General features: G+C 41.2%; 1 protein-coding gene across 1 annotated transcript; it reads left to right on the forward strand.

The window, feature by feature from the left end:
- Positions 1 to 24,797: 24,797 nt before the first annotated feature.
- cdh2 (cadherin 2, type 1, N-cadherin (neuronal)) lies at positions 24,798 to 90,138 on the forward strand. Its single transcript, XM_061694643.1, has 16 exons — positions 24,798 to 25,293; positions 27,003 to 27,111; positions 66,142 to 66,353; positions 70,441 to 70,608; positions 71,661 to 71,816; positions 72,569 to 72,713; positions 72,804 to 72,976; positions 75,083 to 75,220; positions 75,585 to 75,770; positions 76,439 to 76,692; positions 77,025 to 77,167; positions 77,956 to 78,189; positions 79,231 to 79,464; positions 79,668 to 79,807; positions 82,322 to 82,486; positions 88,651 to 90,138. Exons 1-16 carry the CDS (start codon positions 25,231 to 25,233, stop codon positions 88,855 to 88,857), a joined length of 2,727 nt encoding a protein of 908 aa, XP_061550627.1. The 5' UTR covers positions 24,798 to 25,230; the 3' UTR covers positions 88,858 to 90,138.
- Positions 90,139 to 144,179: the final 54,041 nt, after the last annotated feature.

Below are 144,179 nucleotides of genomic sequence, written 5' to 3' on the forward strand. Positions count from 1 at the left end.
ACGTAAAGTGCTTTGTGTTCATTTTGTAAAACAACATAGTGTTATTGTGTTACATATTTGTTCAATATTTACTACGGAAAGAGGTTGACCAGTTGACGATCATCGGTGTATTGTAATTATTTGACGGCAATGACATACCGTAATTAACGACGTGCCTGAGTAGTATTCCGAAACTAATGTTAATTTGACTGATAAGTCAAACGATGTGATCCTCGAAATAGTGTTAAACTGGTGATAAGGAAGGAGGGAATGGGTGCAGGATTGTGAACGTAGCCACTGTTGGTAATTAGTTCCCTGCTTTCTTTCCGTCCGTGTCATCAGATGTCATGTTTTTGTTGTTGTTTACTTGTGTGCATTTGTTACTTTGAATTTCGATTTTTGTAGTTTTTGTCAGTGCAAAATCTTTTTTGAGTAAATTCTGAACTCCTGCCTGCTTCTCTGCTTCCCTGCGCTTCGGTCCACATTTTTGCTTCAAATCCACAATAACCTGCAACTACAGCACGTTTGATTTCCAACATTGTTCACAACATGCAGTAAGATTCCTCAATTTACTAATTTATGCAAGAGACTTTTTACATACCCCTTGTGTTGCCCCTGATATGCATTATTTCAAAAATACACAGCGAGGCCTAATTCCTTGGTAAAAGTTTGATGAATAAATGTTATTGTAGTTTGAGCAAAATGTATATGAACAACAACACTTCATCTACAAGAATAGAGCTATTCGATATGTTGACCACAGAAGTGCTCGAAGGCGGTTGGAGGATGAGGCAGGCGTCTTTTCAGTCGAGGTCCGTCGGGACATCGGCGGGTGAAAGCGAGGCTATCGAGCTTCGCCGTTATTGAAGTCGTTTCAACTGAAATCCCGGTGAAATCTCGTCAGCATTGGACTAGTAAATTGTGTTGAGTGTTGACTCAAGACTGTTTCACTCCTGAGATTATGTTGGAGCTGTTTTATTCAACAAAGCCTCTGGCTGAACCAATCAGAGGAGCAGGGCAATACAGCTCTCATATCAACTATTGACATTTGGACTGTGCGTGATTCGATATACTTATGATATTTCCTCATATTTTGGTGTTTGTTTATTCAACTGCAGATTGGGGGAAGGCCTTTATTTGTACACTTTGTTTTAGAGTTACAATAATGATACAAGCATATTACAATCAATGTCAAACTTTAAAACAAAATAAGAATGGTTAGCCCCTCGCACACAACTTTATTGGCATGTCAGTCGACTGAAACGCCGATCTCCACGGAATTCTTTGTAATACTGTGCGAGGACATTTGCAGACATCTGTTTCTATTTTGGGGAACAATTTATTAACATTTTTGACTATGTTCTGACATGTTACGGACCAAACCACCACGGACCCCTAATTTTTTGAAAAAAAAAGTATAGTTTACGCAAATAATCCCCGAGATGTACAGTATGTCAATAACCAGTTCATTTAAAAAAAAATATTTTACATTAAATTTGAATGCAAAATAATTTTGTATCTGATTATTTGATTACTCGAAGAAATAATTCTCAGGGCATTGAATCAGTCTTAACTGGACTGTTCTGGTTGTGTTAGAAGATGTTTCGCCTCTCATCCGAGCAGGCTTCATCAGTTAATGCAACAAAGCTTAGTTAGGACACACAAGCCAGGCAGGCTAGTCGTGATCGATTCGATGTCCTGAGAATGAAACGATGAATGAGATGGATGAATGAGAATATTCGCAGGCTTGATGGAAAAATCGATCCTAAATATATCCGATAGCTGCAGTCCTAATGTCAGCATCAAAGCACATTTTGTTTTTTCTTTGGCTTTTGTGGCCCTCAAGCTAAAAGATGGGCCAGCCTCAACAAAAGCTGTTACAAAAAGAACGACATGAAATGAGTGCACTTGCTTTGAAAGCAATCGTGTGTGTCCGATTGTAAAAGTGAAGGCAGAACATCTTTTGAGGTTCCACTGTGGTCATTTCACTTTCCCATTTGAATAAACTTGAATGTTTGTGTGTGTGTGTGGGGGGGGCTGATAGTGTTTAGTTTCTAATTGACCTGTTAAATTGTGAGCCCATCTAATGGGCCCTCTAATGTTTCTCTTTGGGGAAACGGTTCGAATATCTCTCTCGAGTTCCAAGTCAATAATGATTAAATCTCTCACCTCGCTGACTGTCACTTGCGTTAGTTACAATGCCTGCAGTGCTCAATCTCAAATGAGGACGTAAGATGCAATGAGAAGAAAAAAAAAAAAAAAGACAACAGGCTTCATCAATGGATGCAATGTAAAAACAGTTTGTGGCATCATTAGCGGTATCCCATTTTGCGCGTCCACGTGGGGTCGCAAAACAAAACAAGCAAACTGGACTCCCACCGGACGAGATCATCAACTGATCAGCAGGACGTTAATAGCATCCCAACCGCGTTCCCGCTAACAAGGATATATTGTTTATGACAACGTAGAAGAAATCTTAGTAGTCGCATGACTCTTCATAACGTAGACGGCGAATGTTCAGGTGACGTGGTCGATGCCAGAGATGTTGACCAATCAATGATGTTGACAAGTAATTTGTCATTTTCTGTCACTCGCTGCTCTGATGTCACAGCGTGGATGGAAGATTTATCTTTAAATGAAATTCCGCTAAATGGAGGAAGGGGAAGAAGCCATTACACACAAAGTTAATGTTTAACACTACACTGACGCTTAATAATCTAATAAACAATAAACCTACTAATTGCAGTTAACCTCCCGATCAGAAGCTACCAATCAAAGCTGGTAATTACGAAAATATTTTTTCCACTTGATGTTAACCAACGTATTCGGTATCAGCAAACATTTATTTACTCAAATGCAGATGGTGGGTGGCCATTACATGGACAAAGCCGCCAATATTATCGATATATTACAGTTTATGTTGTGTAAAACTGGAGTTTGAACCACAAAAAGGTAACAAAAATGGCAGGACACGGACAACAAACCAGATCTTGAGGTTATTATTATTATTATTAAAATTGGGGGTTTTTTTCATAACATGATCAACCCATTTAATTCATAAGGGAGGACATTGTGTTGAAGGTTTGGTTATTTGCAAAGATATACTGAGACATTGAGACATGGTGAAAAGAATGGGGAAAAAAATAATTCTGTTGTGAACAGCTGCGAGGTTGGTTTGGAGATTTGTCAATGTTATTTTGAGAATGTAACGTCAGCTTCGTGAAATGTGCCAAACCAATGAAGAAAAACATTATTCCACTGGCCGCCATTTGCATTTATTTTGTCTTTTTTAATGACAAACACACCTCTAATTTAACATCTTTAGACTTCATCTAATAGCGCACGCTTTCGCTACAATTGAAATTTCCAGCGAGTGTTTTTTGAATGCGTTTATTCGTGTTGTTTGGGTTGTGTAAACGTCACCCATCAGTGTATTTCGATGAGATCAACCTGGCATTGACGTGGACTAGCCGAGCGATCTGTGCGTTTATGTTGCACTCGCGTCGGCAGATATTCCATCCACATCAAATTTTTATCCACATTTGGAAGATGCTTGATTCCAATCCAAAGGATCCCAATTCCATGCATGTTTTTCTCTTTACGTTGCCATGCCAATATCCCAATTGTGTCACTTGAACGATGCAGTGGAAATCAGCCTAATTGAGACGCGAGATATATTAGCGTAAGGGGCCACAAATCAACAAAATGCAGAATGTGTGGAATAAATAGTCGTGTTAGCCAATGGGGGGAAAAAAACCAAGTCTGCAGAGCTTTAGGACAAATGATCAACATCAATACTCGTGTCAAGACAAACAAATTGTTTTGGATTCTAGCAAAAACTTCAAGAGCCAAAAGCGAGATGTTTTCCACTTTGTGGACAAGATTAATGATCATCACAAATCCCTTGAAGGACACTGCGAGGAGAATTCTGGTTGGCATGTCCGTATGCACATATAGGAAATCTCATCAGCCGTTATAAGATATCACATTTTGCCCCTGCTTTGCATGCGGCGGGATGCTTCAATGTCCTTTGGAATCGCAGCGCGGTTAATATAAATTGAATTAACAGCATAATATCGTGGAGGAGGCGGGGATTTTTCTTTTTTTTTTTTTTTTTTAAGTGTGCCATTTGGAGCGTCTTTAAGCCTTAAGTTAATACTCAAGATTGAGCGCCTCTGTCACGTCCGATGTGTCTGAGAAGCAGAAGATATGAATCGATGTTAATGCAAAATGTACAACTAAGATTTTGCCAGTTGTCAGGCACACTTTTTGGCGTCCTCTTTTGGAAAATGCCAGTCAAGGTTGAGTAAGGACAAATATGCTTTTGGCAGAAGCTTTGTAAACGTAGTTCACAGTGATCCCACCACATCCAGCAAATATTTTCTCTTTACCAGCCATACAAGTGACTCAATAGTGGGGAGATATGACAGTTCGTGGATACATGGAAAATTGTTTTGACAGAATGAATGTAACTCTTAAGTCAAGGTAGCACTGCACTAATCCACTTACTTAGCCCACCTGTTACCAGTATTCAGTAAAGTTTTTTTTTTAAATTAAGAATCAATTCAATTCAGCAGCAGATATACGGCTTTATTGGAAGTTGAAAGATGATACTTCTTTTGTTTTGATTTGGCCATGGTCTTCCTCCTACAACAACCACAATGTAACAAACGACTTTTTCCCCATCAAGGCCAATGCCAGTGTTGGAATATTTATCACAAATTCTTGTCACTGTCGCTACTATTTTTATTTTATTTTTTTATCTTGCTGACTTTGTCAATCACACAGACTGATTCGCGGATGGATGGACGGATAGATGTGCTAGGTAGCTGTCATTATCTTTAGTATGGCAAAAGTTACACAGCTTGATGTAGCCACCGCCCTCGTACACAAGCATCTGTAGAAAATGCCACTAAAACATGACTTACAATGAACGCCTGACACTCTCTGCAGTTGGGCAAACAACTGCGCGAGAAAATACTGCACGGGGAAAGTGTCTCACTCAAATTAATCCGGATGGTGCAACCTAAACTCTTCATGTCCACACAGGTCCTGCAGGAGCCTCCTGCTTCGCCTCTTGCCATCACACTGTCAGCCCACTTGGCCCGAGCCGCCAGTCTCGCGCACAGTAATGCAAAACGACACTTTCCCCGCGCAACCCTAAACTATCACCACAATACGAGTTGCCATCACATTTGAGAGCTGGTGACATTCATAATAACCTCTGTGAGGGCTGCTCAGTAAAATATGGATAAAGGGTTAAGTATGTTTCTTGTTTTACTAATAATGACATTCATCCCAAATTCATGAAATGCTTTTTTTTTCGCTAGCTGTATTGCGTTTTTGTATATTATGTTGTAAAATTGCGATGTGATAGTGGTGGTATTAAGCGGTGGATTAGGTCAGTGAAGGTCCAGGTCTGAAATGCACCCCTCGCCACTGAGTTAGAAAGATTTGACAATATGACCCAAGAACTGATTATTTATATTACCGTTCTTTCCTATTGGGATGAATTTTAGCAGTCAAGGAGATCCACCTCCTATCGTGTGTGTGTGTGTGTGTTGTTTTTTTGTTCTTCATCCATGGAGATTGGCACCATTGATACACACCGACTCGCATAACTAAAAAGCACTTTGGCGGCGAAAGCATTGATGACCTATGGAGCTGCAACAGCTAGCAGCAATCAAGGTGACGTCTGTCTAATTTGTCCCACAGGCAGCAGTGAAGTAAAGGCGTAATGATGCGTTTATGAGAAGCCATTTCTAACCCTTGGAGAAACAAAGTAAATTAGGCACCAGGGCATTAGTACTCTGCCTCTTGACCTGACTACCATTATTCTAACATTTGCATTAACATCTAGCAGGAGAAATTTAATTGAAGGTGGACGTAACCTTTTCATATGTGAGACCAATCAGTAGCAACGTCAAGGCGGGGCGCGGCGCTCACTTAACCTACTCCAGCTGCATCACGTCTAATATATGTGAATTTCGCATGAGAAAAGCAAAGCGGTAAAGTGAGCGGGGCAACCTAATTAAAAGTTGACCACGTCCAAAGGTCAGCAATCAGTCTTACTGTACGCCGAGCGGCACAAAATTAACCTTGTCGTGTTAGATTAGGTTAAATAAACTTGTGGCACACAACTATAATAAGAAAAGCGTTGATGAAATCGATTTTCTCTTATATAGGACCGTGGTTATTCATTCTATTTTTAGATGACTTGCCGACTTGTTTATTAGTTCTTTTTAATGTGGAGAACAGACGCCAGCCCTGCCAACAGAAATACTCTGTCAGCAACTTGATTGCATTTACATGGTAGAGCGAAGCGCAGGCTGGAGCGCATTAGCGAGCTGAGCCGTGAGTGCCGGAGAAAGAACAGGCCCTTCAGCCAGTGCCAAGTGGGAAGAAACGCTAAAATCAACAACTCGCTAATGTATGCTCGGTGTATAACATGCCGAGGAAAGACAAGCTCGACATGTTTGTCTGTCTGTCACAATCCAAACATATGATAAGCACAATACATTGTTTTCTAAACGATTATCCATGCAGCATTTATGCTAATTAAACATTTGTGTTCTTGTTTTTCCGGGGATATTTCTGTGTATTCTGTTTTGGGAACGTTTCGATCGCCGGTAACAATCTCAAACAGGTTCGATAATTAGTTTCTCAGATGAGCCTAATTAAAGGAAAATCACTTAAGGAGGTTGTTGCACATTATTAAACAAGTCACAGTTTTTTTTGCATTTTTTTTTTTTTGGAGGGGGGAATAATTTTTCTGTTGGTGAAAAGCTTCAAAAAGTCTAATCCCTTGAGAAAGGAAAACAACAACTGTTCCTTCTCAAATGAAATCATTCTCATGCAAGATAACACACCGACTCACACCGGGAGATACCGGTGAATTTTTTGCTGCTGTGAAAAAAATTCATGTTGTAGCCACCATCCTCCCCTGACCTCAACCTTTTTGAGAACCTTTGGAACATCCTTAAAAATAATTTAATGGGGGTGGACAGCTATAAAGCAACCTGTCATGCAGATCCAAAACCAAATCAAACCAACAGAACTGTAATAAAACAGCCTGAACCTTTGGAAACCTTTCGCCCGAAGACAGCTGGGATAGGCTTCAGCTCCTCACGACCCTTGAACACAATAAGTGCACTTGAAAATAGTTTTGAGCTACATTTTTAGTTTTTATAGCGAGAGGTGTGGACAAATTGATGAATGTAATCATCCCAGACCAGCCATACACTATATAACATTTAATATTTGCATTATTAATGTACTATTACTTACTTTCCTGTGGTCACTGTGTGTGGTTATTTACGGGCAATTTTGGCACATGCGGGTCATAACACAGTATGTGTTCGGGCTGTCACTATTTTTACCTCTGTCATAAAAAAAAATTATAATTTCCTGCAAGGATGTACGTAATTACACGGTACGTGAGCTCTGTGGTGAGTAAATTATCGTAAATAGTGCTCTGTCTCACATATTTTCCATAAACTATTAAGCACATCTAATTTCACTTCTGCTTTTTGAAGAGTTATTGTTTTCCACTTTTTCGCTTTCAACCGTCTTCCCCGCCCCCAAGAATGTGTCACTCGGCCAGCTACAGTCTTCACGTTGCCACTGAGGTTAGGAATAGGGGCTGGAAACACTTTTTTCTCCTCTTTAATCCAAATTAGGGCTACGAAGTATCTGTGGAGACATTGCAGGGTGACCTGAAGGTCATTTCATGAAAAACTAAAAGAAAAACAGACAAAAGCCACCAAGCAAATCAAAATAACTTCAAAACAAGCTGTAAACAAATCCATTAATTGCATGTTATATGGCCGTGGCCACCATATGAGAAAACACAGCAATTATTATTTGTTCAAGATAAATTGCCTTTGCATTCTTAAGAAAACCAAAAATCAAGAAATTCCTTTGGCCCTGTTTTCCATTGCACGCAAGAACATTGTTTCTGTCTTGATGTGAAAAGAAAGCAAGTTTATTTATCATTGGACCGGTACCAGATAAATAATGCTGGAGATTTTTTTTTTCTTCTTGAAAACAGCCCACTGGTACAACGGAAAACTAAGAAAACCACGCTGCGTTGAACGCTTCGGACCCAAGCGACGCGCTAACAAACGACAACAATAGCGGAGAACGAGGCTCTCCTGTATTTGCTTCTCAGTGTGCGGCTGTCGGCAATGGAAATTGCATTCTTGTAAAAATACAAAATAAATAAAAATACAAAATAACAAAAAAAAGGACGCAATAGGGGGCAGAGGGGTTGCTGTATTTTTGTTGTTAAAATATTACGTTCCGAGCAACTACTGTGGTTATACACTTTTCAAGGTTGTTTAAAAACAAAATACCGTTGCAAATTATTTTCTTTGATCTCTCAAAGTTTAGGGGTGCTGGGATTCTTGCCTCAGCACCCCCCAAAAACGGGCTAGAAACGTCTATGCTATGAAAAACTGAAGAAGAAGAAAAAACATGGGGCATTGAATGCATTAGATATAAATTGACACGCTGCCCGACAACAACAATGAAGAACAAAAATGTTCTTCTGTAGTTACTTGGCGTATGTCTGTTGACCGTCGTGGTTTTATTGATGAGGAGGAGTGTTTTTTTTCTTTTGGCATGCGAGCACGGGAGAACGCGCAAACTAGACAGGAAGGCTGGAGCCGAGAGTCAAACCCCGAACCTCAGAACCTGTTTTAGAAGATCTGGAATGAAAAACGTATACAAAAAAATGTTTAAAGTTTCTTCTCGTGTCCTCCCTCTTGATGGAGAATAACATGGTTTAGTGTACCTTTGTTTTTCACGCAAGAAAACGGACCGCTGCAGCCAAGTGGAGACTGTGGAATCTAATGCAGTACAGCTACCATCACCACGTGTGTTTATTTTTCGTATCGGTAAAATGCATAGATTTTTACTTTAAAAAAAACTTGAGTGCACTAATTTCTGCACTAAAATTCTCATGGCAACAGACTCCTAACAGACACGCACCGTTGAATCTCTCGTTAATATAAGAACAGATCCTGCACATGGCACACAGAGCATGCCAAGTGCCAGATTGTGAATTGTGTATAGGGGCCCACATTAAATAATTAGCATCGCGGCAGATAAAGCTTATTAATTAATATGGACATGAAAGCTACCGTCCAGTGAGTAAATCCTTTTGCCTTATTGCCTGCTCTGCTGTAAAATGTTTATTGCTATCCACCCTTGTACCGTGATTGGCCTTAATGTGCACCAGATATGCATTATGTCCACTGAAATGCCCCAAAATATGAAATTCCATTCATGTTTATGAAACACTGGTGTTCCATGCACAACTAAAAAAAAAAGTAAAAAAGAAAAAGCGTGTGTGGCTGATTCATGTCAAGTAGCTACAGTCGCAGCAGCTGCGAGCAGTAGGCTTTGCTCACGGCTGTGTGTGTGTACAGTATGTAAGTTGGAGCCCCGTGTTTGTGTGTCCAGGCAGGTGGTACGAGGCAGCCACGACTGTGAGCTGAATAGCAAAGCGTAGCATAACGCACACCTGAGGAGCTGTCGCCGTCATCATCAGCCGTTTATAATGTGCGGCAGAAGGGGGACGCGAGGCGACAGGAGGAAATGAGGACACCGTCGGTACCAAAGCCCTTATCTGATTTTTCCTCCACCGTTTTTGTTATCCTCTTCATAGATGGACACTAAAAGGGGACAGGAGAATTGACTTTTTAATGACTTGTATACAAATAGTTGATTGCATGCCCACCAATCAAGTGTGAAATTAAACAACCAAGAATATCGTCTTCCTCCTCTCTGCCTATTTCTGAAAATGTGTCTGTGAGCAAAACCGTTGCAATTATAGTTCAGGTAATAACCACCCACACAGATTCTTCTTTGCCCATAAGATGATCAGCTAGGCTGGCTGAAGATCCAGGCCCACTTTCAAGCAACCACCATACAATCACTCTATCACTCTATCTCTCTATCTATCTATATAAACAATCCTACAGTGGAAGGCAGGATCCTATCCTCAGGGCGGATGACCGTTCAATCACAAGACTGACACAGCATTCACACTCACAAGCACTTTAGTCTTCGATTAAGCCAACATGCATGTTCGTGTGGAAACCACAGAGGGAAGCCACAATGTAACCACCGTGGGAAGCATTGCTAACCACTCAGCCAAGGCCAGATTTGGGAAACATGATACTCAAACCACAATTTTCCTACCGGGGGGGAGCAACTGTGCCCCATAAGCCATGGCCCTCCTAAAGATTTTACAATTTAGCCATCCGTTTCCGTAACGCTTATCCTATCTCAGCACAAGGAACCCCGAGTTAAGATTATTAAGATGGAATATGCAATCCATTGTGCGCATCTACAGTTGCTTTGTGTTGTTGTAGTTCAAACAAATATACATTTGAAATGACTCATTGTGTGGCCTTTTCAAATATACCAAGCATAACAAGCAAAGGGTAGAAATGCATGGTCATACTGTAGATGAATGCAATATAGCCTAGTAATTATCGATGTCATGTATATGTACTGTAATGTACTGTATATGGACGCTGTCCGAGAGGAATTGTGTCTCTCCACTTGAAGTTGATTCTGATATTTCAAAATAGTTTTTAACATATTGCTGAATTAACTTGCATCGGAATCGGATGATATCGTATCGGAATTGGAATCAAACGTATTTTATCTGAATTGGAGTGAATCGTATCATTTCATAGCAAAACGTATCGTAGTGCATCACAATTGTAATGAATTGGTAATATCTGAATTGTAGTGAATCGTATTTCATCAAATTAGAGTGACTCGTATCAAACCATAATTTTTGCATTGTGGTGACTTGGAACTGAATTAAATCATATCACATAATAATTGGAGAGAATCATATCACATCTTACTTGGAGTTAATTTTTACACATCATCATTGGATTGAATCGTATCATAACGGGATTGGAGGAATTCACATCATATTGTATTTGGAGCGAAAAGCATCCAAGCATTAAAATTGTTGTGAATTGTATCATATCTGAATTGTAGTGAATTGTAAACAATCATGCGAGTGAATCATATTGCACCATAATTGGAGTCAATCAGATTTTGCATCATAATAATGGTATCATTTCATAATTGGATGGAATCATTTTATCCGTAATTGGAATGAAACATATCTCATAATTTGAGTGAATCTCATCACATCGCATTTTAATTGGAGTAGATCGTATCATATCATCATTGAAACGAATTGCAGCATATTGGAATTGGAGTGAATCGTATCGTAATTGGAATTAATCATATCATACCTGGAGTGAAACGTATCAAATTCGGATTGAAGTGAATCATATTTGAGTGAATCGTATCGCATTGCATCTTGATTGGAATGAACCGTATCGTGTTTGAAGTGAATGCCATCGGAGGTAGCTTTCTACATATTGTGAACGTATCGTATCATTGGCAGTGTATCAAGATACGTCTAGTACCGGATACATCTAGCATAAGATGCGTTTAGCTTTTTGTGATAATGAGATGCACACAAAAAAAACAATGGCCAGACAATCCCTCAGTCCTCTTTGACAGTCACAGTTGTTTAGTCACATATGGACAAGTGGGCACCTGGTTCGACTTCCTCTGCCACTTCATCCTTCACACCCTTCACTCCCAGCAGGTTTTCTTCCGGAGACTTCCTCCAAAGAACTCAAGGTGACGCGTGGCTGACTGGCCGTGTCCCCCGCCCCTCTTGACGATCCGCCATTTGGCCGCCCCGTCACCCCGACATCATTCCACCCCCTTCCGCTGAAACAGCGGGCGACCCAAACGCACCGCGAGCCCTTTGTTGTTTTTTGCGCGACACTAACTATGAGGGGCAGGTTGACTCACTTCCAGCTCACTGACACAATCATTCACTGCTTATATTGGGAATTGTGTGTGTGTGTGTGTGTGTGCGTGTGTGTGTGTGCGTGCGTGTGTGTGTGTGTATGTGCGCACCGCAGGGCCAAAGCCTGTTAGACAGCCTGGCTGATTTTTTTTTTCCTTGATTTTGCAGGGTCAGCAGAGAACGCGGCCAAGCCACCGTGGTGACCGAGTGAATCAATGGAAGCCAATTAGACGCCAACAAAAAAGGTGCAAGAGGAATTGAGCCTCTCACAATGAAAGAAAGAAGCTAAAAAAACAACAACTAAAAAGATGATCTGAAAAATGAGCTTTTATGGACTGGCACAACAGAGGGAGAGAGAAATTCTCACCTTGTTAAATGGCCCTCTTTTTGGTTTTAAGTCACACAACCTGAAACAAATGTCGAATGATGCTGCACATGACAAGTTAGATACAGTAGGATTCGACAAAACAGTGTTGTGAATAAGGCAGCATTTACACTGCAGGTCAAAATGCCCAATTCTGACTCTTTCCATGTAGGCAGCAGGGTGACGTGGTGGCTAACATGTTTGCCTCACAGTCGAGAGGTCCAAATCTCAACTCGGGCCCTCCTGTGTGGAGTTGCATTTCCGCAGCAACATTTTGTCACTTGAACCATGCAGTGTCCAGCCTTATAAAAAGCGGGAAATTGCTCAAGATTTGCCTGCTTTCATGGAATTTTTTGACATCACAGTTATATGGTAGGATGGTGAAGAGTGCAAGCGTGTGCGAGCGTGTGGGAGCATGTGCGTGTGTGTGTGTGTGTGTGTGTGCAATATGCTTCATGATCACCTCCCGAGTAAGCCAAATGAGCAACCTGCCACTAACATCTGCTGTATTGGCACAAAATGCTATTTTCACGTCATATAGATTATATACTATGCGCTGCAGCGGTCATCAAGTGCATAAATGAAATGAAAAAATAAATAGAACAATAAATATATATTAATACATTACACATATATAAATTACTACAATAAATTAATATAGTGGTGTAGTTGCCTTTCTATTGCAATAAATAATGCGAGAGGAAAATTGGACACATTATATATATATATATATATGGCCTTTACCATTATGTGTTAATATTTGCATTTAAAGGCTAAGTCATGTGATTGTTTTAAATACACAATGTGAAATTCACTTAGCATGATGTTGAGTTTGAAAGTGCTGCTTATTGTGACGTGCGTTGAGTTCACTGCCACCAATGGATGCTCAAGTGGATGTCAATGGAAGTCAAACCAAAAAAAAAAAAAAAAAGTAATTCAATTTTTTGTATTATTCATTCCATTGACCTTTTTTTTTATTTTAATAATTTTCTCATGAGAAAAACTGAAGTTGGTATATTTATTTAAAAATTGTGTACAAACTTGCAGTGGAAGTTTACTGTGTTTGTGTACTTGGGAGGTGAGTCTCGTCACATTGAGACACCACTGCTTTTGCAGCACACGTGTTATCGATATCAATTTACTCATATCCTGACGTCTCATGAGATGCGCATACCTTTTTCCCCTTAGAAGTGTGGTCAAATTCAAAATTGTACTACTTCAGTAGTTGGTGAATTCAGAGGGTACACTGTATATTGGATGCGAGGAATCTACTTGAATGAAATATTTATTATAAAAATTGCTTTTTAATTTAGTCTGTCTTGTTCTTTACAGAAATTACATACTCAAAGGAGGACAATGAAAGAGGAATGTGAATCACATGATAAGCTGCTGACTACTAATGAACTGTGACAGCAGCATTATGCACCATATAATAATCCCGTTCCTGCTAACTCAAAAAAAGCAAAAAGAAAAATGATGTGAACACCAACAAGCACAGCAATTACAATATATTAGGACCATCTTGTCATCACGTTAGAACATAATATATATGTCTAATCACCACTTCTGTCTACTGCAATATGAGATTATGTGCATCGAGCTCATTTGTTTAACTCAATAAACTGTACTATTCAACCTATACCGCTGAATGCCACAATGATAAAACCAAACGTAGTTGATAGTGATGTTCCATACCACCAATTTCTTTTCCTATCCGATACTGAGTAAAATCCATCGGCAATACTTTACCGATCCGATATGGATAATTTGTGCAAATACAGCTCGGTAAATCTAAAAGAAATAAATAAATAAAAGTATTCTATTTCAAATCATAGCATCATAAAGAATACAAGACATCAGCGTGATTATTAATGTATCTATTTAAACTCAGAAGTATATTGAGGTAGCAGTCAGTGTGTTTTGGCTGTTTGGAGCTGAAATAGCTCCAAACATGACACCTCCTTACGCGCTGTCATAATGCTGTCGTACAGAGTCAGACTGAGACTGACTAACCAGCATGCGCTTACGCATTATGTGCACTGTAGGAAAAGTACTTCTCCCGACCTCAAATCATTTAGACTGGATCACAATTGACTTAATTTCCCACTATGTTCCTGGTATAGATTGATAGACTGTACAAAACAGTTGGAATGATTGAAGTATCAAAAATACAGAGATTTTTGATTTGAGAATCTAATCTAGAACATAAAGATCTCATATCGGCGGTATCGATATTTCAGAGTCGATCTGTGCATCACTAGTATTTAAAGCTGAAAATAGCGATGAACGGACCCTCCCTTTATCATGGCAAATCCTCCAAATAATCATCAAATTTGGTGACATTTTGGAGATTTGGAGATTTGGCTCCGTCCACGTTCTCTGGCCCTGGGGAAAAAGTTTTGCAATTCAGCATTCATCAGTGCTAGCTCTGGAATTTGCCCAAAATGGCTGAATCAAATAAAAAATGGTTGACTTCCTGTTTAATATTGGGCATGGGTCCTTGAGACATTTTCATACATCCTGTTATGGTCGACGTGTTCGTTGGTGAAACTAGACAGTACTATTGATACTGATACGGGATGTATTCTATGATTTTAGAATACGTTGTATATACATTACGCCAGGATACACACACACACACAAATAATTGGTGAATTTCCAGGCAATCTGTAACCAACATGAAAACCAGAGCGCTGTCTATGGGTGGGAACAAACATTTGCTTTTGTGAAACTTTCCAGGGGGCACTACTGGGTGAGTTTTGGGCCCTTGTGTACACAGTACACAGATTTCCATCAAATTGTGCGTTTTTGGGCATGTTGAGGACCCCAAAAGGAAGATTAATTTGTCAGAAGAGTCATAATTCACGTAGCAATTACAAGAGGGTCTTTGCATTAATTAAAATAACTTAATAATGTTATCTTGGTTTTATTAACTATGGATGTCACGATTTTAATCCTGTTAATGAGCACACTGCGCATCTTCACAATCTGGCAAACTTGGAGAGCAAACAAGCATAAGACGGGAGTCATTATTCACACATTGTTAACAAGCTCCTGCGCCGCTTGCATAACAACTGCTCTTGCGATTGTAAATTATCGCTACCATTAAGATTATTAACGTAAAGCCACAGTCTTTGATTTGAAAAACAGCATCAAGGCTGCGACCCACCCGCCTTTTGATTTTTCACACACAGGTCATGCTGAAGGTGGGAGTCAGAGGGAAGGACTGATAGTGGATTATCAGCAACAAAAGTCGCCAGGAAATTCATCAAGGACCCGACGCCCCGACCTGCTGTTAGTTGTGCACTCTTAAATCAGAAAAGGCAACACGCGCAGTCAAGCAGACACCTTGCCCTTCTTGCAAATCGATAACAAGATCCAACACATTTTGAGCTACAAATACCACAGGTGTACACAGATCTGCAGAAACCTTTGCTGTACAAATGGATAACGCGGGTGGTTCGACCTGCATTGAGATACACTACTATCATTTCAAACTTATCCAAGATTTTTGTTTTTTTTTGTATGGTCCTGCAAGCAACAATCGAGTCATGCCAAGATCAGACTACAGGGTTTTAGTCCCGATATTGGCTCACTTAGCTATAGGGAGCGATTTCCCAGATCGGGTCCAACACATTTTGTTGGGAACGACAAATCTTCCTGTAGTGTGACATAATCCACAACCAACGATTTGGCCCTACGATAGTCCTACGACGCCAACATGAAAAGCTTGGCATGTTTTCTTTTTTATATATCTTTCGTGTCGTGTGACATATCAATGACAACTCTCCAAAAGCACACCTTCACGTCGACCAATAGGATTGCGCATTGTGACCGGCGCATCGCCTCCCGTGCTTGCCGTTGTCAACATAATTGGTCGCCATTGTTAACATTTATTCACGCGCACAAACCGATGTTTACCAGAGTTTTTGCGCATGATTTGACAGAACGTTGGCATGTTTACGTACGAACGTTAGCGCTAACACTAGCTTGCTAGGCTACATAACATTTTGTTGCCTGCTTGTTCTTTTTTTTTGCAACATTGCCGCAGTGATCAATTGTTTGACAACTTGTTGTCGCCCTGGCAATGGTTGTATCCGGTGACTCTGAAAGGTGACACGTTTTCTGGGCACGCCTCCCCGACAGTGTCAGATTTGACAAGATAAAGCCCAGTGATCGTAAAAGATACGGTAGAATTGGAATACTGTGACCGAGATACGGCAAGATTTTATGGTAGTCTGACAATCGTGAAAGACCAAACTTGTCTGGTAGTCTGATCCACGCATTAAAAGTACGAGTAAAAAATACGAGTGAGCTTCAGATGCGCCACCTGCTGCATTTTCAGCAGTTTATTGAACAGGATGGTCATACACACAAATCCAAAATAAAAACACTGGCAAGGAGCAAGAAGAGGCTAACACTGAACTATTCACGTGGTAAACGGCCAACGTGACTGACTACGGACTCCTGGGGCTCTATTTTCCTGACTAGTGTAAATCCATCGCTGCGCTTTGCGTAGCTGCGAGGAGGCGGGCTAGACGCGGTTTTGGTAATTTCATGGACCGGCGTATTTAAAATGGGACGCCTGCGCTGGTTTGGGCATCATCACAGCCGACTTCAGTCTGCCCAATCGACGCTAGTGGCAGTGCTGGCTTGAATGGCGCCCCCCCCCCCAAACCTCCAGAGGTCTCCCCCTGGTCCATCATTAACGGGGTGCAAAAAAAAGCAAAACACAATGACAAGTAAATGACAATACAAAACGAAGCCCACGACTTTGATGTGCCATTTCTAATCAATACACGCTTTTCTTTCAAACACAAACCAATGACGCTTTCCCCTCTTATTGGCCTCCTCTGCAATTCAACACGATTTTGCCTTAATCAGGCAATCAATCATTATTAGATATGGGGGAGGCGTGTAACTGAGTGCAGCAGGCAGATGTATGCCGTGCCATTCCTGCTTGCAATGGATACAAAATCAAACAGTTAAATTGGTGCAGACAGCCCAAGAAGAGCACTTTGAACGTTGCAGCTAGATCTTACGAAGCAGCCTTAATTTTTTGTCAGGGGAGTGGCGCAGAGCTGATTTGATGGCACGTCTCTTCATTGGAACACAACACTTTTCATGTCCTGCACTAAAATGTTGCACATATAAATCGCTCATATTTTCCTGTATGTTGTGACCGCTACTTGGCTCCATTGTTCCAACAGCAGATGAGATCGAATGGGCTTATTTGGCACGAGAACAGAATAATCAGAGTATTACTTTGGCCCTCAGAGACGCCTTATTGAATGCATAACAATGACCCTTGATTGGAATTGATAATGGCTCTGAAGAATAGGCTGCTCCTTTCCTCGCACTAATTTGTTCCAAAGCAACCTTTGACGTGTGTGGGATTGCCAATGACAAGGTAATTAGTGTTGAGAGGGGTCAAAATATGTGTGTTTATACAAAAAGAAAACATTACCACCAAGGAGTAGGGTCACGCAGGAAGAGGGGGAAAAAATGACACGACAAGTTTAGTTGTAATATTGCGAGAATAAAGTCGTACATGATTGAGGTCGGAAATCGTACTTTTGTCAAGATTGAAGTCATAATATTATGAGAATAATGTTGTTTATTTTTTTAGAAAAGTTTTATATTTTCAAGATCCAAGTCATAGAAAAAGAAAAAAAAGAGTAAAACCTCATATTTTTACGAGTGAATTTCAAAATCGATACACAGGTAATGCATCCATCTGAGCCAAGCAGCCGCTGGCTTTCTCTCGATACCTGGCATAAAATTACCAACGAACACTCATTTAAATCAATGTCAACACTCAGTTCAACAGAGTAAGTAGAGTAAGTTACGGTTTTAAGACTGCAGTGGTGTTGGTTAGTGATAAACCATGTTCGCATACATCAAATTTGGAACAGAAATCTGGCGTATGCCGTTGTAGCTGGTCATATTTTCTGTTCAAGTTTAACATGACGATTACGTGCATGCGACTGTCAGTTAGTGACGGGCACGGTGGACAGTTAGTGATGGGCACGGCAGTTATGAATCATTCGAATCGGTTCATTAAAACGATTTATTAAAAAGATTCAATCTAAAGATTCGTTCACCAAATCGTTCAGTTCTTTTTCACAAAATCATTCAAGTGCTCCCTCATTCATTTAATGATCCATCCGTGAGGTTCACATTCACTCAACAAATTCACCGAAGGACTATGCGTTGTTGTTGTCATGTATTGTAAACTAGGAAAGGTGGAGAGATTATTAAAAAAAAATAATAATAAAGTTTCGGCTAAATGATCACCTACCTATCTCTCCCTCAGCTACCGACCATCCTTCCGCGTCCCCAGACGTCCAGCTTGGCTCTCGCCAGCATGTGTGACTTTTCAGCATTCCAGCCCCTGCCAGCAGGCTTCCTGCTACAATAACAGTAAGGTGAGTTTACTGTTATTGTCATCTAATTAGTGGAAAGCGGCTTTGGGTGTCTTGAGAAGCGCTATAGAAGTTTAATGTGTTGTTATTATTAATATTATGGAATAAAAAGCTTTAATAATCGCATTACAGACTCAGAGGGAATGATACGTATGTGTACATACAAAACATGTATTATTAATTGACATTTATTTTCAATATGCGTGCTAGTTTTCATGTGCTTGACAGACTCAACATTAGCCGTTAGCTTGAAGAAGGCTGCTAGTGAAAGCTATCCCCGCGAGGACGTCAGGATTTGTGGTTAAAATCACTCATGAGTACGTTCACTGCATAGTACATCATTGCCTGCGCAAACGAATCACTCATCGTACTAGTACATTGCTCCTTAGCGGATCACAAACGAAGAAGTTCCACGAACGAATCACTCGTGTCTAACGGATCGCGAACGATAAGTTCCACGAACGAATCAGTCTTCAGTTCCTCAGTACACCAGTTCACTGAATGAATCACTCAGTTCACTTAAGTCCCACCCCTGAATGAATCACTCTTCAGTTCCTCAGTACACCGGTTTACTGAACGAATCACTCTTCAGTTCCTTAGTACACCAGTATACCAGTTCACTGAACGAATCACTCAGTTCACTGAAGGCACATGAAAGACTGAGGTCTGGTGATGGCTCTGAGTCCTGTCATGCTATTGGGAATTTGGAAAAAAACACGAGAAATAGAAACCTACCATAATAACCGCAACACCAGCGCTAAACATCTTGTAACAGAAGCCACAAAAAGCCAAAGAGTTCATCCTTTGATGCTGGCTGAAATGAGGTCTACCGAGGAGTGCTGACATCATGCTTTGTGACAGTTCGAGGTCATGATTGGTTTGGCATTTCAGGCACTTTCCCCAGACATTTCACGACTTTTAAGGCGTTCAACATTGGCGGTTCTGCTGTACCCCACCATGACAGAAGGCTACAGGTACCACACGTCCCTTTTTCATGAACTCAGCAAAAAAGGAAAAAAAAGGGAGAGGAATGTGTACTGTACATACTTTGTTGGAGAAGTTCATCTATATTTGGCTTCTGCTTTTTTTCGCAGCATGCGCAAGAGAAGTGTGACCTGTGCGATATTCCTGTATCGACACAAAGTCAGCATGAAGAAGCGAATGTGAGAGCGTTGCTGACCTTGTCGTATTTTCTTCCGGTGTCATCGAGGCCACCGTGCTGCAGTACAAGGCTGGGGGGTGGCTCGAGGGCTCAAGCGCAGGGCCCTCCGGGACCCTTGGACACCCTCGCTTGTGAGAGTCAAGCGCAGTGTCAGCACGGCGGCCGACATGAATCACACGGCTGCCTCCGACAGCGTTATCTTGTCTCGGTGCGGGCGCGAGAATATATAACCCATCAACTGCGCAACAACCTTGGCGCCTCCACTGACTAGACATTTTACATCAAATTGTTTTGATGAAACATGGAACATGGCCGCGTACGACTTGAACTGCGTCGACACCAAATTGGATCGACGGACGCCTGCTCCCCTCGCGGTCGAGACAGGCGCTTGATGAAAGATAGCCTCCTCTGGCATCAATCAAAGAGATGAAGCGATTTGATCCCACTCTCAATTAGATTAGATTACATAAATTGAAGAATTTGTTCAAAATGTGATATCAATTCTCAACAGGTCATTCGTTTTGATCTCTTCCTCGCTGCTTGCCGGATTGAATATGAATGTCTATGACAGGAAACACCACTTTGTAATGTTCTGTAATTGCTTTAAATATAGACACTATGGCATCCGTGTCTTCTTGTAAAAGAATAAGGGTGATGGTCGCGTAGAAACTCGGTTGTCTCTTTACATATAGACGGCAAGATTGTTTTTTACTTTATTCAAATTAGTTTTTTTTGTTTTGCCTGTTGATTTGCGTGGTTAGGCAGCATGGCGCCCTCGTGGTTGGCACATCTGCCTCACTGTTCTCAGATTCTGGGTTGAAAACTTGTGTTCTCCCTGTGCGTGCGTGGATTTCCTATGGGTACTCTGGCTTCCTCTCATGCTCCAAAAACATGCATGTTAGGTTCATTGAAGACTAAGTCAGGGGTGGCCAAAGTATGGACCGCGGACCACATAGGGCCTGCTCCATTCTTTCGTACGACATTATTTATTGTCAACAAAATAAAAAAGAAAATTACTCAGATCCAGCGCAAGTGAAGATAAGTGGTATAGAAAATCGAAGGATGAATATTAGTGTAAATTTAACATTTCATTGTATTTGACCAAATAATTATTTATAATTATATTAAGCATAAACAACACAAAATAAGAATGACATATTTTTATTGTTAAAATAAACTATTTTACATATACATATTTACATAAATTGTATTTATGCATTTTTTTTCTTAGCCCATCTATGAATAGCCTGCCCTAGCCGATCTGTCAAATGTAAAACTCACGTGCCTCTTGAGCACCAATGTTTGTTCACCGCTTCTCTAACTTGTGCATCGTTGTGAGGACAAGTGGTATGGAAAATGGATGGACGGATTCACGTGTATTTTCAAGTCACCCGTATTACGTCTGCATGAATACATGTGAACATCCATCCATCCATTTTCTATCACGCTTATCCTCATTAGGGCCACAGGTGAGCTGGAGACAAGTTGGGGGTACACCATTGAGTGATCATCAGTGGATCGCAAGACACCTATAGACCAATGACCGCTTATACTCACATTCACACTTTCACTTATCAGATATATTTTATGGCAGTCATGTTGCTTGGTACTACGACAGACATCCGGTTTGGGAGGTGACTCTCGATTGTCGATAGATATGGTTGTGCGCGTGGTGTGCTGTGTTGGTCATATTGAGTACACCACCCACTATAAGAGCAGCAATTCCAATTTTTTCCTCATCATGTGTGGAGCCCCTCACATTTTAAAGTTGCTAAAAATCAGCATGTGTCTATCCACTTAAACAGAGTTTCCATTTGCCTCTCATATCGGCTTCATTTGCATCGGAGAGTGCCTCTAATTATTTCAAAACATGAACCATCAGGCGTAATAATCAATGACACGAGTGCAAGGAAGCACAAATCAGTTGTTACCAGTAATGAGCACTCTTCTTCCTGTTCGTGGAAAAAAAGTGTGGGCTGCCATAGCACTGGCTGTTTGCTTACGATTACAATTCACCCTTGGGGGCGGATGGTTTGATTTGTAAGGAGGAGGAGGAGAAGGAAAAGATCAGCATTGCACCTATCTCCTTCCCACATGAAACGCCAATAAGGGTGGCGAACAACACATCACCCTTAGAGGAAGAGGAGAACCAAAAGTCAGCTCTTGTTGTTCCTTGGAAGGTGGTAAAAAAAATAAAATAAAATAAAAAATACATATGATATTTTCAAGTGAAACATCTTTTTTTTTTGTCACATAAAATGCATTCCGTCCCTTGGTAGTTAATTAGGTATCAGCAGCACAACTGAGGTAATTTAACCTTCGTCAGCTGTGAGCCCATAATGAGAGGAGAATTATTCATTGCATATTATACTGTAGCAGCATATGAAAAAAGTCCGCTTAAGTGAACGCAAAAACTGAAGAAGAAAAAAAATCCACAGTGGCCAAGACGTTTGTGAAAATGCTTATCGGGCAACATGAGAGAGACAGACATGATCACAAAAGCATTGACAGTTAATAAGATCAAATGTAGCTGTGAAGAACAATTAGCGGGGGAGTCGTGATCAAAATGGCCGACCTGATGATCAATAGAGCCTACTCTTCTTCATGCAGCCGCAGGAACAAATTGGACGATTACAATCACAGTTGCTCCCACTGATTTCAAGCTAATTAGCAAAGAATGCTCATACACAACCTACAAAATAACTGCAAGTTCCAATAGCTTTTTCTCATTTTCATAAACTTTGACATGTAAAACCACCATAACAAAATTTATGGTTCATTAACTGTATAGGCATTGTTTAAAATAGTATTTTAAGCAGGTTCCAAACATTTTTTTTTTTTTTTTAGATTTTTAAAATGTAAGTGATTCCACACAGCGGCACGGTGGCCGACTAGTTAGACACAGACATGTTTGAGGACGTACGTGATGAGTGATGATTTTGTCATGACGTGAATACATCTATGGACTCGTGATTGGCTTCAATGGAGATGATGGTAACTGCAGTAAATGCATATAGTAGTAGTCGTGTGGTTTTGCATGGTTAGGACAGGCAACATCGAACGATGCCACACATAACAGATATCATGCTCTACCTTTTGAGTGACAAGCATTAAGTAGTTAACTAATTAGCGGTTAGCTTGAGACGCTAACATTTTAGTCTATGTCTTTACTCAGTGATGCTACTTTCAAGGCAATCTGGGAATGGGAGCAATACAGGAAGTACAAACCAGTAACAATGCTGAACATAGCTAAAAAGAAGCAACACTTTTACTCACTCAACCACAGGACTGCTGATGATATTTCCAAATACCATGACATTGAAACACTTTTTTTTTTTTTGCTCCCAAGACTAACTAATAAGGATCTTTTTCAGTCACTTCCGAAAACAGGAGCGGAATGCTAAGAGACAAAAGGTGCCTTTTTTTTTTTTTTAAACAAAGCTTGTCTTCTTTGAGAAAAACAAAAAAAACAAAACAGCCACACGTCAAGATGAAAGAAGATAAAATGTCCTCCATTGTTATCTATTGTGCACTGGCTCACATTCCTCTTTTTTGTTGGACTCGTTTCGCTGGTAACGCTGTGACGCACTGCTATGATGTCACACTATTTACGTAGCTGACCTATTGGTGTCCTGCCTGCACACCCCATCTATCTATCTATCTATCTATCTATCTATCTATCTATCTATCTAAAAGACAAAAGGCCCCTCGCTTAATCTCATTTCATTCTTACCGAATGAGAACATAGATTATTTAACTATATCACAAAAATAAATACTATAATTCAAGTTAGGCCACCATCCACTCGACTGATTGACCTTTGTGGCTCAAATTGACCTGTTTGAAAACTATAAACACATATCCATCCATCCCTTTTCTGAGCCGCTTTTCCTCACTAGGGTCGCAGGCGTGCTGGAGCCTATCCCAGCTGTCATCAGGCAGGAGGCGGGGTACAGCCTGAACTGGTTGCCAGCCAATCACAGGGCACATAGAAACAAACAACCATTCGCACTCACAGTCATGGCTAGGGGCAATTTAGAGTCTCCAATTTATGCATGTTTTGGGGATGTGGGAGGAAACCGGAGGGCCCGGAGAAAACCCACGCAGGTACGGGGAGAACATGCAAACTCCAGACAGACGGGGCCCGGGATTGAACCCGGGTCCTCAGAACTGTGAGGCTGACGCTCTAACCAGTCGGCCACCGTGCCGTCCGTAAACACATATTTAGATACAAATTAGTATTTCATTCAGTTTGATTGTCTTCTCTGTCCTATTCTTTAAAAGTCAGAATTTGAAAAAATATATATGTAGTTTTAATTGTGAAGCCAGATTAAATTAAAGATTTGAACCCTGAACTTCAGTATGACGCAGGCATCTAAACCACTAGTCCACCACCGTACTGAAAAGTAGCAATGTGGTTAAAAGTATACATACAGCCCACTTTGTTTTGCAAAACAGTCCACTTTATGAAAACGAGGATAGAGATCTACGTTTTTCAAAATGATTCCTTTTCGCAATACATTTCAATAAATAAATTTTTTTTTTTTATATTGCTAACCTGTTTTTTTACTTTTGTTCCTAAACGAATATTTTATTTTAATTATAATTTGTTTGTTTGGAATTTGACAAAAAAAATCATGATATATATATTTAAATAGTTCTGCTTGAAAATTAACATTTTTGTCTGATAATAAATTGTGTTTATTTTCAAACACAAATTAAAAATAAATGTAATATTTCTTTCTAAAGGACCAAATTTGTGTTTTTGGAACTTGCGATTTTGTTCGTTTATCATTTTGGTTTGTTTTTAAACGCACCCCACTTATTTATTAACCAATTGGTTAGGAGCAGACTGGGATAATTTCAATGGAGCAATCTAATTGGCCGGTTGGGCGGGGCTTTGACGTCATCACTCAATTCCTCTTTCTACCTCTTTGATGCCTTCACCCTCTTTGTTCATCAAGGACTTTTTCTTTTTATTGCACCCCCCCCCCGCCGTCCAACATTTTTGTTGCGCGTTAGCTGTTGGAACTCACTCTTCGGCTAGCTTAGCGACGTGTGACCAGCAGGGAGAGACAGTGAGAACTTTTAGTGGAGTGGACCAAGGCTCCTCTTTTGTTTTGCGTTGGAGTGGAAGGAAGGGAGGAAGGGAGAGGAGAGGAGCGGAGGGGAGCGGAGAGGAGAGGAGGAGAGTCGCAGCAGCAGCAGCAGCAGCAGCTTCAGTACCAGCCAGTGCTTCTCCCGGATTCACTCCTCGGAGGAGGCTGCTACAGCCGAAGACTCGACACAGCCTTTCGTCTTGGGGGAACGAAAAAAGAACAAAAAAAAGGAGGAGGAATCGTGTTGTTGTTGTTTTTTTTAATTTGCTTCCCCATTTTGATTTTTGACCAGCGAAGTGGGATTGTGGTTGTTATTTGGGAGAGGATTTAACGCAACCAAAATGTACCCCCGACGGGAGGGCAGCGACGGGCTGCTTCTGCTGGCGCTCTTGGCACTACTGCAGGTAATTTCCGACGAGCGGGACACTTTAGTCGTCTTGTGTGTGCTCATGGCTGTTTTAAACGGGATGTCGCTAGTTCATCTCACGCGAACTTTACTCTTTGTTCTTTCTTTTTGTTCTCCCTTTTTTTTTTCTCCAAAGAAGCAATGCAATTTAACGGACACGAGAACGACTGTTAAGTGGCGCGTGCCCGTTGGTGCTAGCTTAACGGTTCGTTCTACCATTTGTTTAAACTACGACATTTCCCAAATACTTTCCGCGTTTAAACGTCTCCCGTAACATGATTTGCATTAAACAAAATGTTTAGGGTTTAATTCGCCTGCGTAAGTTTGAGGCGTTATTGACGTGTCACCTATTTTGAAAGCGCTTAAGTTTAATATGTGCGACCATGCCTCAGGGACGATGGGGGGAGTTGATTGCATTATTAAAACCTTCTCATCAGCGTTTTTGTTGAACAAGTAGCCTACAACACTAAACATTTTTTTTTAAACGCAGAAACAACACGCAACAGGGTTGAGGCTTATGAGGCTTAAGGGCAAAATGAGTGCACGCGCAGCAGGGGGGCAGTATTAAGCACAAAGCAATAATATGACAGTGTTTCAAGATGGAACAGTTGTAAACTATTGGTGTTTTTTAAAATTGTATTATTATTATTACTGCTGCTCATCCTATGGTAAGGCAACCTTTGGCTCGTGGGCCATATGTGGCCCAGTGAAAGCATTTCACATGGTCCGCAGTGCAATTCTAAATGCGTTTAACCCACAAATAGGCTCATAAAATATAATAAATGTGGCCACTGATAAGAGAGAGGTTGCCCACCCTTGTCCTATAGTATCCCAGCTGCGCTCCTCCCCCCACTTCCACAAGCATGTTCAATTTAAATTCCTCTGATTAAGCAGCGGCACAAATACCCACAATGCCTTTTTCAGGCAGGGGTCCTCGCTCTCGTTTTACATTCTTCCCAGAGTTCATGGTATGAGAAACGGGGTCAAATCTGACAGACGAGAAGCAGAATCAAGGCTGAGACAATGTTTAGGGAGTAGTAGACTCCTCTTGAGAATTGCTTCACACCCATTTATGATTAATTTCTTGCCAGCTCTGGGAAACTGTTGAGCCATTACTCCTTAAAATCCGAGAAGATACGTCCTTGATTTCTTGTTTTATCTCAATGAGTCATTTCAAGTGTGGGGGGGCATCCACATTCCAGTAAAATCCACAGTTTGTCACCGCTAAATGTTTAGTTTTTTTTTTTTTTTTTTTTTTTTTTTTTTCTTCTTTCTTTTTTTTTCTTCCCCCCTTTCTTGGGTGTTCCGCCAGTTTGTATGGTAACAATAGCAGATTGTTGGCAATGACGTTCTGTGGCCGTGTTCCTATTCTTGAAAGGTACACAGTTAGCGTTGATCAGAAAGGCCGACACAGAGGCTTGGCAGTAACACCAGCTTGTACCGAGGTCCCTCCACTGGGACAAATGGAGCTTGTTCTTGCCCAGCCATGCTTTTTGGCTAATGCTTAACCCTTTTGGCCTCATTATCCTAATTGCAGTGCCTGGTGTAAAAACAACAGATGCTTTTGTACAACCGAGAGAGGTGGTGTTGGGGGACGGGGGGATTCAGAACGTAAGCAAGAGGTTTTGGGAGGGCATGGGGTGCATTTTTGGGGATTGATTTATGACTCATTGTCGCACACCCTCACCTTCTTCCTTTCCACTACAGATTGCAGCAGAATGCGGGGTCATCCCACCATGCAGGCCTGGCTTCTCTGAAGATGTATACAAGGTTGCCTTGCCAGATATCAGCGAGAAGGGACAGCCCCTTTTCACTGGTGAGTGTTGATTCCCCCCCCCATGTATGTTCTGCTATGCTCTCCTGTTGTGTTTCATGGTATGCCTGCGCAGAACAAGCCCAACATTTTTTTTTAAATTACCTCCCGTGTAGCTACAAGCCTTGTCGCTTGTCTCATAAAACGCCTCACATGTGGTTCACATTTATATCGCCCCGTTTGCTTACACGCTCCCCTTTTTTCGTTGTGAGCAGAGGTCTGTGTACAGAGTGCAGCTTGTAAGTCAAAAGTGAAAGCATGCATTGTGGCTAACACCCTCTGCAATTTGCATCTTTCGCTAGGGGGGCCCTGGAGGGCAGATAATGAAAATCCATTGCCCACATTTCGATACCTATGCAACTTTAATCAAGCAATTAATGTTGCTAAACGGTGTCTGGCACTTGGACCTCAGTACAAAGAAATGAGTCATCATGTTAACAGGATAAAGTTGTAGTGTCATGAGAAAAAATATTTTACAAATGCAACAAAAGGTTGCAAGAATAAAGATTATTTTACAAGAATTAAGTCGGAATGATTCAGGAATATAGACTTAAACGAAATGCACTACGACAAAAAAGTTATTTTCCCTGCGTAGTCTTAACTTTACAGGACATTTTATGAGAACAACGTTGTATTATTATAACTTAAAAGGTCGGAATGTTAAATGGCCTGAATCTGAATCTTACAAAACGTAATAGCCTGAAACAAGTTGGAGTTTTCAAGAGTAAATTCATCAGTTTATAATAACAAAGCCATCATTATACAAGAAAAAAAAGTCAGAAAATTACCAGATTAAAGATTTGTTGTGATGGGAAAAAAAGGGTTAATTTACATGAGTGGAGTCATGTGGTTACAAGAATAAAGCCATCTTTTTACCATAATAACACCAGATTTGTATAGGAATAGTTGTAAAATTTGTAATGTTATGAGAGTAAATTCGTAATATTACTTGTGTAAAGCCACAATCTTACAGGAATACTCTTATGAAAGAGAATGTCGGAATGTTGTGGGACTTATGTCGTAAAAAAGCAGGAATAAAGCTGGAATCTAAAAAAAAAAGTCATTGATATTACGGTGGCAAAAATTATGTTGCTATTTTATGAGCCTAAAGGTGTTTATTAAGATGTTCTCGTCAAGTTATACTTTATTATAGGTTTAATCAATGCTGAAATACTCTGTTATCATCATCGATATGAGCAGCTTGTTTTTGTGGGAATGTTGACATTCAGCCGTTAAAATGACAACTTCTGTGAATATTATGTTAAAAATATGACTATGTTCATGGAATATTATGGCTTTTATCCCATTTGGAAAGAAGAAATGCGTTATTCGCCCAGCAGTGTGTCTTTCGAAAAAGTGTGTTTTTCGACTTGGTTCTTTTTTTGTGCGGCCTCAATACTCTTTTGTAGTACAGCATAAGACTGGTGGTTTAAATTAGATCAGTTTCTTTAGACTTTCGCATCAGGATCTTAGAAAATGTTTCCATCTTTGTCTTCAGTTGCCTATTGAACTGCAAAAAAATGCATGACCAGGACTGCTATAACAACGATGCAGCTACTGTGAAGCCATACATTGGCAGTAATAAAAGTGGACTATAACACCAGTGTGCCATTAGCGAGGTTACAGCCTTGAGGTCATTTGGGCCCGAAAACATTCTCGCTTGTGTTGGATTTCACAGTATGTGCCTAAAAGTTGCACGCCGCTGTTGGTGTGATTCAGAGGGTGGAGGAAGGGAGGCAGAAATGACAAGACGGGAGGAAAAGTGCTTGGATGGGTGGCTGCTGCTTTCACTGAGCTTTACCTCGTGCACAAGTTTCCATTTGATCCTGCAGGTGATGGATTTCCATCTGCCGGCTTGCGGATGAGCCGTGACCGGGGGTAATCAGGTTCCCTTTATTTTATAACTCCACCCCCCCGCCCCCTTTTTTTTTTTGTCTTTTTTTTTTTTTTTTTGCCCATCCCCTCCCCCAGTGGCTTGTTGTACTGGAGATTTCCTTGAGAGAGAGGGGCACTCCTGTGTCATTGTAATGCAGCCTAGCGGCTCAGCAGCGTGAGATGATGTTAATGAAAGTGCATTCTCCGGTGGAAGGCTCCTGCCGTGTGTTGGGAGTGACAAAAAGCCCCCGCCCGCGGTGTAGAGTTTGCCCAAGTTTTTCAATTTTACCCTGGCCATGCTGTTTTGGGATATTGTTTTTGACCACAATGTAGTGGGCTAACGCTTGTCACGTGCTCTTGCATTTCATTAGCTTGGTCATTTGTCACCTGGAAGGGCTTCATTAATGAATAGAAAGCATTTAGAGGCATTTGTATTTGCTTTACTGGGACTATTTGCCTCTCCAGTCAGGACACATTAAGACACATAGGCTTTACTGTTAATTTTTTTCCCACCAGTTCTCTTTGACTACTTTACTAATTTGAAATGGGATCATCTGTGTTAAGTTTCAGTAACATAACTCTTTTGCTCATATTGCATTGCCTAACACATGCAAACTACAAAGCAAAGGTAAGCCGTTAAACATCTTTGTCTCGTCTAATTGCAGCCTGTCCTTTTGTGGCTGATTCAGGGAATACACACCCCGAGGTGTGTAAAAAGGTGGAAATGGTGCTACTTCACTTGTAAACGGTGCACATTGTATGCACTAAATTGAAGACTTCCTGTGGATTTGATGTTGGCAAAGGGTGGCCGGCCAGCCAGCACAGTTGATTGTAAGATTTAATCACATTCCTTGGGGCGCCCTCTAGACTTTAACCATCAGCCGGCCAAGTGAGGCTATATTGATTTTCAATAAAAATGCATTTTTTGAAAGTTAGTTGGCAGCGCGGCGCAAAGAAAAGCCAGGAAGGACAATTATTCTTTTTTTTTAGAACTACTATCCAGTCTGGTAAAAGGAGGTACTGTCATGCTCATTGTTAGCCGATGCAAAACCATGACAAGCTCTCTACCCATGACCTTTCTTTTTAAAGGATAGAATGTTTGCTCTGGCCTGATAAGTGAATAGAATGGAACCAAAACAAAGTTATTTATTAAAAGCCTTCTATAGACAAAGATAGCTTATCTTGTAGTTGCCTGATTAAGCAACATGTTTAACAAAACGGCATTCAATTTCAGGTAGGTCGTGGCAGCGGGTGGTTTGGCCCTCAGTGGAATTCTGGTGTCTGGTGAGAGCTGATGTGCACTGTGCTTTTTTTAACCAGATGGGGCCTTAAAACCAGAGAAAGTGTGTCAGCTGGAGCATTATTCAGCAGAGGTTTCCCTCCCTAAAAACTGGGTTAATGAAAAGGCCAAAAGGCTTAATTGCGCTGAAAGCACTTTGTTGCATCCGTTTCATACATTCTGCTTTCTTTCCTTATGCAAGCTTTTGTGTTGTAAAATCAGAATGTTTATTGCCTGTTTTTGCATCACTGCAAAGGGCTTTCAGTGTAGGGGTGTACTTGGCGAAGGGGTTTTTACACTTGACCAGTTTATTAAAACAATTGGAACCATTAGTGTCAGAAAGAAAGGCGTGGTAGTACATGTGCTCGCGCCAAATACATTTCAAGAATTTTCTGTTCATCTGTCATCAGATAAAATTGCGTGTCAGTGTTGTTTACACAAGGCAAACAATTTCAATAAACTAAAATATCACCCCATAAAATCCTCCATTTTGTACCAACTGTGCCAGATTTTGAGTTGTTTCGGTACTCTGCGTCCTGCTAATTTTGATGGCCGCGTGTACAGCTGTGGCCACTTAGATGTGTTTAAGGGGGCCCCTGTGTTTGGTGAGACATGACCCCGCTCGACCCTGTCCTGTAAACTGGGCCAAGTACTCATCGAGCTACTCAAGCCCTTTTCCTTCTCGCACACTGCACGTGACATTAGTCGAGCAATTGCGGTCAGGTCCGGATGAACGGACGAGCGAGCAAACAAGGTCAGACACATGTACGGGTATGGCTTGACACTACTTGTCAGACCAATGCGACAAATATTTGTATCTCCACAACTGGCCTCCATGCTTTTAGGTGTGACATTTTTGAGAACTCATTTGAGGATGTATTGCAGCAGCAGATTTTTGCAAAAAGCAAGTCAGATTTCTGGATAAAGGAAAATGGGTTTAGCACAATAAACCATCCATCCATCCTTTTTCTATACTACTTATCCTGATCAGCGTTGTTGTGAGCTGTAGACTGTCCTAGCTGACTGAGCAAGAGGCGGGGTACACCATAAACACCAGCAAATCACAGGCCACATACTATATGGACAAACAGCCATTCACACTGACGTTCACACCTACAGAATTTAGAGTCTTCAGTGAACCCCTGCATAGTTTTTGGAATGTGGGAGGAAGCTGGGGTCCCCGTAGAAAATGCAACTCCACACAGGAGGGTCTGAACAGAGATTCAAGCCCAGAACCTCTCGGCGCTAAGGCAGATGTGCTAACGACTTGCTTGGTTCACCTTGCTCCACACAGTATACCAATGACAGGGAAGAAAGATAAACAGATGTCTGAAAGTACAGACCTGCGAGACTAAACTTCAAACCGCAGTGATTCAACCAGCTTTCTCAAGTCTCTTGCACATTTTGTCTCATAACACGTCTATATCTGTAAGGGAATTGGGAATGTTGAACAAGGTCTCTGAGAACTCACAAAACTACTGGGGAACCTGCGGTGAAAATGCTATGCGAGATATCAGTTGGAACAACTGGATTTCTTTATGGTTTTCACAGCCCATCATTGTTGAGGAATTATTTTAACTATACGGATGAGTCAAAGGGATTGTTTACCCAAAGCGGTTTTCAACTGAAAACATAAATACAGTGTCTTTTTCACTGCTAAGCACAATTTCGGGAGCCTAAAGACGCAACTATTTGGAAACAAATGCCAAAATGGAGTTGTAAAAGTAACACAAATTATAATGGAAGTGATTCTGAATAGGTTCTATATTTCCTGAGCAAAGCTAAATTGATTAAACAAATAAGTAAACAAGAACAACAAAAACAAAGATATATTAGATGTATAATAATTTGGAGAGCATTTATTGTATTGCTCTAAAAACCTAAAATTAAAAGTCCATACTCTATGGTGCAATATAGTGCAAACAAATACAAGTAACGTTTCTGATAGTCGAAGCAGCAACGTACTGATTCTTTTCCAGTTTTTGGATGTGTAAGCGTGCTGTCTAGCTGTTTTATTATTTTTCTCTCTAGACACTCATTCATTTACCAGTTTAATTGCAGTTCCAGCCAGACTTATGTTAAAAGTGTACTGTACCACCTAAGCACTTATTCTGGTGTTTCCCTAATCTACATTTCATGTTAGCTTAGCGGTTAACATGGTTAGTCTTCCTGTTCTGTCTTCTTGCTTGGTGTGTATATGATTAGCTACTCCTCATCCTCCGTTAGTGATAACAGTACTTGTCAGAAATGTAGCTTGTTCGCTGCCATGGAGGCCATGTTTAGAGTGGCTCCGCATCGTGTTTAGCCATGGTAGCTAGCTAGCCTCAGCTCGTATCTTGTGCGAAGCTAGTTAGCTTAGGGCCTAGCATTCCCCCACGTGTTTCAGAGCAGACGAACGCAGGGAGGTGTGCGACTATTCGACCTAGAGCTGGCAGCTTTTTCAGCTCCATCGTCAGACACACATGAAGCCATTTTCACGATGATGTCATCAGAAAGAGTTTGGTCGGTATCTATATCATAGGCCAAATTTCTACCGCATATTGCATATACTGCATGTACTGTGTACCTCTAGTTGTCTGAAGTGTTTTTTTGTTTTGTTTTAAATGTGTTTGCTGTTTTTACAAGGTGATTTTCATGTAAACTGTAAACACTTAAATTAACATCCCTATTGTAATCTTTGCGTATGAAATTTGAGGGGGTGTTATCGATACATGTGCAGACAGTGAATAATTCCATCGTCAAACGTGAATAATTTTCATTATTCATAGATGGGAAATACAAAGTGCAACATGAACAACTGGGATGCTTCTTCCTTTTTAATAGTCTGGGGCCTGCCGTGTTTTACATATTCTCTGTCATTGTAGGACATGAAGAGCAACCAACCCCATGGCCATTCCTCCTCCCCCTCAAACGACATCTCGTTAATTTTTTTTTTTTTTTAACTACATGCACTTTGTTCATAACATCACTACATCGCCTTCATGCCCTCCTTTCCCCCCCCCCCGGAAGTAAATCAATACATGCAGGTCTTTGTTTGCAGTGATCAATATGTATGTAATGAAGGCAAGTGCTCCAATTCTCAGCTAAAGTATCACTGGTGGTTTGGGGTTGAATAGGTTTGATTCCTTTTTATTGTTTTCACCCTGCATAAATTTATTTTCATCTTCCGTCAAAGAATATTCTCCTTCTTCCTGGGAGCACCATGGCCTAGATAACCAACACCTATTATGACAGTAGATTGAATCCTGGCAGAATATATCTGTGGAAACTAACCTTTGATGCAGTTTGCCTACAATGTAACAAGGAAGCAGAGTTAGATGTGTTAGTCGAGTATCGGGGCCACCTCACATTTTTATTTATTTTTAAATTTTACAAGTTCCATTGCAGTCCTTAGGCAAAACCGTTAAAGTGAAATAATAAAAATAATGTTAGCATATTAAAGCCAGCGCAACCATCTGTGGCTAATTGGTGGGTGCATTTCTGAGCCTGCTGGGTGGCATGGCGGGATAAGGCCTAATTTATTTATGTCTGACCTTTTTAGGCTGTAAGTTCTTAGCTAACTCGAGGCTGTCTGAAAATAATCCCTCGCTATGTGCAGGCACACTGTGCCTTAAGACCATTATGAGTACTATGTAGAGGGCTAGCATGGCGCCAATAACTTCTCATCACCTCTGTTCATATCGCAGTTATCGGCTACAGGCCCTGCCCTCCAGTATTGGCACTTAGCAGTGTCTGACATTGGGCAGTCATCTCAGTCATGTGAGGGATTGTCCTCCGCACATAATTAGCTTGTTCAACTCAAAGGCACAAACAGTGACACATCTGTAGCCAAGGGTTAGTAAAGGCTATTTGACCCATACAACCTCAATCAAAGAAAATCTTTAGTTTGACTCAAATAAATATGCAGTCGATACAAAGCCGTACTGGTTGAACTTTAGCCTCTTTCACACAGAGATCCTGCACAATTGGGGTACCAGACCCTTAACGATAGCTCTGCCCTTTGCCTAACATATTTAGATGTCTGGTGTATAAAATACTTGAATGACAATTGCTTTTGACACAACAGGGCAGGAGACATGAGTGTCTAGTATCAAACTTCACATCCTCATTCTTGCTTTCCGTCATTCCTTTTCACACAGGTGCCGGCCCACCTCTGATATTGCCTTTGTGTTTAACACCAGAAATGCTGGCTTTTACGGGCCGTGGAGAAGGGGCTTTGGATTGTAATGTAGCTTGTGTGTGACCATGTTTTCCAAATTTCAATTCCAGTGGATCACAGGCAGACTTGAACGCCTTTCACTGAACTGGTCCTTCACGCAATCTTGTGGAAGTCAGGGGACGGTTATTGCCTATTTGGTTAGAGATCACACCTGGGTCCAGCCAATCTGAAAGTGTTTGTTCACTGTAGCCACAGCACTTTGGCGGACAAGTCGAGTCGTGCATGAAAGGATGGGAGGAGGGGTGTTTCTTTTTTTTCTTTTTTTTTGGAAATGTGTTTTTGAGCTGGCACGGTGCACGACTGGTTAGCACATCTGCCTCACAGTTCTGAGGTCAGGGGTTCAAATCCCGGCCCCGCCTGTGTGGACTTTGCATGTTTTCCCCGTGCCTGGGTGGGTTTTCTCCGGGTACTCTGGTTTCCTCCCACATCCCAAAAACATGCGTGGTAGGTTGATTGAAGACTCTAAATTGCCCGTAGGTGTGATTGTGAGTGCAAATGGTTGTTTCTATGTGCCCTGCGATTGGCTGGCAACTGGTTCAAGGTTTAGCCCGCCTCCCACCCGAAGATAGTTGGGATAGGCTCCAGGAGCCCGTGACCCTAGTGAAGATAAGAGGTAAAGAAGATTGATGGATGGATGGATGTGCTTTTGATTAAATGGGGAGAACATAGTGAAAACACATTAAAATGCCCACATTGTCATGTATAAATAACTATTGAACTCACTTTCTTACACATATGCCTCCATATACTGAGGCTTGTTATTCTTCACCAGTGAAATCCGTTTTTATACAAGAAAATGCCAACTTGAACCCAGAGGAGAATGCATCAGTGTTGAGATAATACTTTATCCTTCTTGTGACTGATTTGTAGATTTCAGAGCCATTTTTCTTCTGCAGGAAAGCTTTTTTTTGGCCGCCAAAGCAAACAACTCCATATCTCTTTCATGGATCCTGTCTACAACACAACCTCGTTTCTGCAAGTCACCCCAGCTGCTTATTCTGCAATACTGACATTCGATTTAGACCACACCACACAATCTCCCCGTTGTGCCTTTTTTTTTTTCTCATTCCGTTAAACGGAATCAGAGCGTACAGGGCCTTAAAGGTCCTTGCGTTTTCCATCAGCGGGCATGTGAAGGAGCCACTCCCCAGCCCATTATGTTCGCTGTCTCATTAAATCTTTGGTGCAGTAGGCAATGTATTCAGGCTCACTTGTGTTGTTTTTATACAAGAGTGCATTATATGGCTGCAGATCTCTCTACTCATAAGGCTGCCTTTACACTTGTCAGCTTTGGTTTAGTTAAAAAAAAAAAAATTGTTCTGGTTCGATTGAATGCTATCATCTGATCCTTGGACCGTGGTACTATTGCAAGTGAACTCTGGTGTGGTTCAGACTATAATCAGTAACTTTCCCCCCCAACTGTAAACCTTGCGGCTTAAACAATGATGCAGTTTATTTGCGGATTTTCACGATCTCAGCAACGTCAGGTTCTCCTCTATTCTTGGCTTCTCTTTAACTCTCCAAAATAGTACAACCCCAATTCTAATGAAGTTGGGATGTTGTGTTAAACATAAATAAAAACAGAATACAATGATTTGCAAATCATGTTCGACCTATATTTAATTGAATACACTACAAAGACAAGATAGTTAATGTTCAAACTGATAAACGTTATTGTTTTTTGCAAATAATCATTAACTTAGAATTTTATGGCTGCAAATCATTGTATTCTGTTTTTATGTTTAACGCAACGTCCCAACTTCATTGAAATTGGGGTTGTATTGACTGTTCATGACTTGTTAGTTGAGCTGTATGTGGACTGGTTAACCTTTCCTGTTTTTGTTAACACACTGAAGCATTTGGATCGGTATTCAGATCTGCTGCTACTGTACGTAACGCACAGTAAAGCCTACCATGCAAATTTCAAGTTGAAGGTGATCGACTTACAACCATGTGTTTATTTCCTACGGTAGGGTTGGCAGTTTCTGTGTGTTTATTTTATTTAGTGGGTGCAGCGTATATAACGTTAGTACTCTCACTGGTTACACCTGAAATAATTCTTGAATAATACAGTTGGCTGCATGTAGAAATTTAAGAGCACCCATGTTTAGCTTTTCCCATCGACGCCACTACAAAACCTCCCACTGGCACATGACAAGACGACACAAATTGGATCGCCATCACGTCTCTGACAATAAAATAGAAATTTGAAGCCGAGGCACATTGATTGACCCAGATACTGTAACCATGCTCACAAAGAGGCGGCGACCTCCCACGGGCCACGCCAACTTTTGTGTTCCCGGCAGAGGCTTCAATTTCAACGCACCAGCGCTTCATTAGACACTAACCTGACTCACTAGGTTGTATCTCGTGACATTGTGCATGCATCATCCTTTCATCCTTCTTTCCTTGCCCTCCCTTCCCCCGGCCACACATTCTCAAACGGAGGAGCGCCCATTGCTCCTGTCTGACCCATGATGGATGTGACTTAATTGAGTAGTGGAAGGATGGAACTCCTTTATTTTACGTGGTCAGTTCATGTCTCCAAATGACCTTTGATGCCTCATTTCTTAAACCACGCGTAGTAGCCTATGTGGGATTTAAGTAATGTTGTTATCTATTCTGATCCCTCTAGTTCGGCTTTAAGAATTTAAGTAAAAGAACATCAACTTTTATCTATTATAAATACATGTTTTTCTTTGAAGGAGATTGGATATGTGACCAGGAACATGATGTGCCTCCCCAAAACTGCAGTCTCATTCTCATTAAATGAGCATATGCAGCCATTCATATTACATGTCTCAAGTGATCTACTGTGACTAGACCTTGCTGACACCAGCGGCCTGCCTGCCTGCCATCACAGTATACCGATATTATGATTGACCAAAAACAATTTCTAGTCTCGGTTTGAGTGCACACCATGGCACTAAGCAACATATCGCTCGGTGGCCCACGTTGTCTGAGTTTATACTCTCACTGCCTCTGTCGATATTTATTGAGGCATTAAAGACCGTGCGGCATGTCGCCACTTTATTTCCTGTAGCACTGTGCCGGCTCAGCAGGAATGAGGCTGGAAGGGGGTATATTCTTACTGAAGGGTATAATATAACCACAGGATGAATGTTTGAATATTTTGATTGATTACTTGTTTTTTTAAATCTTAATTTTAATGTCACAGTGGACGAGTGGTTAGCAGAGTCGCCATGCAGTTCCTGTGTGGAGTTTGCATATGTTCTCGCCATCCTTGTGTGGGTTTTCTCCAAATACTCCAGCTTCCTCCCATATTCCAAAAACATGTTGCTTAGGTTAGTAGAAGTCTCCAAATTGTCGACTTTTCACGTCAATGTGACTCGTTGTTTGTCTGCGTGCTCTGCGATTGTCTATCGACCAGTTCAGGGTGTACCCCGCCTCTCGCCCAAAGTCAGCTGGGATAGGCTCCAGCTCACCTGTGACCCTTGTAAGCATAAGCAGTTAATGGGATGGGAGAACTTTATGAACCATTCATTGCCAGTGTTATGTTGAGCAGCGGAGATTGTAGATGTCTGTTACATGTAGCTCAACTTCCCATAGTTGATATTGTGTTTAGTTATGTGCAACCTGTCATTCATAAAAGATGGTTGATAGCAGACACAATCGCACCACAGTAAAAATATAAATGTTGCACTGGAAAGTAACACAAGCCGGTGCAATTTGCGGAAGCTGTAGAGTGCTTGAAAAACTAGCAGAAAATCCCTGCCTCACAGAGGCAAAAAAGAGTAATCTTTGCAAAACATTTATACTGTTTTACAGATTTGTTTTATGTTACACCGTGAAGGGGGTATGGTTCTATTTCCTCTTTGTTTATTGTTTACAATTGTTGCACTGTAAAATCTCACCCCATCTGTGACCTTTCCTCAACGAGAAACACCAACACCCCCCGTCACCTTTAGACATGTCGCCCTACACTTCATCTTCTATAGGCCCAATATCAGCCTAAGCGTTCTAAGCATTGTGACCTTTGTAGAAGCTAAAGAGTTTTGGAATAATGGACTAAGCCATTAATTTATGGCATTGCTAACCATATGAGGGCTGTGAGCCAAGGTTATTGACCTTTCACGTCTGTCACTAGTGATAGAGGGAGCTAGACATGGACGGAAAATGTATTGGGCTTATTATAAAGCCCAGGCTTGGTTGGCAGTTATTTTAAAACTTTCATTTAAATCACAGTTATACCAATTCTTTCCGATTACATACAGTAGAAGTCAAACAGGGTGTGGTTACATGAGTAATGGGTAGTAAAAATGGGCATGTTAGTTTATTTGCGTATGGATGACATTGTCCAAATGATGTTCACGGGGAGATGCAAAAACAACTGAAAACAAATTTGAATGATTCTGATGTGCTAGTGTATGTGGACTAGCGTTTTGGCAGACGAGTGACAAGAGGGGACGATAATGTGCATATAAAAAAAAAAAAAAAACACCTTCCAGGTTGAACTTTGAATGTTTAACTTTTCATGTAAAGTTTTGTTTAAAAATGGTCCAGTGTAAATTGGCCGCATTAGAAGCCTCTTTCACACTGCGGCTCGAAATATTGCCACACCTATCCCAGAACAGGCCAAGCATTTGTCTACCTTTTGCCTTTTATACAGCATTCAGTACTGTATTCAGTAAGTTTCATCGCCGCAACAGTGTACATATTCACAACACGTAATTATCTATACGACAACATCGTTTGCAATGTCTGGTGTGACGTATAGTCCGTCTGTTTCAGCACACCAGGGCGGGAGAGGTAAGTCTTTGGCTGCATAACTGCCCTTCCACACTGTTGTCATCCCGCTTCTGTTTTGGTTCTGATACAACCTCAGAATGCGGAAAATTGAGGCATCAACTTCGCAACCCCGTTTTTACACAACAGTGAAATGGAAACGAGGCTTTATACGATCAGGATTGCCGATCACCCATCAGCGAGTTTAAAAAAAAAAAAACGATAACCGATCCGTCTATTTAAAAGACTTGTTCATTTACTGTATATACTTGTGTACTTAATTGCTCAAAAAATATATATTTACACTAAATAATGTATCTTTGTTCCTATTTATGCCAGTGAGGCATAGTGACAGAACAAATGAATGGTCTTCTATTAGATGGCAGGAAGTAAATACAGTAATTAATGTATCCACTTTTTGTGACATTTTTGTTTGTTGGTGTGCCGTGAGATTTTTCAATTGTAAAATATGTTCTTTGGCTCCATAAAGGTTGGAAATCACTGCTCTAGTCAGATCGTGTTTTCTAATCAGTCAGGTCAAACCAACATTACAACATGACAGAAATAATGGGTGCTAACTTACTGTAATTAAATTACTTTATTTTTAATTCAATTACTTCACGCACACCGATACGTTAGAGCATGATTCGACAGAACGCCGGCATGTTTACGTCCAACTGTTCGTGGTACCACTAGCTTGCTAGGCTACATAACGTTTTGTTGCCTGCTTGCGAGCCATATCGTGTTAAAAGTATGGGAACATACCTCAAGCAAGCCTTAAACGAATGTCCTCTCCTGAGCACCGGTGACCACCAACACACAACTTTCACCATTTTGTCCTTATAATATAGTCTGCGCGATCCACTCTTGTTGTTGTCGCCACAGTAACGAGTGTATCCGGTCGCATTTGAGTTGACAAGATAAAGCCCAGTGATCGGGAAAAATGGGATGCGGTGGTATCGGAATACAATATTTTATTGCAGTAGTCTGACATAGTGCAATCGTGAAAGAGAGAATTTGTCTTGTAGTGTGATCCAGGCCTTACTGTGTTGTCTGTCTCAGACGTGTCGTCTGTTCCACACTGCCGACATGTTTTTATTTTTATTTTTTTTAAATAACTTTATTGGCCTTCAAATATTTATAGTACTACGTCAAAAGACACGCGAAAAGACTAAAAAGAAACTAGCTTTTGGATTGAAATATACTGTCCACGATGCCGACGCGGAGTAAATGTCTTTTGCGTGATCGGAATGGCAAATTATGACATTAAAGCCACATAAAATGCTAACTATCGGCCGATACCGATCAGGCCGATAAAATCGGTGTAAAGTCTAATGGAAACAGGCAGAAAAATGCTGTCTTTTACAGATGATGTAAAAGGGGCTATTGTGATTGGTCTGTAAGAGGGAAGGTATGAACTGCCATGGAATATTAACTTCCCCAAAAATATTGCGCTGTAGTCATTATCCTTGTGTTTTTCCTGATTAATTCAGTCGCTTCAAGTTTCAACATTTTTGACTTAAGTCTTATTTTGCATGTGGTCTATTTGTAGTTGTAATGCAGGGGGAATCTGATCAGAGGGATAAGCATTTAAATAAAAAGGAAAAATGAAAAGAATGTCATGTAGACAGCAGAGGAGCAGAGCCTTGGGTCGAGAAGATTGAGCTGGTGTTATTGCAGCCTTGTCCCCCCTTTGAGCTCCCCCGCCTGTAAAAAAACTGGCAGGGGGTTAGGAAGGCATGCATTTATATTGGATCAACATGCCATGATGTCTCAGTTCCAATACTTGTGTTTATAATCATAAGCAGTCCCTTATGGGGCTTGACTGACCAGTTTTAATTGACTCTAGAGAAGCATATCTTTGCTTGATGCATTGTTTGTGAATAGCACCACTACCCCAGTGGAAATAAGCCACGGATAAAAAATAATAAAATAAAAAACCGAGAAGTTGCTCGATAAATGTGTTTTTGCATGAGAGGACGTTCCCAGTGAGGTCAAACTTAAAAGCACAGCATTTGCTTTGTTCATGCAGTGTTTTGGATGTTGCCATAACTTCAATTAGTGAGCAAGAACGCGCGCGTGCACACACACACACCATTTATGCTGCTTCAGCCATGTTAATTTAGAGGGAGTAGTGTTTGTTTATATGCAGCAAAAGGACTAATGCACAAGGAGATGGAGAGCGTGTGTGTGTGTGTGTGTGTGTGTGTGTGTGTGTGTGTGTGTGTGTGTGTGTGCGTGTGCGTGCATTTGCTTGCAGGACTTATCAGCACGTCTGGTACTCATCAAATTATACAGCACATAAAAAAGGGAGGAATGTGTCTGGGGGTAACTGGGCCATGAGGAGTGTGGGGGCTATTTTGGACCAGAAAACTTCATGTTGCATTGAAGTGGAGACTGAGGACTGAAGTGGGTGGCAGCTGAGAGACAGCACATACACGTAACGCATGCTCTCACTCATGCCAAATATGGCTGTCATCCAACATCTGAAGTTGACAGTTAATTGATCAATAAATACGTATTTAAGTGGCAGATAGTCCTAGCATTATTTGGAAAAATTTATCAAAGCAGTCACATTTGCCCAAAGAACTTAAGTTCTCTAGAAATAAAGATGAGTTTAGTTGAGTTGATTAGGCATTATTTTTATTTCAATTTTTTTTTTTTTTTTTTTTTTGTATAAAGAGGACCCCAGTCGCAACATATTCACAAACACAAGCATTGTCTTTTAAATTAGATCTTATGAAATAAAAAACAACTGTGCCGAACCCGTTAGAATGCCCCCACCAAGAATGTGTGGGCCAATGGAGATGAGGTCAAAAGGCACAAACAAGGCTTTGTTCACCATTTGTCAGGGTTAGTCCGTGTTGAGCGATTCTAACAGGCAACACCAGCACATATTATTCCATTATGTAGCTGTTGAAAGATTTATAGTTTGGCTTCATACAATCCAAGATTTCCATTTGGGAGCTGAAATCTGGTATTGTAATTCAGCGTTGTATCGTATTCAAATGAATGCACTTTTGTGTAGTTTGTAGAAATACACATGCTGCAAGTTTCATATTTACGTGCGTAAAAGATCTTTGGCATTTCAGCAATAGATATTTGATGATGCAAGTCGAACTACAGCAAATTCCACCTCAGCTTTTGGCATTGAATGTGACAGATATACAATACATGCATGCTTGAGCTGTTGCTTCATTTTAATGTATTCAGTCTTTAATCGTGGAGCTATTTGTATTGTTGGGGACATTCTGGTATGACATCAATAAATACTTGTTTTTGTCATGAATTCTACAATAATGAAAATATTAGCAAAAAAGTGTGGAATTTTGTCACGCACAGAACACAGTGTTTATTAAATGTCAGGGGCAGGAATATCCGAGTAACTTAAGATATTATCGGAGTATTTCACAATAACCATATTGTGATCAAGAAAATCAACGATACATCACTGTTTCTATTTAAGTGAAGAAGGGAAAACTTCTAGAAACACCTGTAAACAAAGCAAACTAAATACAACTTTAACTGGTGAAACCATATGTATTTGTTGTTTCATTCACCTTACATTAAAAGCTCAACTCCTGCGAGTGCACATCGTTGGGTAACAACAGTATTGATATCAGATCCTGGTGTATTGCTTATGCACCATGTGAGATAGCACATGGTGTGTGTGTGTGTGTGTCTATATATATATATATATATATATATATATATATATATATATATATATATATATATATATATATATATATATATATATATATATAAAAATAAAATACTTTACGCCGATCTGATCGGTGTGATAGGTATCGGCTGATAATTAGCATTTTATGCTGATCGGCTATCATGTCATTATTCGCCGATCCGATCAATGACGTCATCGATCGGCTCCGCACAAGACATTTAACTCTGCGTCGCCGTGCGTATGAATCCAAAAGCTAGTTTATTTTTAGCCTTGTCACGTGTCTTGTGGCGCAGTACTGTAACTATCTGACGGGCAATGAAGTTTTTTTCAATCTTGCCGGTTAAAAAACACGTCATCGGTTTGGGACTATTTTGCGGTGCCTCAGATAAACAACACTTAAGTTATTTGCAGTCTGTGCACAACTGAAGTACGTTGTGGGAAACGTCATCTAAATGCTTCGGGCACCTGAAGAATGTACACGAGGAGGAGCTTATGGCGCGTTGAAGCAACGCGGCGTGGAACAAAAAATATAGGAAAAGCCAAACAGACACACTCTGGACAACACCCATCCATATAGCCGGACAGTGAGAAAGTTAGAGTAAGCCTGTCATTAACACTATTTATTTAAGTAATGTAATTGCAATAAAGTAATTTAATTACAGTAAGTTAGCATCCATTATATCTGTCATGTTGTAATGTTGATCTGACCTAAACCTATGCCAGTGGCCAATACTTGAATGCCCCCCTAGAGGTCATTGATGTTTTAACTTAACTTGTCTAAAATGCTAGAGAATAATTTTGAGCTGGGATGGGCCCGCGACCCTAGTGAGGATAAGTGGTACAGAAAATGGATGGATGGATGGATGGATACAGTACTCGGTATACAGTACACAAGTATATACAATAAATGAACTAGTCCTGTAAATGGACACATTGCTTATCGTTTTTTTAAACTTGATGATCGGCCCCAAAAATTCTGATCGTGTAAGGCCTAATATATATATTAACAGAATCAGCACCTCCAAATCTGAGACCATGCTCCTCAGTCGGAAAAAGGTGGCGTGCCCTCTCCAGATCGGGGATGAGATCCTGCCCCAAGTGGAGGAGTTCAAGTATCTTGGGGTCTTATTCACGAGTGAGGGAAGAATGGAATGGGAGATCGACAGGCAGTTCGGTGGAGCGTCTGCAGTGATGCGGACTTTGTATCGGTCCGTTGTGGTAAAGAAGGCGCTAAGCCGAAAAGCGAAGCTCTCGATTTACCGGTCGATCTACGTTCCTACCCTCACCTATGGTCACAAGCTGTGGGTCGTGACCGAAAGAACGAGATCCTGGATACAAGTGGCCGAAATGAGTTTCCTCCGTAGGGTGTCCAGTCTCTCCCTTAGAGATAGGGTGAGAAGTTCGGTCATCCGGGAGGATCTCAAGAGTAGAGTCGCTGCTCCTCCACATCGAGAGGAGCCAGATGAGGTGGCTGGGGCATCGGATTCGGAAGCCTCCCGGACGCCTCCCTGGTGAGGTGTTCTGGGCATATTTATATATATATATATATATATATATATATATATAATTAGTTACAGTACATTGCTAAGGACCATAACATTGAAATCTGACATCTGTCGTAGAACTCATTTGGCAAGTATTTGCATTTTCATGTTTCGTTCCATGTCCCTTGCAATGAAAGACTTTTCAGCAGACATGACTCAGTTGCATTTTTGAGCCGTGATAGTGTTGCATTTTTGAGCCGTGATAGTGTTGCCTTTAATAGTGCTAAATCATCAAGCAGATCATGCTGTCATGCTGCAGAGGTGTTGAACACATTACAGGATGTGGATGCATGTGCACATGTTCAAGGTCTTGGAAGAGTTTTCCAATGAAAACTTAGCCATGGCCAACACAGCCTCTCACCTACCCTCAGATCTGGCCAATCGTTTATTGGTCTGTCTGCAGCGTGCTTGGTAAGTGCAATTGCACCAACATTGATTTGTGTCTGTTTGAAATAAAAAAGGTCCAGGCAAGTGAGAGCTCTTTTTGTGCTTTTCCTCTCTTTTAGCACTTCGTTTAACCACTTTTTTGGTGAGCCGCACAGTTTAGAGGTCGATTCCTTAGCTGCTCATCATGCCTTTTCAAAGACCACCAAGAGGTCTGAACATGTGAACACAGGCGGGCTGTGTGGAACGACTCAGACAGGCGGGGGTGGGGTTTTGGTTGGCGTGTTCTCTGCCCATCAGAGTGGGTTTCATCTGTTAAAAATGGACAGCTGGGTGGACAATTTTCAATCAAATGAGACGGGGAAGTAGCACGCGAGGAGCAGGGTTGCCACAGCTTCCTGTCCCTGGCTTGGAGCGAAGCAAATGTGTGGCGCATGTGTTATGACTAAAGCAGGCTACACACATAATTTGTAACATCTTTCACATTTTTTAAATATAAGCAACCCCACACAAAACAAGGAAAGAAATTTCCAGGTATGCTTACTGCTACTATTGTGTGTGGTGTACTCGGGATGAGCAACACAGCACACCACACACACTAGCAGATCTCCACAGACGAATGTGATTCTACTCCCCCAAATCAGATGTCTGTTGTAGTACCAAGACTGACCTGTGGGAGGCAGAATGGTGCCACAAAGAAGAAGAAAGTAGGCGTAGAAGAAAGGCTATCTGTAATCTTATCTAAATACTACATTGCGATTGCAAACCCTTTACTCGGTCAATTTTATCGCCATGATTGACTTGGGAGACATGTTATACAACCAGAAGCTCCTCCAATTGTGTCCCGTTACAGCGCTTCAAGTTGCTTTCGAACTGGCTATCGTTCTGTCTCATGTCACAATCACGGAATCCATGGCTTGGTCCAACACGTCGAGGTTTGATCCGTAACAGTTTTAACTTTTACGATTGTCTGCCCCAACCGTTTTCTGAGCAGGAAAAATCACTCTTCACCACCCCACACCACAGGATAATCGCTCAGGATAATCTTTCAGAGGCATCCGAGACTCGAGCCGTATAGAACCGACCAAATGCATTCAAATAGCTCCTATACGTTGATGCTGTAAATAGTAATGGGAGCCTTTGTTAATGAAGGGCTTGCTGCTAACAGAAAATAACTACCCCCCCCTCCCTCAACTTCTAAATTCATTGCCTCCTCTCCTGCTCATCCATCACCCCATTTTTTTCCCCCTCCCGATAAGGCTATGTGTTTTCTGTCAAAGTCGCTCATTTAGGATTCCACGCTGCGCCTGCTGTATGGAGGAGGACCCGGGAGACACTCGGCTGCATTGTTAGTATTCACTGTCTCCACCAGACTTCCTGCCACTGGGTGGGCAGTAGGAGTGGGACATGTACAGTTAGTGATTCATGGTTTCCAACCTGTGATGTCCCTCACGTGTGTTTAAATTCCGGAGAGCCACTATCCTATACAAGAGAGGCAATATATATTTTGGTGTGGCTAGTGAGCTACGATGTTGGTAACGTTGTATTTTTAGCTCTTGTGCCGGTGTGCGGCAGTCTTAACCTCCTTAGGCTATGCTAAATAAAGAATAGACTATCAGTGAGGGGAAATGACTGCTTGGCACTGCACTGGTGGTGTGTCTTTCATCAGGGCCCACATTGCTTTCCTCACACCTGCGGCCCATGACAGGATGTTGGCAGGTGTTAATTGCAATTGCAAAACAGGGCATGATGCTCTGTGTTTTTGTGGCATCTCCATCCCTCCAAAGGGTTCCACAATGTTAGGCTGCTAAAATTCAGTTTGACTGTATTTTTGTATTTAGTGTGCCGCGTTCACAAGTTAGAATGAACTTTGGTGCTCTGATAATATGGTTTCCTTGGTCAGGTTTTTTCCTGTTTTCATTCGGCTTCACACAGTCAGGATTTTTGGGGCCCATCACCAATCAGAGAGTTTAAAAAAGCGATCACCGATCTGATCACAAGGTGGAGCAATGTGTCTATTTAAATGACTTGTTCATTTACTGTATATACTTGTCTACTGTATACTGAGTATCTTAAAAGTATTATTATTATTATTATTATCATCATCATCTATTCAAGTCATGTGTTCTATCTAATCAGTCAGGTCAAACCAACATTACAACATGACAGAAATAATGGGTGCTAACTTACTGTAATTAAATTACTTTATTGTAATTAAATTACTTCACACACACCGAAACTTTAGAGGATGTTTCGACGTAACACCGGCATGTTTTACGTACAACCGTGAGTGCTAGCACTAGCTTGCTAGGCTACATAATGTTTTGTTGCCTGCTTGCAAGCGGTATCGTATTAAAAGTACCTGAACATACCTCAAGCAATGCTTGAATTAAAGTCCTCTCCCGAGCACCGATGACCACCAGCACACATTTTACCACATTTTTATAATACACACGACGCGATCCATTGTTGTCGTCATGGTAACAAGTGTATCCGGTCCCATTTGAGTTGACCGGATAAAGCCCAGTGTTCATATAAGGCGGGATGTGGTGGTATCGGAATACAAGATTTTATTGCAGTAGTCAAAAGACCAAATTTGTCTTGTCGTCTGATCCAAGCATTACGTGTTGTCTGTCCCACAACGCCAGCATGTTTAAAAAAAATAAATAAAATAATAATACTTTATTGGCGGTCTGATATTTACAATACTACGTCAAAAGCAACGTGACAAAGCAAAAAATAAACTAGCTTTTGGATTCAAATAAACTGTACACGATGGCAACGCAGAGTAAATGTCTTTTGCGGAGCCGATCAATGATCGGCAAATTATGACATTAAAGCCGATCATCATAAAATGCAAATTATTGCCCGATACCGATCAGTGTAAAGTCTAGTTTTCATGCTTTTATTACGATCAAAACGTATTCAATTTTATCAGCTCACGGCTCAATATGGAAATTTGGTTACTCCCACGGTCTTGAATACATAACATCAACATAATAGAATCTATACAGGGCGTCCTCTGTTTTCAGTTCCAGTCATACGGCAGCATTGTAACCCGAATGTGTACGTAAGTCGTAAAACGCTGTAGTATCGCTGATAAAAGGTAGTAAGTAAGTAGTACAGTCATACTTGCGATAAATATTTGTTTGAAAAAACACTGCTTGCGGCATGACTTATTCTTACAGCACTCTGCAACTAGTTCATTGTGTGCCGTTTGTAAACTCGAGACCGTGTGTGTGTCAGGACCACCAAAAAAAATAAGACTATGCTTCCTTATTTGGTATTTTATTTTTTATTTTTTTTAGGCTGTTATGAATCTCAGAATACCTTTGATCTTTGTCAAACTAGACAAAGGTAGCACTAATCATCCATCTTGGTTGTGACAAAACATTTGATTGCAAATCATTTTTCAGCAGTGTTCCACAGAGCAACTGCTGTTGTGCGTTTGTGTTACAGATGTTTTTGAGCCGTTTGTCATAGTTTTGCGTTTGCCTGCCTTGCCTCGGGAGTTCCACATACAGTAGTTCCAGCAGAGAATCTATTGGCTCCATATTGACGTCCTCCGGCTGTCTCCAATGGATTTGACATGGATAACGAGGTTGGGTTTTGAGGCGCGAGCGGGGAGGGGATGTAATAAAAGCAGGAGACCCACAAATGAAAGAAAGCGAGAGAACGAGTGAAATAAAGAAGACTTAAATGAAGAGGGCTCAAGTTGGCAAAAGCCAATGGGTTGTCAGGGGCAACTACCTCACCCTCCTCTCGAGAGGCCTCTGAAGGCATATTGTAGATGAGTAGGCCTGAGTAAGAATTATTTGGCTCAAACAATATACTGTACATTTATACGTCAGTGATGTATAACTAATGAGGTTCATTGTTTCGTGTTATTCTACGCAATCTACGCTATAGCAAAGGTGTGGCATTCATTTGTTTAATTCACTGCGCTGCACTGGTACTGTAGAGGAAAGCTTTAACAGCCATCCTCTGGAAATGATAAGGCTTACTAGGTCTGATGGGCCTCCTGTCTCATATAATCTAATGTGGCCATGATAGACAGGATTCTGGTTTTGGATTCATTCATACTATAAATTCAAGCACATTCCCAGGCCCTGTACTATGTAATGGGCCATTACAGGCCATGTTTGTAGATGAAGAGGGCAGATGTCCCTAGTATGGTTGAGGGTCCAGCATTGGCTTTTTAAGCGAGCAGGAGCCGGACACAGTCCCTCATTAAAGTGACCTGCTCGCTGCTAGAGTAGACCGATAAAACAGTGCTTTAATGTTCATAGCAGAAGAGCTCTACAATTTGCCCACAGCTCCACAGCCGTAAAAACGGAATTGAATTCCATAAGAATGATCTGTTGTCATAGCTCATGGCACCAGCTGTCTGACCACGTTTAAATGCAACCCCTGGGTGTGACTCCCTCTCGACTGGCCACAATGATCCTAAAATCTTGTCTCCCCCTGGTCTACTTGAGCAGAAGCGCCTTGCTGGATTGAGTTGGATACATGCTCGAAGTGCATCAAACATCTCAATATTAGATGCAAAATCATACGACCGGGTGGCTGGTATTGTCATTGATATACCATATGACTCTAAACGGGATTTCCTATGCTACTACTCTACTGCCCCATTTTTCTTCATCCTTAGTCCAAATGACTTACAGAATTTATCTTAGAATTTACTTAAGTCTCAACGCACACACTGTACTGTAACAGCGTGTCTAACTGTATCCATGCATGGCAGCACCCATCTCTCTGGACACCCCATCTTGTCTTTGTGTTTGGGCAGTAAAACTTGATGCACAGCTGCTATAGGAGCACCTCACGGGGTTCCTACAATGCTGATGACCTCCTAATGTGGATTTCAGTGAGGCAGAAAGACAAATGTTTGTGCTTCCAGGTCTTCCCAGTATCCTGGGTTGCTGCAGCTGTCACGTTTTCCTTTCTGCGCCCTGAACCTTTTGAGCTAAGAATGCAACTTAATATCTGCTTGCTTACAGGCCTTAAGAAATGTGTTATTTTGACAGAAGCCTTCATACTTAATATGATCATTGAGCTTCCAGAAAATAAAAGACAGTGTTACATGACAAAAACATAATAAAAATGTGAAAATTTCCTTTTTCTTTGTTTTTGAAAAGTTAAATATAGACGATACCTTTACGATCCCTGTTCAGACATGCCAACAAAAATGCTTTCATAGGCATGCCAGGCTAGTAGTTGGCGAGAAAGAAAATCTTGTTAGCTGGTATCTGTTTTCCACAGATGATTGTTTTCAGCATGACGATAAGTGGAGAGAAAAATCAGTTTCATGTAAACTTCCCCACATTGTGATTGTAGACACCCTCATAAACCTGGGTAGCACCGTGTGCGTACATTGTCTTCTACTCCCACATTGTCTTTAATTTAATTCATGCTTCTCAGTGGAACGCTGAAACCTCGTTTATATGCTGGTCATATCGAGAGCCAATGCAAATCTTATTTACACTTGCTGGGTTCCGTAGTGTTTGCCAGCAATGTGTTTTTGCCAATTTGCAGAGACTACACTGACCGCAAATTCTGATAGATGGTTCAACACCCCCCTCCCCCTTTCATGGACCAGGATACAATAAAGCAGATACTTGCAGAGCTCCTCGTCCGCCCCCCAACCCCACTCTGTTCTCTTTGTTTCTTTTCTTTTTTTTCGCTTCCTTCTTTTGCAACTCCGCTACCGGTCTGTGGTCTGAAAACTGATAGGCATTCAACTGCTTCAGGTTGCAGGACTCTTGCTTTCAAATTCGGTGCTGATAGTAGAGGTGTGGCTACAGGCATAGTGGGAAAACAAGCAGCAAGGGGAGACTCTCTCTCCTCTTTGCCGCGAGGCTAAAAGCAGCCAGCTCATGCCTGATGTGAGACCTCGCTCAAAGGGATTTGTGAAGGGGATGCTCTTTGACCTCTCAACGCCTACATTATGTAAATTTGTGCTGAAAACAAGGAGGATGATACTGTTATTTCCACAGAAATGCACTTAGTTTACTTTAAGTGTGTAGATATTTGCCATAAAAGCACTCGAACATGCTATACTGTATCTACGACTCGAGCTGTCGAAACGGTCGTAATCCATTTAGACAGCATAGGTAAAAACAACAAAGACAAACCTGTTGTCATGTAATGGAGCTTCCTTCCATATGTTGTTATGGCAGTGGTTGGTAAGGTAACCAGATCTCTCCCCTCCCCTCCTAAGCTATGTTATTGTCCCTGTGCACAAAGGATGGGGGATGTGTAATATAAGATGGAGCAGCGTGATGAGGTTCATGGACAACGCCCTTTCCCAGACTGTATCAGCACATATCAGTTGACCATTTCAAGAAGAAGTGTAACATCAGATTTCATTCCAAAGATCTGGGAATAGATGAGATGTGCTGCTTCTTGTTAATAATGTGTGGTTTGCTTTGGGTTTGAACCTGTGTCATTTTCTGCCAGAGGGCAAAGTCTCCCCTCAATTAATTTGTTCACTGCTTTTCCCTATTTGTTCTGACTAATGACTGATCACTCCACTGTGTTTTGAGCCCATAAAAACACTTCCAGAGTCAAATCCCACAGCAGGACCGACAACCCCAATTCCAATGAAGTTGGGACGTTGTGTTAAACATAAATAAAAACAGAATCCAATGATTTGCAAATCATGTTCAACCTATATTTAATTGAATACACTACAAAGACAAGATATTTAATGTTCAAACTGATAAACTTGATTGTTTTTAGCAAATAGTTATTAACTTAGTATTTTATGGCTGTAACGCGTTCCAAAAAAGCTGGAACAGGTGGCAAAAAAGACTGAGAAAGTTGAGGAATGCTCATCAAACACCTGTTTGGAACATCCCACAGGTGAACAGGCTATTTGGGAACAGGTGGGTCCCATGATTGGGTAGAAAAGGAGCTTCCCTGAATTGCTCCGTCATTCACAAGCAAAGATGGGGCGAGGTTCACCTCTTTGTGAACAAGTGTGAGAGAAAATAGTCAAACAGTTTAAGGACAATGTTCCTCAATGTACAATTGCAAGGAATTTAGGGATTTCATCATCTACGGTCCAGAATATCATCAAAAGGTTCAGAGAATCTGGGGAAATCACTGCATGAAAGCGGCAAGGCCGAAAACCCAACATTGAATGCCTGTGACCTTCGATCCCTCAGGCGGCATCAATGTGTAAAGGATATCACCACATGGGCTCAGGAACACTTCAGAAAACCAATGTCAGTAAATACAGTTCGGCGCTACATCCGTAAGTGCAACTTGAAACTCTACTATGCAAAGCAAAAGCCATTTATCAACAACACCCAGAAACGCTGCCAGCTTCTCTGGGCCCGAGCTCATCTAAGATGGACTGACGCAAAGTGGAAAAGTGTTCTGTGGTCCGACGAGTCAACATTTCAAATTGTTTTTGGAAATTGTGGACGTCGTGTCCTCCGGGCCAAAGAGAAAAATAACCTTCCGGACTGTTATGGACGCAAAGTTCAAAAGCCAGTATCCGGGATGTTATGGGCCTGTGTTAGTGCCAATGGCATGGGTGACTTACACATATGTGAAGGCACTATTACTGCTGAAAGGCACATACAGGTTTTGGAGAAACATATGCTGCCATCCAAGCAACGTCTATTTCGTAGACGCCCCTGCTTATTTCAGCAAGACAATGCCAAACCACGTTCTGCACGTGTTACAACAGCGCGGCTTCGTAGTAAAAGAGTGCGGGTACTAGACTGGCCTGCCTGCAGTCCAGACCTGTCTGCCATTGAAAATGTGTGGCGCATTATGAAGCGTAAAATACGACAACGGAGACCCCGGACTGTTGAACAACTGAAGCTGTACATCAAGCAAGAATGGGAAAGAATTCCACCTACAAAGCTTCAACAATTCGTGTCCTCAGTTCCCAAATGTTTATTGAATGTTGTTAAAAAGAAAAGGTGATGTAAAACAGTGGTAAACATGACCCTGTTCCAGCTATTTTTTTTACGTGTTGCAGCCATAAAATTCAAAGTTAATGATTATTTGCTAAAAACAATAACAATTTTCAGTTTGAACATTAAATATCTTGTCTTTGTAAGGTATTCAATGAAATATAGTTTGAGCATGATTTGCAAATCATTGTATTATGTTTAACACAACGTCCCAACTTAATTGGAATTGGTGTTGTAGTATTGGCACAATTTTGTGTTTGTAGGTGTCTACTTGTGCAGCAGGTGGTGGGGGCTTGCTTTTCTTGCGTGAGCTGCTTATACTTAATACTGTGATGTCTTGTAAAGCGCAGTGATTCCTTGTGTGGATTAAAATGGGCATTGATGGCTGAATACAATTCAAACTGCTTTGTCTGCACTAAAACAAACATTTTTATAGGCGTGAGACTTAAATTGTTGAGGTGAGTTATGTCCAACTATGAGTTGATTTACAATTTAATTTAATACAACTGAATTATGTGTTAGTATCTCTACAAGGCAAAACACGTTTTATTGTGTTTTAATGATTTCAGGATCTTTCCTTTTTAAGGCTCACTACAAGTTAGATGTATGTGATTCAAACCACATGTTGTAGAGGCTTTAAAGGGTTGTGTAGCATCAACAGACACAGCTGGCTGACAGTCTTATGATCATAAAGACTGTACGCGGTCTTTTTGCTGATCTTGTTGACCCCACCAAAGCATTACCTCCTCCAACTAATTATGTGCCCTCTGATGACGTACTGTTGAATGTTCCTTAAACGTGTCTGGCCAGAAAGCAGACTGAGCTGGTGGGTGGGTTCAATGCTGACGCTGTATGAATGTAATTTATGGCCGCATGCTCCCATATAGGGTTTGCAGAATTACACTCCACATTGGCAGTGAGCTGGCTATGGACAGTGAGTTACAGCCCACCCGCCTTTAGCACTGATCATTAGCACTTCAACACACTGGGATATTAAAGTTTGTTTTACAGCTCCCCATCAACAACCATGCAGGGCTGCAGATTATTGAATTCATATAATGAGTTATTAAGGCTGAACATCTTTAGTGTCCATGTCGTGGTATCTGGATGGTGTGGTCCTGGAGGATCATCACATTGGCTAATAAGCAGATGTGTCATGCATGCCCTGACCTCATGAAGATATTACAACAAGTAAAACCTTACGATTGCCGGAATTAGTGGTATCATCACAATCATGGCGTCCTGTATGAATCTCTCTCCATCTGAACATGCTCAGATACCTGGTGCACGTTCACTTTGTTCAGAAAGACATAAAATACAAGCAATATTAATGTTTATTTATTCTGTCTGTACATCCAAAGTAGATGTGTGTTTTAAATTGTTACTGCCCAAGCGTCCATTGTGCTGGAATAACATTTCCTGTAGCAACAGAAAAGTCAGAGGGCATTTTTTTCCATATACAGTACTGTAATCTTGGGTCACCACTGGCTTTTTTTTGTTTTGTTTTTTTTTGTTTTTTGTTTGTTTGTTGTTACTCCTTTTTTACAGCAGGTTTTACACCAATGAATACATGAAGGTACCACCAATTGCATTTCAACTAAAATTCTATTTCAATCCGTTTGCATGATTATCTGGATAAAAGTGCACTGGCTCACCATGTGAGTCAATATCCATTGGAGCCGTCCAACCCCAGAATCACATTGGCACCCCCTGTCAGTTTTTCAGCTTCCATAAACAAGAAAGTAGCCTGCTAACTAAAATGTAGACGACCGACCAAAGCCAAATAGAAAGTGCTACAAATTGTTTGAACTTTTAAGTTCAGACTTGGTGGAGGTCTGTGTCTACTTAGCGGCCTTTTAGTTATATGATCATAATGGCATCACTAAATTAACTAAATCTATCTGTACTTATGGCAAACCTCTACCAACTCCAGTGAATCAATCCTGTGGTCAAGTGAGGAGAACAGTCTGCTATTAGCATTAGATTTAGAAATAAAACTAGTCACAGACCTTACATTGTGTTCTGCCGCTCAGAGGAAAAGGCTCAATTCCAGTAATAGAAAATTTGAAGAGCAAATGAGACCACCTGGAACAATTTAATACCCCCAACCATTTCCAACAAGGAAGAAGTGTCTGTTTAATGTGTCTGCCAACTATAAATGTGTCCAACTATGGCCGGGTCTTTGTAATGAGAAAGAATCTCCATAATCATCAAAGCTAAAAGTCTGTTTTCTCTCCATCAAGTTCATTGGAGCATTTCCTGTTTTGTCAGCAGCATCTGCAACAAAGAAACATCTTCCCATCTGCCATCAAACGTCTTAGTCTGGGATTAATTCAGAATAGTCAGGAATGAGTCTGTCTCCATAGTGGAAGAAAGACAGTACGACTAACGGAGAGGCATAGCAAGAATTGGTGGCGGATTATGTAGAAACAGTTTGATGTTTAATCACTCCTTGTGCATAAAGCATGTAAAAGTGAGATAGAATGGCTTTCCTGTAAGCTCTAATGGAAGCGCAATGTCCTTCTGGTGAGTCTAACACACCGTGAACTCACACAAATGTGTGTTTCCATGAGAGCCTCCACTGAAGCAGAATGATAAGACAGGACTGACCCAACACAGAACCCCATTTCTCCTCTGCTTCTCATCTCTTGCTCTGCACTCGGCAGCTTGATTAGGGTGACGCACGGTGAGGTATCATGCATTATTGCATTTTTATGACACTGCGGCTGCCCTGCCTGAAAGTACAGCATAATCAGACAGTTATCGCACTTAAAGAAACAATGCAGTTATTTTAGCAGCTTGACAATAATAATTGTATTTAATTATCTTAAAATAACGATAAATTGCTACTGCCAACGTTACCTACTTTAGCAGCAGTCAGTAATTTTGGTAGTTGCTCGCCAAGCTTCTTTGCCAGTGTTACCATTCAAAGCAACTCTTGTACAATTTAGCCAAATACCAAAGGAGTACGATCATGTTTATTGACAGACATAATGTTATAATGTACGTAGTTCTGTCGGTGTCTACCATTTTCAGTCATTGGCTTTGCATCTCTAGCTTCTGACCACATCTATCAGTTAACAAATGCATCTTTACCGCTGTTGATGAGTATTAACCACAGCTGATTGTAATTCAATTCCACTTCACAACTGTAGGGGACTCCTGAAGTCAATAGCCTCATCTCACTTATGTAGATGAATCTGTAGTGTTTAAGCTGAACAACACGACCAATCCTTTGTCAATGTTTGTGCAGAGACTGTGCCACCCTATAGTTTGTGCTACTGCTGTAGATAGTTTTGTGACCCTGATGAACATAGCTGGCACTGCCAGGTGAGACAATGTTCCATCTATCCTCACATTAAAAACCAAGGTCTGGAAACATTTCCACAGGCGTTTTTTCCAAGCGGAGACAGATTTGTACATGGTCATGCTTGTGGTTTGTTGTTATGTTTTAGCTCCAGACAAACTGAGGACAGATGTGTTTGGAATCATTTCCAACTCCCTACACTCATCCCCCCCCCCTCTTGATTCCCCTTTCTCTTCCGCCCTCCTTCCACTTCCCCTAATCTGGAACTCATTGTGTCTGTAATAAAGCACAGCTGCACACATCCTTCTCTGAACCCACTCAGTTGAGCTGATTACATGGAAGTAAGAGTCCAGTCACACAGGCATGCTCCCTTAACACAGATAATACATGTTAGAGTGGACGCTTCCTTGTGTCGGACTCATGCCAGTGCTAATCGCTGACATCTGACGTTGCGTTTGTGCCGACTTACTTACAGTGCAGGCACAGTCCATGACCTTAAACACTAAGGGCCTAGATCAGGCTACGAGACAAATTTGGTCACGAGTGCACGATGTCAGACTACTGCCATCAAATCTTGCCATATCTCAGGCAGACAGTGGCAACACTACACATGTATTTCGATACCACCGCATCCCGTCGTTGCCGAACACTGGACTTTATCTTGTCATAACAAACACTGAGAGGCGGAACCAGAAAACGCGATCGGATACACTCGTTGCCATGGCGATGACAATGTGCCACACCAATGTGTGTGGTGGGGGGGGGCAAAATGAGGAAAAACGTGTCGTGGTCGTCTCCGGTGCTCGGAGAGGACAGTCATTCACGGATTGCTTGAGGTATGTTCACGTACTTTTAATACGATACGGCTCACAGGCAGGCAACAAAATGTTATGTAGCGTAGCAAGCTAGTGCTAGCACTAACATTTGCTCGTAAACATGCCGCCGTTCTGTCGAATCTTGCTCTAAAGCTTTGGTAAATATTGGTTTGTGCGCGTGAATGTTGACAACGGTGTGCAAGTATGTTGACAATGGCAAGCACGGGAGGCGATGCACTGGTCACAATGCCATGTCATATTGGTTGACATTAAGGTGCGCTGTCAAGAGATTTGTCGTTATGTCACACTACACGGAAGATATCCAAAAAATCAAACATGCTAGACTTTTGTTTATGGGTTCATAGGGCTATCGTTGGTTGTGGATTATGTTACACTACAAGAAGTTTTGTCATTCCTGACAAAATGTCAAGCCAATATTGGGCCAATATCGGGGCTAAAATCCTAGAGTCTGAAAATCTCTAAAATCCTAGAGTCTGATCTAGGCATTGCAAAGATCCAAAGTAGTTGGCGGTAAATTGCATGTTCGCTCTAACAGATTGACCGTGGTTGTTGGTGGGCCTGTTGCAAATGATCTATTATGATCGTGGTCTTTTGCTAAAATCATAAAAAGTGGCCGCTAAATTGCGTGTTTACTCACTCTGATTGTGCGGGCTGTTGGCAACAGCTGTTAAAGTGGTAGAGACTTATTTAAAAGAGCTTTGAATATCACTCGCATCTATATAAGCAACCACATATTTCTACTAACAGATATATTATGTTTTTAGAAAACAACTAATTAGGGAGAAATGTTAGTGAGGATAAGCGGTACATAAAATGGATGGATGGATGGTTCATTATGATGTAGTGCGCCAATGTAATGTAATACAAATCACAGGACGGAACAATTATGGAATTAATATCGCTTGTTCTTTTTTCTGGGGGGGGGGGGGCAACGTTTGAACAGCGCTGTAGTTTGACTACCATGGCAACAGCCGGGGCGTCCAGGTCAGGTCAACTCATAGCATTCACAAAAGCTTTTAAATTGATTTCTTTTTCTCTGGGTGGCAGACAACCTTGTCATCTCTTAAAATCATGCCTTCCTCATTGAGACACAGACTTTCACCAGCAACCATTTTCTACTTAACTCTGTCGATTTCTTCTGAGGCCAAATGGTTGGGAGGGAGGGTCAAGCAGGTTAGAGTACATAGATTAGGGGCCAGATCTCAACTGTGGCCTGATGCTTCCACAAAACCCGTCTGATGCTGTAAGACTCCATTTTCACATGCACAAGTGTATGCTTCCTGTCGCTTCTTTGTCTGTGCAAGTCAAGCGGCACACAACAAGCTGTCAGAGTCGAAAAAGCTTGAAAGCATTTTAGAGCAACATTGCTCTTGTCTTTGTAATGTGTGTTTTCCTGCTATTCATTCTTTGTCAAGCACAGGCTAATTGCCTTTCAAGCGAAATTTGACACGTATTGATTCAAACGTGCTATGGCAAATGCACACACACATCGTATGTATTGGCAACTGCCCTAATCCTTCGCTTTGAAGAGGCTTCTTTTTCTTGCTCACATTGTTTTTCCCACCCCCATCCCTTTCCCCCCCACAGCCTTTCACTAGAGGCAGTGCCTATATAGCCTCGGGTTGGTTCATTTTGTTATTATGAAGGGCTTTTAGAGAAAGACTCCCTGGTATTTGGGGAAGTGTGGCAAAGTTTGGGGGGTGAAAATAAAAGGGAAAAAAAAGGATAATGGTTGATAGGTGCGACTGCCACCCACCACTGACTGATTGGCTTTGTTTAGCTTGAAAATAAGTATTTAGACATCTCAGCAGCTTTAGGTTTTACTCAGTCCCTTTTGGGAATTTTGAAATAGATTTTTGAATTTAGAGGATTGTGTGCGATAAGTATGTAACACAGCAACAATACATTTTGGGGTGTGCAAAATGCAAAATGTCTGGTGCCTGAGATTGAGTGTCTCAGATGCCATCACACAGTATAATAGTGGTTTCCAGCGGCCGTCAGCCTCATCTTCTTTTGTCTGCTGATTTGTTTCTCGGCCAAGAGGATGCACGTGCCTGCTGTTCGTGTGCTGGCTTATCCAAAATGGAAAAGGAAGAAAAGCCAGAATTCCATTGGCTTTGTTCTCCAAAATCCAGCACAACTTGTGACAAAGATACACGTGACAAAATGGCCTTCAAAGCCTCGACATTTGTTCTTTGCAAAATTGTCTTTCAACATACTGCCTGTTGTGTGTGTGTGTGTGTGTGTGTGTGTGTGTGTGTGTGTGTGTGTGTGTGTGTGTGCGTGCATGCATTTATAATTGGAACCAATGGAGCATTTTACCTGAGCTTTGCAGACGAGTATTGTCGTTATTACTACATACAAAACTTGCTGTAAGCATTAGCAAAATGAGGAGCCAAGATGGTTATCATATGACATCCCTTGCAGACACGAGGATTAGCGTTATACATCTGCTACTCTTTGTGAAGCACATCACATTTGAAGACTTCTTGTCATGCACGATGATGATTGTAATAATGGTCAATGGTCTGCTTCTTGCACTACTAAGTGAACGGCATGCCGTGTGATCATGCTGGCGGTTTGACAGTTTGTCAGAATTTAATCACATCCTAATATACTACGCGTCAATTTCATGAAAATGTATAACATACGGTTTCCTCGGCGGTCACCCTGTGTGGATGACAGCTTTGTCTTCCCGCACATTCATTTGCACAACCTTTGCCCTGTGGATATCAAAGCTGTAATGAACTGTGTGCTTTGTTGTCTCCCTCTAAAGGTCCCAGTTTAATCTGATTTATCACTGAATGAACACCAGTATCACGTTTATATTGAACACCAACTTTGCATCTGATTGAATCCTCAAACCAATCGTCCACTTCTCCATGTCCATAGCCATTAAGAAAAGTTTTTTTTGTGGTTTTTAATTATCAAAATTGTCAAATACATTTCTCAAACCACTCATAGAACTTTTTCTTGCCATCCCTATGTTTGCCAGAATGCGGCTCGGTTGTAACCCGCTCACTGCACAGATGACAAATATGCATTCTGTCAGGAATGTAATGGAAACAATATGTCTCCACTCCTTCGTGCAAACAAACTGGGCCGAATTCTTTGACCGCAGTGATTTACATCCTAACCCAAATAAGTGCTAAAGTAAGTATCCGGCAGCACACGACATTTATTTGATTTGTCAAGTTGTCAAATTTCTTATTTCAGTCAACAAGGATTTCTATATTGAGAGCAGCACATGACAGACTATATTTATTGCGGGTACAGAGAACATGGTTACAGCAAGTTTCCCACGTGCTGAAAAGCAGAACTGAGGCATTGACATCACAGCACAAGTCACCTAATAGGTTTTTCCATAAAAAACCCTGCACGCTGATGGTCCCTGTGGGGAAACCATTGGCACACTTAGGCTTGTGTCTGCTTTTCCTCACTCAGCGAATCTATGACAGGAACTTGTCAACGACTGTAATCAAAAAGTCTTATAAGATCATCAAAAAAAGTTATTTCATTGATGGAAGTACCAGTACTGTCATTCCATCATGGTACTTCAAAATGCGTAGTACTGCAATGAATGGTTGTTGAAATAGTGGCCTCGTCACGGTCTGAATATAAAAGACAATGCTGTTTCTAAACAACCTCACATTGATTAGTTTGACCAAACCAGCTTTTTTTCTTCATCGTGCCTATCACTGCTTCCCTCCCGCTGGTGACACCACCAACACCAGTGGTTAAAAGGTTAATTTGTTTTTAGAGAATGGCCTTTATGATTGGAGAAGGTAGGGTGGAAGAACAGGTTCTACAATGTGAAAATGGTCATACAAATGCTCCATCTCAAATCTGAGATCCAAGGTTAGTATCAAACTACCTTGTTTTGGTGTATTCTGTGTAAATTAAAAGAACCAGGTGGATAAATTCCAGAGCTACTGTTCTGGTCATGATGCAGGGATCCTGTGTCAAAGAGACTTCTCATTTTTTAAATCGCATTTGCATCAGAACTTGTATATTTTTCCAGCTAGCTTTGCTAAAGGTCTGTCGGACATCCTAGTAACCACTTAATGCCTCACTAATGTATCAAGCCACTTGCCTCAATAACTTGCCAGACAAAATCAGCACAGCTGTGCCCTGATATCTGCTGAAAGGTGAAGATTAACCTTATCAGCTTCTGGCTCCAGTGACACAATAATCCACACAATGCTTGCCGTTGATTGTACTGTATTATAAAATCATTTTATTTGACAAACATACCTCTGTAAATAACTGCCCTCAGAACTTGTCTTTTGCAGCTAACCCGCAGACATCCCTAGATTCAAAGCGTTTCAAAAAGACTGTCAACTTGAATTCTCTTTTTGTAGATAAACTGGATTTGCCCGGGGAATAAGGGGCTATCACTAAATGTCACTGTAAGAAGCTCACAGTGGATGGTTTCGTTAAGATATCTTTTGCTTAGCTGGAGTACATAGTACTTTATGTGGGATTAGACTACCAATGGAGAGTGCCAATGGTATTTTCCTCCTGGTCAAAGCACCCACCCTTTGTACCCTATGCAAATAAGGATATGCAATAACAATCTAAAAGAAGAACAACACAGTATTTTGGGGTGTTTTCTTCATGTGAATATAGCTACCTATCAAGTAGTCTTACTTCCACTCACCAAGTAACAATGTGAAAATCCTTTCGGGGTCAGTTTCCTTGGAATCAGTGGAGCATCCAAATCTATGTTAGCCACTCAGTCTGTCATGGTGCTTATCACTCACTGTGTATTGCAATGTGGATGAGTGTGATAAGCGAAAGTCATATCACAATGCTTTTTTTGAGGCGCTATATAATGCATTCTTAGCAGGAGTCCTCTGATTTAACTCTGGCAAACAACTCTTAAGAATTGTTGAATTTTTCTTTGAACTTCTCTGGACTGCTAAAAGGTTACACTTGAATTGAACATAACACTTAATGTAATGTTGTCATGAAAAACCATTGCATATTTGCAGACCAACAATAAATGTGTGGAATGCTTTGCTCGTTTGAAGTGCATTACTAGAAAGCCTCCAAGGACTTTAGTCTGGCTAAAGGCAAATGTCTTTATTTATAGATCCAAGCTTTGGCTCCAAGCAGTTGACGATCTGAAAAATACTGAATAAAATACTTGTTTGCAAATGATTTATATTCTGTAAACGTGACAGAATTTAGTATCATCTTTTGAGTCGAATCGCCCTTACTAGGTCATCTAGTTCCAGTTCTCTTTTATCGTGTTATGTTCTAGAAAGAAAGGCATTTTGTTGAGTTGGCACTACAGCAGACAAGGTCGATTAGGGAGATTATCTCTGAAACAGCAAATTAGATAAAAGTGCAACTGGAAAGAATAACAAACATTTACATTTTCCCATAGTAGCAGCAATTTTGTTACACAGTGTTTAAATACAGTACGAATTGCAGATTACACTGGTTTGAAGTATGACTTCAGTAAATAATTTGGAGGTTTTACACAGCACATTCAGTGGGATCCTCTGCTTTAATTTGCATCATTTTAGTTCCTCTGAACTTGGTTAGAGTTTGTGTTTAGTCTGGGGTGCTCTGCTCTTTGTTAGGGTGGAGGATGGGTATGAATGCCTACTGGGTCTGACTTGTTCCTGGATTTCTGGACCTACCGGTATATGCATCTCTATTGAGTAATTCTCAACTGTTGGTGACCTCACTTCCCGCAAGCGAATGATGGTGCACGTTGGGATGATCTCCCTTGAGATGGTTTCCAGCTTGTCACATTTACAGCACATTAGAGGGACTGCAAGTGTTTTCTTACTTGAAACCTAAGTTGAGCAGGCATAAACTAGGAGATTGCGAAATACTTTCATTTCCTAATGTGGCGTCACAGTACACATTCCGTCTTACAAACAAAATGAATCTCTTGCTATCGCTCTAACCATTTGTGTGCATGTGAGTACGAATTTTCACGTGATGGAGCAAACAATAGAGAGGCACTATGGCACTTGGGGTTAGCCAGGGTTTTTGTGTTGCTTGTCAGTGATGGGGGGGCATGCAAACTTTGAATAGAATCATTGAGTCGGAGGTAATTCCAGGCCCCGGTGCAGGGCATTAGTTGGACAGGCCATTCTGCTGACGGGCCTGTTTGTCCCACCCACTCCCTCCTTTTTAACCCACAGACCCCCTCCTGCTGCATCGGCATTTCTTTCCGGGCTGAAGCCTTTATCGTTGTACCCATGACGACATGTCTGATAGGGCGTGGCAGCCAAGATCTCATTTGGCCCACTAGTGTGGGGAGCAAATGCGTCCGGATATAGATTGCAATAGCTATGCCGACACACTGAATTTTTCAAATTTGATAAATGAATACACACAGAAGGGACATTCCCCCATCCTTTATCATTGGAGGTGGTTGTGCTTGCTAGGAATTTGTTGCATGACTGTGGATTGTGGAGCCACTCTGTGATATTGTGCTTTCCAAATTTCAGAAAATGTTTAGGAGTTTGAGCTTAGCTAAGCAAAAGAAATCACGGGGGCACGTTGTTGTCAAGTCACTGCTAAACACTTTCACTGCATACATTATACAAGAGCTAGGACAAAGAACTAGAGTGCAAAAAGGTCCTTTTTCAGCTTTTCTTCTCATGCGACTGTTCTGTGCAAACAGCACTGACATAGAATTGGGGTACAAAGTCAACCTGGCATTTTGCGCCTTTGGAGGTTGCATCAGAGCTTTAACAGAGGTGGAATGACGACTGTGTAATTGTGTAATTGTACTGCGTATTCTGCAATGCCAGAATGGGGGTGTGAAGTTTAATACCGGACAATCACTTCTCCTGCCCTGTTGTGTTGAAAGTAATTGTCGCTGTACAAGTGACAAGGCGTTTGCCACACCGTACACCAGTGTTGACGTCATCAAATTCTCTGATGCTAACTGCTATGTCGCTGTGTGAATGCACACACAGTTGCGGTATTATCTACGGATCTACCATCACGGCTCTGATATGCCGATTTTTGCGGAATCACTACAGTTAAAGATCCAGGAAAATGTATAGCTATATAGGGTTGTCTGCTGTCGAACGCAGGCCAAGTAATAAAGTAAACATTCATCTCTGTCATCACGGTTTTATAACTCACAAGGTGTGAAACTGGCTATTCAATTAGGCCTAGAGGTTAAACTATGATGCCAAGTTGATCTATGGCATCCTCCGATCAAGCCCAGAGGAACTTCATCCAAGTGCAAATGATTCTCTGTTGACGTCAGGTTCTTGGGTCCCCAAGGTAGCGGCAGAAGGAAAGATGAGGTGCCCCCTTGCAGGCTTTTGTTAAGTAATAGTCATATCTGCTTGAATAATTCAAAGCAGCAACACCAGAGCTTCTACAGAAACTGTATACCTGGATAACGTCTTTTTATCATTGCCTTTGTGCCATTTTGTGCACTGTACGTAAAGATGAGCATTAAACCGGCCAAGACAAAAGGATTATATAGCAATAAACAGTAGGCTTTACACGATCAGCGAGTTTAAAAAACTGACCACCGATCCAATCACAAGATGGAGGAATGTGTCTATTTAAATGACCTGTTCATTTACTGTATATACTTGTGTACTTAATTGCTCAAGAATATACATTTACAATAAATAATGTATCTTTGTTCCTCTTTGTTCCATGCCAGTGAAGCATAGTGACAGAGAGAACAAATGAATTGTCTTCTATTAGATGGTAGGAAGTAATTAATGTATCCACCTTTTGTGACATTTTTGTTTGTTGGTGTGCCGTAAGATTTTTCAATTGTAAGATATGTTCCTTGGCTCCATAAAGGTTGGAAATCACTGCTCTAGTCAGATTGTGTATTCTAATCAGTCAGGTCAAACCAATGTTACATGACAGAAATAATGGGTGCTAACTTACTGTAATTAAATTACTTTATTTTTAATTAAATTACTTCACCACACCGAAACTTTAGAGCATGATTAGACAGAACGGTGGCATGTTTACGTCGAACCGTTCGTGCTAGTAGTAGCTTGCTAGGCTACATAACATTTTATTGCTTGCTTGTGAGCCGTATCGTATTAAATGTACGTGAACATACCTCAAGCAAGCCTTAAACAAACGTCCTCTCCTGATCACCGGTGAACACCAACACACGTTTTCCCCCATTTTGTCCTTATAATACCGTTGGCGCGCTCCACTCTTGTTGTCGTCGTCACTGTAACGAATGTATCTCATGTAGCCCAATGATCGTAAAAAAACAGGATGCGGTGTTATTGGAATAAAATATTTCATTGCAGTAGTCTGACAATGCAATCGTGAAAGAGCAAATTTGTCTTGTAGTTTGATCCAGCCATTACGTGTTGCCTGTCTCAGACGTGTTGTCACATGTTTTTTTTTTCTTTTTTTAAATAACTTAATTGGCCGTCAGATATTTACAGTACTACGTCAAAAGACACGCGACAAGGCTAAAAAGAGCTTTTGGATTCAAATATACTGTGCATGCGGCGACGCGGAGTAAATGTCTTGATCGGTTCGGCGAATTATGACATTAAAGCCGATCAGCATAAAATGCTAAATATCGACCGATACCGATCAGCCCGATAAAATCAATGTATAGTCTAATAAACAGCATATTTGTCTGTCTATCCATTTATGCTATGCTATACGGCCACTCACTTGTAACATAGTGTTGTGATGCTGCCACTAAGACCCCCGCTTGGAATTGGAGCCCCCATGAGACACCTGTCTTTGGTGGCTTAGTGCATGTGTGCATTGTGTGTTATGTTGTGATGAAATAAACATCACAAGCCCTCACTTGTGCCTGTGGAGGATTCATCCATCCAAGGCATCCCTGAATGCTGTGAGCAACAAAACTAGCATGTGAAGGTCCCTGCTCGATTATACAGTACATACGCTGGATGCACGAATCTGCACATCAAATTCAAGATATACTAATGCACCTTTTGGACCCCCCCCCCCTCCCCCCGGAATAGCTCTTAAAGTTCAATTTCAGTTGCTTCCTCTTCAAACTCGATGTTCCTCTGCACCTGTTTTGAGCGATACCTTTGGGGCACAGCTTGAAGTGAATAATTTATGAACATGACGGAGGAAATCACAAAATCTTTGTGGACCTTCCGTTGCTCTGTGTGTTTTTCTAGCTGTCTGTCTTCCACCTCCTTCGTCTTCGTCCTTTTTAAGAATTGTTTTTCACCTCTGCGCTCATTCTTAACTTTATCTCTCTTCTGCAGTGAGGTTTGTCGACTGCGGCCGAGGGGGTCTGGTGCGCTTCGAATGCAACAACCCGGAGGATTTACGGATAGAAGCCGACGGGGTGGTCTATGCTGCCAGGAACCTGCAGCTCTCTGGACCCCAAACGTCCTCGCTGCTGATCAAGGCCATTGACGACACTATTCAGCAGCAATGGATAACCCTTGTCAAATTGACACCCTCCAACCAGCAGGTGAGGAAGCAGCACATTTACAGGATTCCAGGATATTCAGAAACATTCACCCATCTCAGTAGAAAAATTTAATCTTCCTTATAAGTGTTCAGGTGTCCAAGGGAATCCCTAAAATAAACTGTTTATTTCTGTTGGCCCATTGTCGTATTTTACTGCAGTAGGAAGCCCAATTGTTAAATTATGCCCTTGTGTCAATCAACTGCCACTGATTTAGCTGCACTGCAACTTTATAGATGAAGAGTTTCCGAGATTGTCGTGGAACAGCTGTTGAGAACATCCAGTAAAATTCAAATCAATGATTAATTTTTCCTACAGTCGATGAAGGCAATTCCTAGAAGCCACTGTTCATTTCTGTTGGTCCATTGTTGTGTTTTACTGCAGTAGAAAACCAGAATGATCAATTCTGCCCTTGCGTGAATCAACTTACACTGATTAGCTGCACTTCACATTCACAGATGACTAGTTCCCCAAATTGTAGCAGGTGTTCCATGAGACAAGATGGATGCCTTCTAATTAAAAGTTAATGTGTCAATTTAGTGGAGCACAAACATATACTTAACACGGTCAGTGTCTAGCAAGAGCAGATGCGCAACGACTGCTCATAAAATAGATTTCAGTGAGCGCGTCTTGTGATTGTAAGCTTATTGCTTCTGCACGATCTCTTCGAGACAGTAAGCATCTGTTTGAGCTCTCCTGGACAAGACGAGCAGTCGTCAGCAATTAATTACGACGTCCGAGTGCTCATATGTCAACATTCTCTTTGGCCGAGGATGAGAGAAGGTTCACATTAAAGATGTATACATCCCGCATCGTTCCTTCTTGTAGTCAGTCAGGAAATGAAAGAAACTTCTAAAGGCTTTCTAGGATTGTAGGTTTTAACTTCAGTGCCAGGGAATTATGTGATCCTGCTCAGCAAGACTCTACACAGACAGACATGTTTTCTTACAGTGATGCATGCTAGGCCGTAGCCAAACCTCTTGTGTTAACAGTTGAACCACCAAAGTCAAAAACAGCAATCCCTGACTTGTTTGGATTTTAAAACAATATCAATTCTAATAAAGGTCTATTGGTTCTTTTTGGAATAATGTGTTCCAGGGTCCAAATTGTAGTCATGTTTAAGTAACATTTTAACGTTATCAAGTCAGCTGAAATCAACCACTATGACGTGTATGACATAAAACGCTCTACCTTTGGATCACATTTGACTGCTAGCTTGTTAGTGGATAATGTGAGAAGCTAACATAGCAGTCTACTTTCACTCAGTGTTGCTTCTCTTCAAATGGCACAAACAAACTGCCTCAAATGCATAATAACAGTCACAGAATACTCATCACAGTCCTTTGTTCACAGAATACGTGGTCAATATCAACTCAGGCTGAGAAACGTATCAAGCAAACTATAAAGGGAACAAAACATGAGAAACGAAACTGAAACCAGTAACTGTAATGGACATCACTTAACACACCCAAAGCCTCTGCTCAGTCATCCACATATTTCCATAGGTGAGCATCTTGCAATAATCCTTTGATGCTGGCTGAAATGAGGTCTAATGAGGAGCGCTGACAGTTGGAGATTTGTTACTATACTTATTTTTCCCAACTGTCAATTAAAGACTCTAAATTGCCCGTAGGTGTGAATGTGAGTGCGAATGGTTGTTTGTTTATGTGCCCTGCGATTGGCTGGCAACCAGTTCAGGCTGTACCCCGCCTCTTGCCCGAAGATAGCTGGGATAGGCTCAAGCACACCCGCGCGACCCGAGTAAGAAGAAGCGGTAGAGAAAATGGATGGATGTTCAAATTCCAAAGTTTGTGCAATTAGTGTTTGCTGTGTTATTAATCCATCTAACTTTCATAAGCAAATTATGACTAAAAGTGAATATTTGTAAACGTGTGCAACAAAGGACAAATGATGGGAAATGGGAACGTAATTTTCTGTGGTCACAGATTAAAAACAAATTGTTGTTATTCTTGGGGCCAGCAGGCACATTTCTTAGCCAGTCATGATTTCGCAGCATCTCCAAGCACTATCATTAGCCACACACAAATGCAACTACAGGTATAGGATTTTAATGACACTATTAGTCCTTGCTATTGGTAAGATAAATAGTTTACTCAAACAGATAAACTGTCAGCCATTTTTTTACATCATAAATCAGGTTACGCTTCTGTGTTGTTTGCATCTGGTGATGATCTCTTTATCAAATCTGTGATTACTTTTATTTTTTTATTATTCGCACCACGAGTATGGCTGCCTTGGGGAGAAATTTTAATCACTGACAACTAAACAATAACCTCATTAGAATGAGACTATGTCTACCTCCAATCGAACTCTGCAGAACAAAGCAATACTTAAGAAGTGGAAACGGGGGAGTTTTCTTAAAGGGTAAATCACACTCCAATGTTGAGGCCCTGAAGCTGTCAGAACAGTGTGTGTTTGTGTGTGTGGTTGGGGGCTTGATAGATAGATAGATAGATAGATAGCTACACGTCAGGCTGAACAAACACAACATGTAATTCATCATTCCAAACGCAGGTTGCAAATAATTGCTACTCTCACTCTTGCCCATTTTAATAAGGTAATAGATATTTGCAACGCATGCACACAGCTTCTCTGTATGTCTGCTAGCCTTGTTACTTGTGCAGTGTGTGAAAGCACTATAATCAAATTTCAAACATGATTAGTGGAAGCTGTTTGACAGTGGTCAGTGTGTGTGTGCGCACGCAATGGGTACATGTCGTTAATAGGGTGACAAAGTGGTAATTCACTTCTGTGGTTTCTCTTTGGTTCAGGATAAAACATGCTGAACAAATGTTTATTGTTACATACTGTATTTGTGGGTAAAATGTTTTTTGCTTGCTTTTTATAACAGTTCCTCTTTGTTTTTTCTTTTGTTTGTTTTTACAATTGCACAGTGGGCTGATCAAGGTCCCCCCATAGCCATATATGGTCCACGATCTGTAGCTTTCCCACCCTTGGTTTAGTATTAAGACTTAAAGGGCTGAGCCCAGTAAACATTCCTCAACATTGACTGATTTAACATAGTTTTTTGTTGTTGTTTTTTTTTCCCGCCTTGTGTTCAAGGTTATTGTAACTTTCCATGGCATGACTTCAGTCCCTCCTTCGTGTCTCTGGAGCAGCATAGGCAATTTGAGCCATCTGTGTGTTTAGTGTCTGGCTTGCAGGTACCATCCTCCTTTGTTTCAAATCTCATTCATTACAGCTGAGGGAGGATGGCAGATCCATTATGGGAGCCGGTTGTGTCTGTGTGGGTGCATTTTATCATGACACGAGATGAGGTTTGCCGTTTGAAGCCAAGCGTAGCTGTTGGTGTACTGCTGCTCTTGCACTAACCACATACACCAGAGAATCGTCGAAGAGAATCACGCTGTAGTGTTGATTCTTGAGACCAGGGACGGCATCTGACTGCATTTTGAGAAAATTTAATACTCTATTTATGGCTCTCTGAATGTTCTGAACTTCTATTACAATGCCAATATTGTATTGGATAAAATAATATTAGCTATGTTAGCATAGCATGAATGTAGCTAAACATCCCATACCTTGCATCATCCTGTTGTTTTGTAGATGGCAGACTAGTTGAGTGACTCAACAGCACCTCTACTGGTTGCAATTAGTGCCTGCCATTTTGCCGCCGTTGCTTCGAGACATGATTAATCAACTAATTCCACACAATAATATTTTTGCCTAATTTATACTACGCTGTAATACGCTCACGCGATGCAATGCGGGCGCTGTCGCCCATGCAAGCGCAGGAGTATAGAGAGGCCTTTACTGGTTTTCATTCGGTTGTTTTACAGTGTTTGTCATACACATTTACTGTAATTATGTTATTATTAAGTTATATTTACTTAACTACTATGTTCGCGTGGATTAGTGATAGACTTCGATGCTTCCCGACTTACATTTAAATTTTGTTTACATCGCCACCGCAGGAACCTAACTCGTTACCCGAGGACCATCTGTAGTAATAGGAAATACTAACACCCTGTCATGTTTTGCCCTAAATAACATGGCCACGTTTTATATGTATGTATGACGTACCAAATCATATAATTTTTTGTTCCAGGTCATTGAAGCCGCCTATGATCCCACCATGTCCAAGGATTTGAAGGAAATAGCATTTCCATCACGAAACTTGGACAGCCAGCTGAAACGCATGAAGAGAGACTGGGTCATTCCCCCAATCAATGTCCCGGAGAACTCGCGAGGTCCTTTCCCACAGGAGCTTGTTCGGGTAACCCCCCACACACACAATTGTACTCCACTCACAACTTGAGTGAAAAGGCTTCTTTGCTTGATATGACAACCTTGTAGCTCCCCCGTAGTCCAGACCTTCCACTCTGAAGGTCAAAGCCATGAGACTTGAAGAAAATGTTTCTTATTTACAGCTCTTTGTTGAAGGTCAAACTCGTCCAACACTCCTACGCATTTTTTTGTTTTAAGGGCCATACTGTCGAATGTGTCATCATATGACGGCAGAGCAAAAGTTTAAGTGCTCACCAGCGGAGTAGTTCCTTGGATATTATACTGCTTTTATGATGGCTCAAGGACACATTCAACTGCCTTTTATTGACAACAGTCTTGTGGTCGAGGCTCAGTGTGGGTGGCTGACAAAGGACAAGCACTCCTCAGGACAGTTAAGAAGGAGATCCTTCTCGGTATATTAAGCTGAATCTCTTATCAGGTCCTCTGCACACAATTTGTACGTATTATATTTAATGCAAGCCACATTAAATTGGATATTTCTGGGCTTAGCGGATCATATTGTCAGTAGGAAATGAGATGCTCAGCGTGGACCAGGAAGAAGGCGCAGAGGGTCTCAATTTACAACAACAGCAAAGTGAAAATATCCTCGTCCAGACAGAACTCCAATACCACACATAAACCAATATCATCACTGCTTTTGGAATGACCTGTCAATCAGACAAAGTAACGGGCATCATTAGCGTATGTCGACCTGCTGCGTATAGTTTATGATATGAGGGATTGGCTTAGAAATTTTTAGAAATGTAATACATTTATATAGATTTTGAGAAAAAAAAAGATAATTACCCTTCAAACGTGATACAGATATAAATAACCACCAAAAAAATCAAGGACTGAGTAAGCTATGTACAGTATGTAATGTCATGTAACCCGGGGACTAGGTAATTGTCGAATGTTTTGTTCACATTTATTGACAACAAATAAGTCTGTCAGCTTCACGATAGATAATTATTTGTGTGGTATTATATTATTATTAATCAAGTTCTTAAGCTGTGTTGTAACAAATCATTCCAACTGCAGATCCGCTCGGACCATGACAAGAACCGATCTCTGAGATACAGCGTGACAGGCCCTGGTGCTGACCAACCTCCCACCGGCATCTTCCTCATCGACCCGATCTCTGGAGAACTCTCAGTTAACAAGCCACTGGATCGAGAGCATATTTCCAACTTCCATGTAAGTCAAGACCTAATGATTTCCTTATGATCTGCCTTTTTTGTTCTCACTCTGGCAACGTTGTACTTTCCCTCTGGTTGGTATGTGCTCCAGGGTCATGTGTAGCCTAAACAGTCTGCTCAGACTCAATGAAGACTTGTGGTGTGATGTGGCGCTCCCAGAGAACTGGACTTATCCGTCGGAGAATTTAAAGGACTTTGTGTGTGTGTGTGTGTGTGTGTGTGTGTGTGTGTGTGTGTGTGATTGTGTGTGTGTTGGATATTTTAAGATAATCCTCATCTCTCAAGAAGTGCTCTCTACTGCAGTGGCTCTTCAATGACATTGCAATAAACTTTTAGCGCAGCCTTTTGCACGTGCATGAGAAGGAATCATGGCTGAATTAAAATTTGAATTTGAAGATCACTGGATAACCGACTTAGCCAACACTTGAGTGTGTGGTCTTTGAAAGGCACTTAAACCTTGAAAGCTGATGAAACTAGTGAGCTAGAAATATTCAGACGGCCTATAAACCAGGTTTTCTTCATGCGTTGCCATTCTATTGACACATGCTGTAAATAAACTATTGAAACAACAATCATGATACTCAGAAGCACTTTGCCAAGAAATCATGAATAGAAATAGCCTTTGGCGACCCAGTAAAAATGAAACCATGACCCAGTTATGGTCCCTTGGTTTGTGAACTCTTCTGTAGACATGAACTGCTGGTCAGATATTTCTTTGCTCAAGAATCTTCCTTCCTTGTCGTCCTTCAGCTGAGAGCTCATGCGGTGGACCTGAACGGCAACCAAGTAGAAAATCCCATCGACATTGTGATCAATGTGATCGACATGAATGACAACAGGCCCGAATTCAACCACCCCATCTGGAACGGTACAGTTCCAGAGGGCTCCAAGCCAGGTAACGTTAACAGTATATATGCAGTATAAAGAGCCGAGCGTATTGTTGCACTGTGTTTATACTGTTTTTCTGTGTCATTCTCTCCAAAAGGCACATTTGTCATGACGGTAACAGCAGTCGACAAAGATGATCCCAGAACTGCTAATGGGATGATCCGCTACAAGATCTTGTCTCAGAACCCTGAGAGTCCCACCTCCAACATGTTCACCATCAATAATAAAACTGGAGGCATCATTACTGTGGCAGCAGGCTTGGACAGAGAGGTGAGTAGCTTTTGTTTTTCTTCCCTTACATTTATTTTCATTTTTGTGTTTTGTGTTTTTTGCCTTCGACTGATGAAAGAACTTTTAATTTTAACGACCAAATTAGACAATACTGAGAGAGCACAAATCCCCTGCAAAATCAATAATTTCCTTTTAGTCTTTAAAATAAAGTAGCGCTGAACATTTTTGATGAAACACAGACATTACATTGCATAAGCCGCTCTCACACCAACACAAAATACTGGGAAACAAAGTCCACACTGCAATCTTCCACCTTAGGGGGTAATATCAAGAGTATGGGAAGGTGTCTGTGTGTGTTGGAATTGCGGCATGTCGGGAAAGGGGTGTGATTGTGCCATGCCGTGCCACCGTGTGGGCGCACATAGTTGTTGCAAGATCCTTCCTTTGCTGGGTTCTATGTAAAAGGCTAAATGTCGGATCATTTTGCATGAACTGGGGAATCTGCGCAAGAGAAGCTATTGTATTACTCAACTGTCATGCTGTATCACTGTTGGCCAGTGAAATGAGACATTGACTCAGTCAGCACTCCACCAACATACTGTTGCCTCCACAGGATCCAAGTGATATTACAAAACAAATGGATGGTGCTTATAATGTGTTGGGGTTATTTCCAAAACCTCTAGCCATTCTTTGTTTCATTATAATTTTACATTGTTTGTTGATATGGCAACACAACAGTTTTTATATAGTTGAGCCGTGTGTTTGTTAAATATGACGGCAATCACAACTTGGGCATGTTTGTTCATAGAGCCAACGAGCCAAAGTACGTTTGCTGATTACCACTTAAATTACAAGTCGAGCTGGCCTTGGCTTTTTCCACACACATTTATTCTGACAAGAATGTTGCTCGCATCGCCGATCATTTTAATAATCTCCTCCCCTCACATTCTCTGTCCTCATTTCCAAAGCACAGATCTTTTACTTATGCTGTAAACAACCACCTTTTCCCCTAATTGGCTCACATAGCTGTGGGAGGGAATAAATAAAATGAAATACAAAGCACACGCCAGTTGATGTAATCCTAGTGAGGGCAATCTGGCTTGCTTGCTGCTCAATCACTTCCGCCTTGGGGCCGCCGTTTTATGTGCGACAGTCGCCACCGTGAAAGTAATTTGCCCTATTCTCATTACCGAGTGACTAGTCCATCACCTGAGTAACTGTTAATGTGGAAGTAGTCATTTGTCAGCTTTGTGCTGGTGTACAGTAAAGTGTGGCAGTGGTGCAACTTCCTCCTTCCCTCCCTCCCTGGGGAACAAATCAATATTAGGCATCGGAATAAGAAAGCCATTTAAACTTTGTTTCAATTTAGTTGTGCACATTTTTTATTATTCTATGCCGCTTCATCAGCCTGCTCGGGGAACCAGTAAAAATCCTCCACAATCTATTTGATTGTGATTGACTGTTAATACGTTACAGAGGGACCGCCAAATTCAAACAGAATCTGTTCTGTGACACTGGTTGAATTCCAAGTTGTTGTAACGTTAATTTTTTTCCCTCCCCATAGAAAATAGAGTAAATTTATTGAATCTAAACTTTGGGCACCATCCATCCATTTTCTACACCGCTTATCCTCACTCGTGTCGCAGGCGTGCTGGAGCCTATCCCAGCTACCTTTTGGGCGAGAGGTGGGGTACACCCTGAACTGGTCGCCAGACAGTCGCAGGGCACATTTCAACAAACAATCATTCACACCTAGAGTAAATTTAGAGTCTTCAATTAACCTGCCATGCATGTTTTTGGGATGTGGGGGGAAACCAGAGTAACTGGAGAAAATCCACACAGACACAGGGAGAACATGCAAACTCCTCACAGACGAGGCCAGATTTGAACCCGGGTCCTCAGAACTGTGAGGCTGATGTGCTAACGGAATCTCTGTCGGAATAACTTCGAAAACGGTATGAACACCAAATTTTGTTTGACTTCTGAGGCAGGACCCTATAGTTGAACTGCAAATTGTACTACTTTTGGTGCATTGGACTGTGCATTACAATTTTGGAGACTGTAGTTGTTTGGTGGCAACTGAAAATATCTATAGCCACACAATTGCAATATTATTCTCAAACCATTCACCTTTTCCCACCACAGAAAGTGCCTCAGTACACGCTGATCATCCAGGCCACTGACACCGAGGGCAACCCGATGTACGGCCTGTCCAACACGGCCACCGCCGTCATTAGAGTCACTGACATCAATGACAACCCGCCAGAGTTCACAGCTGAGACGGTAAGCAATCAACACCTAGCCGAGACCCAGACACGGTGACGGCCTTCCGGTTCAGCGTGAATATGTATGCGTGCCGGCAGCAGCGCCGCTCTCTTATTTAGTTCAAGTTCAGCTACACAAGCAGTCAGCCAAGCACACACACACACACACACACACACACACACACACACATAGGGGATGTCAGCCAGAGCGCAAAAAGCACTTAGTGAGACGTAATGTTACTGTTGTGTTGTTGGATGTAGACAGGGGACGAGATGACCATGACGACGTGATAAGATACCTTCCGTGTCGGTTTACCCAATATTGGTCCCAGCATCACTAACAGTATGCCTGTTCCTCTACATCTCATGCTTAATTCATGCAGTTTTTCGGCAAGGTGCACGAAAACCGTGTGAACGTGATCGTGGCCAACCTGACGGTGACTGACAACGACCAACCCAACACTCAGGCCTGGAATGCAGTCTACAAAATCACTGGGGGTGACCCCACCGGCAGGTTCTCTGTGCCCACTGATCCCACCAATAACGAGGGGCTGGTAACGGTTGTCAAGGTAAGGTCACCTTTTCAAACCTCACCCATTGTATTCCATAGAGACTCCCTTTATAAGTTCAATGTTTCAAGGTGGCTGACACATCTTTACGTTTTAGTCAAGTCAAGCACACTATTAGAAAATTGCACAGAAAGAATAGGAGTAAATCAAATGTTCACAGCTACGGGAGATTTACAAAACAGATTAAGTCTTTTTAATATACCGGTAGTTCTGTCCTGCTGTCCGTGGCCCAACAGTTGAGAATCCTTGCTGTAGATGGATCCAGGAATGTCTTATTATTATGTACTGTAGCTCTCAAGGCATGAATGCAGCTATCAACAATACAAGCATTCAGTGGCATTTAGGAGCAACTCTAACAGATAATAGTTGTTTATCAGCCAGATTAATTTGTGTCTTGTCTTCTCATTTGTATTTCAAACAGAAGAAGGTAATTAATAATCAGCTGGCGGGCTTGCTCTCTCCATTAATTCACCAAGGCACCGAATAGTTGTCTATTGCGGGCTTTCACAGGAGGAGTTTTAGGGAGGGGGAATGGAAACGCTTTAATTCGCTGCGTTGTTACTCTCATTCCATTTTCAGCTATTTAATGCGAGTTCCTCCTTCCTCCACAATGTATTTCACGTGATGATGTATATGCCTCACTATCTCTGTCCCCTGTGTTTTTCCAGCCCATTGACTATGAAATGAGCAGGGCGTACGTGCTGACAGTGGAAGCGAGGAACGAGGTGCCACTCGCCAGAGGCATCCACTCTCCCCGTCAGTCCACCGCGACCGTCTCCATACGAGTGATGGACGTCAACGAGAGCCCCTACTTCGATCCCAACCCCAAGCTCATTAAACTGGAAGAGGGAATGTTGCCCGAGTCCATGCTGACCACCTTCACGGCGCAGGACCCTGATCGTTACATGCAGCAAAGTATCCGGTAGGAGGCTTAAACTGGCAAACATGTATCGTCCTCATTATGTTTAAATCACACCCGAGTAATCAGCAACGGCAACAGTGATGACATTAATGGCTCCCATCAGTGAATATTCATGACTCCGCATGCGAAATTCATAGTATATGATGAGTTAGCTTGACTGCGTCTTCAATCATCAGTCCTAATTTCAGATCACTTGTTTAAGCACCTTTGTATCTGGAGCTGCTTGGTTGCCTCCCACAGATTTTACTGTTTGTGAAACAAGACTGTGCCTGTTAAACTTTGATCGAAGTTCAGTGAGGTGATTATGAATGTCTGTCTTTGTCTGTCATCAGCTACACTAAACTGTTGGATCCGGCCAAGTGGCTGAGAATTGATCCCAACAATGGTAGAATCACAACAATCGCCGTTTTGGACAGAGAATCACCATTTGTAAAGAACAGCTTGTACAATGCCACATTCCTGGCCACTGACAACGGTACGTAACCATGCAAATGTGTATTGTTAAGCGCCTTCAAATGCACTGCTCTCATGGTTTAGCTGCTTCTGTCGGGATGCTTGAAAATTACTATTGTCAAAAGGAGCTAATGCCCTTTAGAAGGATACATATCTAATTTGGCCACTTGTGTGACGACAACAGACATCCACCATGACTGAAGCCATGGCAGCCACTGACCACCATTCACCTTAATGCTGATGTGCTAACAATCTCAGAAGCATACAGCTGCATGGATAAATTCGCCTTTTCCCTGAAGAGCATTTACCTCTGTTCAGGTTTACCCTGTTCTGCAGAGCATAGCGTAGTCCAATAGGCTTAAAACTTTGCCAGTAAAGAGGTTTTCTCAGTATTAATGGGTCAGGACTGGATGACTAGCTCCTTTGAGCGTGGCCTGAATGGTAAAGAAGCCTCTTAGCACAGTGAATACATAGAGGAGCCTGAGAGGAGCGACAGTGGCCTCTGTTTGGCTGCTTTAGTATTCCCAGCCTATGTCCTTGGTCAGGAAGACGTTCCTCTCTCTCTCACACACACACACGAGTATCCAAATGTTCTAATACGGCACTTTCTGTCTACTCCCTCACTTGAGAATAGTTTCTTAGATCAGTATGCAGTTTGGATGGGCCCAATCCCACTGGAGTGCATAGCTGGCTGGAAACACAACACTCACCACTTTTTCTCCTCTTCTTCCACCGCATGATGATTCTGCAATCAACTTTCAAGATTTCCTTAAATAATAAGTATGCATGTGTGTTTCATGGCGAATGCAGGCAGCCCTTCAGCAAGTGGCACGGGCACTCTGCAGATCTATCTGCTGGACATCAACGACAACGCCCCGAGGGTTTTCCCCAAGGAAGTAGAAATATGTGAGAAACCCGAGCCCAACGCCATCAACATCACAGCGATCGATGGCGACTTGATGCCCAATGCTGGGCCCTTTGCCTTCGAGTTGCCTAACATGCCCGTCGATGTCGAGAGGAACTGGACCATCACCAGAATCAGTGGTAAGAATGACTATTGATGCTTTAAAATAATAATAATAAAAAAAAAAACAATCAGATACACGGGGTCCTCAACTTCCAAGAGTTCAGTTCCTACAGTAGCGACATAACCCATATTTATATGCAGTCTGTCGCTAACCTACAACCTTCCCATTTTCTTGCTGCCCTCAGTCTCTTCTTGAAAAAATGTCTCATGTCAGCATCATGTCTCGTATTGAATATTTAAAGTTGCAAACCTGACTGCGCCAGAGGCAATTAGTGCTGCTAATATTAGTAATATTAACAATTTGGGATGGGAACATGGCCCTAATTAATTGAAGTTTTGTATACATTCTGCTATAAAAAAACACTCGACCTATGCTAGCTGTAGAGACCTCTGTGTTAAAATACAATACTGGTATATCTTTTTTTGGATAATACTATTTGGATAATCGCAGTGAGTTTTAAGCTTAAGCAGCATTATCCAATGTCATTCAGTAGATTTGTGAGCCTCAAATCCCAAAACCTTGTTTTGGATTTTATATGGTAATGCAAGTTGAAATTTATGGTACATACCATATTCATATGTACAGCTGGATGGGTTGGCTAATATTTTAACATATCAGATTATGCAAATTCAAAGTGCCAGTTAAAAGGAATATTATGGATACATTCTGTGACATGACAACAAACTATGCGGATTAGGCTGAACATAAATATAGACACAGATAATTTAGTCGCTAATTGTGCACATGTAACATTAAGTCACCTTTAATACTGCACAAGGAACTAGTATACAGCATGCAGTAAGACTCTACCCTTTAATTCATCAGAGTGTTAATGTGTTCTTCAGTTGGTGCTGCTGTTTTGTTTCAGCAACAGAGTTAAATTGTACAGTGATTACAGTTAGTACCCATTTTTTTAGACATGTATTTTAGGGAGGTGTTAATACTAACCAATGGATTGGGGCCCGGCGGCTACTAGAGGGCGGCCACTATTTGAGGAAATATGGTATTTGTCGTCGCCACTTTTAAGTACTTCTGGCTCGTTTTTGTTTCTCTACAGGCGACTACGCTCAGTTGCGGCTCAAGATCGGTTTCCTCGAGAGCGGCATTTACGACCTGCCCATCATCATCACGGACTCTGGAAACCTGCCCCTGATCAACACCTCCCACCTGAGGGTCAAAGTGTGCCAGTGCGACATCAACGGCGACTGCACGGACCAGCAGCACATCATGGCCGCCGGCCTGGGCACGGGCGCCATCATCTCCATCCTGCTGTGCATCATCATCCTCCTCAGTGAGTGTCACCTAAACGCTGCCATCGCAGATTAGCAAAACAGCCTAACATGATCCCAATGATGATTAGATTAGCACAGGATTATCAAACAAATATATAGTCTACATCCGGCCTGAAAAGCTAAGACACAGGATCCGATTACACGTGAATGAAAATATGACTCTGTTTTGTAATACGACACCACGTGTTTGTGCGCGTCGCAGTTCTGGTGCTACTTTTTGTGGTTTGGATGAAGCGCCGTGATAAAGAACGGCAGGCTAAGCAGCTCCTCATCGATCCCGAGGATGACGTGCGAGACAACATTCTCAAGTATGATGAGGAAGGCGGCGGAGAAGAGGATCAGGTAGGAATGATGTCTCATACACACAGACACACACGCACAGAGTAAAATCTCTAATAACACTGTGGATTAGGTAAAATGCCCTGAAATTACTTGTTTTTGCCAAGCAATCAGTCATTGCAATGGAAAATTCTCATTCCAAATGATGACTAAGGCTGTTTCGTGGTCCTTGAAAATGTCTCCATGCCAAGGTCTGGAACATAATGTATACAGTGATTATAATAAAGAAACAAAGAAAAATGTGAGCATTGAGAGCCCTAATATTTGCACAATTATACATTTTTGATAGACACTGAACTAATATTAACAAGTGAACAGCATTTACTCATTTCCTTTGCTGTTTTCTAGTTGTAAAGTACATTTGTTTGTAAAACTTTCTTTACTGGACTTCTCACCGCTTTCCTGCCTCGCACACACCCACTCATAAAGCTGCTCTGAATATATTTGATTTTTGTAGACATGCCACATGGAAGGTTTTTCATTGCATGTTATCTTTCTTGTCTCTATCGTACAGACCAGAAAAGCAGCACAAGTTAAAAATAAAGATTATGGACTATGAATGCCCCCCAGAATTTGCACTGGTTAAGTCTGGGTCTGTGTAGAACCCACCTATTGAGGATCCTTGGCATAGGTTAAAGCATTTAGCAGCGAAACACCAGTGCAGATGTACTTACAACTCCTCTGTCTGTCACTAAATGGGGAGTTTGACAATTTAACTGTGAAGGTTCTGCATAAGGGCAGAACAGCGGAATCAATAATACAAACGGAGCTGTGGTCCAGTTGGTTCTGGAAATATTGGATGCATGTTCTCCAGTGCAACTTCTTTTCACTTTACATCCCAAACAATCGCAGCCCCTATCCTGAACAAACGCCAGAGGCAAAAATAAAGTCGCATCTCTGTATCTCGCTGTGCTGATCAGGCATACAGCGACACAAATTCAATTGTCCTAATAACCCCTTGTTACCACGACGGAATCAGTTCATTTGGGGGGGGGCGTTATGCCACATAGGCTATTCTCTCGCTGGCTCAAGTGCGGTAGTGGCTCGCATATTACACAAATAAGCGGGAGACCCCGCTCTGACCCGACACAGCAGCAAATTAGCCTCGGAGACTTGTAATTGGTGCGCTGATGTCATTTAGAGACAGGAATCTGCTGTGCGCCAATAATGAAGCTCTGTGTAAGGTAACAATATGCCTGCAAGACCATCAAAACGTCTGCATGCAGAGAGAGAGAGGAAGAGGAGAGCTCCCGCCGGTGTATTTATGTCCACACATAAAGCACAAACGTTGTAGAGCAGGATGTGTTGAAAAGGAAAGTAACGCTGCTCAAAAGCAAATTCAGTACAAGCTGCCATTTACTGAAAGGCAAAAAGCTTCCATTCTAAATGGCACAAAGGACAGCAGGTTAAAACGGCCTTGGCTGCGGTGTCCAGGGAGTCAGTATTGGCAAAAAAAAAAAAAATGGACCTGACTTTCCCGGCGCTGTGGTCTGTATAATACCCACCTCTGTTCTCCCTATCTCCCACCAGGGAGGAAATTGAAGTGTCAGTCCATTTGGTGCTCTCACAGTGTATGATTTTAGCTGCTGCTGCCCTGTGAAGCAGTCACTATCACAGGCAGACAGATGATCAAGTTGAGCTCAGAGAAAACGTCTGATTATATACCTGCACCGGCATGCTGTGTGGTAAACAAACAGATGAGTCGCCTGCATATTAACTCAAGAGACGGTGTCTCATAACCACGTAGGCATGAAAACATAAGGTAGACGTCGTAGCGTCCGACGTATTAGGATTTTCAAGGGATTTATGGGGTGTGTTAAAAGTGTAATTCGTCCAGTAATGTGGCAATGTTTCAATTCCTGTGACCCCTCTGGTGTGTGATGCTCAAGCAGGAGTCAGCCTGGAACGGACCAAAGACGATGGATGACATTCTTGTGTGATGGCCAGCCAGCGTTCTAATCCAACGCAGCCTCAGGGTTTACTGGCATGAGCGTACACATGAGTAATCCAGTCAGACAGGAGATGATACTGATGTGTGTGGAGTAGAGTCGGTGTACTTTTCATTTATACATCACACTGCAGGAAAGAAGCTGTACGTACACGTGTCGTAACTGAGAAAAGACACCTGAATTGAAAGGGGATATTAAGAGATGGCCGGATTAGGGACCATCCATCACGCATGCTTATTAGGCACGCCATATCTTCTGTTGCGATGATACCATCCGGCCATTCACTCCCTCTCTCGGCCAACGACTTAGCGTTGCCTTGGTAATGTTAATAGGATTAGCCCTGGTTTATGCATAGCCACCATGCCGCGTCTCGCCATTGATTAGCGGCTGCGCTTCCTGTGGCTGTGGCACATTCGTATGACGTGTCTCCTGTTTCCACGGCTTTCCAATAACAGTGTCAGAACTCTCTATTACACTGACTGCGCAATCAGCACTCTCAGGTCGGTGGTCTTATCACACACCTCATTGACGTCTCCCTCCTCCCTCCCCATCTGTCTCTGTTGTGTAGGATTACGATCTGAGTCAGCTCCAGCAGCCGGACACGTTGGAACCGGAGGCCATCAAACCCGTAGGGATTCGACGTCTCGATGAGAGACCCCTCCACCCCGAACCACAGTACCCCATGAGGTCTGCCGCCCCCCACCCTGGAGACATTGGTGACTTCATCAATGAGGTAAAAAATTAAAACACTGACTGTGAAATTTGCCGTTTTCGCTATAAAAGGCAAACGCATGGAATTGGGGGGTGTTGTCAACGTCGACGCAGAGGCCTACCAAGCATTTACCTTATCAAGAGTCCTGTTATATATCTGTTTTTAATTTAGGATTTATTTTCTAAAATTGGTTATTAACAATGTATTTATTATTTATTTGATATTCACTTAGCTCATTAAATAATTGGTTTATTTTATTTTAGTTTATATATATTATACATTTCATCTTGCTTTTATTTTATTGTTTAATTAAAATTTTATTTAAAAAATGAGAGAATTATATTTATCATTACATATTTTACGTTTGAACAAATGATCCGGTCCATCTATCTTTAAAAAAAAAAATAAAATCAAAATCAGGTTCTCCCACCCCAAAGCTCATGTTTCAAGTAATGTATGTATTCTGCTTTCGCTGGGTTCTGCACAGGTGGATAAATGCTGCATCTACTTGTGTACAAAAAATAAAATAAAAAATAAATCAACAAACCACACAGAGTTATTGAAAAGTAATGTTGTTTTGCCACAGCAGCAAATCCAATCCCAGGGTGCACAATGAAATGAATGAAAGGCTGATTTTTTTTTTTTTTTTTTTTTTTTTTTTTATGGAAGTTTCTGATAATAAACAATTTGGTTTAGAGAACTCTGGATGATGCCGACTCGAGAGAAAATTGACCTCCAACAGAATCAATTGATATTATTCCGATTGTTCTCCCAGAAGAAAGAAGAAGCAAGTTTAGGAGTCTTGCACACGTCTACTCAGACATGTATAAAGGAAGAAGAGTACATGATGCTAACACAGTTAGATATGATTTTTTTTTTTCCCCCTTACAGAAGTAGAGGTGTCGGAAGAGAAGGAGAATAAAATACAAGTTGGGAGTGCCTGAGGCCGTCATTGACTCCAGCTTGAAGGGAGAATGTCAAATGAAAAGAGCAGTCATGTATTTTTTACCAACACCAAAAGACGTGACTTTCTCAGCATTATAATCAGAGTTCTCGCCTGCTTTTTGGATGGCAACCATGTTTTTAGATAAGCACTCTGCCGTCTGGCTATCCATCACTCGCATCCCCTCACCTCTCCTCCAGTCTTTTACACCCGTGTCGCGTTGCCAATACACCTCGTAACCGAGGAAAGCGATATGTTGCGATAGACCACAATTGCCGCCATTGTTCATTTTGTCGGATCCTCAGAAGACCTCGTAGTCACAGCAAGTGGCGACCCAGAAAAGCTCTGTGCCAGAGAATGTTGGCTTTTTTTGTCCTAGATTCCACTGTCACTAAAACTCAAAAACAAAAACCTCACACAGTGCAGACATTGAAAGCAGCTGACAACCACAACCAGGCCCCCAATAATTCAGAATCCCAACCATTAATCAGAATGAATGCCTATGACGTGGCCATGACCGTGGACACGCTACAGATTAGTGGCTCTCGATAGACGACCCTTTTTCTTGACCCCTCTTATTTCGGAGGGAATGAGGCAGCAGACAAAAATCTCTAGGTCCCAATCATCCAGAATCCTAACCATAAATTTGAATCACCCCCTACTCAAGCATGACTAGAACCTAGTAAGCACAGTGAAAACGGATTCTTAATTCTCCAGTAGGATAGATAAGTCTTCATCTTGAGCCCTCTAACAGTGGTTTATGACCTCTGTGGAGGAACTAAAGGCAGAAAACAGTGCAGAATCCCCAACTTAACTTCAATGACTTCTCGAACATGACGAGAACTGAATCTCCCTCCTCATAAGAAGAGGGAGAACCACTGATTCTCAGTTCCAGGATAGATGTGTCTTCATCTTGAACCCCCTTACTGTGGTTTGTTTGTTGGGTTTATATGTTTTATTAAAGTCATTAGCTGTCACTGTGGCAGGTTCAGAAAGTGGCCGTAAAGGAGGCAGAGCTGAAAGAGCTGGTCTATGAGTGAGGCCAACAAGTGGATGACTGTGCCAGAATGAAATTGCATTGCTTGATTGTCTAACCTTATAAAGCTGCCCGTAGCGTTTTGGCTGCAGATGGGCTGGTGGGATATAACCAGCAGAGCAATTATGCTTGTAATTGTAATGAACGATCCATGTGTAATATTCCCCTCCAGATGATCAGGCCCGCAGCAAACACTTGACAATGGCTAACAAGTGGGAAGTAATTGCTTATTGTGTAGACACTTTCAATCAATCTGTCTCTTTTTGGAAAAAGCAGTGAGAATGCTTTCCCAGTCACGTGAGGGCTGCCTTGTCTGGAGCCATTTGCTGCAACTCTTTAATCCATTCATCATTTGGGAGGTGGCAACGACTGGGCTCATATCCGAAGTGGTCAGTGGCCAAAGCGCATGTCGGAGCCTACATTACCGATCCATCAAGTCTTTGGAGTACCCTCGGGGAGGAGAGTCTTGAAAATCAATCGGCAGGAGCTCTCAAGGCGCGATGAAGATTTCTGGGAATGTCGAGGACCATCGTTCAAAGCGGACCGCAAGATAAAGGCACACGTGCGTGACAAACACATTCTCCCTTTTGCCTAAGCCACAGATGTGCTCAGTGCTCTCTGCAAGTATTTATTCATGAGCCCCAGATTGCTATCTAGATTAAAGATGACAAGGTATTGCTGCCACGCGCTCTCAAATCTCCGTAAGAGCAAGAGGGTGCAGCCAGGCTCTGCGCTCACTTTGGGATGAGGACATTCCTGGTCTCGCAAGGCCTAAGAATTTACTTGAGCGTGACCAGAACTTCACCCTAACCTGATCTCCCTCTTAACAAGTTGAAAGGAACCAACACACAGTCATCCAAAATCCCAATTATAAATCTGAATAAACTCTTACGACTACTTAAGCGTGACTTGAACCCCAACTATGTCTTGCTTCTTGGATTCTCATCTCAACCCTTCTAACTGTGGTTTTTCTGTGCAGTGACTGAAGGCAGCAGACAAAACCGACCACACAATACTCCAAAATCACAACCGTAACAAAATTAAGTCCTATGACTACTTCAGCTGAACTAAAACCTTATGCCCCCCAACACAGTAAGCAGAGGAAGAACCTCTAATTGTTGATTCTAGGCTCAACGAGCCTGAATCTTGACCCCTTAACAGTTGCTTATTTTGTACAGGGAATGACGGCAGCAGACAATAACCCCAAGTGCCCAGTAATACAGAATCACAACAATAATGTAGACTAAACTAGTATGAATACTCAAGCGCGACTAGAACCTAACAAATAGAGGAAGAACCACTGATTCTTGGTTGTATGATAGCTTTATTACTTCTACGCAAGGACTCAAAGGCAGCAGACAACAACCCCAAACACCCAATAATCTAGAATGCCAACCATAAATTTTACTTAATTTATATGAATACCTGAGTGTGACTGGAACATGATCTGCTTCCTCACAGGTGGAAGATAAACTGCTAAATCTTGTCTCTTGGATAAATGAGTCTTTATGTTGACCCCCCTAGCAGTGGTTTATTACCTCTGTGCAGGGACTGACGTCGGTAGACCCAATAATGCAGAATCACCACTATAACGCAGAATTACCTCGTATGACTACTGGACTGTGACAAGAACCTAACAGGCAAAAGGAGAACAGATGATTCTTGGTTCTATAATAGCTGCGTTTTCATTATCAATCTGAACATCTGATTATTACCTCTGTACAGGGACTGAAGGCACCAGACAACCAGCCAAGCGCGCGATAAAATTTTTTTTTTTTTTTTAAATCCCAACCATAACACAAAATTAACTGCTATGACCGCTTGAGTCTGACTAGAAATGATGTGTTTTGTGCATGTAGTGACCTGCTGGCTTTATTGGAACTGGTCTTAACCGTGGTTTCGTTAACCTTCCTACAGGGACTGAAGGCAACAACAGCAACTAAAAACAAGTAGAATCACCACAATAAATCTGACTTAATTCATATGAATACAGCGGACCCCTGCTAATGGCAAACGATGAGTGAGGCCGATCGCGAATAGCGAAAATCTGCAACGAAATGACGTTCCCTTATAATTGTCATGAAAAAACAAACAAAACAAAAACGCAAATAAGCGGGGATTTCCGTGATTAACAGGAGATTGGTTCCAAGAAAAAAATGTGTCATTTGGTGAATTTGTGAATGCCGAACCGTGGCTATGCCAGTTTCACTTTACAGTGTTACTCCGCTTTATCGCAGCTCTTAATTCATATGTTCCACATATCGCAGATATTTTTTATTAAATGTATCTAGCTGTCTATCACAGGAATCTTGATGGTGACAGGTTTTGCTGGGTTTTGACAGCATACAGTGCTACCTTGACATGTGGCTTTACTTTGTTCCATGACCAAGTTGTGATTGAGACATGCTGGGTGGACCAAAAAAGAACATTGACCAGGAAATGATGGATCGTAACTTGAAAAACTTGCAAGTTGGGGCACTCAGAAGTCATGGTACCACAGTACTTGCATTAAATGTGACGAAATATATTTTTGCTAAACTATATTTAAGTTCTCTATGAAGGCCCTCTCAGTTAACATGGATATCAGAATCAGGGGGACGTTGTGTTAAACATAAATGAAAACAGAATACAATGATTTGCAAATCATGTTCAACCTATATTTAATTGAATACACTACAAAGAAGACATTTAATGTTTAAACTGATAAACTTTATTGTTTTTAGCAAATAATAATTAAATTGGAATTTTATGGCTCCAACATGTTCCAAAAAAGCTAGGACAGGTAGCAAAAAAGACTGAGAAAGTTGAGGAATGCTCATCAAACAGGAGGAGTGTCCCTGAATTGCTCAGTCACTCACAAGCAAAGCTGGGGCGAGGTTCACCTCTTTGTGAACAAGTGCGTGAGAAAACAGTCGACCAGTTTAATTAAGGACAACGTTCCTCAACATACAATTGCAAGGAATTTAGGGATTTCATCATCTACGGTCCATAATATCATTAAAAGGTTCAGAGAATCTGGAGAAATCACTGCATGTAAGCGGCAAGGCTGAAAACCAACACACCATGCCCGTGACCCGCGATCCCTCAGGTGGCACTGCATCAAACACCGACATCAATGAGTAAAGGATATCACCACATGGGCTCATTAACACTTCAGAAAACACAGTTCGGCGGTACATCCGTAAGTGCAACTTAAAACTCTACTATGCAAAGTAAAAAAGCCATTTATCAACAACACCCAGAAACGCCGCTGGCTTCTCTGGGCCCGAGCTCATCGAAGATGGACTGATGCAAAGTGGAAAAGTGTTCTGTGGCGTCCACATTTCAAATTGTTTTGGGAAATTATGGAAGTTGTGTCCTCTGGGCCAAAGAGGAAAATAACCATCCGGACTGTTATGGAGGCTAAGTTCAAAAGCCAGCATCTGTGATGGTATGGGGCTGTGTTAGTGCCAATGGCATGGGTAACTTACACATCTGTGAAGGCACCATTAATGCTGAAAGGTACATAACAGGTTTTGGAGAAACATACGCTGGCATCCAAGCAAGGTCTTTTTCGTGGACGCCCCTGCTTATTTCAGCAAGACAATGCCAAACCACATTCTGCACGTGTTACAATAACGTGGCTTCGTAGTAAAAGAGTGCAGGTACTAGACTGGCCTGTCTAGAGTCCAGACCTGTCTCCCACTGAAAATGTGTGACGCATTATGAAGCGTAAAATACGACAACGGAGACCCCGGACTGTTGAACAGCTGAAGCTGTACATCAAGCAATTCCACCAACAAAGCTTCAACAATTAGTGTCCTCAGTTCCCAAACGTTTATTGAATGTTGTTAAAAGAAAAGGTGATGTAACACAGTGGTAAACATGACTCTGCCCCAGCTTTTTTGGAACGTGTTGCAGCCAAAAAATTCTTAATGTTCATGATTATTTGCTAAAAACAAAAGTTTATCAGTTTGAACATTAAATATCTTGTCTTTGTAGTGTATTCAGTTAAATATAGGTCGAATATGATTTGCAAATCATTGTATTCTGTTTTTATTTATGTTTAACACAACGTCCCAACTTCATTGGAATTGGGGTTGGAGTCAATTCCTCCTTTTATTCCCTTAAATTCCTGTTAATACCCTTGGAACTTTTCCAACTTTGAAAATTCCCGCAATTTTTGCTGGACAGGTCTTAACGGCGCTTTGGTTTCCCTCCCTGTAGGGCCTGAAGGCCGCAGACAACGACCCCACCGCACCCCCCTACGACTCCCTGCTGGTGTTCGACTACGAGGGCAGCGGCTCCACCGCCGGCTCCCTGAGCTCGCTCAACTCGTCCAGCAGCGGGGGCGACCAGGACTACGATTACCTCAACGACTGGGGGCCTCGCTTCAGAAAACTGGCGGACATGTACGGCGGAAGCGATGACTAAGACACGAGGATACAAGAAGAAGAAGAAAACGACGAAATGAAGGAGATTCCTTGTGGATGGACATTAGACATGGAACTGTGAGAGCAGAGAGAAAAAAGGATGCAGAGATTTTTTTTTCACACACACAAAAAACAAAAACAACCCACCAACTTGGCTTATTGTTGTAATCTCCGCGTACATAATGCTTGTCGACGGCACCGGTGGACGCTCACACCATTCAAGACCGTTGTGGGAATTGAATGCGCTCAGTTACACTTGAACTTCACAGTACAGAAGCACTGGGATATAATGTGCCTTTTTGTACATTTCTTTTGGATGGAAATGATTAGTTTTTTGTTCAAGGCTTTAATGGTACTGACTAGTTTTTTGGGGGGTGGGGGGGGGGGGGGGTGATTTCAAAGCAAAGTATGTGACACTCTGGTACGCTTTGGTCACCCTGTTTCTTCTTTTCTCTTTCTTTCCATTTGTTTGTGAAAGCTTATTTAATGAAGGATCATTTGTCAGCCCGGATGGAAAAAATAAGGAAGAGCCAGCACTGTTTAGTGTGCTTGACTTGACTAAAACATGACAGTTATGCAGCTGGTCGCACCTAAAGGGAGTTATGAATCACACTTTTGTAGCAGATTATTTTCTTTTCTTTTTTTTTCCTGGAGTGATGTAGTACAGTATTTGACAAAAAACAAAAAAAAAAAAAAAAAAAAAACTGGTCTGATCAATGTTCACTTCATTTGCCTTAGTCAACATTGGATATTTTGGACTTCACTGTAAAAAGATGTGTGTACATAATGTTTTGTTTTCTTTTTATCTTTTCTTTGGGTGTAGTATATGAACAAGTGCAAAAAGTTCCAAAACCTGTAAATGTTTCATTTGGACATCAAAAATGTTTTTGCATGTTTTTATCTTTTCATGACGACAAAACACGGGAGGAATAAAAGCTATTCCCCAAATTTATTTACAAGATGGAGAAAAAAAACATAAAATCTGGGTGACAGTCTGCGTAGAAGTTGAGAGATTTTGTATAACATAATTTGAAAGAAGAAAAGAAACAATTATAAAACTTGTCGTCTCGTCAGCACAACTGTTGAATTTGTACCAAAAAAAAAAAAAAAAAAGTGTGGGTGAGGGGGTGTGACATGCGAGGCACTGATTATTAAAGCTGAGCTTTAATAGTGGAAAACATTTTGGACTTGAGCTGTGTGAAAAAGCATTTTGTTCTGCTCAACTAATTATCTCTCTTACCCAAACTATCCAAATAAAAGTCCAGTTTTGGAGCTAACAAAATGGGCTGCTGATTCATTTTTATTTAAGTCAAATACCTGAAGGCCAAAGCTTTTTTTTTTTATTTTTTTTTTTTTATATTAATATAAACACACGTGTGTGTACTTGTACTTAGCTACAGAGTGTGAGTGCTTTATCTGCCTCTGCAGGTGGAGATGACTACCAGTAGCCATACTTTATCGCCATTACTGGTTTTATTACGGTAGTTCTTCCTTCACCGTGTTGTTTTGATTTTGTCAAGAAAAAAATGTTCAAGGCCTTTTTTTTTTTTTTTTTTTTTTTACATTTCCGACTGCAGTATTAAAACAAGCACGCTCTGGTGGCTGATGTAGAGTCAAGGTGAAAGCTGTGTGACTGTACACATCTCCCCGTAAAGAACAGTAGGTCGCATTGTACTTGACTTCAAAATGAAGAAAAATAGAGGGGGGTGGGGGGAGGGAGTCGCCTGTAAGGCACGTGTGCCTGGAGGCCCCCGGGGAGGCGAGCGGGGACGTGGAGCAGAATGACAAGTGTGTGTCCGTGTGGGAATGGCTGCACGGAGAACTTGTTCGAAGCCCCGTGTGGAATGATCAACTTCACACGTTTGGGCCTTCACCTGTCTGTCCGTCTGTCTCCAAATGTGCGGAAATCTGGCAAGTAAACGCAGAAGCCAGACTGTGTCGTCCTCACAAAATGACAAGTAGCCTTGACAACAATGTGGACTCGAGTCACTTGCGACTTGACAAAAAACAGAGTCAGAACTTGACTTGGATTTGAAAGACTCTATAGACTTGAGACGTGATGACTAAAAAGACTTGCTTGCTGTTTATTTTATATGTTCATATTAAAGATAAAATAAAAAAGAAAGAACTTACGGCATGGGTGTCAACAATTCCAACCGATTGATCATGCCGATGCCCGATAAAGTTTGTACAAGCACTGCACGCATTAGAGCCCGTGCTAGCGCTAACACAATACGAGAGGTGTCCTGGCTTGTCCAGAAATATAAACCGCTTAAGTAGGAAACCAGGGCTTGCCATAGCAATAACAGGTATACTTTCATCATCACAAGCTAGTGTACCATCAACATAATTATGAAGCTCTTCATTTTAGGTTAAACTATTACATAATCATGCTTTAATGTATAAATACACCAACACAATTCTGAACAGTAATGTAGCACCCATGCTAGTGCTAAAACAACATGTTATTTATTTATCTATTTAATCTAGACCACTAAAGTAGGTAAGTAATTACCGTTTACCATGTCAATAACTATTTTCTTCACCAAAAGTTCCGTGTACCATCAACATTGCATTTGAAGCTGCCAATTAAATGTCAAACGATTACATCGTTAGCATAAAAGCAAGTCATTCTAAAATTACTGTAACAATGTCAATTTCAAAAAAAAATATGTTTTTTCTTTATGTCAGTTAAGATTCTGAGTCATCCAGGTCATGGTAATCCTCAAAGGTTGAATCGTGGCAACTGGACTCGTCTCGTTTGTTGAATTGTTGTTTTTTTTCTTGTCAACGCCATATTAATGCTTTAAATTATAAATGCACCACCTAACAAATGGTGTCTGGTCATTTTAACATCGGGCAAAGTTGTTACAAAACTCCGAAAGTTACAGTACAGTTACTACCTCTGCTAACGCTATGGTGTCCGAGTTAATGATGGGTCGACGACACAGCAATGACAGAGTCTTCATATTACGCGCCAGTGTCACCACCATTTAGCAGCACATATTTCCAGATACAAATGCGCCAAATGCGTCTCTCGCTCTCTCTCTCTCGCCTCATGTGGATGTGGAGATCGCTCGAAGGAGGTCAGCCACACCAAGCGCTCGCAGGTGAGGAAAATAACTTACATCCCGGGACCACACTTCAATTTCACAGGACAGATTATCCCCGCCGAGGATGAGGAAGAGGAAGGAGGAGGGAGGGAGCGAGAGAACATAAAGGCACACAACATCCACATCCTCCATCATACACACTTGTTCACAGTGAAGAAGTGGAGAGGACGCCACTGCAGGATTGGCTGGATTCTGTTGGAGATTAAAAGGACAATACGTGGGGAGGATAAAAAAAAGAAATAGACAAATATTAGATGAAAGTCACACTAATCGGAGTTCTGACACATTTGAGATTTGAAAATTCCACTTTTTTCCAGACTTCTTGGTAAAACAAATTTGAGTAAATAGAAGTGTATCATTCTGATTCTTTATATTCCATTAAGTGACCAAATACATTTCCAGGAGATTCTCGCGAGCTAATGTAGCTCATGCAAATAAAGAGCAAAGCCAGATAACAAGACTACTTTGGTACACTTTGCTGCATATGACTCACAAGTGCCGCCATGTTGGACGTCAAACATTTCACACAGTCTGCATTGAGTTTACTTAAGTCTGTTTTGAAACCCTAACCCTGTTTTAAAAACCTACTTTGAAACCCTAAAAAAAAAAGGAAAAATTAGACAATACGCAAATATTAGACAAAACAATTAAAAACAATTTATATTAGAAAATACAACATAGAATTTGGGAAAAAAAAAAAAAAATACACAAATATGAGCAGAAACTACAATGACAAGATTCGCCAGCACCTTTGTCGTAAAGTAACATTTCGATCTGACGTCGTCTTCGCTCCAACTTTGAACGGGCGGACGCCGCTGCGAAATATATTCTTCCATTCCAGATTTTTTTATTTTATTTTTTTTTTTTTTTAAAAAGGACAATGCACAGGGAGGATTATCATTGACATTGAGAGACATCGCCGCCACAGTCATCGCAATGACTTATTTCGCGCGCACGGCAGAAATAATTGCTCATTTGCACATCGCCGTCTTTCCACTGACAAATGGATAAAAATAGTGATGCATAATAAATAATGTGCAAAGCTAATTAAGTGGGAAGGGAACCACATCGGTTTCATCTGCCAATTTATGCCCACGTCTTTGATTTACAAAATGCACATTTAGACAAAACAAAAAACAACAAAAAAACTCGGCCATAGGGATAAATAAATTATGAATGTCCCATTTGTTGAGGAGAAATATGGCTTTGTTGTTTGGCGCTCTCATCCTCTGAAAAAGCTGAGCAGTCTCAGGCAAAATATTCCATTAATGCACCAACTGATCAGAAAGAATTGTCTTGATTGGGAATTATTGTTGACTCTTCAAGTGCACTACTTGACCACAACCAGTAGAGGCGCTGTTGATTCACTCCCGAATAGTTTGTCATCCAAAGAAAAAGAACGTGAAGTCAGCTACGCATGGGGAAAAAAATAAGATGTCGTCATATAATTATAGTGAGCGAAATGGTCATGGTTATCTGTATTATCAAAGCCGTGGGCACAATCTAACAAGAGCCAAAATACAGTATAAATAAAAAATATGCAAAGACAGAAATCGTATCAAAATAATGCAAAAATAGAAGAAAAATACAATACGGTATTATAAAGAATGAAAAGGAGAAAAATGCAAAATTAGATCATACAAACGATTAAACAAAAATTACAAAAATAGTAGAAAATAAAATGTTTGACAAAAATACAAAATACGACATAAAAAGGAGAAAAATACTTGACAAAAATAGCAGAAAATGATGCAATAATATTAATAAAAGAAATAAATAGTAATACAAAAAAACCAAACATTTGACAATAATGAATACTAAAATATTAAAGAATTAAACGACAAACAAATATTAGGAAAAATGAAATATTACTCCACACGACTTTATTTCTTAGCACTTTCACAACAACCGCAGTTGTAACAAAGTGTCGTCCATAAGTCTTCGCAACTCCTGCTTCCTCTACCGTTTGCACTGCAAGGAATTCGAAAAAGAACTCGCAGAGACGTTCAATGCGGCAAAAAATTGGAACGATAACGCTAACCATCTGACATTCCATTTCAGTAAAAAGTGAACCATTTAAACTCTAACTGCACTTTTTCTGCTCAGTACAACACTGGCATGGGAACACAGCTTCAAAACTTCCCATGAATAGTAAGATTCATAATTAATTAAACAATAATTTTCCCTACAGTCAATCCAAGAAATATTGTCAAATGCCCTGCCCAACTCGCACTTTTACTCGAACTAAAAAGTCCAACTAAAGAGAAGGATGTCACATTGTAACCAGAGCGTACTCCCGAGCGACGTCGTCTGTGAAGACGCCTGCAGATTGGTGTTCCCACAAGCACCCGCGGGTCCCGTTTATCGACTGTGAACATGGCTTTCGCCACATTGCAGTTACAAGTCAGCCTAGCTCAGCACTCCGCGCGCGTGTGTAAGCGAGTGTCACAGAGCCACTGGGGGACACCATGTTGGTAAACATGAGAATACACACTAGAATGTGACGCTGAAAAAAAGAAAAACTGTCTGAAGTTATGCCGCCGCTGACCTTTGGTGGGCCTTAGGAAGACGGATGCTGGCCGGGCTATCGATGTTGGTGTTGGGATGGGGGGCGTCTTTCTTGTGGGCTCCCTACAGGCTGCCACTGAATGAATAAGCAAGCAGGTTGGATGACAGAGCGCCAGCACGCTGGGCACAGCCAGTCTTTAATTTATCGGTGTCTAGACCTGGTCAGTCTGCTCAGATCAATGGTGTTCATTTCCCTCTTACGTGTAATGTTTAATCAATTTATTTTTGGGGGGTTGTTTTTTTCTTTTTGGCTTGTGAAATCTTGATCTACAGCCTCCTGTGTTCTCCTCTATTGTTTGCTTACATCTCTTGAACATCTATTTTTGCTGCTACACCTATTATTACACATACACAAAGATTTTTAACATTGTATTCATTTTTTGTGTGTTCTTATTGCTCTTATAGTGTTTGGCAGTGGCAAACTGTGCATTTGGTACTTGGGCCTTCGTCTGGACTTACCCAAATGAATCCAGCTATTAATACCAACACTATTTAAAGAAAGCATTTCTACTATGTAAAAATGCAATATAAAAGGACACAACTGTGCCACATACATCATCTGGAGCGTTTTAGAATCAATATTTCTGTCTCACAGCATGAAAAAAACAAAAAAACATTTGCTGAAAAAAAATTCGTCAAAACTCAAAGAAGCTGATAATTAAATGTATTAATGTGTGGAGATTGCAACAGGTGTAATTTGCAAGTTTTGCTCTGATCAAGCAATCAGAGGACGGAAAAACGCTGACGTCATCTGTGTCGAAGAATTTGCAACGTGATTGGTTAAAGAAACAGTCCAAGTTACATCGGTTACCGATTCTGAAGAGCCTGGGTAGATTAGATTGGCATGGCAACACAAAGAGGCTGAAATCTTATTAGACAAAATAATAATAATAATAATAATCTCACAATCACATGTGCTACAATCAGTAGAGCCAAATAAAACGCTATGCAATAAAGCGAATAGACTGTTGGGAATAAAGTAAGACAATTTCATAGAAGAAAAATTTAGAATAGAATTGCAGTTCTAAATTAGGTCAGTAGTTCTGGCCAGCAAAGTCATCCTTGATTGGCCTGACAGCCAATTACTGCTGTGTGGTGTACTCAAAAGACAAAAAAAAAATCCAAGGACAGCTGGGCATCAAAACACTGTAAAACTGGCACCTCAACAACGTACACATCTTGGGATCCTTTAAATTGGAAGCCCAAAAAATGAACCCAGATCAAAACAGGGCCTTTTTTGTTGTTGTTTTTTTTAGACCCGTGTTAGTATTTATTTTTTAGATGGAAAACTTTTCAAACAATATTCTGTTTTCTGTTAGAACAGTCTCTTATAAACAGCCCCCGAGTCCACACAGATGTGACACTGTGACTGCAGAAAACAGGAGGGAAAAGGAGAGGGTGTGGGTTTTTGCACTCCGGGGGGACAACGATGCTCCCTTTTTTATGATACACGTGGGGCTGGGTGGCAAATTTACAGCTCGTCTATGAACATTCAATGTCACTTTGGGCTGCACTGCCAGCGCAAGTCAGGCATTTCTCATCCGACGGTGGCGGCTGCTCGTGCATGAATTGTTCATGTGCCCCCACAAAGGACGTGTCATCATAAGCTACGCTTAAACACAAAGAACAACATGCAGCTCTTTTGAGACACTTTTCAGCTGACAGTTCCAAGACAAGTACTCATCGGTGCCAAAATGTGAGACCTTTTCTGGGAAGAGGGTGACATCATTACCAGAAAACAAGCAATGATGCCGCAATGATGTCATGGCATTGCATCAAAGAACACAATGATAGCGCTCTAGTGTCATCCCTGCATAATACCCATTCCCTGGGGAGCATATTTGCATGGTATATGGAGGTTATATATTGGCATACCCTTATATAAACCAGCATTGCAGTCCTCAGATCCCCCATCCCCCCAAATTACAGATTGACTGCGTCTAACAGTGTTCCTACGCCATTTCTGAAGCATTCTAGGTCTGCTTTCATCTTCGAGGGGAGGCCGGAAGAACCGTGTAAGCAACCGTATGTGGATGTCATAAGAGGAAGGATGTGCAGGAGTAACGTGGGTGGACAAGGACAGCTGGTTGTTGCCTGACTCAAGAGGCTGGAACTGAGGTGTCGTCCGTGGCAATAGCGAGGTCAGCAAGAGGGCGATCTGTCCCCAGAGGGAAGGGAAATGCCATCTTCCCAAGATTGAGCTTGACAACGTGTAGCATGCAACATCCGAGCACTAATGCTCTGCATGTAGCGATGTGACATAACATAGTGACAAGTAAAGCAATTTGGTGTGGGCGAAAAAAGAAAAATCAACGGCTCCAGGAAAGAGCCCTGAGGGACACCAGACATCCCTTTACGACATCCGGTAGCAGCAAGTAGATCCGTATGATGGGAATCAAGCTTTAGAATGGTAGACTCAATTGATTGTGTGTAGCTGTTATATTGTTTTCTCTCTAGCCACTTATAAATCTACCAGCTAATTTGCTGTTTGTAATTAATTACTCTCAGCTGCAGTACCGTTCCAGCCAGACGTCTGTTAAAAGTGCACTGTGCCACCTGAGCACTTATTTTTCTGGTGTTTCCATACTCTACATTTCACATTAGCACGTTAGCGGCTACAAAGGCTTCTCAGTGTTCTCCTATTATTTATGTCTTGTCCTCTTTTAGTGATACCAAGACTTGTCAGAAGTGTAGTTTATTAGGAATTAGTGACTCTGAGGAAGGGCTCCGCACCATTAAAGGACAGTGTTTAGCCGCGCTAGCTAGCCAGCCACAATTTGTAGCTGATGCGGACTTAGAGAAAGTTTGCTAAGCGCCTAGCAATCCCCCGTTAGTCCCAGAGCAGCAAGGAAAGTGTGTGGATGTTTCAGCTCGGAGCTGTTTATAAAAAAAAAAAAAAAAAAAAAACACACTACATCCAGCACCGTAATCAGATGTACTTGAAGCTATTTTCACACAGAGGCAGAAAAGTCATTGACAAGCGTTAATTGCGGTTGGTTGTACGGAGTCCAAATCTCTGCCGTACAGGCCGAATTCATGCCATCAACCGAATATACCATATATACCGCATAGCCTACATTTTTTGCCTTTATTGTATTTGGGTTTTACCCCTCGTACTGTTTTTATGGCATATTTTCACCTATCGCGGCTGGGTCTGGAGTGGAGGATCACTTTCATGTTATTGTTGCCATATAGTGTTGTTTTGCGGTTACATACTTTCTTTGCATGTAGCGATGTGACCTTATTTGGACAAGCAATTAAGTCTAAAAATGGGAAAAACAATGTCCTCTGGGAAAGAGCCCTGAAGGACACCAGTCCAGGACAATGAATTCCTTATTCATTTCAAGTTATTGGTAACAACTGCTAGCAGCAAGAAGATATGGTATGAGGTGGAACAAGAGCGAGCAGATCTAAGTCAGAGCTGAAATAAAATGGAAATAAGACGGAGAAGATCATTTCTCTCCTGCCAAGCTAAATATGTGAACTGGCACTAAGGAGAAAGAAAGGCTATCAAATCCCCGGAGTGCTTTCAGATTTATGTCTTTATACGCTTGACATCCCAACACCCTCTTGTCTTTAAGGGTTTAGATCCCTTGGTCACATTTTCAAGAATGACTGGATAATTTCTTCCAATGAGAACAAATAATGTCACTCCGGTCTCGGGCGGTCTGGTGACCGACTTCACGATCAGTGGTTAATAAATGTGCTTAAGGCGAGTCGCGCCTAGATCAGTGTGCTGCCGTTACTGCAATAAGATGGTTATTGTGTTGTCCACAAGGAGGAGAAACAAGGCCACTGGTGAGGGCAGTCTTTCCTGTCTACTGAGTCTATTGTCGCCAGGCAAGGCTACGCATAGCCCAGGGCAAAGAGTGACAAGCCATAGGTCGGCAAAGAACAAAATTGTGCAGTCGTCTTAAAGAACACCAACTCTCAAAGACGATGTGATTCTATTCACACCGTCCGTTTGTGTTCCACACCGGATGATGGATCGAAACAAAAAAAAACATTCGTCGGCTCCAACATATTCAGCAGCCATCAACTGTTCCGTAGTGCTAAACACAGTGAATATAAACTGCTTCTAATCCCTTTTGCTCACAAGTGACGGAATTTTCGCATTATAATTAATTGCTTTTTCATGCTAATGGGAGCTGGGGCCCTGGCTAACTCTGGAGGTGTAAAACACATTTAGATTGCGAGTGAATGATGTTGAATGGGTTTCACCCCACGCTGACTCATCTTTCTTTCCCACGTATGGCTTCTCCCGATTTGACTACTCGCCCTTAATTTAGAGTGAGGAGTCGCGATGATGTTCGCGCTGTGTGGCGGGAACATTTTCAAGCAGATTACAGTCGAGAGCACAGATTTTCACTCAGGGGAGAATTCAGAGGCGTCGCAGTGGGCATTACTGCTAACCTGCACTGCTCGGCTCATTTGCATTTCTCTTGTGGATGGAAAAAATACGAAACAAGACTTCCACTTTATTGTGGCAGAGGATGAACTCTTTCGAGACGCTGCAATACGGTCGACCATTATAAAGCAAAATTACTTTTTAGGTCTCCTTACTATTTTATCACATATAACAACACCCTGATACCTCCTACACTTTTACGAAAATGCGAGGATACGGCGACTGTGTTCACTGTACTTCCCAACTGTTCTTGGAATGGTTCTTTTTTGTTTTCCCATTCATGTGCAGATTTGTAGAACAGAATGCACCTGACTATCAGCGCAGAGAGTTTCAAGTTTATGCTCAACTTGAAACCATAGATGTATTGTAATATGCATGGCTAAGCAATGAGTTGAGATTATTAGTCTTACAGCAACGTGGGTACCACAAACATGGCCACAACAAAATGAGCAGGATGTTCTATCTAAAAATAGATACATTGATAGAATTGGCTAGGATGACACATGGCATGATGAACTGTATTGCTAAAATGATTGCATACTTGTGAGAATATGTTGCGATGTCCAGTATACATACCCTATAGTTAGTATTTTTGAGTGGACACAATGTTTGGGTGATCTGCTAGATTTGAACAGACAAAAAAACAACAGTAACCAAGCGAGTTCATGGAGAGTGAATCTTGCTCATGAATAGACAAACGCCGATCAATATAACACCCTTGACTCGCGCTTTCCAGTATATGCTTAATGGCAGTAATTAAAACCAGATTTTTATAATATTGTTTCAAATTTTTGTAATACGTTCACTGATACCTTGATACTAGCCTTGACACGATCAGGATTTTTGGGGCCAATCACCGATCAGCGAGTTTAAAAAAAAAACATAACCGAGTACCGATCCGGCGGACGACTGGTTAGAGCGTCAGCCTCACAGTTCTGAGGACCCGGGTTCAATCCCCGTCCCCGCCTGTGTGGAGTTTGCATGTTCTCCCCGTGCCTGCGTGGGTTTTCTCCGGGCACTCCGGTTTCCTCCCACATCCCAAAAACATGCATTCATTGGAGACTCTAAATTGCCCGTAGGTGTGCATGTGAGTGCGAATGGTTGTCTGTTTGTATGTGCCCTGCGATTGGCTGGCAACCAGTTCAGGGTGTAGCCCGCCTCCTGCCCGATGACAGCTGGGAAATGCTCCAGCACTCCCGCGACCCTAGTGAGGAGAAGCGGCTCAGAAAATGGATGGAGATGGAGCAATATGTCTATTTAAATGACCTGTTCATTTACTGTATATACTTGTGTACTTAATTGCTCCGAAAATTATATTTACTATAAATAATGTATCTTTGTTCCTCTATTTATGCCAGACAGGCGCAGTGACAGACAGAACAAATGATTGGTCTTCTATTAGATGGCAGGAAGTTAATGCAGTAATTACAATTTTTGTGACATGTTTGTTTGTTGGTGTACCGTGAGATTTTTCAATTGTAAAATGTGTTCCTTGGCTCCATAAAGGTTGGAAATCACTGCTCTAGTCAGATTGTGTATTCTAATCAGTCAGGTCAAACCAACATTACAACATGACAGAAATAATGGGTGCTAACTTACTGCAATTAAATGACTTTATTGTAATTACTTCAGCCACACCGAAACTTTAGAGCACGACAACACAACATACCATTTTTGTTGCCTGCTTGCGAGCCGCATCATAATTAAACGTACGCCGATCAGCGTAAAATGTTAATTATCGGCCCATGCAATCGGTGTAAAGTCTACTTGGTACCTGGCACACTGGCCCCAAAAACGGTTAAGATTTACTGCAGCTTCCTACAATGCAAGCCATTTAACGCTCAGTTGTATTCCAAAGTTGTTTTTTAAAAAAAAATAAAAAAAAACCACACACACACACACACAAACACAGCCTGTAAGGACAAGATCTCCTCTTTGCAAAGTGCTAAAATGACAGATGAGGTTCCATCACAGAGAAGCACATAAACTCTTGGGTTTGTGAAGAAAATTGCATGCTTGCCAAAGAGGAGTAAATTATCCTTGCAGAAAAAAAAAAAAAAAAAAAAAACTGCTTTTCGAGCAGTTTACCTGAAAGGATTCCGATTGGATGTGAAATACCAAGGAAAATGAAGGTGTTTATTTCAATTAAATGAACAAAATGGAAAAATTACATTTGAATATAATTATAGGTGTTTGTAGCCGTGTTATTTATTTATTTTTGGGGGGGGGGGGGTGCTGTAGCACCCCTAAAATGGATCCCAGCTCCCCTAAAATTTAAGAGATGGAAAAAAAAATCTTTTGAAACTGCATGCTGATTTTAAACAACCTGGAAACCCGTAAGACCATACAGCACTTGGTTGTAACACAACCTCTCCCCGACGAGGCTCTGAGTGCTCTACCTGAGAACTCCGAGAAAAATATGCTGCCTTCCAGTGAGCAAGTGTAAATACAGTACCTGGCTCCAAGCAAGATGTGGAGCACATTTCTTAACTTCAACTACCCAATACCAACACACTACGTTCATTGCCAGTCCTCATTTTTGCTGCATTTAATCACAGTTTACAGTTTATGCTGTTAAGTAGTAGTTAGCTGACGTTTTTCCAAGCTAGGAAACAATTAGGTAGATTCAGATAGTGACACTGTTCTCTGCTTGAATTGGAATGAGCGCAGTTAGTCGTAGTGAACAGAGCATGGGTAAGAAAACGACAAATGATTCATAAAACTCAATTTCTCTCATTGTATTTTACAGATTTACATTGACAGGAAATAACCATAACCACATTTGACTTTGCGAAAAAGTGAGTTTTTTTTTTTTTTTTTTTTAATAGAAATGTGAGAGCTTAACAATGTCAACTCAGTGCCCCAATCTCCATCTTCAGTATTTGTAACACTGCAGACATGCCTTTTCAAAACTAAAGCAGCCATACATCAATAACAAGGTGTCCATGGACTGAGACGTCAGTTGCATATGAAGCCAAGATCAATAGTTAATTTAATAAAACACACCACAGTTTGACATGCATTACAGCCAATTAGCGTCTTAAATGGGAACCATGGAGATGCCATTAAGGCACATTAGTCAAGAACCGACTATGCAAAGCCAATAATTCCTCGCTTATCGTTGGCTGGGAGTGAGTCATTAAGCGGTTATGTGCAAAATACGCTCGCAGAAGAATTCTCACAACGTTGAAATGTGGTTTAAGTATCCAAATTTGGGATTGCAGTCGGGCTGATTGAAAAGGTTGAAAAGTGTGTGGGAGATTTGCCTCCCGGTCGGAACAAAATAGGTGGGGGTGTGACCTTGTTATCCTGCAGTCTCAATGTGAGCTGCGACACCATTAATGGCGGAATACAGTGATCAATCACACTTTATAATGGAGGAAAGAGGGGAAGCAAGCTTGCCTTCGGCGGATTTTCTGCTCTCTTCTGCTTCGAGCTGCTTTCATTGTTGCATTGTTCAACGGTGTGCTACAAATGAGCTGATCGTTCTGACACAGCGCTTTAGAGACAGCGACTGTACGCTACAGGATTTTTGATGCGGGACGTTTAGCAAAGCCTCACTTGAAGTGTCACTTAGCTAAGAATACGCGCTTAAAACAATCCCAGTGTTTCCGAGTGGCACAACTGGGATTTGTGTTATGGCAGCGTAAAGAGAGAGAGAGAGAGAGAGAGAGAGAGAGAGAGAGAAAAAAGCATAGAATCAGATCTTCAGAATCAGGTCTCTTCCAAACCTGGATAAAAATGTGATAAGTATCAGATACCTGACAATTAGTGACATCTTCGATCGCGAGTCGAGTCAATTGATTTTGAGTATTGTCCGAAACTGAATCCAGTCTTTGTGTGATGTCATACCCGAGAGACGGCGTGTTATTCACCAATTGACTGGACAAGGAAAATATACAAAGCGTCCCTCGGTTTACGACAGTGCAGACAAACGACATCTCAAGGTTACGAAAGTGCGCAACCAACTATTTTGCGCTTTGGCAAAAGAATATGTGGTCATGCGGCACAAGAAAGCTTGCGTAATGCTTACCAATGTACGTGCCGTTTTTCATGAGGTTGTGTCATATTGATGACCTTGAAGGGTTTTTTTCATGCAACTATTTATTGTAGTTATGACTTCGCTACCGTGTTAGAGTTGGTTAGTGGTAAACTACGACGCGTTCCGCTTATGCACAAAGTCGGGTGTACACTAACAAGCTCTGTCAAGCACAGTGTTGGAATCCCTTGAACAAAGCACATTATACACGTGAGTGCTCATATTGCCGAACAACGTCCCACAGCGAGTTGGATTGCATATCTAGTTAACATTTGACACCGCTTCTTAATTTTGTCAGATGAGAGCAATGTGATCCAAATGGTAATTTGTCGCTTTGGGCCGATGATCACGTTTGGAGAATTGTTGAGGTGCACTGGCGGCCATCTATCATCATTTCTGGACTAATGGGCACAACCTTATCGAGGATGACATATGTGTTTACACACTGGAAATTACCTTGGCTGAATATCTGACACAACGCCTTCTGGTGTATTACAACATAAGCCGCGGGGGTAATAATGTGTGTCCACAAAAGATTGCATCAGAGAAAGCCTCTTATTTAAGGACAATAAAAAAAATTCTCATTTGGATTTGCATGTAAATAAAAACACGCGGCGTCGAGAGATGCATAACGAAATGTTATACCGTACGTAACCATACGGAAACACCCACACACTGCGTCGACTCCGGCTTCAAAGCTGTCGTGATATGTCACTCAAAACCAAGCAAAGAAAGAACCTCACTGCGAATTTGCCTAAACCCAGTAAGTGGGTCTCCGTGAGCAAATGACTGGGCATCGTGCACTGGGCACAGCCACGTTTCCAAATGGTGTAATTGATGTGAAATTATGGGCTGCATTCCATCAGCAACCATGCAGGCTTTGGCAGCCAAAGAAAAAAAAAATCCCATCAGGCTCTTGACTTAATTCTTCCTCTGAGGCTTGATCATCAAGCATGAGAGGAGGACGGTGAGGGGAAGTTCGAAGTGAGTTTTGTGTGCGTGCGTGTGCGTGGGGGTGGGAGCTCAAGCAGAGGCACTTTTTGTATTTGCCAAGCGCGGCACTTGCATCTCCCAAAGACGGTGGACTGCTTTCTTTTGTGTTCGGAACGCTGTGATTGCTGCCAAAGCTTGCTGGGGGACTGATTGGCTGAGACAAAAGCAGCTTTTGGAAAACGTGCGCGTAGGCTACAGGAGCGAAACCAATAAAAGCTCGCCTTGACTTGAGAGGACTCCCACCGACTCCTTAGCTTCCTCTCAAAAAAAAAAAAAAAAGAGGATGCTACACAGCTCAACGGCAAATGTGAAAGACCTTAAGATTTTTAACTTGCCCCTTGCTATTTGGTGTGCAAATGAATCATCAGCCTTAAAGAAAAAAGAAAAAAGAAAAAACTTAACTAAACATGATAACCATTTGTGGCACAGCTCTTTTTTGGGTGTGTTTGCACATTTGTCTGAATAAAGTTGTGCTGTCATCTACATTAACAATTTAGAGCCTTTAATGAACTCAATGCGGCACCAACATGGTAACGTTATGCTAGATACTAATTTAAGTTGTGCAGCCCGCCCTCCCCAGGACGATTTGTTTTCGCGTGGGCATCACCAAAACCTTGGCCAGCCCACTGAATATTTTTCTCTTCTTAGTTGCAATGTTTTTGAAGGCCTAATGGCTATAAAATTACCTTCAAACATCCAGTTTATGAATATTTATAAGACATTTATGATTGTCAGATTGCAGTGTTCAGTAGCGTAGTCAAACAACCTTTCCACATAGCTCACAATGTTATGAAAGTTGTTTGTAGTCACATTCAGTGTTGAAATCAGCACAACTGATTTATTTTGGGGTTTGCTCAAAATATTCCGTTCATTATCCCACTTGTCTTGTCAATGGAAGCGGAAGTACATGTTTTGCATCTTATTCTGGGTGGTCACAGATTATTGGTTAATTAGTACCTTTAACAATACACGTAGAGGAGCAGTGAGATAGTGGAGATGTTTTCGTTTCATTTTTCCCAAGCAAAATTCTCAGTGAAACCGAGTGTGAATTTCTAAGCTCGTTTTCACAGCTCAAAGAGACGACGCAGGGTCGCTATGGCAATGACAGACACGTTATAACTGCTAATTTAAAGGCAAATGACTACATCCTGTTGTCATTAAGCATTGATACACGCCGTAAAAAAATATGAATCACCATTAAGTTTCACATCTTTTCATGTTGCAGATGCCGTAAACATTATAATGGCTGTTATCGCTCACATTCATAGAGTAATCATAGTGTTACGGGCTGGTTACCAGAGCGAACCGGGACATAAGCAAGCACATCTAATTGGATATGGTTGTGAACAGCACTGTTGCACACCCGCCCATTTTTATTTTTTTCAAATTCATACAGGTGAGCAGAGAGGTGAGACAACAAAAAGAGTGAGAGTAACAAAAGAAAAAGACCCAGTTCAGTAACAAAAGGTACAACGAGATCCGTCTAAATGCGAGCAGGGGCTTGACAATCCCTTATGGGAAGTTTATATTTTATTCATGGGGATATTAGCGTCGTGCCAGAGTGCGCCTTAAGACAATGATTAATTTGAGTATCTCCACAAAAGGAAGTGTTTCTGAGACTGCTAGCACATTTGTAAGAAAGACAAAAAGGCTGGCTGATCAGTTCAGGCTCATTTGAGCTCGGATAGAAATGCTCCATTTTACTCGAGCTCCGTAGAAAGCCACCAACCCCCACTCTCCTCACACACACACACACCATCCAAGTGGTGGTACTGACGATTAGAGTGCCATTAGCTGAGCACAAAGGAGGTTCAGCTTTAGACTGTACCGGATTTACGACGGCGGGGGCCCACGCACCGGTGGCCCTCTTTGAGCGGACCTATTGTATGGCACCGCCATGGATACAAGGTAATGGGCGCACGCAATGAGCTCGCAATGGTGGCGGCTCCGGAAATGTGGACTGGGCTGCAGAAATGTGAAAAAGGTATTTCAGATCACTCAAACCACTTAGTGGGTGGAGTCGTAGGAGCGTGCACACTGCAGAACTGTTGGCAGCACTCTATGGAAAAACATCTAATAAGGACACAGTGCAGTATTCCTGAGTGGGATTTTAATTGCATACAGAGGGAACAGCGATCTTGCCAAAGACGCAGACGGAGATTATAGGCGTGTGTGCATTTACAGCATGTAAAAATGCCTGAATTCCCTCATGATTTTATAACTTTGGGTGGAACTGCAGTGGGTATTTCTAGGCCGACTTGTTAAGTTAACAGCCAACATTAAAGGTGCCAGGGCTGGATCACCGGTATTATAGACCACTAAAGTAAGAGTCAAAAGTATTTCAGTTGATAATGAAACAGTTATTTTGAGGTGAATCACTACACACAGTTGTTTACAGTCTACTGTATGATGTGAGAAAGTGGGTCGACAGGGTGAGCAAGGCCTTCTCTCCTGGCATAAACCGTTTTAGAAGCACATGCATTTACAACCTAAATTCAAATATTTGTTCCATGAAATTGTATGGATTTATGGCCAACAGTTTATTTTCTTCGTTCTGTCGTGTTTGTCTTTGCTGCTCCGCTTCAGAATCAGTGGTGCTGGCCAATGTAACAAACAAAATCAGCGACGGGACTGTTTCTTCAACCGATCAGATTTCAAATTCGTCTCAGGGGGCCAGCAACTGACCCACAGCATGTCAGCTTTTTTTTCTATCCTCTTGATTGGTTGGTAAGAGCAAAACAATTTCGTCTGTAGCAATCTGCACAGACTAATACATTTAAAGATCTGCATTTTATTTATTTTTTTGGCTACGTTATTCGCTAAATATTGATTCTCAACTGCTCCAAATACCGTTACTGTTCACGGCACAGTTGCATGCCGTTATTTTGCTTTTTTTTTTTGTGTAGCATTGTTGTTTTCTACAACTGCAACATGATAGCGGTGCTTTTAAGAGGTGGATTAGGTCGGGTAAGTCCCCGCCATAATGCTTAGCACTGCGCAGCACAGCAGAGCAGTGGTTAATCTATGAAAACATGACATGCTTGTTAAATGTTCTGAATCCCAAATACACCACACCGAAACAGCAATGGCAGACAACATGACTCTGGCTGTTTATAATGCATTTTTCTTCTTTTGTTACAACAAAGGCTATTCAAAATATGGTTTCAGATCAGACCGACACCTTGCACACATGGCACTGTATGTGTTCATGGTCACAGATACATTAGAAACTAAACACCAATGGCAACGGGGCTATTGATTCTTTTGTGCTTAGAACTCTTGACATTTACTACAATATAAATGTGCGACTGGAGTTGCATTACTAAATTCTAAACCCAAATACTCCAAGCGAGGGTATTCGAAAGCGTTGTGTAAGACCAACACTGAGATCTGGTCCTCTGAAAAGTGTTGAGTGTCATAAGTACATTAGGTTGTACAATGGTGTACAATGGGGCTATTGTTGCTTTGGCGCTTATAACGTGCACATTTACTATACCGGTGCTGCTAAACCGGGGTTCACGCATACCCACAATTGGGACCAATTTGAGCATTTTCCCTTGCGCAAAGTGAGCAAAGGCCTGATTCTCGGATGCCTCTGAAAGCTTATCCTGTGGTGTGGGTTGTGTTAAGAGTGATTTTCTGCTCCCAAATCTGCTGAGAAAATGGCCCGTGAGTGTGTGGTCAACACTGAGTGCGGTTCAGCGAAGGACTTTGTGATTGTGACGGTGAAGTGACCGGAAGTTGCGCATTTGCCAGACACAAATAGAAGAGCAACTGGTTTTGTTGAGTGAGAATGAGAATATTTTGTCACTGTTGTGTAGCTACCAGATGAGTTACGACTACTCTGTTTTAGTATTTTCAGGCAGTCTGGATCTCATAGGTCAGCATTTTGTGACATACGTCAATATTTTTCCTTATCATGTGTGGGGGGTCTCTCACATTTTAAAACTTGGTTAACATATTAAAAACCGATGTGTATATGCCACTTAACGCCACCATTAAACACGGCAAACGCTAAACCCACAGTATTCCGACCAAGGGCGTGACTGATGCAACATCGAAGGATAATCGTTTTTTTGTCGTCTGTATGCAAAACTGCGATTGACTGTACAGCGTGTACTTTGCCTGTCGCCGACAGTCAGTGGAGAAAGGTTCCACTACCCAATGACCCAGCACAGAATAAGCAGTGTATAAAATTGTTGGAATGGAGAGTACTGCCATCTGGCAGCAAATAGAAGCAGCACTGCGTGCACAATTATTGTGTTTTTGATGATACATTTTGCCATCTCAATCCATTATTGAACCAGCCACAGGCTCATCCATCTGGTCTGTAAAGAGTAACTCTCTTTTCATCAGTCCATAACACCTTTGAAAAATCGAAAGTCTTCAGGTCATTCTCTGCTCAGTCGTGACTTTTTCAATGTTGGTCGGACGTTAGCCTTCCTTAACTTGGCCGTGTCTCTGAGCACTGAACACCTGGTACTTTTGGAAACTCCGAGTATTGGCCGTGTCTCTGAGCACTGAACACCTGGTACTCTTGGATACGCCGAGTAAGTTCCAGTTCTGAAATATCCGCGCACTGGAGGACAATGGGTTCATTTTAGCTTCACAATTTACTCTTAGTAAAACTTTGGTTATCTTTTTTTTTTTTGTTCTCAACAGGTTTCTTTCGACCCAGTTGACCTTTGGCAGCAAAACGTTAAATAGTTCTGTGATCACGACCCAATCCCTTTGCAATTTCAAGCGTGCTGATACCTCTGAAAGAATTTGTTTTTCTTTTTAACTTTTCAGAGTCAGTCAAATCTCATTTTTTTTAACCTATTTTGCCTGATGTCAAGAATCTGCCTAGTGTGTGTGGATCTTCCTAGGCCACAATCTCCCCCTGTTTTTTTTCTGTGTTTCTGCCTGCCGGTGACGTCATTCTTTGTTTCCACAGTCCCTTTGCGTCATCGTCGTCCTCTATTATTATTACTATTACCATAACCTAGTTATCCTACTATTGTGTACAGTGATGGAAAGTGGCTCCCGAGCAGTAACCGGCACCGCCTGCATTTAATTCAAACACTGCAATTATGCATGTTCCTGCGCGCCTCATCCCAACATGCAACCATTAGTCGGCGAAGACGGCGTTCGCTCAACTGTGCCCGCCTGCAGTCTTTAATGAGAGTGCTTAGTGGCGTCACATGTCTCTGTGCCTCCGTTGGGATGCGGCAACGTTCGCCGCAGGGGAAAAACGCGCTAATCATGCACAAGGTGGCAGATTTGGAACGTGACAATGTACGGCAGGTTGTTACCCTGTCTCAGTCTGACATCTTGTTTCGAGTGTTTGTCTCACTCCTCGGGTAACGTTACAGTCACCCCGTGACAAGCACGGTTAAATTTAAGGCATTTACAGATGTTACGTTTCAGTGTTCTTTGACGTTAGACCACCGTAATACGCCGTGCTTCCATTTCATCTGGTGAACTGCAGTGTGGGAGAACTTCACCTCTCACCTGGCTCCACACTGTACACTGTGTTCTCATCCACTCAGCAGCTTTGATCATGCTGAGGCTGTTTGCTCACACTTGGCTCAGTTCCCCTGCCAACACGGTTGTCCTGCACTCCGGCGAGGCGGAGAAAAGAAAAAAGGAAATGAACAATGGGCCTTGTTTGCCAGACAAGAAACACAGAGATGAAGAAGCACTGGGAGCGTTGTTGAATATAATTGCCCATCCAAAACAATCAAACTGCAAGTTTGACTGTTGCTGATCATTACAAGCATCTGCCCAACAAAATGTTTTGGAATGCTTTAACCTCATGCACTGATATTTAAAAAAACAAGTGTGAGTTTTTAAAAATCTATAACGGGGTTAAAGCTAGGGGGGGGAAAGTAGTGGCTTGTGGTGCGAACTTTCCAATAATTGCTGAATCCAAGTTTATACAGTTCAGTTATACAGTTATACAGTATTTTTTTTCCAAATGATGCTTTTCATTTCTTCACATTCCGGAAAACAGCTTGGCGGATTTCCTGTGCATGCTGCGATAACGAGCATAACCGCGCATTAAGGACATGATGGTTTGAAGACGAACATCTTTATGGATGTGTACACAAACGAAGCCGAAACATCAGATATTGTCCTCTTTGGTAACTCTTGAAGACATCTTGTGTACGTTTAATGTTCCTCCGGATTCTTTGTCCCAGTCTTCTGCCGTAGGGCTCGGCCATTTACTTGTGCCGGAAGGAAGTGCTTTGACCCGTTTTATCGAACGCGGAAGCTGGCTGCGCATATACCCCTTTTTCTGTCAGCGGACAACAGCATGTTATGAACTAATCTACGCACCTGCAGCGTACTGGGACCGTATGGGTAGGTCATTTTGGGACCATTTCAAAATGGAAACACACCACCTTTTTTTGTTTTATTTTTAAAAGGAATAAACATTAGTTGCCGGGTATAATCATATAAAGAGATTGCCCTTTTGTATTTACTGTCTGTCAGCAACTAGTCAGGCCCGTATGCTGGCAAATTGTAAAATCCAAGATACCGCCACTGCCAATATATAGACGACTCAACACAAACTTGTTGATTCAAGCGCTGCATTATTGAAATTCCTCATAATCGATGATCAATTTATCACGCCTGTCCTCGGTAATAGATTTCCCCTTCCCTTCCCGGTAATAGATTTCCCCTTCCCCTTCCCCTATCCCTTCCCCATGAACAGGTTAAGTATACATCGGCAGTAATCTTTCAGAATCCTACTCCAAATGTTCCAGTTCAAGGCACTATAGCAAGAAGCGTCTTTCTTCGACATCTCTTTGTCTGCCAAGGACCTTTGCTTAATCCAGGTTCACGGTCACAGACGTGTACGCATTTCGAGAAAAACACCAAAGCCGGATGTATAAGGGAGAGAGGGATGGGTCACGACGCTAATCTCCATCTTTTCCAGCGAAGCCTGCGCAGTGACAGACAAATTAAGTTGTCTAGAACACATTAATAACATCAATAAAGCTGCCATTGTGCGTCTCATTCCGATGCTCAGGAGTCAGCGTAACGTTGCACGCAAATATTTCTCCTTTACGTCCCGCTGGGCCATCTCTCTGTTGCCGCCCTGATTTGTGAGTCTGATGACTCAATCACAGGTGATGGAGACGAGGCGAAATCCACATCCGGCTGATATTTGCACAACGCTGTGCCTCAAACGAATTCCTCAACGTCCTTCTTGCTTCTTTTCGTCCGTGTACAAGACAGTAAACAAAACATATTAAAGATGTGTGACTCTTGAATTATTTCCATGTGTATGTACATTTTATAGGAAAAAACTTTCTATAAGGGGGGGGGGGGGTTTACATTGAGCCTTCTATTCCGATTACAATCAGTTTAGAAGCCCAAACCAAATGAAAATGCTCCATCTAAACACCTCAATCGGAATAAATCTAATCAAGTCAAATCCGAATGGAATTTCATTCGGTGTGTGGAAAAATTGTACATTTTCTCATGTAAAACGTATTACTTTAATCGTGTCATTGCGACTTAACCACATTCCACTTGTGGACAACAACACTGGAGGCACTGAGTGAGACTGTGTGTGTTCAGACTTGAGTACAAATTTGGGTCGTAGGTGTCGTAGGAACGGCAGTCCTTCATTAATCGAGTATTGGAGTTAGTCACCATGCAGAGTTTTTTGGAAGTAGGCGTATAACAGGCTTTATTTGCACGTTATATGCCCAGTTCCAGATTCAAGGTTTGCTGACAAAGAGTCCAGTACCTTTCCAGGTTCACTTGAGCAAGGCACTGATCCCCCAACTGCTGTGAGAACATACTATCCCTCTATTTGTGCACCATTAGCAGCTCCGACAATGTAGAATACTATAGGTGAATGTGTCTGTCTGACAGGATGTTCTAGGGTTTATCCGTCTCCTCGCATCGCTCCACTTGGTTGATTTGAAGCTTCTTGCCACCACACGGAGACCTTGGGGCGATCAACAGTAATTCTCTTCTAGTTCACTGGAGCCTCACTTAAATCCAACAGCTAATCTTTGAAGGAAAACTCAATGACCTCAAGGACGCCAAGAAACTCACAGGTCTAACAGAACTTCTGACAAGTTTTTGTTTTTGTTTTGGGGGTGTGGATGCACGTACAATTATATGAAACATTTACTAGGTCCGGGAGTTTAATCTTCACCATCATGAAATCCTGATTTTAGGATAGGGTTGGCAAAAAGTTGTGCTCGAATTTTAAAAGGGACAGATGAGCCAGGTCATTTATAAAGGAGGTTAAACAAAAGCAAACTATGTCAAATAGTTGAACAAAAGCAACATGCTAAGGCTTCCTCCAACATTCAAAAACACGTTTCTTGGGTTAATTGAGACTTTAAAATGCCCACAGATGTGATTGTGACTGTGAATGTTTGTTTGCTTCATATGTGCCCTGTGACTGGCTGGCAACCAATCCCAGGGTCTGCTGGGAGAGGCTCAACCTCGGTGCGCAGTATATGTAGTATACACGGTATAGGTTTGGCCTACGGTATAGATTTAGACCTTAACAACCCATCACAATAACATTTGTTGATGACTCCGTGTGAAAATTGGCAGCGCTGCTTGGGAACTACTGGAGAATGCTAAGCACTAAGATAACTGGGGCTGGCTAGCTAGCGTGGCTCAACACCACCGTCCTACCACGGCTCCTCGAAGTCGCCTCCGTGATGCCAAATAAGCTACACTTCCGACAAATATTGTTCGCACTAAAGGAGCACGAGAAGAGTGCGAACGCACAGGGCCACACTCCGCTGACCAATGGATTTACAATGTAATAAAATTTATTGTAAATTTGCCGATCACGTATTCGAACAGGTGAATATTTTTCATACGCCCCCCTGACCCCCATATTTTTCTTGATTTTGGAGCCTTATTTTATATACTTGGCAATTGTTTTATTCATTCAAATTTGGCAAGCTTGTTAAAAACACTTCGCTGTTGTGTTTCAAACCTTTATGTCCCTTTACAAACTCTTTAATGGGTTACCAATTAATAAAATAATGTTTTAAAAAGAATTGAGGAAAACATTTGCTAAATTAACACAACAAATACTACAGGACTTAATAATGTTCATGCTCAGTGACAGGACATACTTTGGCCACAACTGCCGTTAAAGTTTAGTACTCGATTTGACGGCAGGACGTTTAGTACTCTATTCGAAGTCATTCTCAGCCATCAAAAAGCAAATAACAAACATTTTTTATTATATTTGAGTTGTGAAAACTTTATATCACAGTGCATTACTTTGTAAATTTAAAGAGAGAAGAGATCATAGGAGATGAGACCTATGAGATGAACTGGCAAGGAATGACATTTGGCAGAAAATGAAAAGAGCAAAGTCTAGTCTGGTCTTATGTTGGGTCTTGGGTGTTGCAGCTCTGTGCTTTGGGGCAAATGTAAATAAGCTATACTTCTATATGGTGTGTATAAGTCTATGTGTGCATGACGATTGTCTTGTCTCGCTCGCTCCGTCTCGCTCTCTCTGGCCACTCAGTGCCACTGGGGAAATAAACAGGAGCAGCACAGCAGGGCTAATTAAACACTGCGCCTTAGTGCCGCAGCCAGCAAACCGCTGCAACTTGGATCCGTCACGACCTGACAGCACTCGCCGCCAAACCCTCACCGTCGCCGTGACCACCAAGGAAGGCGACGGAAGAGGTGGCACAGCCATGCGCACGGCAATTAACGAAGGTGGCGTAATAATTAAGCCTTTTCCAGTCTCACAAGACGAAAGCAAGCCACGTGGAACGACGTAAAAAGGGCTGGGTCATCGATTCACTTCACTGCACAATGGAGCTTGCATTGAATCTTGGCTACGACCAAGTGAATATCAAGCTCGTGTCATTGCGTCATCCGTGCGCGTCATGTGGTTGTCATGGTGCCGGTGAGATGAAATTTAGCACTTGAGGTGTTCATGTGCATTGAAAAGAAGAGAAAATGAAAGGAAGAAAAGGTACACACCAACAATCGGACCTAATTTGATCATTTTTCCTCCGTTCTGATTAAAGTAGCAAATGTCTGATTATCGGATGTCTCGAAAAGATTATCCTGACCAGTTATCTTGTGGTGTGGAGTCATTTTCCCTCCGCGACACGTTTAGAAAAGGGTCAGGGACGACGCTTGTAAATGTCACACCTGTTCAATATTTATATCGGCAAATCTTTGTGTGTGTGGTCAACCCCGAGTTCGGCCGAGCCACCGACTCTGTGATTGTGATATGAAACGGAACAATAGCCGATTACCAAGCGGCCTGAAGCTCGCAATGTTGCCGAACACAAATAGAGGAGCAACCGCTTACATTGAGGATTTTTAAAACACGTTCACCAGAGTAAAAACGCTACGCTGTGTTCGGAATCACTCCCTATTACCTGTAGTGCCCCATGATGAACCCCAAAAGTTAAATATTAAACTATTAAGTAGCTTTTTTTATATACAATACAAAACTATTAAGAGTAAGTGTAACATGCAGGGCGGTGGATTATGTCAGGACACAGCAGAAGATGTTACACAGGCAACTTTCTCCCTCCGGTCGATGAGGAGAGAAACGTGGAGTATAAATGAAATATCAGAGCTGCACTTGTGTGATTCATAATACCTTCCTGGAGCGAGAGCTGTTCCTAACTGCGTTTGGTGCAGTCTCGCAGGAAATTCCGACAAGTTTTTTTGTGACCGCTTGTGCGAGGGTGTGAATTGGATGATTGAGAGCGGCCCGACTTCAGTTCTAATGCAGCGTTCCTGCTGCAGAACTCTGTGAGCGCCTGGCTCTGGTTTCAGTCCCTGTGTTTCTCATAGATTTTTCACTTGCACATAATACAGAATGACAGCAGTGACGTTGGAAGAATAACACAAGACATAGCGCTTGTGCAAACCGTACCACAGTCATCTGACCTACTCAGCACAGTGTTCGTCTCCTCTAACCTTGTATATTTCATTTGACCTCTGGACACTCCAGGTGTCACTTAAAATAAGCAGCTCCATCTCTGGCGCTATTCTTAACCCACTTAACTCTGACAGACGGGAGAGGAAGCTCGTTCCCAGTGTGATGTTTATCTGACATTTTCCACAGGCCTGCATGTGACTCAGTGGGCTGTGATTGCTAGCAGAGCATATCTGATGGCAAGAGGCTCTTCCAGTGTCGCCTTACTGGATGCTCTGCAGGTTAGTGAGCTGTTTGGACAGTTTCACAATCCTTGTTCACATGAGCAACTTTTAAGGTCTGGGTTTCCTTGGGAATACTGCGTTGACAAATTCCAACCAAAAGGAAACTCAGCAAAAAACATCCAACTTTGAGTCCTCGTCGATTAGAATCAAAGAACTGAGGATGTGAATCTGAATGCAGACATATTGCATATTTTGTGGTTCTGATTCAGCAAAACCCACACTGAGGGTGGTACAGTTCCAAAAAGTCGCTGGTAAAGAATAAAACTGTTGAGATGCAAACTAGCATGAAACTCAGAACAGCGTAGAGCTCCACCAAGGTCTGGCGACCGCGATCGATATCGATCACCAACATATGCCAAAATCTTTAAATCTTTAAAAGTCATTCAATTTGATCCATTATTGACTTAAAGGACAATGTCGGATTGGCCCAGCCCTCTGTTACGTTACGTATTCCTACTCCATGCGAACAAAACAACCCAGGCTGATGAAAACCTAAAAACCTTTAGGGATGTGACTAATAATCACTCAACTAATTGAGTCTTATGAATGTTGTTACTTGTTGGGAACTTACTGTTGTTTAACCCCATCTTGAAGCAATTTATCAACGTTATAGTTATTTGACTTTTCTCTTTTGGCTTTCAAAAAACTTTATTTTACCTTGCCAAAATGTCCAGCTACTTTTCTTTGTATTTAAAAGACCACTTCAGAGTTGCTGGAACGAATGAGACAAGGGTCTCAGAAATCTTAAATGTCAAATATAAATGTGCCATCTTAAATGATACATTTAGTACTCAAGCAACCTGGAGGAAACTTGCCATGTAGAAGTGTCCCTCAAAAAGGTAAGATTGGTGCTTCTGTTCCCCCCCCCCCCCCCCCTGCCCCTCATTCATTTAGAAAGGGTTGATTACAATATAAACATATACTCATATCTTATATCTCCAAACAGAGACTCATTTAAACTCTGAATCCAATAAGATTAGTAAAACAACACTATGAAAATGCATCCCAACGGTTCAAGATGTTGTGCGCTAATGTATCCGGCAAAACAAGTTCTGGGTTTCACAGGAACCCGGAGACCATATATTAAGACATTTAATAGCAGGCAACAGAGCAAAGGCAAACTAAATATTTTGGGAGAACATTTCCTTCTTCTTGATTCATCACAGCAGTTGGGGGTCACTGACTTACAAAACCGCAAGGCCTCTTATAATGGCAGCCACATGTGGGCTGCGGGTAGATTTTTGGTCACCGAGAACCCACAGTGTTAACGAGCCAAAGCATTAGCTTCGACACCTTTTCCATCAGCTTAATCTAATTTTGGTCGTCTGCTTTCAGAAGAATGTTCTCAGAGAATTTTTCTCAATAAGGCAAAGGCAGTTTTCCTCCTTCAGTTCACGAGAACGACTCTCTTGTGGACACAAATTACCTGACCACATCCTTGCTGGGCTTCCGCCATCTGCTCTGTTTGTGTCCCTTACGCAGATTACGTCAATCAAAGTCGAGAGACACGCTGCTCTAAATGACTTGACTTTGGGGGTAATAAGGACATCATCTGATTGCTAAACTTTGAGTGAATTTTTAAAGATCATCTGTCTCCTTCACTTGGGAGGCCAGAGCTTTCTTTATCCCACCTGTGATTGACTGGCAATCTGTCCAGGGCGTACCCTGTCTGTCACCCTTCGTCAGCTGGGATGGCCGCCATCTAGTCAGCACGGGGGAAGCGGTAATGAGATTGAATGTAGCTCATCTCCCATCTCTATTTTATGTTCCCGATACTTAAAAGAGGTTTTAATTTACTTCCAGAATATATGCATGGTGTGAAATTGATCTTTCTCGCTTCATGATAGTTTTGGTTCTTTAATTAGTTACAGAAATTATTTCTTTCTGGGCAAGGCAAGCTTACAGCGCCAGTTCTAACTGAAATTAAATTTCAGAGGCTTAAAGCAGAGCAACGCTACCACACAAAGCATGACCTTGGATGCCGAGACATACACGGGGAACTGGGACTGGTTACTGAGGAAACTGGCAGCGTTACAAGCAAACACGGTCACACTAGTAAGCACTCGGCAGATACAGACAAAACCTGACAAGGGAATATTAAAAAGATATAAATCCAGGGAAGGTCAGAAAAAGGGGAGTCAAATTGGCTGTGAAACATGAATGCTTGGATGGAAATTCTGGCAAAGGTCTGAGGGAAAACACCAGCTTCTAATAGGAATGGGGTGGATAACGATTTAAACACTGGGGAAAGACAACAGTGGAGGAAACTGAAAAAAAACAATACTAACAAAAGAGGACATATTGTTCCACTACATTTGCATGTCATCACATTGTCACGTGTCTTTATTTCATAAAAATGCATCACTATTATGTGGCTAATTTTCTCATTTGTTTTTTACCCACATGCATCAATCAGACTAAGCTCATTTTAAATATACCTTTATGATCAATCATTTTCTCAAAACATGACGCTCATTATCAATTGTTGTCACTACATGGTTTATCAAAACAAATTAATGATGGTTTACGATTAAGGTGCCGGTGGGGGTTGGGGGGGGTTTGATCAAAAGGGAATGTACAGGTGTGTTCAAAATAATAGCAGCATGTTTAAAAACATAAGTAAAGCTCAAAACCCTTATAATAGTTTTTCATTTCAATGCATTGGGAACACTGCACATTAGATTCTGCATTGAAAACTGAAGGAAAAAGTATCAATTTATTACTATTACTATAATATTGGGCTGTTAAAAAATACCAGTGTCTACATGTGTCTTTCCAAACTCAAATATTTCCTGTATAAAATGAAAAATCTTTTAGGATTTAGCATTCCAGTTACTCACTAAACTAATTGTGTAACCACTGTTTCACATTTGTGTTGCAGTGACATGACCTGTCAACATGAATTTCAGGCCGGGATCATCTGACAACATTCTTGGTTTTGCTTGAGAAACAGCATTTTTGATGTCACCCCAGGTGAGGGGATGACCACTATATAACTTGAATTTTGATGGCTGCTCGCTTCATGGTGTTTTTGGGTCCTTGTCTTGTTGAAAAACCAATTTCAAGGGCATTCCCTCTTCAGCATAAGGCAACATCCATCCATCCATTTTCTGAGCCGCTTCTCCTCACGAGGGTCGCGGGCATGCTGGAGCCTATCCCAGCTGTCATTGGGCAGGAGGCGGGGTACACCCTGAACTGGTTGCCAGCCAATCGCAGGGCACATAGAAACACACAACCATTCGCACTCACAGTCATGCTTACGGGCAATTTAGCTTCTCCAATTAATGCATGTTTTTGGGATGTGGGAGGAAACCGGAGTGCCCGGAGAAAACCCACGCAGGCACAGGGAGAACATGCAAACTCCACACAGGCGGGGCCGGCGATTGAACCCGGGTCCTCAGAACTGTGAGGCTGACGCTCTAACCAGTCGTCCACCGTGCCCCCCATAAGGCAACATGATATCTTTAATTAACACATTCACTGCCATTGACGGCTTTAGAAGTCAAATATCCATGTTAGCTGGGAAGGCTGGCAGTGAATAGTATTTTGATATATGCAAACTGATCTATGCGGTAAATAGACCTGGCACTAAGAGAAACGTTCCCATATCATAATGCTTGCACCATCATGATTCAATGTCTTTTGAATGTTGCATGGCTTGAGTTCAGTGTTTGGAGGTCATCTGACAAACCGTCTTGTGGCCGTTGAACCCAAAAAGAACAATCTTATTCTCATTAGCCCACAAACTGTTTCTGTTCCTCTTTAGGTCAGTCAATATGTTCTTTGGCAAACTGCACATCTTCAGATGTTTGTTTGTTTTACAGAGGAACTTTACTGGGGCTTTTTGCGATTGCGAGATTCAGTCACAGTCTTTGATCATCCTTGAGCTAATCATTAGCAGAAAGGTGAGTGAGTGAGTGATCCATTCGAATGGCAGTCTTCCGTTTTCTTCCACATCGCTCTGGTTTTGTCCTCCATTTTAAAGCATTGGAGATAATTTTAGTGAAGCATCTTATCATTTCCTGAACTTCTTTATACGTTTTCACCTCTCCAATCATTGTTTTAATCAGCGTGCGCTCGTTTTCTGAAAAGTGTCTACAAGAACCTGTTTTCACAGGGTTTCAGAGGGAAATGCGCCCACAAGATGTGCTGGCTTCATTCCTAACTAAGGCCCATCTGATGGACACCTGTTTTTTTACTGAATAAATTACCTCACTAATAGGACTACACCGCTATTATTTTGAACGCTGCCCTTTCAATGAATTATTCAATTGCACAGACTCAGGGGCACGCATATTAGAAATGCTGGATCCGCTGGTTACTACGCCTACTGGTTATTTGCCAAGTATCATACAATTTCAACCTAAAACAGTGAATCATCTGGTTTGTCAAGTTGGACTGCTATTATTTTGAATAGTTCTACGAGTTTAAAGAACATTTCTGGTGGACAATACAAATACACATAAACAAAATGTGTCTTCATTGGTTGAAGAAGACAGACACTGTAACTTATGTTTTATAATTCAGATTGTGGATGCCATTATTGTGGCACATACATAGTATATATACATACATAGTACCTGCTGCTAGTATGACAGTTTTCTATTCTCTCTATTCCTAAGTGACAGAATGCAGTTGCAGACTACTGTTGCATTGTGTTGGTGAATGGCAAACAGCGGTACAAACTACATGTATTTTGTGATAATAGCACTAGGTTGCTGTTCCTTACAAAACCACAACAGCGATCATTTTTCTTCTATATGGTGTCCAATATGTCTCCCAGGTGGCTCTTTGTTAAGATGTTAAGATGCTATAGATTATTGCGAACATCTCCAAGCTCGCTTCACGTCCTTGGTGGCAACGGCATCAGTGTACTGATGTGAGCGCTGGCGTCTGCTGGCTGATATCACATTCTTCGCTAGTGACTCCAAACACCAACTCAAGGTCTGTTGTCAGCCTTTAACCTAGCTATTTAACCTGCAGCGCAAACAAGCGGTATTTATGTGTGAACATGCTTTACAACGCACGTCTTCTCTACTGGGTGCGAGCTTTCCTGCAGTCTTACGCGATATGACTACCAATGACATTTCCTATACAAAGACCAATATTAATGAGCTCATGCCATTACGTATAAACTGTTTCAGGCACCAAATATAAAATAGCAGGGTTTTTGTTGGTGTTGCCAACACCTCCCCCCACCAATCCACCCCCCACCCACCGCCCCACCAAGGCCCACCCCCCACCAGTAGTGCCACCCTGTGCGGGATGCACATGCTGTAAACTTCAGGAACCCCCACTGCATAGGAGTAAAGGAAATGAACCATTCCATGCTCAGTCTTGCCACCATGAAAGCCTTTATTATTGCCATCAATGGCTCCAATAATTTTGGAGAAAAGTATGTTTAAGTGTCTTTATCATGAAACATGTATTTGAGAATTGCAGTCTGCTTTTACAATCATTTCTACTCTAACCTTGAATTTTTCATCATTCACCATACATAAGTATTAGGTGAAAATTTGCAGTCTCCGGGGCAGAAACACTGAGAAAGGAAGTTGTTGTGAATTAAAAGAGCTCTTGTGTCCAGCAATTAACCTTGTGAAGTGAAAAATATGCCCATATCGGTATAACTGGGATTTTGAAATTGCGTTTTACCACTTTTGCACAGACTTGTGTCTTGAGGTTTCCGTGAGTGTTGTTGACCTTGCCCTGGCTGACTGAACCTGTCGCTGGGTTGCAGTGAAGTAGAGGGTTTTGAGAAAAGATGAACTTCAGCATATGTAACAAAATTTCCTAGTCTCCTGTTTACCATGCATAACTTTCTTTTCATTAACAAAACCTTGCTTGCTTTCTGTCGTTCCATTTGATCAAAATAAATGTTTCATATATATTAGATTTTTCTATTTATATTTAGTGCCCGAGCACCAGTTGGTGTGAAGGCCCTCTTTGAATTGCTGTACATTTATATTATTATCCCAACAAATTAATCCAGGGGTGTCAAACTCATTGTAGTTCAGGGGCCGCATAAATCTAAATTTGATGTCAAAGGGACAGGATCACTAAAATCTTACCAGAACTGATATAATAATAAATCATTTTTAAAGTTTTTTGTTTAAATGCAAAATAAATTAGGATAAATCTTTATATTTAACGAATTTCTTAAAATCATTTGACAAAAAAGTATTTCTTGAGAATCCAGTAAGTTGCTTCAATTTGTCATCAACAATTTGTGCATCATAACTGATCACAGTTATTGTATTTTAAGGCAGGAAACTTTGAGTCACAGGTATTTAGTAATGCACTTTTAAATTGAATAAACGTATAAAGAAATTATAATTATTCCATTTCTTACAAGAGCATAATAATTCTCAAAATCACCCTTAGTCCCCACCACTACAATGTCTTTTGTATTTCTTCCCATTCAAATTGATCCTGCGGGCCGGATTGTATCCCCAAGCCAGCCGGAATTTTATATTCCCCCATCCATTTTGCTGATAATGTGTCTTGTGATGGAGGGCTTGTTTTATCCCATAAATACTCACCTCTAGCCCTTTGCTGCTGTCCTTTCAGCATATGCACGGACACGTAAATGTGCGAGTAATGAACTGCATACATACAGTAAAGTGTGTGCAGGTGGTTGGTGGGTGGGTGTGTAATGATACCCAAGATGTTCCTCCAGTGGCCCGTCTTACTAATGCAGCCATTAAAGAGACTAATTGTGGCCTTTGCATGGAAGCAAACGGATAAAAACGTAATAGAATTTGAACTGCATTTAAATGAGATGAGAATTGGGAAGGTTTCTGTAAAAATAGTATCTATAAACAATCACCAGGGTACTTAGGGAAAATTGCTCCAGTTAATTTAAACAAACATAATTTACTACAGATTAAATGTAAAACCTCAATTCCAATGAAGTTGGGACGTTGTGTTAAGAATACAATGATTTGCAAATCATGTTCAACCTATATTTAATGGAATACACTACAAAGGCAAGCTATTTAATGTTCAAACTGATAAACTTTATTGTTTTTAGCAAATAATCATTAATTTAGAATTTTATGGCTACAATACGTAATTTTATGGCTACCATACGTTCCAAAAAAGCTGGGACAGGTGGCTCCTTACTAGTGTGACCGTGTTTGGAAAATCACACAGGTGAACAGGCTAATTGGGAACAGGTGGGTGCCATGATTGGGTATAAAAGGAGCTTCCCTGAATTGCTCCGTCATTCACAAACAAAGATGGGGCGAGGTTCACCTCTTTTTGAACAAGTGCGGGAGAAAATAGTCGAACAGTTTAAGGACAATGTTCCTCAACGTACAACTGCAAGGAATTGAGGGATTTCATCATCTACGGTCCATAATATCATCAAAAGGTTCAGAGAATCTGGAAAAATCACTGCATGTAAGGGGCAAGGCCAAAAACCAACATTGAATGCCCGTGACCTTCGATCCCTCAAGCGGCACTGCATCAAAAACCGACATTAATGTGTAAAGGATATCAATGTATAAATTGCCGCCGGCTTCTCTGGGCCCGGGCTCATCTAATGATGGACTGATGCAAAGTGGAAAAGTGTTCTGTGGTCCGACGAGTCCACATTTCAAATTTTTTTGGAAATTGTGGACGTCGTGCCCTCCTGGCCAAAGAGGGAAAGAACCATCCGGACTGTTATGGACGCAAAGTTCAAAAGCCAGCATCTGTGATGGTATGGGGCTGTGTTAGTGCCAATGGCATGGGTAACTTACACATCTGTGAAGGCACCATTAATTCTGAAAGGTACATACAGGTTCTGGAGAAGCATATGCTGCCATCCAAGCAACGTCTTTTTTTTCACGGACTCCCCTGCTTATTTCAGCCAAAAAATGACAAACAACATTCTGCACATGTTACAACAGCATGGCTTCGTAGTAAAAGAGTGCGGGTACTAGACTGGCCTGCCTGCAGTCCAGACCTGTCTCCCTTTGAAAATGCGTGGTGCATTATGAAGCGTAAAATATGACAACGGAGACCCCGGACTGTTGAACAGCTGAAGCTGTACATCAAGCAAGAATGGGAAAGAATTCCACCAACAAAGCTTCAACAATTAGTGTCCTCAGTTCCCAAACGTTTATTGAATGTTGTTAAATGAAAAGGTGATGCAACACAGTGGTAAACATGACCCTGTCCCAGCTTTTTTGGAACGTGTTGCAGCCATAAAATTCCAAGTTAATGATTATTTGCTAAAAACAATCAAGTTTATCAGTTTGCACATTAAATATATAGTCTTTGTAGTATATTCAATTAAATATAGGTTGAACATGATTTGCAAATCATTGTATTCTGTTTTTATTTATGTTTAACACAACGTCCCAACTCCATTGGAATTGGGGTTGTAATTGCGACACCGCATATAAATCATGCTGTGTAAAATTCCTAAATGGTTCACTGGACAAAATTTTAAGGCAGAAAACCTGAATCGCAGGTATTTAGTTATGCACTTTTAAATTGAATAAACGTATTCCCTGGACTAGATGCCTGGAGCGAGCGTTTACAGCCGACTTCATTCGCCGCCGTTCAAATCGGCTCCTCTCACTCCCTTTAAATGTGGAGCAATGACAGCATCACACGGAGACGTCTCGGCGGAATCGCAGCGATTCGTGTGTGATTGGAGCATTGTCACTGCTCTTGACCGGTGTGAGTGGGTACACTTATTAAATACAGAATGAGCTGGTGATAACCGCTGGCGACTTTAATACGCCCGCAGACCTCATGTCTATCCACACCCCCGATCGTTTGTGTGCCCAACCCACCCATAGCTGTGCCAGCCAGTGGTGATTTTAAAAAAAGTAATAAAATGAATAATACATCCAATGCATTGATTTGTACAATAATTCAGAGGGTTTGATGGCTGCTGTCCACATATTTATCAATGGAATACATATTTATCAATGCAATACATTTAACATGCACCACACATGTCCGCAAACTTCAGAATATGACAAACTATATAATAAACTGACTTTCTGCCATCAAATTGTCACTCGGCCAGGCGCACCTCCAAGGACATACCTTATATTTTATTTAAGATGCGATGTAATTTGGATGTTCTTGAGTGGTTGTTGAGTAAAGAAAAATGCCAAGGGGGCAGCTACGTTGCCATATGTCAGCTAGCTGTGTAAACGGTCCGTCTTCCTCTAATACTTTATTAGCCGCTGGCAGACGATCAGGCCGTCTTTGATTTGGAGTATTTATTCTTTGTAGAGTGAACCACTTACAGGTTGAAGAGACGTTCATTAGTGCATGACAGACTTTCCTGCGGGATGGCTTATACTCTTGCATTTCATGTTTAATTCATTATTAGACTGCAGGCATTTTAAATAAGAATACTGTCAAGAGAAAACAGTAACTATTTAAACCACCCAAATCGGAGGCAAACTTCGATCTTAGAATGTTCCCCGAGACATCAAAAGGCAGAGAAGTTGAGCATGCTGAATGTTAGCCTTTATAAAGTGCACAAAACTTCACGTCAGAATGCTGATGATTTATGAAGCCTTCGCTGGGCTGGTCCAGTACAGTTCATGACAGCTGGCAAAGCAATTAATCATGTGATGTGTATCACACACTTCCCATGGGGCTGATCTACTGTCATTGATCATTTTGATGTCAGCAGTGTTGGGACAGACACACGGCCTGCAGACATTATTCTTTAAATAAAGATGGCATGCCTTAACCGCTTTTATGATTTGTGGCTTGGGCAGCTCCGTCACTACTTTTGGACTTTTGGAAACAGATTCCCCTCGCCTGTGAATTTTTTAGACAAATGGTGATAGTCCAGTTTAGGATTAACCTGGATGCTCACTGTTGTTTTAAATATAGAAAATAATTCATTTTTGATTTTTTTTTTCATCTTAATTGCTGATGGGGACACTGACAATGATTAGATGGAAGTGACTAAATGACACCCCGTCATTCTCTTTTGACCCGATGGTAGTCAAAGCTATTAGTTTAGGTCACCTACTTCAGGCATAAAGACTGAAGTAACACAGCACAACATCATGTTTTGCCTGGGGGACGACGACGACGACTACAAAACCATTTCAGTAGCTCACTCACTTGTTTTAAGCAAAACAAAGCAAATTTATTCATATAGCGCATTTCATACACAAGGTAACTCAATGTGCTTGACATGATTAAAAGAATTTAAGAAAAAAACAGCTTATAGTGAAAGAAATATCATTTAAAATTGGAAACGCTCTAAAAATAAAAAGAAGAGTTTTTAACCTGGACTTAAAAATATTCACAAATGGAACTTGTGCCATTTCTGTTGGCAACTTGTTCCATTTGTGTGCAGCATAATAGCTAAATGCTGCTTCACCATGTTTGCTTTGGACTCTGTGCTACACTCTTTGACCTGAGTCTGTCAATCTCAGGGCCCTACAGGGTTTATATTCCATTAACATTTCTTTCATGTATTCAGGACCCAAACCATTTAGTGATTTATAGACCAGCAGCAAAACTTTTAAATCTTGTCTAAAGATGACTGGGAGCCAATGTAAAGGCTTTATAATTGGAGTAATATGCTTTGACCTCTTTATTCTGGTCAGAACCCGAGCTGCAGCATTCTGAATGAGCTGCAAAGACCATTACAATAGTCAGGTCTACTTGACATAAAAGCACAGATGACCGTTCCCTGGTCTGCTTGGCACATGCAAGCCTTCATTCTGGATATGTTCTTCAGATGGTAGAAGGCAGTTTTAGTAATTGATTTTGATATGACTGTTGAAAGTCACAGTCTATCAGTACACCAAGATTTCGGACTTGGTCTTTGGTTTTTAAAGAGAGTGACTCCAGGTATTTACTAACAGCAATCCTCTTTTCTTTATTGCCAAAAACAATTATCTCAGTTTTGTTGTGGTTTAATTGAAGAAAATTTGGGCTCATCCAGTTATTGATCTGTTTTAGACAGACACAACACCTCAATTGAACTGTAGTCAATTCTCTTTTAAAGAGAATTGTCTCTGTTATTGCCAATTTTTCACAGGGCTCTCACAGAAGAGTTGTTAAATAAAAGTTCCAGATCATTACAAAATCAGTTATCTGACAGGTGACTGTCACGTATGGGGAGTAGCTGGATCCAAGAGCAGGCGGAGGCAAATGTAAAATGATGAACAGTTTATTGAGGAAAGGTAATGGCGGTGGCGTGGACAGGCGGCTGGCTTGGCGGCAGGAATGACGTGGAGCAGGAACACGGGGGAAAACACTAATAAGTAGACACAGGAGTCAAAAAAGGGAACGATGAATAGAGTGACTTACGGGAGGTAAATGGGCCGTGGTACCGCTGGAATTGCTGAAAACATATTTCAATTTAACATCTCTTTGATTAAATTTTAATAAACCGACCCCACCCCCAATGTGTGGAATAATCCACTCTAACATACATGAATTCTATTGAGAAGCTTAAGAATTAATTGGTGTAAATTGAAAGTCAAGGAGATGCAGTAAACTGTATATGCTCAGGAAGTACGTCTGTTTTTTTTTTTTTTTTTTTTTTTTTTTTTTTTTTTTAATAGCCCTGTGATGATGATGCGGACCCTTTTTCCTTTCAAATTAAATAAATGTTCCAAATAACTCATTTTTAGGACAGGCAGGCTCCCACACATTCTTGGGGAAGCTGTAAATTGGAGCGCAGATTTCTCGGTGGACCCTCAAGGTGAGAGAGAGCTTGTGAATGCGCTGCTAGTAAGTTGGAAATTGTTCCCCCTCAAGGCATCGCCGCCTTCATTCTTGTAATCTTGCTTGTCTTGCAGTCTGGTAGCGGATGGGGAGGGGAAAAAAGTAAATCAAAAATACACCTTTTGAGGATTGAGAATTGTCCAAGGGCCTTACTGTTAAAATGCTTCCAGTACACTGAGGTTTTTATTGGCTTTTCTGATTGCCTGGCAGTCGTGGGTAATATATATATGGGACTCTTGTAAAATGGGAAGTATCTACAATGGCAATTTCATTAATATGTTTGCACTCTTCTAGCTATGGAGGTCAAACAGTAGCACAAAATGGAATATTTAGTTAGGAAGGAATTAATGCATTCAGTCCATGCAGCAGCCTCACTTATAGCAATAATTAAGTTTTCTTCGATTTACCCCAGAAAGACGCATACCCCAGAATACTAAATCGGGATACACACATACATGTGTAATATCTTAACAGATTTTTAAAAAGTAAGAGACCCCACAAGTGTGTTCTTATTGCACTTATAATGTGGGGTCTATTCAAGATAACCAAACCAGGACATTACAAATACAACAATATGTCCACTGACAATTGCAAGTTTCCTCCCCTCAAACTAGACGTCGAGTGGAAAATGCAAAGAAAAAGTATGAATTGAAGAAGAAATAGAAGAAGCTATGCCAACAGTTATTTGATCTGCTAACTACCGTACATTGCATGTGCAAACTCTTCCCATGATTTTTTTTTATTGTGGTGAATGACTTGTGAGATACATTATGCAAACAGTCAACACAACCAGTTGCTCCTCTGTCCGGCAATAGCGCAAACTATAGGTCGCTTCCTAATTGACCAAACCCGACTTGGCGTTAACCACACACATAGGGATTTGCGATCTTAGAACAAGTTTCACATTTACGAATGTCGGCCCCGGCCATTTTTCGAGCAGATCGGAGAAGAAAAATGACTCTTATCACACCTCACACCACAGCATAATATCTCTGCAGACATCTCAAAGTCGATCGTCAAAGGAAAATGCTCAAATTTGGCCTGATTATCGGTATGTGTGTACACCGCTACTGCAATTGTTCTACAAAGGGTGATTGATATATTTTAGGGGCGCCATCTCTTCCTTTATTGGTATGTTTACTTGTTGGCAAAAGCTCTGTTATGCCCCTTGTTCAACCCTTATGAATAATTCATTAAGAAAGAGGGAATAAGAAAAGGCAAATATGTATTGCTGGCAATCTGGGAGCTAAGGCACTGGATGTGTCAGGCGCAATTATAGGACAGGGAGACGAATAAGCGCTCCCATGTACTGCAGTGGCCCCCGCTTGTCCCTTCAGCTGTGTTCTCATCTGGTGGAGGCAGTGTGGATGGCTGCATTAAGACACACAGGTAGACTGATAGGGATTGAAAGTGACCCTCTGCTCTCAACAGTGGTGCAGAGCGGCCCAGCATCGGGCTAAGCCACTTTGACTCTCTCGGCCGGCTTAATTGCTCTGTGAACCCGGTCGCATTGAGCGGCCTGACTTACTGCGCCCCTGGGAGTGTGTTACCACTACTCTGTGCAACTAATCGCCTCCTTTGTCCCCCATCATCCCCGCACAGTTTGTCTACATGTAATGACAGGTCAGCCATGATGGAGGTAGAGCCGTACCCTCTTTCTCTCTTATTCCCTCAATTCGCAGATATTGATGAGTGCAAACTGAAGGAGTCAATGATTTTTCTCTCACGCACAGAAATGTTTCAGCACAGGCTATTTATGAAAAAAAAAAGCTAAGCTAGTGCAAGTTGTGTAATTGTTGCAATAAAAGCCTTGTGAGTAAAAAAAAAAAAAAAAAAAAAAGTTGATATTATTCCTTCTGACTTTGAATGCAAAGAAGATTAAAGGCGAGATCATGGACATGGCGTTTTAGATATTTAATCCACAGGCCTTTTTTCACTGCAAATACCAACCATCTGAGCACGACTACTTCCTTTTGGCACGTTTCCATCAATGTCATGGCTGAGCCAGTGTAAATTTTGAGGATCCAACTGGAAGACACTCGAAATGAGTACAATACCAATAATATATAGGGGTGAGAGCACTGAGCCCGCTCTGAGCGAAAAACCGCGAGTAATTGGCACCCCCCCTAATAATGATTAGAATTGATCATATTAATCGTTGAAACAGTAAATATACCACCAATACTTTTATATAATTTCAAACCCACCTTACAAGAATACCCTTAAAAATACATGCCTTGATGATGATTTGAAAATATGCACCTGAAGTGCACCTGTCCATGCACATGGGTTCACTAGCAAACCAGGCTCCTCCCTGACATATGAAGCTTGTCTTTAAGTGGAAATGCAGTGGTGTCTTGAGATAAGGGTTTTATTCGTCATGTGACCACGCTCGTAACTTAAAATACTTGTATCTCAAATCATCTCTCTACTGAAATGAATGCGAATTCCATGAATCTGTTCCAGCCTCCACCACACAAAAAAGATTTTTTTTTTTTTTTTTTTTTTTTTTTAAAAAAAGAGAGGAGCACTTCACAATGTTGTACTTTATATAAAAAAAAAAAATACAGTAATGACTTGATAAAATAGAACGTAAAGAATTAAACAGTTTAGACATTTTTTGCTTCAATTTCAATTGACATTGTGCAGCTCCTTCTGGTGCCGCACTAAGACCTAAAAGGATAAGTAAGGAAGTGAATTGAAACTTTTACATATGCTGTTTCAGTACTATGATGCATTCTAAACCCTGACTGAAAATTCTCAAATAAATCATTGCATTCCACAAAGTCATAACTATTTAGACATAAAAGGAAGCTTGCATATTGGTCTGTCATTAGCGAAGACGCCTGGATCAAGGTTATCTTTTTTTAAGATATTTGACTACAGCCACTCTAAATGACTGTTTCTGTTAATAAAGACCTTTTTCATGTTGACGACAGCAGTGTTAAGTGTGGTTGAAAATCTTTAAGCAACTGAGTAGGGATGTGATTTCATAAACATGTTGACGAGTTTAAGGAAGAAAGGCCAAATCAGACAAACTGAGGGCACAGAAACTGCCCAAGTATGCATCAGTACCACTTAATCTAAGGGCAACGAAACTGTTAGCAAACATGTTTAGCCTTGTTGAGGAAGAGTGGGTAAAAGTGAGCTACATGACTCAGCAGAAATGACATCATCAATCTAATTGCTGTGACCATGGGTAGACCTAAGGTCAGTCATTGCTTCTCGGTTTTTTATTTTTCTATCTTTTCAGCCGTAATGAGGTGAGTCACTCAAACAAACGCAACCTTGTTACTCATATTGTCTGAAAAAGACATACTAATATCAAAGATTGTCTTTTTAATTATACAGTTAAGTTTGTTCTTGACCAGTTAGCATTGCAGCTAACACAGATGTCACAGATGTAATCGTGAGCAAAAACTCTAACATAAGCATTGTTTTGCCACCTTGTTACTGCAATTAAAGTAATCCTAAAATTAATGTAGTAGTCAAAGAAAATGTAACTTCCTTTATTTAATTCTAAATACATTATTCAGTTATATTTTTTAAATATATATTTTTTCAGGTACTTGAATATCTTTAATAGGGTGCGCGCCAAACATCACATGACGAATTAAATACCTCATAAAAAGTGTACTGTTGATGCTTGACCTGGATCAGTCACATTATATGAAGGTTTAATATTTTTTCTTGAAAACATAATAATAATAACAACAACAATAATATAAAAAAATATGTATTTTTGAAAAATGTTGATGCCTAAATTGTAGTCCAAATCAGAAATGATATGCTGTTTTTTTAATGATTCACAGCACATACAATTTTAAACATGATACATTTATATATGATGCCACATACATAAGCTATTCATCAGGGTTTTGAAATTGTCATCAGTATGTTTGCTGATATAGACAACAAGCTAATGTCAGAACAGGGAAGAAAAACACTGGAGACCATAAAACCAATGTCAGCCAAAGTAGTCTCCAGAGTGGATGCACACATATTCATCCAAGATGTTTTGTCTTACTAATGCTAGCGGCATATGGACAACATCAAAATGCTATTCTAAACATTAGGCTTCACACGATCAGGATTTTTGGGGCCGATCACCGATAAGCGGGTTTAAAAAAACGATCACAAGATGGAGCAATGTGTCTATTTAAATGACCTGTTCATTTACTGTATATACTTGTGTACTTAATTGCTCAAAAAATATATTTACAATAAATGTATCTTTGTTCCTCTATTTCTGCCGGTGAGGCGTAGTGAATGGTTTTCTATTAGATGGCAGGAAGTACATACAGTAATTAATGTATCCACTTTTTATGACATTTTTGTTTGTTGGTGTACTGTGAGATTTTTCAATTGTAAAATATGTTGGCTTGGCTCCATAAAGGTTGGAAATCACTGCTCTAGTCAGGTCATGTATTCTAATCAGTCAGGTCAAACCAACATTACAACATGACAGAAATTATGGGTGCTAACTTACTGTAATTAAATTACTTTATTGTAATTAAATTACTTCACCCACACTGAAACATTTAGAGCATGATTCGACTGAACGGCGGCATGTTTACGTACAACCGTTAGTGCTAGCACTAGCTTGTTAGGCTACATAACATTTTTGTTGCCTGCTTGTGAGCCATATCGTATTAAAAGTATGGGAAAATACCTCAAGCAAACCTTAAACGAACGTCCTCTCAAGAGCACCGGTGACCACCAACACACATTCTTCCCCATTTTGACCTTATAATACAGTCAGAGCGATCCACTCTTGGTGTCATCGCCACGGTAACGAGTCTATCTGGTCGCATTTGAGTTGACAAGATAAAGCCCAATGATCGTAAAAAAACGGGATGCGGTGGTATCGGAATACATGATGTTATTGCAGTAGTCTGACAAAGTGCAAACGTGAAAGAGCAAATTAGTCTTGTAGTCTGATCCGGGCATTACTTGGTGTCTGTCTCAGACGTGTTGTCTGTCCCACACCGCCGAAATTTTTATTATAATTTTTTTTCCCCATAACTTTATTGGCCATCAGATATTTACAGTACTACGTCAAAAGACACGCGACAAGGCTAAAAATAAACTAGCTTTTGGATTGAAATATACTGTGCACGATGCGATGCGGAATAAATGCCTTTTGCGGAGCCGATCAATGGATCGGCGAATTATGACTTTAAAGCCGATCGGCCGATCAGCATAAAATGCTAAATATCGGCCGATACCGATCAAGCCGATAAAATCGGTGTAGTCTACCAAACATTGTAGCACAAAAAAAAGTTACAGAAACTTCCCACATTGTATTAGCAATATCAATGTATTAGCAATATCTATGCATCCATCCATCTCATCTGAACTGCTGCAACCGCCTGGGAAATATTAAGGTGCAAAGGAGGTGATTGATGATGATGAAGGTATTGCCCTTGCTGTACAAATGTAGTCAAAAGGCAAACATCTGACACATTAATACATTATGTTTTATGCATAACTAAGTAACCATATATTATGGATGAGAAGAGCCTCTGACTTGGGAAGGACAAAGTCCTCTGATGGAACTCTGATGGAATGAGCACGACCAAAAGTAAAGTCGCCAAAGATAATGAATGATCTGACTATAAGTTTACATTTGAGAGACATATTATATGTGCAGATGGATTCTGCATTCTACAAATGACCTTCACCTTGCTTTCATTCAGGACCAGATGCCCTTTAGGACGGGCTTCTGAATCAGTATATGGGCAATGACCTTTAAAAAATAAATATTTAACCAAAGGACCGTATCGGCATATTATCGTTGAAGGAGCAGTAAATTCCATGTGGTTAGGGGATTGCTAGAAACTGCTCAACTTCGCCTTTAAGTGATCAAATGAACGCTTTAAAGCATGTGAAATGTGTAGGTAAAATAATATTTTCCATTTAAATATGCCTTACATGTCGTACGAATTTGGATGTCAAACTGTCGTGATAAATGTCACATTCAGTGCACATTCGTCTCTTGTGCATTTGAGTCTGTTTGTGCGGTTTGAGTGAAGATGCTACGCTAGCTACCAGCACAAGACGCGACCTACAGTAGCTAGCCAACTGGTTAGCTGCCATAGGCTTGTCGCTTGTCAACAAATGGCAGTGTTATATTTTAACACGACATTAGTGTTTGATCTCATTATGCTGTATACCTGTATGACAATTCATATATTCATTACCACTTCTCATTTGTCATTACAGTTAAGACTTTCTAAAGTGTGTTTTATTGTTTCTAAAATACTTGTATTAGACTGATTAACATTCTTCCGTCAAAAACCACAAAGTTTTTAAGATTTCCAGAACACAAACTCTGCTTGTTGGGTTAAATCACTCGGTTTTGGAAGGCGTTTCTGTCCCAAGCAAATGCCAAGTATGGCTTTTTTATTCATTTTTGTTGACCAGGATGACCAGTGGCGGAGCAAGACCGCTGCGACGAAGCAAGCAACTATGGAAACTCAAGTTTTGCAATCCAAGCAAATGAGTTACTATGTTGAGCAACTTATCTTACCCCTGTAGTGACTATTTAAAAACATAAAGCAATGAACAACCAATGTCTCAATTGTTTGTGGTGTTATTGTAGACTCCTTCCAGAGCAGGAGACCCCGCCTTTTCATTAATGGCACTTACGCAAAACCATATGCACCCATACGGTATGTTATGAAAATGGTAATGGTTTGTGGTCGACCTTTAAAGTACCGCTGCATGTTGTAAATACCTCGTGCGTTTCAATAAATCTGTACATGGACTTTTGCAGAACAGCTCAGGAGTGCAGCTTTTAAGTGAACAGGATGTCGATATGAGCCAATCAGGATCAGAATCATCTTTATTTGCCAAGTATATCCAAAAAACACACAAGGAATTTGTCTCCGGTAGTTGGAGCCGCTCTAGTACGACAACGGAGAGCCAATTGACAGAGAACACTTTGGAGACGTTAAGACATTGAGAAAAACAGTCACTGAGCAATAAAGGGTTGCTAGTTATCTGGTAATGCCGGTACAATTTATTTATTTATTTTGACAATAGTGCAAAAATATGTTGATACATGAGAGATGTGAGCATAATTACGAGTTTGCACAGCACAGTCACAGTCACAGCTGTGAAGTGCTTTTTGTTCTTTTGACTGAGGCTATTTTTTTCTCGTGCATTGCCACACATCACGGTAATGGTGTGTGGCAATGTACAATCTTCCTCCTCGTTCCCTCTTGTGGCGTTTCTCTCTCCACTAGCATCAAAGAGGTGCACAGCCTGAAACGAATGTATGTGTTAATCACCATCTCCAAAGAATTAAATGATTTCCAACCACTCTGACAATTCATGTGCAAAGGAGAGCTCTCAGTATTCATGAGAGCCATGCTGCGCATTTACATGGAGTACAGTGTTAAAACATTAAGTGGGAGGTTCAGAGAAAACGATTCTTGCAGGAGATCAGACCTTTTCAGTGAGAATTAACTTACCCATATGTCTCTGGCAGCAGCTAGCGAATACATCCTTTAACCTGGCCGTGCTCCTGAAATGTGCCGTTAATAACACATTTCATCAGATTTTCCTTCCATCCTCAGCGTAATTGTTTTATGAGTCATTCAGCACGTTACACAAAGCAACGGCGGTGTTTAAGTTTGGCGGTGTGCTATACTAACCATATAGCACAAGCTAGGTGAAGAAAATTACAATGCTGCAAATTGGATAAAACCTCATTTCTATTTTCTTGCAGCGACATTTTCCAAATAATTCCTGCGAGAACAGCATTAAAAATGCATTTTAAAGCCAAGCACACCACATTAACAAACGTCCAACATACTGGTGAAGCAATGCTGTCCCCACAGTTTTGGTCTTGACAATAGAGGCAGGGAGACCAAGACTTGTCAAAAGTGGTCCTTAGACCAGTGTGAAATTGTGAAAAGGATAAATCTACAGTAGTGCCTCGAGATATGAGCCATCGTTTGTCCGATTTCTTGCTTTGCGAGCAAACATTTGAGATAAGAGCATTGCATGGTAGCAGTGGTCTCTCAGAGGACATGAGCATTCTTTGTACTTGAAGAACTAGTGCCTCAAGCTGAGTGTTGAGAAGACTGTTACACCTCAACATTAAGGATGCAACCTGCAAAATAAACATCGTGGTTTATCATGCTAATGTCCCAACTCCCAAGAAGAAGACCACCGCCTGTGCTGCACTGATACCTCGCCTAGCTGGTACCAACATGGGGAGCAACTACAAAGACACCGCACATCTCCACTCCAGCCCTGACCTTCACTGCCACCGAAAACTGTGCTCCAGTTTGGTGCCGCAGCCAACATGTGAACAAGCTGGACACTGCCCTCAACGACGCCCTACGGACTGTCTCCGGATGCGTACGAGCCACTCCAACTCATCAATTGCCTGTCCTCGTCGGTATTGCTCCAGCCTCGGTCAGTCGAGAAGGAGCCGTGCTTGCTCTTCATCGGAAGGCATAGACGAGGGAATCCCATTTCCTCCACAAGATCGTTACGGAAAGACCTCGGCGCAATCGCCTTAAGTCCCGACATCCCTTCGCCCTACAACCGCAGGAACTGCTACGCACAACACCAGCGGAATTCAGCAAGGTTTCCTGGGTTAAGGCAAGATTGAGGGAAGAATGGAAGGCAGCAGAACAATCCAGGTTGCACCACTACAGCAAAGACCCCAGCGATGCCCCTGGCCAGGACCTGCCGCGAAAGCAGTGGACAACACTCAATTACCTGAGGACAAACGTGGGACGCTTTGGCGAGACGATGAAGAGGTGCGGCCTCACGGACAGTGTCCAATGTAAATTGTAGACGACACAATGTAAAAAAGACGGAAATAGAGAGAGCCAAAGACTTAATATCTTGATTGACTGGATTGTTTGAGATCATGGGGACTTAGTGTATAAGGCGTAAAAAAGGGACAGCAACGACATGGAGGAACATGAACCAGGGAGCATTAACAATGACGCCTTACTAAAGATTAAAAAAAAGAAATTAAAAAATGATGTCGTCGGCGTGAAAAATGGTTTGTGGCGAATGTCTTGTCTCATGCCAGCCTTAAATACACAATCTTCTGGCATTTAAAATGTGGGAAAATACAGGTTCAGTTGTTATCATTACCTAATTTAGCATTTTTTGTTATGTTGTTTTGATCATGCAGGAAATGTTGTCAGTTCAGTCATGATTATCCTGTCAGAATTTACAGTAGCTTGGAGCAAAGCTGTCTCGAGTGATTTGATTTTTCTTTTCAGTATGAGCACTACGCAAGTTGACAAAAGAGAGAAACTGACTTGTGTGAAGAAAATGTTTTCTTTCCATTGTGTCATGTTATGAAAATGGGTAACACATATAACTGACAGAAAAACGTTTTTTACTTGAGCACATTTCAGAGTTTGTATTTTTTAACTCTTGAGTAAATGAGTTGAATCGGTACTTCTACTCTTATAGGAATGTTTTATTTACTCAGGTATCTGTACGTCTACTTAGGTACAGAATGTAAGTACTTTTGCTGTCTCGGTTTTGTTTTTAAAGCCAAATAGAAGTGCTTTGCCGCATGAAAGAATGCAGAATACTAACACCAGAAACAAAATAGCCGTTATTGAATGTTGCATGTGTACATGTGTCGTAATTAGTTCATCGTGTATACGAACAGCAGTCTGGCATGCAAAAAAAAAAGCTTTTCATTATAGGGAAATGTGGTGCAGTTTATGAAAGGAAAAGAGCTTCATTCAATGTTTGAACATGTTTGCCAGCGAGCGTTAATACAATTGAATTTTGCTGGACACTTGTGGTGGCCAAAGGATATAATTATTAGAAACTTTGCGTTATTGTTCATCATTTGTTATTTAGAAATAGTTTTTACAGCACACACAGCACAACACTGCTAAAATCATCATAATATAGACTTATGAAGTTTTCATCGGACAGCCACAATATTTTACAGCATCTCGAGTTTCAGTACAAATCAAAGTTCTCAAATATTTATTTGAACAATGGTTCAGCAGGCTACCGCGTCTCTTTATTTCCCAGAGAGCAGTTTGTAAAGGAAATTGGTTTATACTTGATATGAGCCATTGATCCACGGAGAACAGAGTGCAGAACGCCATTCAGGAGGATTGGAGTGATACGGGGGAGTTGTGTGAGCGATGGAAGCAGATAAGGCGCTATCAGCACTGTCGAGAAGGGCATACTCCTGCAGAGGATATGAATGGGTGGCAGAAAAATAATGACTTGTTCCTTAGCAATGTTGTGGTTTGACTTTTTTTTGTTTTCCTCTCGGAGGAGTCATGTAGGGGAACCGCCATAGGAAATTTGAATGAAGCTCTTTTTCTTTCATTAACTGCATCGCATTTCCATTTAATGAAAAGCTTTTTGTTTTGCATGTCAGACTGCTCTTTGTATACGTGCTGAACTAATGATGACATATCCAGCCGCAAATACCAAAAGGTGAAAAGTGGTAATGAATTTTACAGAGATACTTTTTTGGTTAAAAAACAAACAAATTGTGAGGCCATATTTAACACAATGAGCAATTTGAATGTTATAATGTTTCACGGGAAGTCTGCGGCACTTCTTTTTGTAACTTTTTGAAATTTTGACCATGCGGACAGATTGAAACCATCCCTACAACGTAGACAGCAGAGTTTATATTTGATCATGTAAAGAAAAAAAAAAAAAAAAGGATCTGTGCCAATGCCAAACGGGCTTAAACTGGATCTATACCTAACCTGTTGCATTTGCCTGAATTTTGTCATTGAAATACATTAATTATCCACTGAGAAAATCTGAGCAAAAATAAAATGACTTTGTCCTGTTCGCATGACCCTTCACACATACTTTACCAGAAATTCTTAATGTCCTTTGCGTGTAATTCTTATCACTAACATATAGACATATATAGATAAGAAAAACAAACCCTCTTTGGTAGGGATAAGAAAAGAAAAAAGAAAAAAAATCAAAGGTACTCCTTAGTTTTTGACAACATGAACCACAAAAACCATCAAGCCAAGACACACTGAGGACTACAGACCAAGTTAAGCCTGGCATTAAGAAATTGGGAGCAAGTCAAGACTAAAATCAAGACCAGGTCAAAGCATGTATGATAACATTTGTAAAACAATATTTGTGGAAAAGAACGAGTACATGAATAAGATTTTTCTGGGAGCCAAAAAAATGGCTAAACGACTTCTATTGAACATTTTGCTAATTATTTCTCAGGGAACAAAATTAAAAATGAATTTAAAAAATAAACAGCAGAAGCAAATTCTCAGCATGAATCCAAATGCACCGTATGAAGAAATGCTGGCCACGCAGTTTTGATTTTAACAGACTAATCTGGGGAATTAACAAAACAACAATTTACCTCAATTTGCTGAAAAGGATCAATGTATTTGTGGATGCTAATGAATAAAGTCAATACCACTTTTTTTGTCTTTTGAAGAGAGGCAGAAAGAGGACAGAAGAGCTTGCAAAGGCCGTGCCCCACTATCTGTACTCACAATATGTCAAAACATACTCCAGCTTCACAAGAGCCACTCAAGCTAATGGAGGCAATTACACAGAAATTATAACCTGTCTGAGAGCGAAGCTACGAATGAGTGTGGCTGTGTGGGACATGAGCGCTCCTCATACAATCAACACATCCATCTGTGTGCAGCACACTTAACCACTACTCTGTGTTTGACACCCTTCTTCACTGTAGAGCTGGGAGGAGGGTGAGGGCGTGACATTTCCACAATCTGACATGAACACCGACTTTGACCTTGCGTTACTTAACACCCAACACAGCTCAACACTTGAAAGAAGTCCTATCTCCATTGTGATGAAGTTCAGAGAGCGGGGAATGGATTCATCCCTATGCCTTGTGGAGATATGGAAGGTTAAAATCTACTCACTCAATATTTTATGTATGTTTCTTCATTTGATCTCAACCACAGTGCTGCTTTTGAAGTGTTACTTGTGTAGGCTTTCCTTCACTGATGCTTTGGATACAACACATTCTTGGGCTGCTCTTAAAAGTTCAACACACGGCCAGTCCATTTAGTGACCACCACATCTTTGAAACTAAACACTGGGGGGAATGATGGTAAAGATAAGTACAGTATCTGAAACAACTTTGGCTATAACAGCAATATGTCAAGAATATGCATTAAACACGAATGACCCCCTGATGGTCTAACCTGAGAACGATCCTCAAGTTTTACAGCATTTAACGAATTCCAGCTCATCATGTGGTTCATGCAAATAGCATCAGTTCCAAATGATTGACAAAACATTATTGATGTAGGAAGAAATACGCACACCAAATAGAAACAGTATGCGGTAATCGGTTTGTCCTTGGAATACATAAATTACATCGTGTATAGTTGTGTATGCTGCTGAGCACAAAAGATTCTTTCATGAGGGTTTAACTCAAGTATGGTTCTCATTATAACGGTGCAAAGGTATTTCAAATAGAGTGTATAGCCTCTACCATAATTGGAAGCTGAAAATCAAATGATGAAATTTAACAGTGTTGTTAACAAACCCTGGTAAATTCAGATGATTTAAAAAAAAATTAAAAAAACAAGTACAGCAAATGAGACTTCAAAATTGAGGGGGGAAATTTCAAGTTATCCTCTCTGCTACTGTATATGCTACCCTTGTGTCCAATTCTTCAGAACTTTAATTTTCACTATCATAGCTATGCAGATGACACACAGTTATATCTAGCAGTGTCTCCAGATGACTACAGTTCAATTGAGGTGTTGTGTCAGCGTCTAAATCAGATAAATATCTGGATGAGCTAAAATTTTCTTCAATTAAACCACAACAATACTGAGACAATTGTCTTTGGCAATAAAGAAAAGAGGATTGCTGTTAGTAAATACCTAGAGTCACTCTCTTTAAAAACCAAAGACCAAGCCCGAAATCTTGGTGTTCTGATTCCGACCTGACTTTCAACAGTCACATCAAATCAATTACTAAAACTGCCTTTTTATCATCTGAAGAACATATCCAGCGTGAAGCCTTGCATGTGTCAAGCAGACCAGGAGAAGCTCATCCATGCTTTTATCTCAAGTAGATTTGACTATTGTAATGGTCTTCTGACTGGACTCCCTAAAAAGAGCATTGAACAGCTGCAGCTCATTCAGAATGCTGACCACAACAAAGAGGTCAGCGCATATTACTCCAATTATTAAGCCTTTACACTGGTTTTCAGTCAGCTTTAGAAAAGATTTTAAAATTCTGCTACTGGTCTATAAATCACGAAACAGTGTAGGTCCTGAATACATGAATGAAATGCTAATGGAATATAAACTCAGTAGGGCTCTGAGATTGACAGACTCAGGTCAAATAGTGGAGCACAGAGTCCAAAGCAAACATGGTGAAGCAGCATTTAGCTAATATGCTGCACACAAATGGAATACGTTGCCAACAGAAGTGAAGTCAGCCCCAAGTGTGCATGTTTTTAAGTCCAGGTTCATAACTCTTCTTTTTTCCCATGGTTTTTAGAGCATTTCCACGTTTAAATGATATTTCTTGCACTGTACGCTGTTTTAATTGTATTGTTTTTCATTTGTTTTAAATGTTTATAAAGATGCTTTTTTTCTTTGTTTTGAAATGATTTTAATCATGTAAAGCACATTGAGTTACCTTGTGTGTGAATTGCGCTATATAAATACATTTGCTTTGCTTTGCTATCAGACGCTGTGGGCGTCTCTGCTGAATGCGCTGAACCCACGGCCCGCTCAACTGTCAATCAAAAACCACACATCTTTCTTCTGCCTACACATCTCGACAAGTTTGAGTCACGGAAATGTCTCCGCTTAAAGCCTCTGGAGCATGGAATATATTCCACAGAGTCACGCGGTGCTTTCCAGGCCCCAACAGGACAGATGGCGGGCTAGTCCGCTCCGACACCTCCTCGCTTGGTGTTGTGTTAGTGTTTAAGTCCACATTACAGAGACACTTTGGGGAAAGTCAAGCAATAATTAAACACAGCTGAATTTTGGTAATTGTTTTTCTTTTCTTTTTTGCCAACAGGAAGCCTGTTTAATTTTGTCTGCCGAGACGCAGCGGCTTCAATATTCATATTTCAAATGATGTCACTTTTTTTCTGCAACACCCTATACATTTACTGTCAATATTTTGATTTGTTAAGCTGGCATTCTGCGAGAGAAAACATCACTGGAGCTGATCTATGACCTTGACGGTGGAGTGGTCGGATTTAGACGCTACGGGACAAGGGTGCCACTAAACCCCTCCAACACTGACTGTTATAACTCACTTAAATTATTCATTTGAAGTAATAGTCTTGCTGATGAAATATTAATGACACCATAATAGGGGATGTATTGATTTAAATAGCAAATCAAATGATCGGTATTCAGCAGATCATCTGTTTTGTTTTGTTTTTTCAAGCTCTGGGTACTGATTAAAAATTAAGACACTCTTGTGCAGAAACCATTTACAGAGGGGGGGGGGGGGAATCTAACATTCTGCATTCAGCACATCAGAAATCAGCAGTCACTGATAAGAACAGCATTGTTCCACATTATTGTATCACTTTATGGCGAACGTCATTAGTCTGAAGAACAACATCTTCACTAGGGCTTAATGACCACTTCAAAAATCAAGACTTTCTTTCCCTCCTCGATCTTAATTAATTTCTTCCAAGTTGTTAAAAGAATGTCAGAGGTCTGCCGCCTGAAAACTATAAACGTGTTTTAATGTTCATGAATGGTTACTGACTAACTAATTAATTTCGCTTCTGTGTAGGGGGCTGATGAACTGAAATATTCTTTTCATATCTCTGAGCTTTTATTCCTTTATCACCTTGTGATCTTCTTTTATGGTCAGTCAATGGATAAAATGATGAAAACATTATACTTACTACATTATGCCAACGCTAATATGCAATATAAAGAGGTGATCAGCAGGATCTTGAACCACAATGGAGGGGATGGAGCCTGCCCGTTAGGAAAGAACTCATCAAATTAGCCTGTAGATATTTTTATTTTCATGAATATTGCAGGAGTTAATGTAAGAACTAAGGCTGTTCAGTTGCATCCTTGTGGTCCTTATAGTCACAGTTTTCTTGAATGAGCCAACTCAAGGATAGATTTACAGTACATGCAAAAGAGCTTGTTAAGACGGCAGTTGTGGGAATTTGTGTGACTTTTATTTTTGTTTTTGTGTTCCATGTACAGAAGAAAGCCTTGTCAAGGGATGGAGTTGTAACCGAGCTGCAAAAATCGATAAAACATTTTCGTGCTATGCCAGTAGCATATGTATGTGAGACAAATAATCCATCCGGTGGAGAATTTGGAACGACATCCCTGTTCCGTCAGGAATTAGTGTGACATACTCGTACGTTCACACATCCTGCATTTAATTATTTGTTCCCTTTTATTTAAATCAAACATCCTGCTTTCAAAGCTTTGTTTTACCACTGAGTAGAACCCCCCCCCCCCACATTACTTCCTCAAAACTCTATTGACAAATAAATATTTTGAGGTGGTTGAACAGTGGTTATCCCACAACAGTAATCCAAGCTGCCTAATCTTATTATATTGTATATTACTCACAGTATCATACTTGGTTAAATTTACAGAAGGTTTTTGCTATTCTGATTGAAATCATTCCAATTGAAGATCTCTGGTCAACTGTTTACCTGCAACGTTATCTATTCCGATCTGGTGTTTACGTGGGCCACTACATTTAATCAGAACAGCCGTTCTGCAGACGTGCGCCATGCGCAGATCGATGTGAGCATCACGTGATTTATCAAGATGGAGATCAGTCATCTATTTAGCACAGTAGTTGCAATTTTTTTTTCGCTTTTATGAAAGCAACAGCTTGAATAAAAACAAGGTACAAGTAGTTAAAAACATCTCCATCGTGGACCAGCTCTGGTAGGAAGTCACCGTGTTTTTAAGTGCGTAAATGTTGACGTTGCCGCGCGTTTACGTCAAGACAGAGTAGGAATATAGAAAAGAATGTTCCACCCCTCGGCCTGTTTATTCCGATTGAGGTGTTTATATGGTGCATTTTCATTCGGTTCGTGCTTCGAAATCAATTATATTGTTATTATTCTAAATCGGAATACAAGGCTCCGTGTGAATCCAGCTAATGTTAAGAATTTAACACCATCCAGGCACCCACCAACCAATTCCAGAATACGATTCATCATCTTGAAATTCCTGTTCTGCCAATTCAGTAGGAAGTATTTAGCTCCATCACACAATTTCTGATCAAACAAAAAAAAAAAAAAATCCCATCATAAACTGGGCTTCTTTAACATTAAAAGAAACGGAGACAGTGTTGTCTTTTTCTCCTGCTAGAAGAGTAATGATGCACCCTGCGTGAAAAGCTATCACAAGGCTTAGAGCAGAGCAGCGTTTTGACTGAACTGAATTCCTGACAGCAGCTGTGATTTTTATGCAGAACAGCTGTTATGATTTGGAACTCCTGTGCCATAAACTGATGTTTGTCTGGAGCGTTCGACAGATTGAGCCACACTTTATAGCAGAGACCAACAAATTGCCCTAAGATAATTTGGTTTTATAGCAGGAGAAAAATCACAGCAGAGTGTGGAACCATTGTTACTGTGTGTAAAGAGGCGCTATTTGTTTAAGGTAAGTATAGGACAGGACTACTCCTTTTTTATGACATAACTATAATATAATATTGAACAATCTGAGCAAGGCCTTTGAGAATGTGACATATGGTATGCGTCCTTGATGGCTGAAATGAGTTAAAATGCAACAATGTACAAAACAGTACTTGAGTACAGGATGTCTTCAGTTTACAGTAAACCCCCACTTCGTCGCAAACTTTTCTGTAGAACGTAACTAAAACTATTTTTGCTGAAAACCCCACCAATTCTCTCAGCCAATTTTTGTGCTCTTTCTGTTACACCTTAAGATGCCGCCTAAACGGCCGGTTGTGTTTAACATTTAAGTTTTAGTTGGTGTCGTTCAATATCAATGTGATTAAAATGCCCAGTAAATTCTCAAGGCTTGAAGCCGGTCCTGGCGCAATTAATTTTAGCTGCTGCTTCTCCTTCCAGCACGAAGGTGCTAACAACACTAGTCACGTGATGTCTGGAGCTTCATAGTCGTAGGCTACATTACGTACATCATGAGGCCATGATAGGCTGCTGCAGTTTAGACCGTGGGACATTTGGGAGAACGCAATAATTGAATTAATTTAATATGGCTACTGCAGATGTGAAGGTCTCTGTATGTGTTTTTCAGGGATGCTAACAGATATCCTGGCTGCTAATTTGGTTGACATTTCAGCACAGGTCTGTGGGGTGTGCAGGAGGA

The sequence above is a fragment of the Phycodurus eques genome, chromosome 13, assembly GCF_024500275.1.
Source record: "Phycodurus eques isolate BA_2022a chromosome 13, UOR_Pequ_1.1, whole genome shotgun sequence".
Lineage (NCBI taxonomy): Eukaryota > Metazoa > Chordata > Actinopteri > Syngnathiformes > Syngnathidae > Phycodurus > Phycodurus eques.

Coding starts and splice junctions, on each gene's coding strand:
- cdh2 (XM_061694643.1), top strand. CDS start 25,231: ATGTACCCCCGACGGGAGGGCAGCGACGGGCTGCTTCTGCTGGCGCTC. Junction 27,112..66,141: donor GGGACAGCCCCTTTTCACTG/GTGAGTGTTGAT, acceptor TCTCTTCTGCAG/TGAGGTTTGTCGACTGCGGC. Junction 79,465..79,667: donor GTGCATCATCATCCTCCTCA/GTGAGTGTCACC, acceptor TGCGCGTCGCAG/TTCTGGTGCTACTTTTTGTG.